Source organism: Molothrus aeneus, chromosome Z (assembly GCF_037042795.1).
Source record: "Molothrus aeneus isolate 106 chromosome Z, BPBGC_Maene_1.0, whole genome shotgun sequence".
Lineage (NCBI taxonomy): Eukaryota > Metazoa > Chordata > Aves > Passeriformes > Icteridae > Molothrus > Molothrus aeneus.
The window spans coordinates 40,758,910-40,903,088 of NC_089680.1; the positions used below are offsets into that span (position 1 = coordinate 40,758,910).

The 144,179-nt window shown below is 37.9% G+C and overlaps 1 protein-coding gene across 1 annotated transcript; it reads left to right on the plus strand.

Moving 5' to 3' along the window:
- The first annotated feature begins 10,320 nt into the window (after positions 1–10,320).
- On the plus strand, positions 10,321–70,063 carry FGF10 (fibroblast growth factor 10). The gene is made up of 3 exons (XM_066569067.1): positions 10,321–10,971; positions 63,099–63,202; positions 66,917–70,063. The coding sequence occupies exons 1-3, from the start codon at positions 10,635–10,637 to the stop codon at positions 67,112–67,114; spliced, it is 639 nt and encodes a 212-aa protein (XP_066425164.1). The 5' UTR covers positions 10,321–10,634; the 3' UTR covers positions 67,115–70,063.
- Positions 70,064–144,179: the final 74,116 nt, after the last annotated feature.

Below are 144,179 nucleotides of genomic sequence, written 5' to 3' on the forward strand. Positions count from 1 at the left end.
GTTGAAGTCATCCACCCAGAATCAACTGAAATTTGAGTCCTGTTTATTCTCCAAGTTTAGCAGAATTAGAGTTTTAGAGAGAATCCTTATAAAAAGAAATGGAAAATAAATTACTGTGAAATGATGAGAAAGCTTGTTCTGTTCTTGCTTGGGCTGTAGTTTTGCAGAAGCTGTCACTTAGTAATGCAAGTATTTTGTTATGCTTTTAAAAATAATTTTCTAAGCTTACATTTTGGACAATTTTTGCTATTTTAAGTTTTTATCATCTCACTCCTGATACTATTCTATAAAAAGAATTCAACATCTGATAAACTTTTTACAGGTGAAAGTATGACTAGGAAATGGTGAATAAATCTGCCCTAAGAGAACTTAACTGCACCTGCAGCTTTGAACATAGGTGCTGTCATGTTGAAATTTATTGGTATATGCAGCTGCTTAAGCACAGGCATAAGAAACCACAAAGAATTACAAAATTAGTAAGGCTGGAAGGGACCACAGTAAATCACCTGGTCCAACCTGCACCTAGAACATGCCACTCACAATTTTGTCCAGAGGGTCTTGAATATCTCCACTGATGGAGACTACAGAACCTCTCCAGGCAACCTATTCCAGTGTGTGGTCACCTGCGCAGTAAAGATTTTCTTCTTCACGTTCAGGTGGAACTTCCTGTACATCAGTTCCTGACTGTTGTCCCTTGTGTCCTCAGACTCCACAAAGCAGAGCCTGGTCCCTCTTCTGACCCCTCCCTGCAGTGGAGGGGGTCTATGCAGACACTGATAGACATTGATGAGGTCCCTTCTCAGACACCTCAAGGCTTAATAGAACCAGCTCCCTCAGCCTTTCCATATAAGAGAGGTGTTACTTAATTGTCTTTGCAGGTCTCCCCTGGACTCCCTCCTGGAGTTCCATATCTCTCTAGTCCTGAGCAGCCCAGAGCTGGACACAACAGTCCTGGCATGGCCTCACAAGGGCTGAGCAGAGGAGCAGGATCACCTTTTTTGAGCTGCTGGCACTGCTCCTCCTAATTCAGCCCAGGATACCATTGGCCTTCCTGGCCACAAGGGCACACTGCTGGCTCAGGCACCGCTCGTTGTCCACCAGGACCCCCAAGCCCTTCTCTGAGGACCTTTGCAGCAGGCCAGCCCCTAGTCTGTACTGAGGCATGGGGTGCAGGACCCTGCATTTGCTGCTATTGAACTTCAGACAGTTCTCTGCCCCTGTCTTCAACTTGTTAAGGTCCCTCTGAAGGGCTGCACAGCTCTCCAGGGCAGCAGCCACTCCTCCCAGCTTTGTATTGTCTAAGAATTTTTCTAGAAGGCTGGCAAAGGGCTCAAAGTGCTGTAGAGTCATGCCCAGTTTTGCCTGAAGATTTCTAACAGATTAGAGGAACTTATTTATGGACAGTGTTTTCTATGTCATGATTTCATGAGTTGACTTCTATTTATTTCTCTGACATCAGTCTCAGTAGCGACCTCTCCATAGATACAGCTTGTATATTTACTTCTCTTGTAGAGGATAATACATTTTCTATTAGATGATGTTGATTGGTTTGCTTTCATCAGAAGTCCAGTCTGGATGTGGTCATTTTTGGTAGCAGGCCACTCCCTGCTCCCAGTTCTATTCAGTTCAGAAATGACATCTATATGTGTGACTCATCAATCAAAATGCTGGGAGTCAACATCCTAACCTCCATTTCTCTGCCAACGTTTAATGTCAGGAATAGGATAGGCTGGTTTAAGGGTCCACAGTAGTTTCTGAACAAATTTTCAAGGACAGGTTTATATTTTGGAGGATGTATGGCTACTCCCTAGCTCCCATCTGATGATACTAAACAATCGCAAGACATTTTTTCTGAAGGCCACCAGGGAATAACCAGAGCTATTAACCAGAAAACAAGATCTGCAGCAGTATTGTTATAAGGTATTTTAGCAGTTATTGGCATGCAAAAGAAAAAAAAAAAAGTGTTTCATTTTCAAAGTTCCTTGCTTTGAACTACAGATAGGATGCATGAAATGCAACCTAAATTTTACCAAATCTGGCATTTAGGAGCTAATCATTATCATCAGTAACTGGCAACATGGTAAGGTCTGCAAAGACTTGGATCTGTGTGGCCAGTTGTTAGCCATATGCTGTAAAGAAAAATAATCTCCTTAAGCCTTGCAGAATGGATGACTGCTCTTCAGAGGCCTGCTTAAATCTTTAACATGCTGCAAACATTTTAAATAATGCTGGAAAGAAGATACCGTATTGTTATCCTTTTTCTCTGTGTTTGATCTTAATAAAAAGTTAAACAATCTGCTAATAAATATAGAACTAATTAAGCTGCATTTTCAAAACCATAATCCGCAGCTGGAGAGTACCATATAACAGACAAAAATCATCTTTTAGAAGATCACAATTCAGCAATAAGCTGACTTTGGGGGACTCATTCTTTGATACAGAGACTAGAAAACAGCAGTTTGGCTATTTTTTGAAACCCAGGCCTAAACAATAAGAGTGTATCTAGCTGCACAATTATATCTGAGTCATCTAGTATTAAGTGTATGAGTATGTTCTGAGCTGCAAAGCATTTAGGGAAAAAATACTCTGTGTTCAAGTTGACTCCACTTTTGGTTCTTGCCTTCATGGCATCTTTGGTGAGACACATTTGCCATATATAAGTGAAAAGGTACAGTCTTCAGAAGGGTGGTGTCCAACTCTGCACAGCAATTATATAGAAATGCAGGTGGAATGTCCCCTTTGAAAGACACTCTGCTGCACATCCCCTGGGTGATGCCACACTGGAGAAGGCTGACACCTGCCCAGCCTGACTTATCAGCAGCTCCAGTCCTGTCTGCAGCAGGAGACACGGGGAGCTGTCCCTTCCTTCTCGGCCATGCCTCAGGCTTCTCTGCCAGCCAAGGGCTCACTTCCATCGCCCTTCCTCACGCTGAGAGGTGCTTACTCACAGAAGTTATCCCAGTGACTGCTACAAATTAGCTGACAAAGAAGAGGCAATGTGTGAGCTCCCCCTGCAATGTGTGAGCTATTAACCAACTCAGAGGGAGCCCAGCTGGCTACCCTGGTCGCCTGTGGTGAGGCAAGCGTGTTCAGCTGTTGGGCTGATGTTCCTAGCTGTCAGCTCTGTTTCAAATAGCTCCACGAGCAAAGCCTGGAAGTGACTTATTCACTCCTTTTCAGTAGAACTCAAGAAGGATGGAGCTCTGGAGTTTTAGTATGGCTTTGCTGCCTTTCTGAAAGGGATTGTGATCGGATCCAGGTAGAGTACAGGTTACTTAGCACCTTTTAGGATACACACCTCTGTGTGTGAAAAAGCACGTATAACTTTTAACTTTTTTATCTGTTACACCACCCCCCCAGCCAAAAAAAAACTAAACAAAAACCAAAAAAAACAAAACCAAAAAACCAACCAACCAAACAAAAAAACCCAAAAAAACTGAAAACCAACCAAATAAATACCACAACCAACTTTTTCTAGTAAACAGAAACCATTCAGAGACCCAAAGATGACATTTGGGTACCATATTATCTGTTTCTGGAAAGTTTCTTCCAGGGAATGGAAGCTTCAGTGTCACCAACAAGATGACACCTTGCTCCAGCTGAAGATGGAACCAGCTGTTTGGATCCTGGACTAGTGAAAATATTTACAGTGAATCTTGAGAAAAAGCGGTATAAATAGATAAAACAGCAGCAGTGGAAGGGGAAGAGTGGAATAATTACTGTTGCCATTACACATTACATAGAATATTCACAGGTGTATATGCTCATATGGATTGTATGTCAGAATGCCCAAAATATTTCTTCAAAGCTTTAGTAGGATTCTCCACGGAAAATACAGGCTTAGATGACACTGAGTGGGAGGAGAAAATAATTTGCAGAGGCCTAATGGACCTCTTGCCTCTTCTTGGCTTTTTCTGGCTGGTTTGTTCTCAATTGCTCATATTTATAGGAGAATCTAAGTGGTCCTCATTTACAGTAGTATGAAAAAAGAAAAACAAATCCTCTAAGATTAAAGTACCTCCTTGAAAATACTGCCTTTTTGATAGTATTTGTGCCACAGAGTAAGCAAAACTGACTGCCAGCAGACCATTACTAAACATGGTCATTGTCCAACCCACACACATAACTACTTATGGCACTACAGCTCAGTGTCTGTGGGTCTGTAATTTCCTCTTGCTGACCTTCACAGAATGCATTTTTTACTTATTTCTTATTCTTCTCTTAATAGCTGTATTTACCAAACAAAAGTTATCCACATATTTCAAAATGTCATACATCTCTTTGTAACTTTTTTTTGTCAGACACAACGTAACCATGAATGTATTTTGAGGGAATAATTGTTTGCTTGAAGCGCAGCATTCAGACAGTTTTGCCAATGCATCCATAACAGAGACACTATTAATAGTAATTAATACTATTAATCTAAGTAATGCAGCAAAATCCTCCTGGACCCACAATTTACATGTCTATTCACAAGACGGTGACCTGTGCAGTTCTAAGGGCTTTTACCTTTTGTTTGTGTTTCTCAAAAGAAAAACATGGGACGGGGTATGTTCCAGTTAATCGTTACCCGTCACCTGTGGCAGTGCTAGCCCAGCCAACACTGCTCTTCCACCAGATGTCAGAGAGTGAGTGGCATATCACTCATCTCTGGAGCACTCAGCCTGCCTCAAGAGCATTTGGCCATTCTCACCACTGACTCTAGGCTGGTGGAACCAGCTCTGGCTGAGCTTCATTTTGGTTATCTCAGACACATTTTCCATGTCTCTGTTATGTCTGATCTAGAAACACAAGGGGTTTTAAAATAAAAAAGAAATGGTAAAACGTGCATTTTATTAACCTTTGCTAAACTCTGCTTGAGCTCTTCTCCATTTTTGGATTCTTGATTGGAAAGGAGTTTACACAGAGGAGAAAGGAGTATGCTGTTACTACCAAGTCCCATTACAGGGAGCTAAAATAGTGTTCTGGCTTTATATGTCTTATTCCAGCTACAAACATACTGATAAGTTACACCACCTGTGGGCTTGATCTTTGACAACTTAAGAGTTTATATATCTAATTCTATATATAATACTGGAATTATATTAGTATTCTGACACTTTTTCTGTGTCACGGAGGTATATGAAATGGTAACAAATAGAGATTAAATTGTGATTTTGCAGATTTTTCAGAAGAAAAAAACCTGAAATACTATTTTTTCTCAAGCTTTAAGACGTATTTTATTAGATAAAATGCAATGTCCTTCAGTCCCTGTTGTTAGGGGACATGAACTACACAGTGTAAATATTTCAGCAAGCAGCACTGTGTCTCAAATCAAACAACCTGTCTCATTGATGTCTGCTGCTATGTGCCACTGCCTTTTCTTTGTAATTCAGAGATTCAGTGCCACAATCTGGGACAGAGTGGAAAGTGTCCCAGCAGAAAACAACTTGGGTATGCTGGTGAGAGCAGCTGAACATGAGCCAGGCTGTGCCCAGGTGGCCAAGAAGGCCAATGGCATCCTGGCCTGGATCAGCAATGCTGTGGCCAGCAGGGCCAGGGCAGGGATTGTCCCCCTGTGCTGGGCCCTGCTGAGGCCACACCTCCAGTGCTGGGTCCAGCTCTGGGCCCTCACTGCAGGAAAGGCACTGAGGGGCTGGAGAGAGTCCAGAGAAGGGCAATGGAGCTGGGGCAGGGTCTGGGGCACAAGTGCTGTGAGGAGCAGCTGAGGGAGCTGGGGGTGTTTATCCTGGAGAAAAGGAGGCTCAGGGGGGACCTTATCACTCTCTACAGCTGCCTGAACAGGGGCTCTGGGCAGGGGGGTTGGTCTCTTCTCCCAGGAAACCAGTGACAGAAAGAGAAGACATGGCCTCAAGCTGCACCAGGGGAGCTTTAGCTTGGATTTTAGGAAGAATTTATTCACAGAAAGGGTGATTAAACATTGGAATGGGCTGCCCAGGGATGTAGTGGAGTCACCAGGAGCTGTTTAAGGAAAGACTCATCGCACTCAGTACCATGGTCTGGTTGACAAGGCGGTGTTCAATCACAGGTTGGACTTGATGATCTCAGAGTTCACAGAATCGGCGATTCCATGATTCAGTGTTTTACAATAATACCAGTTCTGCAGTTTGGAATTGATGTACGGAGGGAGGCATCTGAGCCATTGATGTGTTTGGCACTCCACACCTTGTTTCTGGCAGAGCTGCCTCTCTGGCAGTGACTATCCTGGCTGAAATCCCTCTCAATGAAATCACTGGCAAATTTCCCAATACCTTGAATAAGAACAGAATTGGGTGCCATGACCAGAAGATGCATGTGCATCTCTCATCATACTGCAAGCAGCAAATGTTCATGATGGCAATCTAGCAATCTAAACTGAGGGGCTAGTGACATCTGGAAGTAAGTTGATCATATTTATACCCAAAGACATAAACAGAATTTATTTACATCATCAGAAAAAATAAGACGTTGACGAAGCGAAATCATGCAAGGCAAAATTTATTCCAACTACATTAAATAATCTTTGTCTTATCCAAGTCACCTACTTAACCAGGGAAAAAAAAAAAAAAACAACAAAACCAACAACAAAACCCAACCCAAAAACCCACAAAATTGCCTTCTTGCTGATGAAAAGACAAAGACATGACATAAGCTATTGCTATAAGTATTTAAAAAATAATTTCAGCCTTTTTATCATTAAAATTCACCTGTACAACTCATTTCCCTACATATACTTTAGAGAGAAAACATCTCAAAAAGAAAATTCTTAAAATATATTTTCTACTTTTTTACAAATTTTTTGGAAAGTGTTTTCTTTATTTCATTCTGGATGGGTCAATGTAATTCATCATTTCTAAAACTGCAGTGCAGGAGATATTTTGCAGAATTTTGCAGTGGTAAAAGGCAAAACAGAATTACTGTTTTTGAGCAGCAGGTACCATTTCTAGTCTAGGACTTGTACTGAAGGTAGCTGCTTTTCAAGCTTAGCAATGGAACAATTAATAAAGAAACCCATTAAGGTCTGATTGTTGCTGCTAAAAAGGAAGGTTGAATTTCAGGCCTTTGAAGTAACTTAGAATGATTCAGGCCTCATTACAGAGATATAATCTACATTCATACATTTATGTTAGTGATTCAAATCTATTGGGACAGATTGAATTCTGTTAAATAGTGGATCTTTCCTGTGGAACTTTTCTCAGGCTTTCTCAGGCTAACCTAAGAGGTGACCTGACAATACAAAGTAGTGGGGTATTTAGGGATTCAGCTGTGCTATAAAAGAAAGGCTATACAGAAGGTAGAAAAAAGAATGAGATATAATCTAAAAAGCTATGTCAGCTTTTCATTTGGACTCTGTTTTGTAAATGCCCTCCTTGTCATCACACAGGATAGAAAAGGACTCTATGCGTTGCAGTAGTTTAAAGTACTGCCCTGAATATTGCACCTGCCAGAAGCAGATCTTATGTGAAATTCTGTGCGTGTTGAATTTTCTGTTCTTAAGCACAAAATCTTGCAACCAATATATAGATAGTCATGAGCTAGAAATAGGCTTAAGCACAACTCTTCTTGAGTAAGTTCAAGACAGTACCTATTTTTTCAGGGTTAATTATGGCTGTTTAACCCCCAAATTATTTCTAACTCCCACCAGAGATCCTAAAATGCCAATTTGCTTTATTTTCCAACATTTGACAGGAAAAAGAGAAAAACAAAAAAGAAAGACATACTCAAATCTAAAAGTTTAAGATATTATGGAAATTGTTTATAATTTAAGCTGTTGGAATCCAAATTACTTCAATTTTAGAAATAATGTCTTGTATCCTTCATGACCCAGGCAGCGCTCAAACATTGACATAAGCTTTGTAGACACACATGTAAGCTGTCAGGCATTCACAGAAAGGAGTGGTTTGCTTTACATTTTTTCTTGTTTCTCTGCTTTTTTAAAATTAATTACCAAAAGGAAAAGCCTTTGGCAAAAGGAAAGCCTAAATCAGATTTGCAAAAAGAAAGATTTCTGAAATGCTTTGCACTCAGAGCAAATACATGCAGAATAAATAATCTGAAGTACCATAAACAACATCGTAAAACATATTGATTCTAACATTAAATGGTTTCATTTTTAAGGCTGTTTAAATGTCACCCCCAGCAGCTGAACACATAAATTTAGGAACCAACTCTCTCCAGAATAAACACCACAATTGGAGAAAATAATTTCTAATTTCTGCTGTGAACTTAACAATATTTTTAACATCCTAATCTAATGAATCTGTCTAATTTTAGAACTGTTTGTTCTTCCTGCATTTTCTGTTGTTTAAACTAAGATTTACTCCAAATGCCAAATGGAATCACATAGGAGGTTTTCCATTGCATTCCACTGATCTGCATTATTTGACTGCCTATATTTCAAAAAAGTTTTGGGTTTGCTTATTGAGTTACTCACTATTTCCCTGATATTCCATTCTCTTAGCAAATGTTCCATCCACTCGTGTTCCAAACCAGGTATTTAACATGGCTAAATACTGACTAAAATATAATATCTTGCATGCCGCCCATACCCTGTCAGTTCCTGATGCTTTATTCTGGTGTTAAAAGATAGTACATCATATGGGAGATGCTTGTTGATTGTGGGGAAAGCTGACACTTCAGTGATGGGCTAGAAATATGAAACTGTCATATTACTCAGTAGGTCAAATGATAAATCCACTAGAAGAGATGGAATCATAGGAAAAACCAACAACATATGCCGCTCCAGGAAAATAATAGCTTGAAAAATCGCTTAAAATAGCCTTGAAAATGGAAAAATTGTTTCTTTCTGGCAAGGGAAACTGCATTAGTTTAAAAAAAAAATTAAAAAGACAGCAAAGTATTCAGACAGATTTTATGGGGAAACCTTTGCAATGCCAATAAAATCCCTCTTGCTTTGAAGTCAGACGCGTGATTCAGTAAACGACTCATGTTAGCAATTAGAAAATGGTCATTTAGGGCCCTGATTTCTTTTGAGACAAGGAGAGTGAGGGTGGGGAAAGAGACACAGTAAATCTTGAGAGGCTTAAAAGGAAGAGCAGGCTAAAGTGTGAACTTTTTATTTCAGCAACGGAAGCGAGAAATCAGTGATTCATTGAAGGAGGGAGAAAGACCTCCATGCAAGCTGGCAGAGAAGAAGGAAAAGGAGCTAATTATGTCTCTTCCCTTTTTACTCTCTCTGACCAGCATATAATCTGCTTTTCCAGGGTCTGCCTGTAGTATATACTCCTTTCCAACCTCTCCACCCAACCCCTCCTCCAGCGGGGGGGAGGGGGAGATCTAGCAGGCAACAAGCTCCAGGTGGCTTTCTCAATCACTTCACTGCCAAAAAAAATAAAATAAAGCCCTCCACTAGAAAACAAGTTGGGGTTTTGGGGGTTGGTTTTTGTTAGTTTGGGGAGGTTTTTTAGGGGAGGAGGTTGGTTGGTTGAGATTTTTTATTTTTTTTTTTTGGGTGGGGGGAGAGGGAGAGAGAGAGAGAGAGTGGGGGAAGAGTGAAGGGGGAGGGAAGCCTCCCTGGAGGGGATTGGTTCAACTTGGAAGACAGGGAAATTAGTAAAGCATGAGTCTCTAAGCCATGCTGGTGGCCGGCGCTCCGAGGAGAAGGACGCTTTAGGAGCAATTAGCAGCGAGCCGAAGGCGGCGGCTGCCGCGGCTGCCGCAGCCCGGGAGGAAGCGAGGGCAGCTCCCGGGGCTGCCTCCGCAGCAGGCACCGCTCGCTCCAGCTGCAAAAAGGTTTCAGATGTCCCACCACTGCCTGACCCCCTGCAAATAAGGGCTGACCACCAGAGGCACATCCCACCTCTGACTTGTAATCGCTGACATTTAGGCTACAGCTTCCAACCTGTTTACAACCAAAGGGGGAGGGAAAGGAAAGGAAAGGAAGGGCGGGGGGACAAGTTGGGATTTCTCCTTCTCTCTTTCTCTCGGGGTTTTTTTTTTTTTAATACTGTTCTGGAGAATTCAAAGCAAAACAAAGAAACTTCCTCCTCTGGGGTTGTCAGTGAGAAAAGGACGAGTTGTGCAACTGGTTTGGGATTTGCAAAAAGGCAAGAGGGTGGAGATCAGAAGAAGGTGCAAAGCCACAAAGTGTGAGTGCGCGTGTGTGTAAAGGTGTATGTGTGAAAAATCCATTCCGGCACCCCTTTCCGCTGGTTATTATTTATCTTACTCGTTGTTTTTGTTGTTGTCATTGACTTTGCTGTCATCTATTTTTCAGACCTTTCTGCATCTAAGATGGTGAAGAAAGGAGTGAGGAAGAGAACAAAATAACTACTGGAAAGTCTCAAACCAGGTTGGGGAGTGTGTGTGCATGTGGGGGAGTGGGGAAGGGAAAAAGAAAAGAGGATTAACCACACCAACCCCCCCACCCAAAAAAAAAAACCAAAAAACCAAACCAACAACCAACAGCTCTTTTTTCTGAGGGAGGACTCGAAGGATTAAAAGGCAGCAACTTCTGAGGCGATTTGTCCCCTGAGTTATGGATGTTGGTGCACTTACTTCAGGCCAGATCAGAGCTCAGAGGAATCTAACCAGAAGCAGCAACCACCGTCTCTCCACTTGCCTTTTACCAGGTTTTACCCTTCCAGTATGTTTCATTTGATAAGACATTTTCCAGCGCCCAGAGTTTCAGTACAATGTGCAAATGGATACTGACAAATGGTGCCTCAGCCTTTTCCCACCTGCCTTGTTGCTGCTTGCTGCTGCTCTTCTTGGTGTCTTCTGTGCCTGTCACCTGCCATGACCTCGGCCAGGACATGCTGTCCCCGGAGGCCACCAACTCCTCTTCTTCATCATCCTCCTCCTTCCCCTCGTCCTTCTCCTCTCCTTCCAGTGCGGGGAGACACGTGCGGAGCTACAATCACCTCCAAGGAGACGTGCGCAAGAGGAAGCTCTATTCTTACAACAAGTACTTTCTCAAGATCGAGAAGAACGGCAAGGTCAGCGGCACCAAGAAGGAGAACTGCCCGTTCAGTAAGTACGGCTCTGCCGCCGCGCTGCCGGGCAGGGGCCGCTGCTCCCCGGGCCGAGCGCCCGAGCCCCGGCCGGGCAGGGAAGGGACGGGAAAGGGAGAGGTGGCGCCGCGGAGGGGAGGGGGCGCACGGCAGGGCTGGGTGGGCTCGGCTCGGCTCCTCAGGGACGCCGGTCCCGGCCAGCCCGTATCTGCGAATCTCTCCGATTACATTTGTTTTGCAAATGGCCTCGCTGAGCACCGTTTGTTTCTTCGCCAGGCAGAAGAGCAAATTAGAAAGATTTGCAAGGAAGTGGCGGGGAGTGTGTGGGGGACATTGTCTCCTGAATCTGAAAATCATTATCCCCTGTCATTAGAGTGCCTTGACGAGAGCGCTGCATTGGAACAATTAATCGATTGCCCGCACGCTCCTCTCCCCGAGCCGCCCGCTCCACGCTCCCTGCGGCCCGCTCCCGGAGCAGGGCTGTTCATTCCCGGGGCCGGGCTCCTGCCGGGTGCGCTCTCTCCGCAGCGGGGGTGCCCGCGGAGCCGGAGCCGGTGCGCGCCCGCGCTGCCGCCCGCGGTGCGGCGGAGGCGGTGCCGCGCTGCGCCCCGCCGGTCCCGGGCTGCAGCGCCGCTATACCGCTACTCGCTCCATTGTAAACATCTGGGGCTGCCTTCCCACAGACCTCACACGCGTTTCATTGTCCTTTTCTTTCTTTCTTTTTTTTTCCCTTTCTTTTTTTTTTTTTTTTAAATAAATTATTTCGGAGCAAAAGTCATATGGCAGTCTCCATAACTGAAGTTTCGAGCTTTTCTCTAGCACTATTTACATGCTTAGTAATAGCGTGCTTCTGGTAATGTAATTTTTTGGCTGTTAGTGCTAGAAATGTACCCTTTACTTGGTTTTCCTGCCTGTGCAGTCTCAAATTGAACTGTACTAAATCACAATGTATTGCTTTCTCTTACAAATTTTAACTGACTATGTCCCGCTATAGGAACATGCTGAGAAAGTAAGCTCTGTTAGGCAACTCGAGGAGACGCTAAGGCTTTCTTCAACTGGTAAAGAACCACATTTTGGCTCTTGTGTTGTTTTACATAAATCCAGATAAACCCGGGAATAAATCTGCTGTTAAATTAAAACAACTGAAAATGAATTAAGTAGATCCCTTGCTAGCTAATTTGTAAAATACGGAGTTCTTCAGCAGGTTGCCTTGCTATATGACAGACACTGCTGTTAATTCAGCTGTATTTCTAGTAAATACCATAATATAACCTTAGAAACAGTGAAAAAAGGGTTGGAGTATCATGTGTTGCTGCTTCACTTGCTCCACCTTACAACTTCATGCTTTATCACACATTCTAATATTTGTAAATGCTTTAGATGTCAAAGCAGCTGAATCTTACCACCTCCTTTTCTGTATTACATAAAAAGGCAAATTCTTAAAAAACAGAGCTGTGAGGGAGGCTTAACTTTGATGAATTTGTATGGATGAGGTCCTAAAACTGTGTTTCTTAGATTACCTTTGGATTTGGAGGAGAACAGCACCCCTAAAATGGGATTTTGAAAGCTTTGCATGCATCTCTGAGAACATCAAACCATTCTGTATAGCACATTGCTGCCAAAAAGGGCTGTAAGGTGCCCAGTCTGACAGCAGTGTACTTAGGGAAGTAGCTACACATCTGAGCAGTCCCACTTAGCCAGCAGAATTACTCAGTGTGTAAACTTACCCACATGCTTGAACTTTTGCAAAATCCTGCCAAGAAGAGGTAGAATAGACTGAAATGCACAAATACATCTTCCTACCTTTTCAGGCTACATGCAAGAACAACCCCCCACAACTGTGGGAGGGGATGTGCACGGTGTGTCCTGGTTTTCAGTCAGTGCATCAGAAAGAGAATTGCCTTCTCAGTGATGTCATGGTTACTGCCACATCTGCACAGTATCTGCTGAAAGAGAGGAGAATGTAATTTTTTTCATACAAAAGCAAAGCAATGCCTTTATTATACATAACTGCATCCTATCACTGAAGATTACATTCAGTGAAGAAAGGACTGCAGTCATCTTAAAACTTGCAGCTCCCCCACTGTACTTCATCACAACGGCAGACCTAGTGCACATCCTTCAGCTCAAAACTATTACTATCCTGTTGACAGAAGTCAAGTTCTATGTTGCTGATTAATAGTCATTATAATATGCAGTGTGACATTGTCTTTTCTGTAAAAACATAGTCTGAGATCATTTTAAAATATATTTATCATGCCTTCATTCAAGGCTGTTTGTGTAGCAAAATGTTGCAAGTGAATTCACTAAATCTATGTTTTTCACAGCATCATGTGTAGCAGTGCTATCATAATACTGCTATAATCCCCAGCTGGACTGTTTCCATGCAAAGATATGGTATCTCTCACATGGTCTGAAATAAGTAATTACATGTGAATAGATTTCTGCCCTGCATAGAGCTAGCCAGAGAGGCCACTAAATTGTAGCCTGTTTAACATTACAAGCTATTTAATCTCTAAAATTAGTTTCTCCCTCCAAAACCATGTTTTCCTAAACAAATAAGAGTGACTATTGACACACAGACTGAAATATTCTAATTTGGAGGCTAATTTTTTCATATGTTAATGTTTAAAATCCATTTATGCTGCAGTAAAGCCTTATCAGTAGGTCTGTAAGATCGTTATATGTTGTGTAATTAGACAACAGCCTTCATGGCTCTCTGCCAATTAAGCACTGTCATGTAAGAAGAACAGTTGGAGAAATTCAGAATAAACATTCAGAAAGCAGAATTTAGTCTCCAGCCTTTAAACGGCTCAAGCAGCGTTCATGGATTAGCTCTATAAATATTGTGTAGAGTGCACTAAATTAAAGTTTATCTGGCAGCTGTATTCCGACTTGATTGCTTGGAACTATTCCATCATCCTTTCTCTACCTGCGGAGTACCAGGTGGTTCCTGACTGTTCTGTCAAAAAACTGGCAGAACTTGCAGCACTTGGCATGGCTGGAAGTGTCTGTCACTAGATAGATGTAGGACACTTTATTTTTCCTTACATCTGGAAGTTGGTCCTCAGAATACAACTACTACCTTGTCCTGCAGCACCACAGCTGTGAAGTCCCTTGCCCCTGTTCTTGACAGAGCCCTTCACAAGCACACATAGAGAGAGCTGTAGTGTTTTCTGGAGGCTTACACACTAGATGAGGGACCAACAAATCCAAAAATCCTCCAAAAAGCAATAACAAAAGCTTTCACTGTACCTTGAGCTCTGGGATCACCAAAAGAATCTTAAGACAAATATTAAAATTGAGATGGAGCTACATGTGTGCAGATTCTGACTTGACTCCCACACTGACAGTTCTCTTGATTAAGATGGAGAAACTCTCTGGGATTAATGGTTGACATGCATTAAAGCTACATGATATATGATGAGCAGGTTCAAGAAAACTTGAATGTATGTCTTAGTGCTGTACAATTTTCAATTGTGTTCTAAGGTAACCATTCACAGTACTTTAAGGCACACAAACTTCAAATTTGCAGGACAGACCTTATTAGTTGAAGAACAATAACAAAATACACAGTACTTCGTTAGCAGCAGCTGACCTGCAGTCTGTGGAGGGGGTTCTGCCTTAGCAAAGATGGCAGGACCAGGCTCTTACTTAGGTACACGCTCAGGGAGTTCAGTCTGCGTCACTGAGCCTGGAGAGGAGGAGTGGGAAGGATTGCTGGAGGGATCCCTGCGGGCTTTGGACCAAGCAGTGCTATGCAAAACCTACAGTAGATGGCGGCACAGCCACTGCCTGGTGTCACCTCCGCGCAAAGAGGTGGACAACGAGGGTCTGCATCCTCAACTGTGTAAGCTAATTTAGTTCAAGCAAAGCCATTCCAAGCAAAGATATTCTATTAATTTGTCTTCTGACCAACCCAAGTGGACTATTTCAAGAAAAAGGCACCGTGTTGCAGAATGAAAGTGTATGTCAGGGGAGCTAGCAAGAAATAATTAGCTACTTCCCACCAGCTAACCTATTCCGGGCTTTTCTTCTGAGTATTCAATTATCTTTTGTACTAAGCTTTAGAAACTCTTGAATTCCCTGATAGTCTTTGCTTTTGCTTTGGTTAGCGTGGGATAAGCTTAACAACATAGTGAGTGAAAGAAGAAAGTTTTGACCCTCATTCTTTGGCCCAAAAGATTGTAAAGAGCCACTTAACTACTAGAAGTGCTGAACATTACTAATGAGGATTTTAATTGTGTGCATATACACATGACATATAAATAGGTATTTGTATTCTAGATTGGTTTATATGCCGAAAAATAGCATATAAATAAGTGTGTTTTGATTAGGTATACTTCATTTGATACTCATTTTTTTCACCATACCTCTGGTGCAGGAAAAACAATAAAGTGCCATAGGTACATTAACATCAGTTATGAAACTCCAAGCAGATTAGAATAATTGATAAAATAGACTCTTTTCCTACCGAACATTTTGTAAACTAACTGTTTGGGATTATTGACTCCTTATCATATGTGTTTGTAAATTAATGTGAGAACTTTCCACTGTTTTTCTAAAGACTGACTAGTGTTTTGCTCGTTTACTGTCCAAAGAGTTCTGTTTTATGGCTTTACCAATCAAAATACTTAAAATAGGAAATAATAATGAGTGAAGTAATTTGAAAAGTTGGTTCCTTACTGTGAAATGTATATGTTCTTAAGGACATGATTTCTCATTTTTGGATAGATTTTTTGTTGTTGTTGTTGTGGGTTTTTTTTTTTTTTTTTTGTTTGGTTTGGTTTTTGTTTTTTGTCTGTAGAACTCAGTTATATAATTTATAACCAGCAGTATAAAACCGTAGGCACTTAGGATTTATGAATGTGGAAAGAATTGTACTATTTAATGTCTACATGACACTCTCCTGTTACCCTTACTGCATTCCTGCCTTGTGGACCCTCCATGCTGATACTGTAGCCCTGTCATAAATCTTTTCAAAACACACAGTTGTAAGAAGTCTTTTTGTCTCCATAAATCTAACTTATAGCCACTTGGGAAAAAAAATCCCAAGAGTTAGGAGCAACTGGAAGTTTGTTCCCAAACCCCAGAAGAAAGAAAACAAGGGACACGGACGTATAGGTTTATAGATGCCATGTCTGTTTTAATGGGAGGGTTCACAGGTAGTGACTCAGTCAAAACTTCCCTGAAGATGGCATTAGCTGAGTGAGCAGTATAGAATGTGCTTACACTTCTGAAACATCTTGGATGCATTCACTCATAGGATAAGATCCTCTGTTTTGAAATAAGGCATTTTAAGATGACTTTCAGATGTCTTTGAACTGTGTGTGTGAATAGGGGCCTTTTCACTTCAAATGAGAGTCAGATCAGATCCTGCAATAGGGGAGTTTTCATTTATTGCAGAGCCTTTCATGTAAAAAAAAAGAAAACTTTTCTATGCACATATCTTGTTAAACTGTGTCTTAAGTTAAAAATCACAGGTACCTGTATGAACATAGAGCAACAACTCATGTGAGGTAGATTGCTGATTTTTCCTATGAGAAAGTAATCTAATTCCACAAGAAATATTCTACATAGGAAAAAAAAAGTATATGTAAATAACGTTGTGCTTCTATTTCTAGGCTTAGTATTTAGGATGATAGTGTCAACAAAGCAGAGAAATTACTTGGCCGGTTTGGGATTTCTTATATACTCCCTTCTTGACATTGATATGCCATGACAAAACATTGTTTTCTATTTGGTGGAGAGCTTTTTGAATCAAGCTCTTGCAGTCTCTTTTTCCACACACTAGCACCAGGCTGAAATTTCAGCTTCCTCATTTAAACACTTGCTACTACTGCTTGCAGTTGTATACATCACTGAACTACTTTATCCTAATATTCTGGGGTATATCATCTAATGACCTCTTTGTCACTTGGAACATCACAAATATTTTGTTTATCAGCATTGCCAACCAGTGTCAGCTTGATGAGGCTGCATGAAAAAGTAACCCTTGCTCGTTTTGGGCTGTGTATACCAAACTACCAGATAAGAAATGGAGGACCAGTTTAGTTAATCTTAGCACGTTTGTTTCTCAGTTGGTAAGTATGATCAAAGATTTGCCACTAGTGCCACTAGTTTAACTGTGTGTACCTGTCAAACAAGCTTTCCTTCTTTGACAATTTATTTGTATGTGGTATTTTGCTATCTTGCATCCTTTCATTGCTCAGATGCTTTAACAGGGAAAAGTAGTTAATGGTGCTTCCAACATCAGTTCTGTTAACTAGAGGGATCCTTCCCTAGCTCCCCTAATTGCTTCTGGTTTTTGTGCCAATTTGTTGTAAAACATCTCTGTTGGTTACAACATAGTAAAAAGGAGACAGGAAACAGTGTTTCATGAAGTTTTGAAAAGTCAGCCTGGGAAAGCTCTCTGTGTTTATGAAAAGAATTAAAATCTTCAAGGGTAGGAGTCAGGAGGAAGTGGCTAAATCTTTGATAATTGAATGAATATTAAAAATGAATTCATTAATTGGGCAGATTATTAAAATTGATTTTTGGTGCTTCATGAGTACAGTGCAACAAATAGAAGTTGCAGGGGAAAGAAATGGTTACAAGTAAGCCAAGTCTCATACTAAATAGTGGCTTTAAAGGCACTGTTTTTAAATTAGGTCACTTGTGTTCTTTCTTTGAACATTCAGTTCTAATTGCAACAGTAAATCAAAGAATACGCTCAAAGTAGATTCCCATGTAAGGTGGACAACTGGACAGTGCCTTTTTACTGCTACTAACACGTGCATCCAATTACTGGGTTGATATACTCACAATGTCAGCTGTAAAGCATTCCCCTATTTTATAGTTAGCCTAAAGAATTATTAGCCTGTCCCTTTTCACATTTACCTCTAAATAATCTGTCAGAGTGTATATCTTCTACAGTTAAAGAGGAATTTTCACACACATCGAAGCTGACTTTCAAGAAAAAAGGAAATGTTGAAACTACACCAAAGAGTTTTATTCCTTTTCTTTTTCCCTCTTCCATAATTTTTGGTGTTGTCAAAGAGAGGAAAATGTTATGGATAGTAGGAATATGAATGATCATGAATGTTATATAAAAATAAAGAAGAAGATCAGATCTTTCATAAACCTTGATTTAGGAAAGCAATATAATGCCTACTCCTTTCATGGTGGAAAACATATGTGAAGGACATAGTTGTTTTTTGCCATTCCTGACTCGTCTTCCTATGTGGTGAGCAGAAGTGAAAATGAGGGGGTTGAGGGGAATGGGGGAATTGTGAGGAGTCTCTTTCCTCTTCTTTCTTCTGCCACTGATATTAGAGGTTCAAACATTTCATAGAAATAAATGAAATGTAAGTTTTCTTTTAGGTTCCTGACACACAGCTGTGCAGCTGTAGTCAGTATGTGTGGGAGTTGGGGACGGAATGCTGAAGTATTTTGGAATCATTGAGGATGTTATTTAATTGGAATTAAGGCACAGTGCTAAGTGGAGACTGGGTATAAATCAATGATATTGTGCCCGCATTAGAGGAAGTGGGTGGGATGTGTGACAAGTACCAGATCAGTACTAGAAAGGATGACAAGAAAGAAATGGGGGCAGCATGTGTCATGAGTGGGAGAGAAGTGGGGAGAGGGGGAGCATGTCTTACCCCTTTTGGCAGCTGTGAACTGCCAGTGATGTTGAGTTGTCCTGTCTGATCTCACTGTAACATCTGTTTGTCACAGACTGAAACTATGAAGACATTAAGGTGCCTTTTGAATTTGTATAAAATTGTGTGCTTGGTGTTAGGATATGAACGTTCCACTTCCAATTTAATTGTGTCTTCTCTGACCCTGTTCTGTAGATATTAGGTTCTATTTGCTGGCTGCTCTAGGGTTTTCTTCTTCATTTTATCCTCTTTGAGAAGATTAATAACCTGCTTTATTCCTAATATCATATTCAGTATCAACTACTTTCAAGCAGAAGGGTAGGTGAATTGGCCCTTGAAAGTAATAAACCATTTGAAAGAGCTACACGCTCTGCATTAAAGAAAAAAATGTGGGGTTTTATTTGGTCGGTTTTTCTTAATTTTTTCAGTTTGCTAATACTACAAGCTATATTTGTTAAGAGAAATGTATACCTGAAGGACATTGAGGTACCCTAGAATTCCAAGTGGTTTGACTTTTGGAGCAAGGAATAGGGTGCAGTAGAGTGTTTTGCCTGCTGGTGTGTTATCAATGATGTCATATTTTGCAAGCTTATCATTAAGATTTGAAGCAGATACATAGTTACAAGTTTGTTGCTGCAGTGAGCAAGGGAAAATTTGTGCTCTAGAATGGAATAGGAGATGGCTGCATTTAACACAATTAATATTTTATAAGACTGCTGTTTAGTGTCTTCTTTTCACAATTTTATTTTGACATTTTAGGAGATGCTAAAGCTTCCAGTGTTCTCTGAGGTGGTCTTTTAACTTCAACACAACAAATTTTTTTTTCATTTATTTCCCAGATACTTATTTTTTCTCTGTTTTTTCCTGAATGTAAACAACAAAAATATAAACCATGTCATAAAGCTGTAGAGCTGTATAATATCCCAAGTCAGAATTGTCTCACAATGGCTGTTGTGTCCAACTTCTTATCCTCCACAGGGCAATTGGGAAGTTGATCTGGAAGTACCTCTCTTATCCTCATGAATTATCTTAGTACCTGTGGCACATTTTCCTTGGAGACAAGCTAATGAAAACCTTCCCCTGAACTGTAACCTGGGCTCATGACTCTGCCCCTCTGCCCTGTCTCAGAGGAAGCAGAGTGGTGCATGTGGTTCACATTCTGATGACAGGACACCTTTCCCTTGTCAAAACACTAGTGCTAATAACTACAACACAGAAATTCTGTGCTCACTGAGGATCTGTAACTGCAAAACTAACATGAAAAGACACAGAAGAAGAGTCTAGAGCTAACCTCATCAGCAAAGGTGGGGTTGCTTTCTGTTTGTCTGCTTCTCTGTCTAGGCCTGGTTACTCTGTCTCTTCAGATGTTGAAAATACAACCTCCCATTTAAGATTCATGTGTAGTTTTGGTGCTACTGTTTTAGTAGCTGGGTCAACAGTTCATACTTTGGCCGAAGAGCTGAGTTAAGGCACCACCATAGGTAAACTGGAGCAGAAAATTATTACAAACCTAGTTTCACTGGGCATTGTGACCTACAAACCATTGCAAGCTCTTTAAATTTTCACTTCATGTGGTTCTGACACAAATAGCTTAGAAAGTGAGTAGAATGTAAGAAATGGGATGAAAGTATGATTGTTTCAGCTTCCTAGAAGTGAAGATGCTGATGAAATCACATGTGCAAATCCAGTTATTATGAACATTTAAAGTCATGTATGATAGCTTTTATTCATAAAGCAGTATGACCTCTGCTTCCAAACAGCCATGAGCACATATAAGCAATGACTCACTTCTTGGTCCAATGGGTTGTTTATACCAGTTAAGCAGCTAATAGAAAATTCAGTAAGACAAGTAATGGGAGGTACAGGTAATGCCCTTTCTGAGGCTTAAAGGTAGATAAGAAGTTTTGTTTTTTTTCTTAGATTTTGCTTTGTCGGGAACGCTACTCTTGGGGAAAGAATGATGGAAAGAGATGCTGAGATCATGCAGACTGGTAATTCCATCTACCCTGGGAATAATGATGTTTCCTATTGATGACATACTGTGGGAAATACTGCTGGACAGGGAAAGGAGGACAAGGCTAAAAATAAAATAGTGCTTCAGGTGCTATGAAGAGACCATTTCATTCACATCTTTCTGTGCCTGAATAACCTGAGGAGTGGCAATTGGAACCCAGCCTGTACCTGCCATGGCATTTAAACTATGTAGCAGCTCTATATTAGTTTTTCCTGGGTACTTCCTTTTCTCATATGACATAAACCAGTCAAGAACAGCAACTGCTGATTGTTTAAAAGCTGGTGATTACTGTCTATTAAGAAACTACAAGACTGAATGCACTGGCATACTAAAACCATTTTAAGAACTCTCTATGGACAGAAAGATTACTGTCAGTAAATGCAGGGTATAAAATACCTTGCTATAGGGCAGTGGATGAGAAAATACTTATCATCTGAATGAAATACCTCACAGAGCAGCTATTCAGTTGTCTGAAAGGAAAGAAAAGGTCCAATACCAGCTTTCTTTATGGAAGAGCTTGCAGGTTATTTGAACTTTAGAAAGATTCTTAATGACTACAGTGGATTTTTGTCTCAATACAAGACTGAGGCAGATACAGACTGGAGTAATGATGTAGGATTGTGGGAATGATTGTCCTTCACCATATGCTGTGGAAATACTGAGGGGATAAAGGAAGATGAGGGAATCCTAATGGTCCTCCTCATGGGGATTGTCAAGTAGCACAGAGTAGGAATCTGCTCAAAGAGAGAGGGTAGAAGTCTGGAAAATTTGGCATGAGGATAGTCTGCAAGAATTAAGATTTGAGTATAAGGAATTCCATAAAGTATTGGGGAATATTAGGTCTTATATGCTGGTTATCCATTGTACCTCAAAATTTCTGAGAATATTTGAGTCTAATTTCTTCTTGGCTCTTTGCTACTTATAAAATGAAGTTAGCACTACTTCCTACACAAGCAAGGGTGTTATGAAAGGCAATTATCTGTGAAATACACCAGTAACACCATGACCAGTGCCAGGAAAAAAAACCAAAACCCAAAAACTGAGGATGATTACCAGAGGGTAATGTCATCTGATCGAGCAGGGAAGAATAGGCTACTTCTTAATTCTTGTCTGTTAATTCTGTTAACTATCTGTGTACCTTAATTAAGGTATTTTTGTCTTTCAACAGAAAAAAACTCTGAAGTTAAAAAAAAAAAATATTACAATATTACCCCTCTTGCAAGCATTATGTCAAGATTACCCACAGATTTCTTGCACAGCATAAAACAAAAAGCAATGTCAAAAAGATCCCCTAACCAAATAGCATGAGTGGAGGCACACATTGGATCTGTCCTATAAAACTGGATCTGGTTATGCTGGTTATGGATCTGGTATGAACATTGCGATCACAAGCAATGTTAAAATTTCTTTTGCTTTGAAGATATGAACCCTAGGGTGTTTCAGCTCAAGGATCTGTATAATTTCCATGTTAAAATATAATTGTTATTTCACTTTCTTTACTGTCAGTCCTATCAGCAAATGAAATTTGAGCATGGCATCCTCCTAATATTTATTATATTAATGTATTATGTACTTTTGGAAGTGCCTTAATTTTCCTGAAATGCTGTCAATCTATTGGAGTTAAGCAACTGGAATTATTTGTTTGGGTTTTATTTATTTTATACTATTTTTTAAATTATTGATACTTCCCCTTTAGTGTCACAGACATTGTTCTTCCAGTTTAATTTATTACAATTACTTCTACATGTCACAACTTTGCTTTGAAATGACAGCTATCCAAGTTAAAGTCTTTTCAACTTTAGTGAAAACACTTATAATGAGGCTGACACTTGGCTCATGTGGAATTAATCTGGTCTCTTGGTCATTTCTTCAGTTTCTCCTGCTGCAGTCAGCTCTCAAAAAGACATATCTGCAGCTGGGGAGTACATAAGATTAACTTCCGCCTCTCTGTGGCTTCTTGCCTCAGACCACACACCAAATAATTCCTCAAAGCATTATCCAGATTTGCTCAAAATTCACCATGCTTGCTTTATTCCTTTAGTTCTGCCACACATGCATTTGTGGACTCTGCTTCCAGACGATGCTCCTTATGAAACAGGAAACATTTTGCAAAGATTTGTATTTGGAGACAAACATTCTCGTAAAATATCTGTATTAATTTTTCTGTAGAACTCTTCCTTTCTCTGGTTTTGTTAATTTTATACATGTACACAGTAGACCATAAAGATCATCAATACAAAACCTTTTTGTTTCCAACTATACTAAGGACATAATAAAGACTGATGCAGCTTTTCAATACCAACTGTATTACAGTAACTCTCTCACCCAAAATGAATATTTTTTAAAAAAGAAAAACACAATGCTTGTATTCATTAAGAACTTTAGTGCTGTCTGAGCTATTAAGTTCAATAATGCTATAAAAAAGTTGCCACTGGGGGAAGTGGAGTCAGGTCTCTTATCCAGGGATCTCCAAACATTAATCACAGTTCAAAATTTTTTAAACAGGAGTCACATATGTGAGGTATGCGTACATGTATTCACACAGCAATGCAGACTCAAAAAGTATCTAATGATAAGACAAAACACCAGAGAGAAAAATATGAATTCTATTACCTTGTACTTTATACTAGAAGTTATAGATGAGATTTCATTAAACACATAATGGGGAAGGGAATATAATTTTGGTGTTTGAGTCAACTCAGTCTGGCATTTTCTAGTACTCTTAATGTTGGGTTTTCAACTAAATATTTTTTCATGAGGGTTTCAGAATGTTTCTGCTTTCCAAAGAGGCAGTATGTATATATAAGCTCTTCATTTATAGATGTGTTTTGTGTGCTGAACTACAGAAGTTCTAGGTGCAAAATTCCCTTTTCAGATATACTGATAATGCAAGGGTAGATTGCAGGACAGTGCAGATAACATAGCACATAAGATGAAGCTTCCAAGGAATCTGTAGAGGCCTAACTGAAGAGCACAATTATATTTTGTCCCAGCTTGAGAAAAGTATTTAGCTCTTGGAATGAGTCCAGAGAAGAGCCTCTAAGCTGATCCCAGGCCCAAAACACCTCTTGAGAATAAGTAGAAATATATGCCATTTTTGCAATATTTGAACACATGAATACCTTCAGAAGGACTGTAACATATTTTTACCTAGAAAAGGATGACAAATGCTAGAGATTTCTAGACATCCAAAAGTAATTTCAGAGTTTAGTCAGTTAAAGAACTTATCTGTTCTTCAGCTCTCTTTTTCCACTGGTAATGAGTCCTAGTCAGCATGACCTTGTAGCAGAGTTTGTTGCTGTTGCCTTTTTTTTTTTTTTTGCATTCCTTATCCAAATGGTAGATTTGTTTTCTGATTCTGAAGGAGAGCTAATACTCACAAGTCATTTGTCACAAGCCACTAAAAGTGTCAAAGTCTTACAGCAGGTCCTTGGTGGCTTGTTAATCTCTCCTTTTTTACCCCCCTCCTTTTTTTTAAAGGAAGCAGACTAATTCACTTAAGCATAATGAGAGCCATGCTTGCTATAGCTGACTATGTCCTACTAGCAAAAGTAAAATCTGTCTTGTTTCTTCACCTCCTTTTCTTGGCTCCAACAATTAAACACAAAGCTGAAAAGCACAGGCTTTTATGGCAGAGCTATTTCATATGTCAAATGAAAAATGGAGGCTGCCGTTTTCATAACAGAAAAATATACAAATGTGCTTTTCCTTTGGGCCCCCCTCCCTTCTAAATTATCATCAGCAACATGCAAAAGATAAACCTCTATGTTAAATAGGGAGACCAGATGTATGTTTAACCTCTCACCCTCATTTTTCTAACTGGCTTCCATTAGGAACAAAAAGTTAATATATTCTAAACAAAAATAACTGATATGGTAAGGTGAACTTTTCAACTGGGTAAGAGTTCTTTAGAAAGAGACAGTATTACAGAGTCCTGTGTTGGGTTTACAGACTGTTTTACTGAAGTGATATTCAGAACAATAACTCCATGGTTACTTTTGGTAAGTAGTAGCTGAAAGTTTGTTGAGTTGCAGCAAAACCAATTTTTACAAGTACTTAAACTCTCATGAGTTACAGATAATCTAGTAATATGTTCTAGATCCACTATCCAATGTTAGAATTTTTCATCTGTACAGTTGTTCCCTAATCCAAACTTAAAATACGGCTCTGATATTTCCATCTTCTTTGGAGACAAGCACTGATGCAGAGAGTTTAAAAATCGGGATTTTCACTCTTTTGTCTTTACTCAAGCTTATTCCACTGTAAAGCCATAAACTGATGATTCTACTCTGTTCATTATTCTGTGTTCACAATACAAGGGTGATGTTCTCATTCTTAATAGATGGAGGAATAGGAGGATAAAGAGTAATACTGTTCAATTTTTTATAGCAGAATGTCTCTCCAACATAGATGTGTATGTATGACAGACTAGATGACAAATTTAAAGATAATTTATCTTATTAAAGATATAGAAAACAGAGGAAAAGTCTACAAAAGTGATTAACAAGAGACAATAGACAATTCTGTCAAAATACGGTAGTTTTGGAAGGTGTTGGTTGGTAAAAGTGCCCATCAGACAGTGGAGTAAAGAAAGTTGTCAATGTTTGATAATGAGGTGTTCTTAATGAGTAAAGTTTGGAGCTGCATGTAACCCATAAGGTATCCCTTGGAAGAGTTTGGGAGCTGAGTTTGTTTTATCAGGAAAGATAAATGTTTAAAGTGCTGTTAATGTATTCACTACAGATACCATCTGTAGAGAGTCTGTCTTTGAAATTACACAGTCCAAAAACCAGAAGATTTTGCATACAGAATCTAGATTCATAGTTTTAATTGCCTCATTTTCATACTGTTAAGCTTGTATGGATAAGTTAAAGTTTAGGAGAAATTTCATAGAAGTAAAGATATTCACCCAGGAATGAAGGAGAACTGATTACAGAAAGGCAGGAGAAACAAGTCTGAAAAGAAACTATTGCAATCAGGGAATCGTTACCAGAAGTGAGTAGAGGAGAAGCCCTCTAGCAACTTGTTCTGACTCCTCAGCTGGAGGTTACTAAATCTCACCAGCTCATGTTAGCATTTAAATCTTCCCCCAAGCAAAATCACACATCTTAGCTTTACTGGCATAAATACAAGATTTCAGCCATTCTGAATTTTGTTCCATAAAGCAAGAATATATTGGAGTGTTTGGAGAGCAGCTAAGCTCCATCTGGGGAAATAGCATAAGAGTGGCTGGTATAGTTTTTTTTTTTCTTTTAGGCATTCAAAATGGGATGTGAGATGTTTTAAAAGGGGAAAAAAAAAGTAAAGGGAGTGTTAAAAATTGAGTGACATTTGAAATAAAATTACGAAAATCATTTACTCTCTGGAGAGAGAGGATGGTGTTTTGACCCAGTCCAGAGTCTCAGGATTTCAGTTATGTATTTCTAGTATATCTCTGAAATTGGCAATGTAAAGTAGTCAATTTATTCCCACTTTGATTTCAATTTCTATCAAGAGTATCCTTTCAACACCTTAAAACACCACCTTAGAACCTAGTCCAGGAGTAAATACTAGTTGATTTCATGAGCTGTGCCAGTCCTGGAAGAGGTTGCAGATGTCAGCTTTGCAGAAGGCTGAAATAGCCAAAGGAAAAGGTCAGTTGTAGGATAAAAAGGAAAAGGAAATTAAAAAATAATTTATTGTGCTGCAAGATGCAATGAGGAGGTAGGAGCACTCTGAATTCCTACAATAAACTCCTCATTTTTTTGTTCCTTCCAACTACTGTAGAAACTCTGTCTTCTCATTATCTCCATAAGTTTCAAAGGCAAAACCATATTGGAACCATTCTTACAGGATAGTTCCAGCAGGCAGTTTCTGTGGAACAACAGCCTATGCCTGGCAGCAATGATATCTTTACCATATTTCCAGAACGTGTCATCCACAAACTGGGCACCCCCAGATGGCCTCTCCCACTGACAAACATGTGCCTGTGGCAGTTTGGGAGCTGTGAGTAGGTGGGAAGTGGTTTGTGGCTCTTGGTCTGGAATAGGGAAGTTCTGTAAAGCCATGTAATACGTAGCCAGTGAACTTACCATATGAAAAACCAGTGTCTGCTTATCTTTCCCTGACTTCTTGTAACATCAGCCTTTGGTGGATCACTCCAAAGTAGCCAGGCTGGCCTTGTGTCCCAGGATCAGGAAGGAAACAGCATTGTTCTGTGATTTATGATGATTGCAGAGCTCTGTTCCAGGAACAGCCTTGGCACAGGCATTTGTTATACTTAATAAGTGTGTGTCTGTTAATTAAAAATCTGTCAAATTACAGAAAAGGAGGACCAAAGAAAACCTCCTGGAAATCTTAACAACAGCTCCTGTTATCACCAGTGTTCATCATATAAGTCTGTTCAGAACTTTAACAAATTCAGTCAATTCCAAATAGGTTTGCTCACCATATTCTTTGGCTGTTCCACAGTAGAAGGGCTACAAATAGTTCTGACTTTCAACCAAAATACTGTTAACAGGACAAGAGGAAATGGCCTCAACCTACACCGGGGGGAGTTCAGGTAGGATATCAGGAAGAATTTCTTTGAAATATTGGTTAAACATTAGAATGGGCTGCCCAAGGAAGAGGTGGATTCACCATTCCTAGGAGTGTTCAAGAAAGGATTGGACATAGCACTTAGTGCTACAGTTTAGTTGACAAGATGTTCAGTCAAATGTTGGATTCAGTGACCTTGGAGATCTTTCCCAATCTTAATGATTCTATGATATCACGATAATCAGAGCTGCTCTTTAAGCTATTTCAGCCAAGTAGTATCCTTAACTGACCCAAAAATTTTATTTTGTATAGTTTACTACGCAATGTACATGTAGGAGGCAGTTGTATTCTCTCCTTTTTCTTTTCTTCTGCTAAACTTAATGTGCTAAGTTCATTGAGAAGAGAACAGCCCTAAGACACAGCCCACTCTCTTGCCGCTGAGAGTAACTATGTGGGTCAGAGCATGGTGCTAATAACACTAAGTTTGGGCTCAATTCCTGTATAGGTCGTTCACTTAACAGTTAGACTTGATGATCCCTGTGGGTCCCTTCCAGCTCAGAATATTCTGTTATTCTGTGATCTTCCATTAGCTCTGAATGCAAAGCAAGGTAGCTACATTCACATAGGTTAATGAGCTATGTGTCTTGTTGGGGATTTTAATTACTATATCACACCCTAAAAACATAGATTTCTTGTTTTCCAGTCCCAGGCTTAATACCTTTTCTGGGGGGCAGTTTAATTTGAAGTATTTCTTGATGATCTTCTGCTTGGATCTGTTTGGACATGTTCTTTTCTTGCGAAGTAATGCTTTCATTTCCTGTCTTTCAAGAACTGCTTCTAGGCGCCTGGCCTTAAACTAGATTTGTGCACCATGTCCAAGACCTAAAAGAAGAATACCCAGGTTACCAAAACTAGTAAGCCTTGAAACAGACCTCATTTCTGGGACTTGGCAATGGCTGCTTTCTCTCCCATTAGTAAACAAAGTGTGGCCAAGGCCTGGTTCAGAGTGTATTTGACAGTGCAAAGTGTTGAAAAGGTTGAAGTACCCTGTCAAGAGTGATGGTTAGAATCCAGTGATGCAGACAAATGAGTGATGTAGACAAAAGTGAATTTAAGATATTGATTGTGTAATGTCAGAAATGTAAATCTCATTGATTTGCATGTAAGGCCACATGAAATTTGAAAGGATAATGTTAGTTAATGGGTATTTTGGGGGAAAAACTGTTTTTCCCTACTTTCTTAAATATGTTGAAATGCCAAAGCTTTTTCCAAATAGAGTGAATAAGAAATATTGAGAAAGATTTTCTTACAAAATCAAAGTACAAAATAATGTCAGCTTAGATGAAGCATGACATTTTCTGGGAATTAGTTAGAAATATATCATGAAAACTGTCCAATTTAATTTTCTTTTTCACTACCATAAGTTTGACAAAATCTTTCTCTGTTTCTTTTACAAGTATAAAAATCTGATTTTATCATAATATTTAGAAAGTTGAACTGCAAATTTGTTTGAAGCCTATTACTTCTATGGGGAAATGAAATTAATTTAGTGATATTTTCAAATGAAATAATGTTTGGTTATAAAAATTCCATGTACAGCTTACTAATTCAGAAAAGGAAAAGAATTGAAGAAAAAAATAAATGCTCAGAAGACAGTTGTAGTATTCTTTGCCAAAATAATCAGGCTCTTTGCTGACATGATGCTAAAGGCAGAGAACGACTATGTTGTGTTTTGCACAGGCCTGTGTCCAAGTTCTTGGTTCAGGCAAGAAGTTTCACAGTTTATGAAATGTCTAAGTCAGTACTTGAGGCTCAAGGCACTGATGCCTCTATGGCTGAAGTAGGAGACATTTCCAGCCAGTGCTTGGTAGCTTCTGTCACTGGGGCCTGTTGAATTAGAAATACTAAAGAATTCCAGCACATACCCATTATGGCTTAACACTGCACACAGAACTGCTGATTTTCTTGCAGAAATCTCCCCATGGGTCATTCTTTCTCTGTCCCACATGTGGAAGGGAACAGGCAGAGCTCCACCTTTACTTCATTCCTCCTGCTAAGTGAATGGATTTAGTATAAACATTAGGAAATATGCTTGTTTTCTCCTCCCCAAGCAAAGCATTGCTTTCCCTGACATTTTTTTCAGGAGAAGCAAGACAACAACATTTTGTTCTGGATTTAAGTGCGAGCTGAGCAGCCAGGATAATTTTTCCTGAATTTATATACTTTTTATGGTAAAAACACATTTGTATTTATGAAAGTGTGCTTTTTGGGGTTGTGTGTTTGCATATGACATAATACAGGTCTCTTGCTTCTGTGTTGATGAGGGGACAGAAGAAAACCTTGACAATTGTGATTTTTTTCCATATTGTGGAAAAAATAAGACAAAAAGCTGTATTTCCTGAAGCCTTTGGGTATAATTTCACCTGTTCCTGTCATTCTAAGATGGATATATCAGCCAATGCTATTCTTAGTCCTCCCCTGATGCATCAGGATGTCACAGAAGAAGTGTGGACTGTTGCAGCTGATAAATGGAGATAATGGGCACCACATGACTTTCTTTTTTTTTCCCCCTTTTTTTTTACTTCTTTTTCTTTTTTTTTTTTCTGTTTTCCTTTTCTTTCGCTGTCTGTATGTCTGGCTTTAATCAGTCACTTCTCTGTGAAATGTTTCAATTGGGCCTGAACAAACTCTTTGCTCTTCTCTGATATGGACCTGTGGATTATAGGTGAAACTACATTAAGAGGCTGCAGAGGTTAATTATGCCTGAAAGTTTCCAGTACTCTCCACATCAGTTGACACTCTCAGCACACTACATAAACAACCTGGGAAAAGCTATCATTAGCAAAGCAAGAGTGCTGCACTTGCCCAGCCTCTGCACTTGCATTTTGAAGCTTTCATACATGCTTGTGCATCTTGCATGACCCATTTATGCATAGAAATAAATTTGTAAGTCAGCTGCATAGCCTCTGTGTGATATTTCTTTCATATATATGAGCAAAAAGATTCCTACCTGTCCTACAAGCATTTAACAGCCAAACAGTCCTTTTCCAATCCTTCATTTTTATTTTAAAGTACTTAATCTTTCTTTTTTAAATAAAACCTTGTAGTAAATTTGGTAGAACACTGGCATATATTGTACTTGTCAAGAACTTTTGAGGTTCTGTAGGCATATTTTTCAAGTTTTTCAAGTTTTTCAAGAATTTTTTTTTCTCTCTTGAGCTGAATGCTAAGTTTTTGGGGAAAATACTAAAACTGTTTAAACAGAAGTGTTGTCAAGAGTGCAGTGCAAACATCCTGATAAATTATTCCTCTCTTTTTAGTGGAATCTATGTAGGTGTTAGCTTAAATACCAGAAAGCATAAGGTTTTCAAACAAATGCAGTCCTCAGGACAATTGTGTCTCATTTAAGATTATTTCAGACCAAACTCCAGTTAAATCAGTTATCTCCTATGCAAAACAAAGAAATGAAAGGGCAAGTAGCTGCTTCCCTTTATCTCTTGGTATAATGTTTTCTTACATTCCAACACCATTTTCTTTACTGTTTTTGAAGAGAGAGGAGGCAGTTTTATGCTTTGGAGTGTGCAGGAACAAGTTGAGGAAGGGTTGGAAGGTCAGCCAGTGAGCTCAAAGTGTGGCAATTCACTTCTGTCTCACCTCATTTCTGCTTCTTCAGAGCAGCAGCACAATAATCTTTTAAATCTGTTTGATATGGCTCGTATGCTTGAAGCAACTTGGACACTGCTTACATAGGAGCTGTCTTGAATTTGCCTATATGAGATCACAGAAAAAAAAATCCTAGGACACTCAAGGAATTCTCCAGGTTGCTAGATTTAATTACCAGAATTTCTAAGGAATTCTTTTGTACCAAAAATAATTGGATCATCATTTTTCTAAGTGGATTAGATACAAAAATATAATGTAAAACAGCCATTATGGTGAGGTATGATGTGGGACATTTTTAGCTGTCAAAATGTGCTTAGAAATGTATAACAAATGCCAACATGATACTGTGAATTGTGAAAAGAAAAAGACGTGAGTTCGGCTGTTTGCTGTTGCCAGTAAATGTCTACTTTTGTTTGGACACTATTACTACAAAAGCCAAGATAAGACTGTGATTTGCCAATTTTTGCATTGTTCTGTCCAACTCTGGTTTTGAATTAAAATACACATATGCCAAAAATTATGTTTATATAATTTAGTATGTTGTGTAATGAAAGAGTGTTAGGTAGTCCAGTTAATGAAATTATTAAATTTTGGCAGAGTGCTGTTAAATTTTTATATTTAATTTTTTTAGGACATTGGGTGGAAGGAAAGTTGAATTCTATTTCATATTAATTGAAACCAACTAGGTTGTTGATATAATAATGCCTGTAAATAGCAATTAACTGCATTGTGACAGAAGTTTTTTCTAAGAGGACAACTCAGAAAGTGCTTGCTTTGAAATAAAACAGTCTAAAGTGGAGCTTTTATTCTGCATAAGAGCATGTGTAGATAACATCTATTTTGGACATGTTAGATGTTGCTAGTTCCACAACCACATACTGGAGGAAACATCTTGTAACTCATAATGCAAGCCAAAAAAAGGAGAATTAAATATTCAGTTCTAGAAGATGGGCCATGGGATATTGCACACCTTATTATCTTATGTCAGATGAGGTCTTGATTCTCAAAGTGAGTACAGAATTTTCCATTTTTTTGAGTACATGTACAATTTTAAGGATCTCATTCTTTATCTCAAAACCCTATTGCTGTCAGTTGGATAATTTTCTTGAGTTTGAATATCACGTGGATGAGGGAGTTTGCAGGATCAGCCTTGCTTTCTTTGTGAGCTGCCCAAGCACTTTCAGTTGAACAAAATCTGCACACCCCAACTTTTTTGAGCTGTTTGTTGTTTATTTTTCCATTATCAAGATGACCAGTTATGTTTCATAAGTAGGCTTAAGAGTGTGGCAAACAGGCTCCGGTCGTCCCTTGTTTGGTTTGACACACTTCATGGACGCTAACACCTAATTAGTCATTGTCTGATCCAAAGAATTTGAGTAGCTTGTTGGTTTTGTTTGTTTATTCCATTCCATTCCATCAGCAAGTAGAGAAGTGTAAAACATATCTGGAAACAGAAAATTATGTGAAATGTCCATGTTGAAAAATTTCTCATCATAGGTAACAGAAGTTTGACCATTGCACCATTCTTAAATTCATGTTCATTGTGCAGTGAGAGACGACACTCTTGTAAAATACACATCAGGAAAAACTAGGAAAAGATTGAAACTGCAGTTAACAATATAACAGAAAACTGAAAGTGAATTTAGACACTTTCTGAGGCAAAAAGAAAGTCAAAATTTGAAAATGTAATCTACTTAAGCTAGATTGAAATAAAGTTGTCTGGAAATCAACATTGGCACTTTCAAAGGGTTTGTGCTGTCAGTCAAGACATATACTACTCCTTCTTCTGGGCATTTGTTTTCTAGTTTGGGATTTACTGAATAAAAATGTTAAAAAGATTTCCATGCAGACAAAAATTCCAGCCCTGTTCCTTTTTGAATGACTTATATAAACACTTGCAACAACTCAGTCCCAGAATGTTCATTAAAGTCAACGTCTGCTAAGCCTCAAAATTTCTGGCTTTACTGTGAATATTTCCAGTTGTTGTGAACCAGGTAATTAGGTTTTTCCCCCTTAACACAGCATATTTTGCTACAGCAATAAGCAAAGGGGTTGGTAAAGGAGTTTTAAAATATCATTTTTTGGTCAATCCCAGCCAAACCTTGACAGTTTATATTTGTATGAAACCTTTTCCTTCATATTTATTTTAAATTGAAAGAAGTTTAAAATCTTTGATGCTAGAAACTAACCCTTAGGGTATCTACTGATAATGTCATGTCCAACTGACATGACATTATCAGAGTCAGTGTCAATTATCAGTGACATTGTCATAATCAGTGTTAATGTGCATACCCTAACACCTTAAACAAAAATATCATCACTGCCATATAGATCATGAACTTTTGCTTAGCAGAAGTATTCATAAAGATGACCAGGTCTTACTGCCCAGCTGTAGGAGGACATTAGGTGCCTTGTAGTGTTACCAGTATACAGAAACCAAGAGAATTGAGAAGGGTAGAGGGGGGTGTAAGATACTTTACACAAGGTGGTTTACTGCAAAACAAGGGTTTTTTCTTATTTTTCTGGGTTGGGTGAGGGTGTTTTTTGGTTGGTTTGGTTTTCATTTCAGTTTGGTTTTGTTTTGATTTGGTTTCCTTTTTATGTAATTTGTGTTATCTAGCTGCCTGGTTTTGTTCTCCTGGCTGCAGTTGTTTTGTCCAGATACACATATGCAGGAACATATATTGCAGGGAATTTGGAGGAAGGATTTACAGTAATTTACAGAAGTTAGCCACATGAAATAAAAGCAGGGGCATTTCTGTTAGAAACCTGGCTTCAGCTAGTGTCTGCATAACCACTGTTGAGTCTAATGAATAGCAATGGAGCCTGGTATTACGAAGTGCAGGGAATCATCAAAGGTAATAAAACTGAGATCAGACCAAAGCAGCATCTGGGAGTGAAGTTTTAAGTAGCAGACAGGAATGTGTACTAATTATTGCATTGTTAATATGTTGCATGTGTTGGTTGGATAGAGATGGTGTGAGTAAGGGCAGTCAGTAGCACAGCCAGTAGCCCTGGATTTTATCCATCACAGATTCTGTATTAAATCTCCAGCTGCTTTATAACTTTCCTAATGCGACATATTCCCATGCAAAACCAGTCTGTCCAACTGAGCACACCACTTCTTTCAGATGTCACCAAATTTATGTAGCAGCCTAGGACCACTTGGCTTCCTGCTAAACCGGATTGAAAGCTTAGAAGAGACAGCTGGACAATGTTTCACTGCTACTAAAATATTTGCATTGTATGCAACAGACACTCAAGTTCATCAAAGTGCTTTGATAGCTCTTTTTCCTATACATATATAGGAGGAAGATTTAGATGAGATGATACTGCAGCACTGGATTCAAACACAGTTTTCCAAAATGTCTTTTATCCTTAGAGAAGACTGTTCTTTCTCTATATAAATCATGAGGCTTTGGAAAAAGTATTGTTTTTTTCCTGGTATAAGGTGTGCCAAAAAAGTACAAAACAGGCACACTACACCAGTCAAAAACCCTTTTTCTCCTGAATTTTACATGTCTATTACTTGAAATATCAAAACTGTGAAATTAAATTTAATACTCATTAACCTGTTGAAGAGAGTAATATATAGTAATTGTACTTCAAATTTGCAAAGCCAGAGCAGTGTAAGCTCATTAATGTTCTGGAAGCACAGGAAGCAATAAAAATCCTGCAGTGCTTTGATTATGATGCAGCAGGATAACGTAATCAGCTTTCTCATGTCTGCATGAGAAATAGTCTTGAATACTAGCTGCAGTAATAGTGGTAAGTGTGGTCATCATTTACCACCATTTAGCCTTCCAAATTTCAGCCTTTTACCATCTTTACTGTTTAAAATGCAGAAAATTCACCTGTTTATATGTAATATGAAATGGAGTTTGTTTATCCTTTGTAAAATGACGTATTGAATACTCCACTGGCAGTCTACTGATGTAGTTGGTAATCTGTGATGAAAACTTTTGGTTAGTGAAAAGTAGAGAGGCACTGGAGGAGCTCACATCACCATTCGTTTGACCTGGGAATGGAATTTCTTCTGTGATTTGATCAAGAGCATCCATCAGAACAGTTAGTTTTTCTTGGGGCTCTAGTCACAGAGTCATCGGGAAAGAAGGCAGCAGGGCATAGGCCACCAGCTGGAATTATGGTGGTCTGGATTTGTTCAGTAATGTTCAGTCTCAAACAATCCAATGACCAGATCCTAAAAACCATAAAGAACTTGTATTTGAAAAGAGAAAGGGGAAAAAGGGGAAGTGTGCTGTAGTTCTTCTGGCTTTGTTCATCCTCCTGTATGCTATTTTTGCCATTCAGTCAGGACTGCAATAAGGTGTTCCCTATTCAAGTTTTGCTCTCTGACTCTAGGGATCAGAAAGTTTGATATTTAATTGTTTTCTCCACAACTCTTTAGATTTTGAAACCTATCTTTTTACTATGTATTTTGCTCTGTGATGTATTTTACTTTGGACACAAATGCCCACCTATTTCAGTGCTAGCAGTAGCTTGGTGAGCCACCATGGTGCAGAATGGGAACATTTTTGAAATCTGGAAATGTTTCCTGGGCTAGAGAAATGGATTCCCACCCAGCTCTAACTAGCAGTCACATATTTATCCATGGAATCCCCATATGGCTTTGTGGGTGGTAATGTGTAGAGGGCAGATTTCCCACCACAGCAGTTTCCCTCAATACAGATTTATTTCTTTTTAGCTCTGCAGAGTTTTCAGTCCTAATCACTGCTAAACTTAGGCCTGGTGTTTGTATTAACTGTATGATGAAATAGTCTATATTGAACCTTACAGCTCTTTGGATACCCATTTGTTACTTTTGTCTTTAAAATTGGATAATTACTTTGAAAGTTTCCTCATCCTGACTAGAGGCAGAATAGAATGTACAAAATCCTGGCACCAAGACTTTAATTACAAGCTCCAGCCTGGAGGCAAATTGGTGATTCTGAGGGTTGAAAACCTCAGCCATGCAGAAAGCAAAGAACCAACAAAAACAGAGTCCTCTGGCTGACTCCAGCAGATGAGAGCCCTGCACTGCTCTGTGTACGTAGTGGGGGGCAGAGAGCAGTCAGCTTTTGGCATCTTTGTCAGCTCTGAAGTCAGCACTCCTCAGAAATTCATGGCAAGGAAATATTAGAGCAAAGGGGTCATCCTGAAATTGATAAATACCAGTTTGAAAATGTCTCACATTGTACAATGATTGGCCAGAGCCAGCCTGAGTGGGACATATTGTGCGGTGTTAACTTGTGAGCTGAATCCAGGAATTTTAGAGTACCTGACTTTTGCTATTAATGTGCTGCAAGGGGCTGAGAAGTTCTTTTGGCTCCAGTCCAGTACAAACAGATCTTAGCTCAGTTAGATGATAACTTTCTGGCAAATGTTTCTCATTCTCTTATTTTGAGGAAATACTTTTTTTAAATCATGGTAGAAAAGCAAAAGAATAAGGAAGGCATGGTTCAGTTGAGACCTGGGATACAAGAGGCCTTTTTAATACACACTGTGGCTTTTCACTGTGGCTTGGTCCAAAGGCAGATGCCCTGGCTGGAGATAGTAGGTGACCATCTCCTCTTCCCCTGCAGGGTGCATGCCCTACTATTATTCCACTCCTACCACACTCATGGGGCCCAATTATAAGTGTTGCTTTGCTAAGAGTTTTTCTTCATTTCATGGAGTTTATTGGAGGTTTCATACCCACGGGCCAAAATGTTTCTTAAACCAGTTGCTTTTAAAAATATTGTATGAGGATTTAATATAAAAACTGTTAGAGTCTGGTGTCCATGCAGAAACCTCATAATGGTATACACCAATGCTGATCATCTGGCTCAAGTCTGAGTTTTTGCTTTTAAGACTGCTTTCAAAGAATTCTTCTCTTCTAAATGCTTAAAATTGCATGGACATCATCATCACCTCACTGTGTTTTATTCATTCACAAGTGCTACTGCAAAGCAAAAATCTTGTTGAGTACCTCATCCATTCTTAGCAGTTTTCAGCACTGTTCACCAGAGGGGGTTACACCTTCTTTCACCTCCCTTTTGTGAGTCACATACCTGTAGAAGCCCTGCTACTCCTTGCATCTCTTGCTGGGTTCAGTTCCAGCCTGTCCTTGGCTTTTCTCACGCCATCCCTCTGTAATCAAACTTTGTGTCCATATTCTCCCTAGCATTTCACCTGTCTATGCATTTGCTTCTTTCTCTAGTCTGACCACCAGTTCCCTACTCAGCCACGTCAATATCCTGCCTTCCTTGCCTGATTCCTTGCCCCTGGGGCTGTTAATTCTTATGCTCTATAGGACGTCCTTTCACCTGAGACACGGCAGGAGACCAACCCTCCTCTGGCCACAACCACTTTTCAGGCCCTTGTAGAGAGAGATGAGGTCCCCTCAGAGCCTCTTCTTCTCCAAACTAAACTGCCTCAATTCCATCAGCTGCTCCTCACAGGACTTGTTTTCTAAACTCTTCACCAAGTCTATTGCCCTCTTTGGACATTCTGCAGCACTTGAGCGCCCTTCACTCTAATGAAGACCCCAAAACTGGAGTCAAGGTGTGGCCTCACCAGTGCGCAGCACAGGGGACAATCCCTGCCCTGGCCCTGCTGGCCACAGCATTGCTGATCCAGGCCAGGATGCCATTGGCCTTCTTGGCCACCTGGGTTCACCCCCATGTCCCTTTCTGCTGGGTAAGTTAAGTGGACTCAGCCACTCTGTCCCAGCCTGTGGCACTCCCCAGGGCTGTTGTGACCCAAGGACGGGACTCAGCACCTCACCTTGTTGAACCTCACACCACTGTCCTTTGTCCATCGAAGCAGCCTGTCCAGATCCCCTGCAGAGCCTTCCTGCCCTCCCACCTAATATGTAATTAAACACCTAGGCATGCAACTTCCTCTGCCTAAGAAAAATAGCTTATAAAAGAATCTGATTTTGTGCTTCTGCAATTAATTGAATTTTGTGTGGTTTGTCATTTAAAGACATGAGGTATGTTCTCCTTTATAGTAGCATTGCCCTGATTCAGTCTCCTATTAAAAAAAATACTGAATATTTTTTAAAGTATACTGACCTTTAAAAGAGGTCAGGCTGCTTTTTCATGGTTTTCAGTTGCTTAGTGATTTGAGGCAATTTTCTTTGTATGAAGAAGCTGGGTTATGGGACCACAGGGGCTGGTTTTTGAGGTGCTGTACCAGCACTAAGAAAGCTAATTGTACTAATTTTCAGTACAAGTGAAGTCTTTCACCTGTGTCTTTAGAAACAGCAATGACAACAAAAGCCAGAACAGGACATGTCATGAACTCTTATCAGACTGGGGATTTCAGGATTTCTAGTCATAATTGTTAGGACCTTAACCTTACAAAATGAAGCATTTGCTTCTGCTTTAGGAACAAAAGGTTTCCTTCCCTAGTTGCACATTTAGTGTAAGAGAAGATTAAGTAGAACAACTGCAACATGCTCTGGAGTAAGCTGAGCCCCAAACACATTTACCAAATTTGTTGAAAGGTGAACCAGAGGAGGCTGGAATACTCAGAGAATTAGATTGAACAAAGGGAGCTGTGCACTGAAAAGCCATAAAAAGGGCGGGCCCTTGACCTTCTGCTTGCTTGAGTAACTTAGAGGCAGTATATTAAATATTGCAACTGACTGCAAGGGAAGCAGAAAGTTCAACAGTTCATTCATTATAGTGCCTTTTATTTGGAAAAAAAATTTAAGAATAAACCTTAAAAGAGGAAGCAATAAACGTAATTCTGAGTGTTTCTTTGGTGGAAAGCACTAGAGAACTCTTTCTTAAACCCAAGACAAATGTTTTCTTTGTAATGTAAATCATAGGTATCTTTCCCTGACACATTGATGCAATGTCTTATCTTTGATAGAGTAACAAAATATTCTCTTTTCATTTTCTTTCCTAAGTTGGCAGAAGTTAGTTTTTTGACAGAGATAAAGACAATATCATGTCCTCAGCGAATTTTATGCATCTGTTTGCTGTATTACACCACAGTAAGAAAGTAGCAGCTGGAATTGCAGGACCTGATAATGTTCTCTTTCAAAGTTGTCGTTTTTCCATTGACTTCATTGGGATAGAGGCCAGTTAACACTTCACTAGTGTAAACCACTGATTTCTGAAGAAGAATGGAACTTCTAAAGCAACACTTGAACTACTTTTCACAACCTTCAAGTCTTAAGAGTGTCACGCAGATTTTATCTCATACAAAATAATCAATTGAGAAGATAGTGCTCTTGGTAGTCACTGACAGGGGCATTCCAAGGGTGGTCTTTGTGCATAGCAGATCTCAGTAGAGATTACTTTGTAAGCAGCAAGGAAAACCTTCACTTTTTTTTTCTTACAGTGACATTTTATTTTAAGCAGCTACTGCAATAACGTAGCAATGTGCAAACTGACAAATATGAGACTGGTTATGCATGTGTTGGTTTCTGGCTTATTTATCTCTGTTGAAATTGCTGAGGCCATTTGGGTGTGTGTGTTTTTAACTAGCCTCTAAATATGGTGTCACAGAAATAAACAAGAAAAACATTTTCTGGACATTAGTTCTTTGTGGATTACTAGCAATATTCAAAAAGTGACAGAAGGTCTGATCATCCCCATTTGAAAGTCACTAAATCACTGAAATTCTAGAAATCAAATATTTCATTAGGCTGTTACATCCACCAATGCATTTACACATCATCACGTCACAAAGTCCAAACAACTTCATATTCAATAAACTTTTTACACTACCTGTAGAACATTAATAAATGGTGAAGTACCTCATAGTGACATAAAAGAGGATGTCCACTGATTCCAAGGGAGCAGCTTTGATATCAAGTACATGAGGGTTTGGTGCCTTTCTTTTACTGAGTTACCTCAGTTTTTGCTTGTCTTTGTGAGTGGCAAGTATTTTGGTGTTTTGTTTTTTGTATTCAAATACTTCCCTTCTAGAGGTCAAATAGGAAATGTCCCCTCATATATGTTTGCTAAGAGCAGTTGATAGAGTGATGATAATTTTTTTCTTTGAAGAAAAATATGTCCTTCACTGTAGATTGATTAAAAACAACTGTTGGTTGTATTTGGCACAGACATAGTTGATCATCAACATACATTAATACATAATTTTGCTATGTTTTATCTTACAGACATTTTCTGTTGTGTGCATATTTCAGATTGTGATAAAGTAATATATATCTAATAGAGAGTTGAGTTTGAGTTGCAAGGAAATGGACTTCACTGTGATATGTGCCACTAAAGGATGCAGACTGAAGTTCATGGAAACTTTTCCACTGGCCCCCATGAACTTTAAATCTGATTCCTAATGAATTTCTAATTAAAGTTGCCTTCTTTTCTTAGATTATTCAGAAATACTGCCCTGTAGTTTTGGTTCACAATTGGACAAAAACAACATTTAGCTTAAACTCTTGAGTTCCAATTCTCCTGTGTAAAACAATATTTTATATGAGAGCAGTTTGTTCCTACATTGATAATGTGATATTAGAAAGCAGGTACTTCTTTGTGAGGTGAGGAGATGGAAACATATTTCATACAGCTGACTTCCATTTTGTTTGATATTAGAGCCTTTTGTCTACAACAGCAACTCTTTAACTTTTAAATGGGATCTTTAAAATTCTGTTTAAATGCAGCTCCAGAAAAATCAACTTCTAGCATGGTTGTCTTGGCAGAATACCTGTTTTAAGTGCAGTTTCTTAGAGTACCCCAGATGTGTAAATGTGTATCCTCTTTAAATGATCGAATTGCATTCCACCTCTCCACTCACCAGTCTCATAAAATCCTTCTTATATACTACAACTGCTTTATATGTCTGAGACTTTGCAATGTCTCATGACCAATTTAATTTGCCTTGTTGTCCAAGTTACTAGTGAAAACACAGAAAATGTATCAATTTTCCTGAAGTCCAGCCAGATAGATCACATCCCACTTTTCTTCCTTCTCCCCAACCCCCCAACCAACCAAGTTATCAGATTACCTTGGCATCATACTCTTTTGGAAAAAGTGTGTTAAATTGTTATGCCATTTTCCATTTATTTCCATGCATTTTAATGAATGCAGAAGAGAAAAAACTTTATACTATGATTTCTATATTATTTCAGAATTACTAAGAGTAGTCTTCTTTCTCCTGAATCAGAAGTAAAACCCAGCATTGCTGGGGTGGTTTTTTTCTTGATAATATCCAGTGGTAAAGCATTCCTCTTTTTTTTTTATTCCACTCTAAAGAATATGTAATGGACAGGTGTGGCCAGCTACCACAGGACAGAAGTCTCAGGATGCCACTTTTTACCAAAACCTGCCTCTAAAGCCCTGTGTCCTTGGAGCACCTCACCATGTGAAGCTTTTCTGAAAAAAAAATGCTCAAATTCATCTGTGGGGGAAAAAAATGTCCCACACAAGCACATGGGCACTGTAAAGGGTAACAGTCTGTCCGTGTTTATCAGCAGATGGAAGTCAAATTACAACCTTGCTGTCTTCATGCAATCCAAAGGGTGAATGTAAATGCATGAGTAGGAGATGAATATATAAACAGAAAAAAAAGAGACAAAATTATTCCTCTTATCTTGTAATTATGCGTCATCTGAACTTAATATACACAAGGATTTCTGCAATTCCTCCAGATGTCAGAGACCAAAATCTTTGAGGACAGCCATTTGTCCAGCAGGACCCTTTGAGATAAAACTGTGTTCAGATTAAGATGCTGGCAAGGAAGAGTTCAAAGTCATGTTGAAATTGCTATCTAAGATCATTTTTCAGGAGGGTCCATGCATGTCTCCCAGGCAAAGCAAGAAATTTGATGCTTTGTCATCTATCCCGAGCATACAATAATTTTTATGATTCATTATAACTTGGAAACATAGAATGGCTTTACACAACAAGTAACTTAACTCAGCTTTACTGCCATTAGTTCTTTATACTAATGTGATTTAAAGCATCCAACAGGAACATGTAATTTAAAAATAATAATTTTGCTTTTGTTGGCTTTAGTCATTTTGTTGATTCTCAGTGTTTGGTACTGTTTAACACTCTTTTTACAAACCACAAAGTATCTGCAAATTTTTATATGCATAGTTACATGACTTCATGAACAGCTACTCAGATTCATAATTTTTCATTTCTGGTTTTGCTAGAAAATGGTGGATGATAAGTTAGTTATTTGCAAGATAATGATTTACATATGGCTTTTGTCAAGCCACATTTGGAAAGAAATCAGCATGTAGCTAAAAAATTCAAACCCAACAATTTAACATTGTTTTGTTAGTTAAATTACATTAAATGACGTTATGTTGGAGGCACAAGAAGTACATTCTGTTGGAAGCATAAAAATTTGTCAAAATTGCTTTTCATTTAACTTTAACTGATTATTAAGCAAAAGACAAGTAAGCAGTTAGTTGCCAAACTAGCTGATTCTGGTTACTGTTCCTATTTTTTTTTCTCAAGTAGCAGAACTCATCTTCTGACACCTTTTTTCTTATTGTTAGTCATTGATTTCTTTCCTGTAACAAATTCCAATATTTTTCAAAATCCAAATCACTTCTCAAATTTGAATGGAATAAGCACGAATAAGTTGAATAAATCATAATGAAGTTATTTTCTCTGCTAAAACTCTGACACAAGGTTTCATGCACGTCCTCTACGACTTAAGTATTTGACACCTAACTTTATTAGCAAATGCACTACTCTATTTAATATTGTAATTTTAGTTTCACTCCCAATATGTTGTCATACAACTAAACCTATTAAATAATAGAATCATAGGACCACTTGAGCAACTTCCATTAATTACTTCATAGAATTACTTAAGCAACTTTGGTGATTCAAAAGATGAACACAGCTGGTCAATCACTCCCTCCTCCAGTGAGACTGGGGAGAAAATCAGAAGGGTAAAACCACTCACTTATGCCCAGCCAGTCCCTGAGCAATGGCAGCCCTGGCCAAACAACCTCCCCAGGGCAGTTTTATTGTTGTGCCTGACACTGTATGGAGTGGAATATCCCTGTCATCCATTGGAGTCTGCTGTCCCAGCTGTGTCACCTTCAAATTTCCTGTGCTCCCCCTGTTTCCTCAGTGGCAGGGCAGTGAGGGCCAGAAAAGGCCTTGGATTTGTAAGCCCTGGTCCGCAGTAGTTAAAACATCTCTGTGTTATCAGCACTGTTTTCACTGCTTACCCAAAACACAGCACCATTTGAGCAGCTATGAAGAAATTTAACTCTGTGTCAGCCAAAAAACAGTACAAAAAAGGCCAGTGTTGCATTTAGACTTGCACACCCTACTACAATCATAGTATCTGTTGATGGACCTGTGAAATAAATGCTCAATCACTAGATACCCTGGAGGCAAAATATTCTAAAGAGATAGAGGGATGCAGGGTTGAAATGAATATCACTGTGATTTTAGTAGAGAAGACTTATCAATGAATGAACTTTTTAGTTTTAGGCCAGTCTTGAAATTCATTGTGCATTTATCTTATATGCCCACCTTAGTGGCACAAATAAAATACTCCTGCAAAAGACAAGGCAAAATAATGTTGCCTTGGAAATTGTACAATGAACTGGTTTTTTGTGTACTATGTTATGTAATAATTCTGCAATATTCACTGAACTTTTAATTATCATTGATGTTTTCAGGGGCCTCAGGCTTTTTTCAAGTGGATTTTTTCCAAGGTTAACAAGACTTCCAGGCAAATGAAAATATCTTATGTGGAGAAGTCAAAGAACAAAGAGATTTGACTATAGCTGACACATATCTACCAAAACTGCTGTCACCTGTATTTGTCAGCTGTGTTGGTGGCTCACAGGAAGAAAATCAACAAATCCAGTCATTTTGTGCTCCTCTTGTCAGATACTGCACTTCATAATTACATGTAACAATTCCCTTATAGCAAAGCCAAAGGTTTTTTGTCATCTCTTTATTAACTAAGAGTCCCATGTCCAGACATTTTTTTGATGGTGCTTTTTTGATGTAGTTGCAGTTAGTCTGTGAGCATCCTGTGTGAATACACTTCAGCCCTGTGCTGCAGTGCACACTGGAATACAGTCCATCACTTTCAGTTTTCATCATGTATTTGCTTTGATGCCACTTAATGATGTTTCTGCTTATTTATAATATACAGAAAAATCATGCATTGGGACATTTGGCAGACAATTTCTGTGGTACGGAGAAAGATGCAAACACCTACATTAATGAGCTTAATATTCATAAGCATTATCAGACACATCCCTAAGATATTATTATCTTAGGGATATGTCTGTGTATTATCTGATGTCCTGAAAATAAAGTCATGGTCTTCATAGATGCTTGGTAAAAGTTAGCTAAACACAACTAAGCTGAAAAGATGCCCATAATTAGTGAAAAGCTTGGAATACTTTCTGAAATATATCATTCTCTCATTCTAGCTGTTATTACTTTTGTTTGGCCTGCTTCCAGACAGGAAATAGCTTAGACAAGATCTATCCATTAGACAACATTGACATCTGTCTTGTGGGTAGAAATATGAGAAGGGAAGATAAATGATGTCTCATGCCTGTGCTGAAATATATCAAATTTTAAGGGAAACAAATTCACCCTGTGCCCTAGGATTACATGTAATATTTGCAGTATGTCACTATCATTTTGCCTTCATGTAGAATCCCTTAACTGTTCTTTTTCTACATAATTTTCGTATCAAAAATATTAATATCACTGGCTAGTTCATTTTATAAATGTTCAACCCAGTTTGAGAGCATGAACAATTTGACAGCTATGTAGCAGTTTGGCCTCTGATGGGAAATATAACTCGGATTTTGCATCCAGGTAAATGTACTTCAGAGCTAAGGAGTATCTTTAAATTAAATGTGAAATGCTCAATATGTGAGTGTAAATATATGTGTGTATATATGTGTCTTCATAAATAGTATGTCAGTAGATAGCATTCATATTGTTGATCTATGTTTTAACATCAGCAACATAATAAAGCACATCTATGTACAATATTTAGTATGCTTAGTACATAAGCGAAAACACACATATGAAAATAATCCCTTTTCCTGCACGCATGCAGCTTAATGCTGTGACAAGTGAATTTAGACACTTGCAGGTGCACAGCTGAAGATATTACCTCTGTCAGTTCATTTTTATTGTTGAACTTAATTTTTTTTTTTCTGGTGTCTTTTAAGTAAAGAGTAATGTAAAACTTTTTGTGGCAACTTAGCCTTTGCAGCCAGATGCCAGTCTAAAATGGTACCATTTAAGACATGGTAAGATGGGAACAGAAGTGGAATCATCATTGCTCAATTGGACCAATGGCCCAGAAGCACAGAGAATCAGAATTACTGAGACAGAAAGGGTGAGCCTTAGTCTAGAGAAGAGACAATTTGTTCACTACAGTATTACAAAGCTTTCAAAATTAGCTTTAAACAAGCTAGCCTGAGAATTAACAGCAATCAAGTCACTGGGCGGAATCCCTCTGCAGAGCTAGCACAGTGGCATGGTGAGCACTTAGAAATAATTGAATGGTCAGGGTTGGAAGGGACCTTAAAGATCATCTAGGTTCCAATGCCCCATGCTGCTAATCCCTTCATGCTAAACAGTACAAGTACGAAATAGGAAACTGTTCCTCTGATAAAAATGTGCTGCATATATACAAAATAGACATAAATTTACATAATAAATTCATTTGACATAGGAAAAAAGCATGCACATATTTATAAGACATATAAATTTAAACACATTATTTGCTTCTTTGTGGGAAGGGGTATTTATCAGATAGAGGCATTATGTTCAAGTTGAACTATTTAAATTAAGTAGTGCAAGCTCCTAGCCTGCATGGGAGTTTGTCACACAAGTAGGTTTACTCTCAGACACTGAGATGTCTTAACAAGCAGAAATAATATATTTTCTTTTAAAATATTCTCTTTACTGCCTCAACTGTTGCAAAATCTTTGTAGTTCTAATTGTTCTGGTAAGTGATGTTACCCAAGTTTCTCTACTCACAACCACTGATGAATTCCAAGGGTTTCAGAAGATCTGTACTCAGTTTACACTGTGGTATTTTAATTTCTCTCTTAAGGCAAACTCCTGCCTCAAATTTTTGTATATATTTCTACCCTTTCTAGAGTGCTACCTATATTTAGCAGTTCCCTCATGTATGTGCTTTGTGCACCACTGTCATGAGAGGCAATGATATTCAAATTTGGTTCCAGATAAAACAGATATTTTTATCTTGAAAAAAAAAATTTGCATACTTAGGGTTTTCTGCTTTCTTCTGCCTGAAGTTTTTTATTACATTTGTTTTCTAGAACTGGATTTTTCACAATGAATCCTATGGCCAGCGTACAGCTTGTATATTCCTGGATTCCTGGTGTCTCCAAGCATCTATAGTTTCTTTCCACCACAGTGTGGAAAATAACACCAATTAATTAAACAACTGTTTAATAAACTTATCTCATATATTATGGCATTTCTTATAATTGCTAATCTGTATGTGGCAGTTCAAAGCTGCTAGAAAGCTTTTGTTACAATTTAGCTTTTTTGTTATATGTTTTCTTTGAACTTGCACTGCAATGGGGAAGCTGAGGAAAAGGCTTTACTGATATTTGAAACACATCAAAGGCTGAAGAAACTAAACATGCAAGACAGATGCTTTTGTTAATGTCTGCTGTATCTCATTTCACAATCTTTAGCAGCACATGAAGCTCCATGATTTCACACGACCACTGTTTTCCTGCTCATTAATGTGAAAATTTGATGAGTAAAAAACACTTGTTTCAGCATAAAATTCTGATTTTTTTACAAGAATTATAGTTTCAACATGCAAAGTTGGAAAAAAATTTTTAAAAGTAATAAATAGGCAAAAAAATTGCTAACATAAACCAAATCTTAGGGTTTTTTATTGTATGGAAAGATAAATAGCATCTAGTCTGACATTTCATGTATTGCAACCTATTGCATTTAACACTATAAAAGAGAATAGTAACTTCCACATTTAGCATCTGTGCACATGATTATGACTAATCATATAAGAAGAGAAGCATAATCTTGGATTAGACATAAATTTTTAGAAAAACTTAATTTTTTATTTGCTAGGTGGTAAATCCCATTCCAAATTTTTCACTGAAGTGGTTTCTTTCTTAATGAGTTACCCTGACTTCAGCTTCTACAATTTGATCTCTGCTGAGCCTCAAAGTATTTTACATTAGGCAGACATCTTTTTTTTTTTCTTTTTTTTTTAATTAGCAGAAACCTGAGCACAGAAATAATCCTAGAAGAAAGCAGACTTAACCACTATGGTTGTTAGAGCCAATCCTGGCTAACATAGACCCAACTCTAGACTCCAGTTCTGTAGTTTGAATTGGAGACTGTAGAGGAAAGGGAGTTTGAGACTCCCCATTCCTCCATGTGGAAGAATGCCCCAGGTATGCTTCCCCTGGTACTCCTATATTGTTAGCTGCTGATTGCTGATATCTTTTCTTGAAATATTGTGATAGTTATGGTCAGCATATTCTAATAAATCAACTAATTAATATGAAACAAATTAGCTAATGAATGCTGCAACAATGCTAAGGATGTGCATAGGTCCTGTTCACAATTATAAGTTCAAGTGGTAGAGAGGCCTCTTACAGCAGAAAGAGCTGGGTACTATCCTCACTTCTGCTTTGTAACCACAAATTTGTTACAGTACTTCACACATACTTCTTTCCATTTGTCGACCTCATTGAAAATACTCATCTGTAAATATTCCCAGCTTTCCTTCTTGCTCAGAATATGATATACCACTGGGATTTCCTTATCTTGTTTAAATTGAAAATGGGCATGGACTAAGACTGTCAGTTTTGGTTTATTCCATTATAGTTAAAGTAGCAGTCTTTAATCATTACCAGCAATATTAGTGCCACAACAGTGTTTACATCTCAAATATGCTTCTAATTTTCCCAGTCAAAGGCAAATTGTTGGTGATATCTTAATGTTTTTTTTAGGTAGCTAATGCCAAAATGCAAGGTTATGATCTTGATCTGAATATTTCCCAGATGTGTGGTAAGGTGAAAGGTGGAGCAGCTAACAGAACTTGACTTCCTATCTGTGTTAGTCTAAGTTAAGTGAATTCTAAGTCAGGCATAATTAGAGAATGAGACCCCTAGAAACCTTCACCTTCACAACTGCTTGAGATGAAAGCTTAGTGCTTGGGTGAGTGTAACATAATCCACATGTTGGAAGAGAAATCAGAATCAGCTGTCACTGTCTTCTGCATATGTTTTACAGTGCCCCATTAGCCACCTTCTTGTCAAAAGTCAGTGATCTTCTCTGAGCTTAATGCTTCTAATTCATTTACAGTGGAATCAGGACCAGATTCTAAATCTGATGCCAGTTTGAACACAGTGCCGTCCACTGAGGTTTCAGTTTGCATATGACAGATCCAGTTTGGAAAGGTGTAGTTGATAGAGATGGATTCCAGTGATCTTCAGTTACAGGAGTCACTTAACTCCTTTTCAAGACAGCCACATCAGATATAACATAGATAATAAAAACCAAGGAATAGAACAACATATGAAAATTTTGGATTTGGGCCCTGAGGTTTTGACCAGCAGACCTTCAAAGGCTTTTGCAACCTGGAGCATTGTCTGACTTGAAAAAGCATTTAGAAATCTCTGCTATGTCCAAGAATACTGAAATTGTTAAGCTGGGACTCAGACACTGATATTCAAATCATTTGAGATAATAAGGAAAATTTGGTTTTTTAATTATTGTAGTGTTACTAGATAAAACACTGACAATAGATCTCAGATAGCAGAGTCCTCTTTCAGGTTTTGCTATTATTGTGCAAGGTCACTGCAGCAAATCAATCAGTCCTCAGAATCAACTGTTTGCTGGCTTCCCAAACTGATCTTACTGGCTCTGATTGCTAATGATCCTGCAATGAGGGTCACACGCTTTCCAGGTGTGGTAATCTGTATGCTAATATGTAAAATTAAATGGAATGGCATTCAGGGGCATGTCTGTTAACACTTACAGAGGTAATGGCCTGTTTTTAATGTACATGATAAAAATCTTTTTATGAGAGTAGAGTGGGAAGACATTTTAGAGTGGTCCCATAACAAATCCATCAGTGATTTGCCTTAGCCCCTTGTTACTGAGACATATGCCAGGTTTCTCGAAGAAGTGAAGTTTAAGTATTAGTAGGCTTCTCCTAATAACTTTCACTTATGTTCATTCACGTTTGTTAATGAATAACTCAGAGTTTTCATGTAAATGAAGATGTAGCTCCAATTAGAAACTAGGCAAGAAATGCGAGAAGTTACAAATTTTTAGTTCTGCACTAAGAAAAATGGTAGATGTTAATCTACCACAGGCTACAGATTTGCAAGAATGTATTCTGTATAGTTTTCCAAGCTATGTGTGTTTCATTAGAAGTAGCGCAGAAATCAGGAATTGCTGAAGTATCAACTGCAAATTATATTGCAGTATAACTTGTGATAGTACTGATTGCTGCTTATTTGTGTTACACCTTTAAGAAGAGAGAAAGCTTCTCTGAAGTCTCTCTAAAACAGAGCATACTTCTCATTAAAATCAGTTTCTGAGCAGTGGACTTAAAATATTTTTGAGCAAACAATGGTGAAATAGCTGAGATTAGTGACTGCCTGGTCACTTACCCATTTGTCTGACATGTCCTGCTGAAATGGAATTTGAGGAGAAGGGTAAATCTGGCATAAACTTACACCACCCTTTGGAAATTCACCATCTTCTTGTTTGTGTGTAGCTTGCCTTTCTTTGGGAATGTGGCCACACTTCTCCCTTTAATGTGCCCCATTAGCACTGGAATCGTTGCTTTTGACATCAGAGATTGATATATAAAGTCGTCAGATCAATTAGAAGGGATTTCTGAGGTCAGTGGGCACTGGATTTTGTCAGCTGATATTTTAGCAATGGCATTGGAAGCTTTGAGATACTTAAAGCAATGTGCTAGATTCCTTTGAGCCAGAACTGTTCCATTTTGACACCAGAGAGCTGGAAAGGATTTCATCATCTCTGTCCTGTTAAAGATTTTACAGAGTCTTTGCTGTTGCTTAGTACGTAAGTGAAATATATGAGACCTGGAAATTAAAAATCACCACAAATAGTTTCAAATTATGTTATTCTATTGTTATAAGAAAATATTTGGAATACAACTTTTACCCTGATACAAAAGTTTCTTCTATCTTTCCTTCCAGATTTTTATCTTTTGCTCTCTCTGAAGGCTTTTGTGTTTTCATAGGCAGCTGAGGATGTAACTGGTGGGAATGAGTGGAGTCAGGCAGTTCAACTGCTCTGTAATTGCATGGAAGTGAATTATGATTGAGCACATGCATGACAAAAGATTCAGCAGTATTGTAATTTTTGTTAATTGTGCTAGCTTAAAACCAGCAAGGAGCTCCCAAGCATGGTCTTGGCAAAAAATTTTTAAAACAGCAAAATATGTAAAGTAAATAAAGAGACTGAGAGATTAAAGGAAGCCACTGTGATCCTTAGTTACCTGTTTCAAGTTATTCTTTTTCTATTGAGTTCTTTTTTTAGTGTCTACAAGGAAAGGGGAGGGGATTACAGTGTGGGCTTGAGAATAAAAAGAGGTATTGGAAAGTAAAGAATAGAAAAAAATAAGTAATTCTGTAGAGGTGGGTAGAAAAAAATGGCCATTAAGAATCAAATTTTCATAGGTGGTATCTTCATGCTTTGCCTTGTAGGATACTTGCTGTCTGTGAACCTGATTTGTGAAAGGAGACCCACAAATTAATAATTCTTGTAGGAACTATAATGGGGAGTCTAGTTTTCATGTACTGCATCACAGGTTCACTAGGATTTACTAGTATTCAAACACATTTTTTATTTTGTTTTTAAGTAGAAGTCCCTTCACATTTCAGTCTAACAGGACTAGTACAGTTATCCATTATTACTTATTTACAAAAATCAATGCCTCTTGTATAAACAGCACTGACTGCAGTGTTTGAGTCTGCAATTTGCTTTATTTGTCTACTAAAGCAAAAAAGGAAATACAGTTAATGTTGGATTTGATCACATCATAAGCACAAAATAAGCAAATTAAGAACATGGGGATGAGGGACATAAATCTCACAATTTAGAGGCAAGTATCCAAAGTATAGGTAACCTATAAAGACAATGCAATGTGAAAATCTATGGTCTTCAATTTTTTGTGACTGTAATGTGAATGATCACACTCCTGCTATTGCCTAGGACTACCACTATATCTGAACCATCTTCTGCTGCTGCCTAGATGTTTTAGAGTTTCTTTGCACTCCTGGAATTCCAGTGAACTAACCAGAAATATCATACAGTGGTTACAACTGGTTCCTTTGTAGTGAAATATCGTCAGCACACCATGCACACTGTGAGTACCTTAAAGTGCAAATACTGTAAAAAATACTGCTCTTTAATGTCATAAGCCCAGCCCAGCATATTCAGAAATAATTGATTGGCTTCCTGTGTGTGAAAACAGAGTTTTATGGGCTTGGAAGCATTCTGGAGAGATCATGTGGTACATCCCCTTGTCCCACAGCATATCTATCATTAACTCAGCTGGACACTTTTATCACCTGCTCTTAAAGTCTGCACACACTCCAAAGTATCTTTAATGAATAAAGAGAGTTTTTATCACCCTTATTAAAATCTTATTATTCTTAACATCCTCTCTTACTCTTGTGTGTAGCTGAGCCCATTATTTCTGTTGTCCTTTTCATGGAATATTCCTCCTCTTCCCAGAAATTTTGAAGTACTTGAAAGTTACTGTTACACTTTTTCTTTCCAACTCTCCTCTTCCTAAGGTAAACTTTAACTTACAATTAATTACAAGTCTTGTTTTTCTATGCCTATCACTATGCTGGTTGCCCTCCTTAGGCTGCCTTGAAACAAGCAAAGAGCTTAGATGAATCTTTCCAAATGCTGCATTATGTAGAAAGATTTTCTTTTGTATTTTCAACATGTTTAGATGTGTCAGGAAGCTATTCACTTTTCATGTTCCTCCCTCAAGGCCACATTGTACACCAGTAATCACACAGAAACTTCTGCAAAATCGTTATCTTGTTCTTCTTCCTGCATTTGTGTTTCCTCAACACTTCATTCTATTTTTGCAGTTAATCCTGGGAATAATTGCCTAAATACAGGTTTGTAGCCTGTTTTTCATCCTACTTAAAATAAATTTATATTAATCTAGGGTATTTATGATAATGTAATGTGGTTGTGTCAAAAGCTTAACTACATAGCCCTTTTCATGGCGTGACCTGTTACACTGTTATAAAATCAGATTAGATTTAATGAAATTTGCTCTTGACTGGTCTTTGCTGGCTGCTTCTCTGCTTTCTTTCATTTCTCTGTATGGGGGAATGTATATGTAAGAATTAAAGGGTGACTCCACTGCTTCAGACTAAAGGTCAGTCTGGTTTCCTGTCTCTGACAGTAGCAGCAGGAGAAGCCCCAAGAGGAGAAGAACAAGCAGACAGTGCTAACTGCCTGCTGTACTTCCCTAGCGTGCATCAGTATGCAACTCAGAGACTAGTGATGGTATTGATTTACTAGTCTTAGAACATAATTTTGGGATTAATTGCTCTGATTTCTTTTCAATTCAGGTAAACTGATATCCTAACAATGACTGCTGTAATCTGACAAGTGCAAAAAAAATCACTTCTTTAGTTTTAAACATTAAAGTGTTGTTTTCTGGCCAGTAACTTCATTTAAGATTCAGTGCATAGTACATACTCCTTTTTTCATTTTCTCAGTTACCTACATTTTTACAGATTTTTGCTACTGAAGTAATTTCTGTTCCACCCTGCAAAGCCCAGTGGTTTAGGTATTCCTCAAATATTAGTTAACCATTATTTCTGATCATGAATGTTGCTCTTTCCTGTAGCTTTTCCAGTTCTGTTCTATCTTTTATGAAACAAAAGACAACTGTAGCATTTGTGTTTAAAATGAAGTCAGGGATGGATTTAAATTTTGAGGCTGTATTTTTCATTTCCTAAACATCCTACTCTTCTTCAGTAAATTTCAAAATTTTTTAGTACCTATTATAAGACTAAGAGCTAGCAGCTGGGGCATAAGCCATTCTGTAACACATTCAATGTTTATAAACCTAATGTTATTTTTCCTGTGAGCATCACTTTTTACAACATTCACCTACACTGAATTTTTTCTGGAATTTTACTGCCTTATCAGGTTGGGTTCTGAGAGTCTTTTGCAATTATTATTCCCAATTCCTTCAGATTTAGTACCCTGAATAATTTAGTATAATCAGCAGGGTTTTTCATGGCATTACTGTAAATCATTAATGAATACACTGAGGACAGAAAATACCAGGACTTTGTTGTTTACTTTCCCAAGAAAAATTACTTTTCCCCCCTATTTTTAACCCATAACTTGTTTTTTATTGTCTTCTATACACCAGCTACACAACGCATAGAAAAATAGAAAAATGGATGGAACCTGGAATACAGTTATTGAGTTAGTCAAGCACAAGCAGTTGTAGATGGTTTTACATTTAATGTCTGTGTTGTACAAGGAGCATGCTCACCATTGATCTGACATTCTCAGGTGTTTCTGCATTCACATGCAAAATCCCATTACATGGCAGCTCTGTTCTTCAGCTGCTCATCTCCAAAGCTGTCTGCAGGTCTACACTGTCAAATAACTTATTTCCCAAGGTGGCTGTTGGATCCAGCACTCCTGTTTTACACTGCACATGTTAGTTCACACCTAGCTTTATTTGGCATGAACTATTTTCCACTGGGATCAACTTCCATAAGATTTTCAATATAATTCAATGCAGGGACCACATAAGCAAGACCAAGCCAGTCCTATTCCTTTGGCTTTTAACAGTTTGATGCCAGACCTTGCAGAGCAGTGCCTACATGACCTTGCCATCAGACTACACAGAGACCAAACTGGTAGGCTGCCACATAGTCTTCACAATATGTCAGACACTCAGAACAGAAAATCCGCAGGTGTGTCTGACACACAGGTGAAGTCTCTAGTGATAATATTCGGAGGAAGATTGAACCAAGCCCTCTCAGGGACACACCAGACCAGCTTGATAAGGTGTGAATATGATTGTTGGACAGTTTTCTTCAAATTCCCTAGGGACAGGTTCTCTTTGCAGTGTTAGGCAGTGGTGTAAGCAAATGTATCTCTGAACCTGACACAGAAATAAGCAGAGAGGATGGGACATTCTTTGCCTGCTCTCTACACATTTCCTGACACAGCTTCTGCTGGTATGACAGCACAAATCACACTCACTGTCAGCTGAGTGGTTAATTGTGGTTGGTTGGTTGAGTGTACTTTGTGCTGCTAAATTACAGAATGTTGAGCAGAAAAACCGGAAATAATGTAGCAAACCTTGTGGATTGCCTTCTAAGTGTCCTAAACATAGTTTAGTGAGCATTTGTGCACACACAGTTTGAGAAGAAGAAGCCCCCAAAAATTTCAGCAATCCAGGCTAGGGAGCCATAGTTTTTATAAAAGGACAAGATGTGAGTTGCAAGCACGTGCAGTTAGATCACATAATCCTGTGTGCAAAACATGCTTGTTAGCTGTTATCTGAAGATGTCAGCAGGGAAGATGGAAACAATATAGAAGGAGACTTGAAGATAATAAAAGCAGAAGGGTGTGAAGTGATTGTGCTCTCCAGATCAGCCTTTTAAGTTTCTGTGCAAGATTGACGATTTTGTAATCCTGCTTTTTATGAGGTGTTGAATGAATGCTTAAGAAGACAGCACTTATCAGTGCTCATCAAAGTTTAGAAAGAACTGTTTGTACTAGCAGTCTGAAGATACCAGGTCTAACCAGGTTAGAGACAGTCAAGTATTAAAGATGAAAACACTGTGAAAGACATGTATCAGGTTGCACTGCAGCAGGCCATAGTTTACATGTGTGTGCTAGAGTACAGACCTTGTTACATGCTTTTACTGAATGACTTTGATGAAGAAGGAAATGTACATAATAGGTAAGACAAAGAAAAAAAATCTAGCATTAAATATTGAGAAGTGGGTCACCTAGCATTGTAACAAGAATAATACAGTTATTGAATGGTGTCTTTTTGAGTGGTTGTCATTTAGGATGCATTAAGTACACAAAATTATTTATGTCAGAGAAAAAAAAGAAAAATTAATGGATAAAACAGTAAACTGGTGATCAGAGGTCATCATGTTTTTTTCAGCTGCTAAACTGCTGGCCTTAATATCTTCCTATATAGTAACAACATGCAATTAATTTATCTTTCTTTACTCCAAGACTGTTGAACAAAGACTTTTATAACAATTGCGTCTTTCAATAAATACTTTGTTTGAAAAAGTTTAGAGAGTGGTTTGCTTGCAAAGTACCAACTAGGTTATAAGTTACTCAAAATCACCCATCAAATAATATACAACATTGTCCCAAACTATATAAATATAAGTATTAAGGTCAGAGGCCTGCCTTTTATTTTATCCTATACAGACTAGCTAAGAAAAAAAATTCTGGAGGAAAAAAAAAGCCAGGAGGGACAAAAAAACAGATGTGAATTTTAAGGAATTTTTAGATACAGTGAAATACTGTTTGCATTGATTTTCTAAATACTGATTACCCATACCATACAGCTGCCCTAGTGTACACTTCTCAGATATTCATTCTGTTCCCAGAGTCCTTATAAATTTTTCTTGCAAAAGTGATTATTATGGTCAAGTAACATTAGGAATATTTGTGGCATTGCAGAAGAAAACTGCTGAAAGTGTTGATGAATAACTACCACCAAATATAATTATGTGAAAAATAATGATCATTATAGCTGTCCAGGGGTAATCTTTCATTATAGACTCGTGGATCCCATATTTTAAAATACCATGGATTCCTTTTTCCCGTGTGAGGCAAAGACAGACATAAACCATTAGAACCAACAGCTAATTGATGTTGTGGATTAGTGTGTTTGGCAGCTTTCTGATTTGCAGGGAAAACAGTAAAACATCATTTTTTTTCCCAGAGAAACATAGCAGTAGCAGAATACTGGTAGCAACTGCTCTTAGTCATGGTATTTTAAAGAGGAGCCTGTAGAATTTTGCAATTTTTTTTCTATTTCCCCTCATTACTAAGTTATTATGCCCATAGAGGATCTTCTCCATCTTCAGGAGAAGATCCTACCTGCCACAGGCAGTGCAGTGCACACTAAGCTTTGTGATTGCTATGCAGGTAGTTATGCTTCTGTCTCCTACCTTCCACAATAAGGTAAGTTTTTGAGATGGGGAAATAACAGACCATATTTTTCCAGTCCTGTTTGCTTGCACAGAGAGGAATCAAGATCCAGCATAAAGACAAACGAGGTCCAAAATGAAACAAAACTGATGAAAGAGAACTATTGTCTCATTTAGCTGTTGTTCTAGCAGCCTTAGCTAGAGCAACAGCCACAGTATGTGTCAGACAGTCTTAGCAGCAGACAACAAACTTGTCATTTGGACAAAGATTGTTGGTAGAAAAATTGCAGAGGACATCTGCAGCACGCTGGGTTTCCTTTTCCATAACGCCTATACAATGCCTCATAAGAGTTTTTTCATCTGTTTGTACATACTCTGACTGCTTTAGCACCCTGGCTCGCTTCCATCTGGTCATATTTGTCAGTGTCTAAGTACTGTTTGGCTCCATTTAATTGTCATTTGCACCCCATTTGCAAATACAGGTATTGTATCTGCTAGCTGATTTCAGCCCATTAGTTCTCTTGCCAATATATTCCACCCAGCTAGGAGATCCTCCAGTCCTCAGGAGGGAAAGGACGGATTGCAGGTGATGTACAGATACTTCTGTCAGATACCAGGCATTTGGACTGTTTGTGGACATTGTTTCTTCTGCAGCGTGGCTGTCTGTTATCCCTCCCTAGTCTGTTGGAAGGGACATTAAATGGAATAGCCTTACCTCTATCCAGTTTCTTCCAGTTAAAGTTATTCACTTTGAATCTTATACAAGTGGTAAAATGCAGGAGGTGAATAAAGTAATCATCAATGTCAAAGATAACTTGGGATTTCACCCAGGCAGATCCATACTGCCCTCAGAAAATGTACTGATCTGTACTAGTCACTTATAAGCTTTCCATTCTCCTGCGTGTTTCTGTGGAGACATGGAAATTTAAGATTTGGCAGAAATCCTGAGTGCCTGGTCCTGTCTACAAAATGGAAACATACATGGACTGCCAAGTTTCGATTAGGATTTGGATTAGGATCCAAGTTTCCTTATAAACACATGAAGTAGTCATTCTGCTCAAGTCAGTACCCATCAGGCCTTAGTTAGAACATTGGTCCAGTCTTGGGCACCTCAGTTCAAAAAAATTAGTCATCTGGAAAGAGACCAAAAAGAGAGCACTAGAAGGTCCAGAAAATATATACTACTAAAACTGACTGCAAAAACTTGGATTGTTTAGTCCTTAGGGTTTAAGGCTGATTTGTTTTCTATTGGGAAGTTTTTTCCCAAGCCAGATCATTCCAATGATTTTGTTTATAGTGCTGCTTCACAAACTGTTACATTTGAAGGGTTGGTGAACTTCAGCACAGAGGCAGGAAAAAGAAGCCAGGGAGGGCTGAAACTCCTAAAGGCATCTTTGTCAAGAGATCTAATCAGATAACTGCAACCCTGCATCTAATCATATGTACTATACTGTTGTGGTGTTTTGTTTTCCATTTTCTCTCTTGGCATATGAATCACTGCTCTTCCTTGGTTAGTATGAGTTGTCACTTATAGCTTCTCTGTCCCAAAACCAGATCAGATAATGTATTCCTACACTGTCTGTGTCTAATCTAAAAGTTACCAAATCTTGGAGTGTTGGGGTCAAGCAGGCTGAGATGCTCAGAAATCAACATTTTCTGTCAACATTCATGCAGCTGTTTATATGTCTTCTCATGTTAGCTCAAAACACAGAGCCCAAGAAATCTGAGCTCTGGTTAAGGGAACCAGGTGCTGTTGGCTCTATGTGTAGCCATTCCATCTCAAGAGCGTGAATTAAATCCATCTGAAGGAAGTAAACATGTTTATATTCCCTAGCACTTTAGCTAAATTGATTACATGCTTGTGTGTTAGTGATGAAAGTGACAGACATGGTGTCCTTGAGGGAACATCTGAATTCATCATAACTGACAAGACAGATGTGTCCTGAAAGTCACTTCCAGCATTTCCTTTGCTTCAGTTTAACCCATCTAGCTTTGGAAACTTAATAGAGGGAGTGGTGGTGTTTAGAACTGTCCTTTGAAGTTGGCTGTCTTCACTGACCTGAGGGAAAAATGTAAGCTAACTGTGATCCTGAATTAATTGTTTCTGTTACATGCCAGGATGTATACTAGCTAAACTGATTCCTTCCAATTTTGTAGCTAAACCTAAACTCCTCCTTTGCTAACCATCAGCTCTCATTATTGATCACTAAGAGGTTCTCTTATCCCAGGTGCCACCCTTCAATTTGCTTGGTCTGCAGAGAACCATTGATTGTGTCATGCGTGCTCTGCTCTGAAATTAAAGCCATAAAAGCAGTAAAAGATGAAAAGGAAGTTGGTACAGACTGTGTGGATCTGAGAACGGGCTCTAACAATTAGTCTTTAATGTGATTTTTATGCACTGTGAACATGTCACATCTTATGCTGATACTATGGTGATGTAGGAAGGCTCAGAGGTTTTGTTACCATAATCTTCCATAAGTTTAGATACATATCTCAGGCTTATCCAAAAGTATTAGTTGTGGGCATTGGATAGAAAAGTTCATGGAACATCAGTATGTTGGTTATAGTTGATCTAAATATGACATATGAGCAGATTGCTTTGTGGTCTTTCAGTACATTAATTTCTGATTTAGAGTAGGAATGATAGCAGTCTCAAAAAAGTCAAATATTAATAAAATCCAGAATCAAGTCTTAAAAACAGAACTGGTTTAACTTCAAATAAAATTAAATTTTTAAGTGAAAGCTTAGGTTTGGTTATTATTTGAGGTTTCTGCCTATAGCTGTGGCACTGTGGGTTGTGTGATTTGTATCTTAAGCTCCCTTACAAATTCAAGCACAAAGTCTGTAAGGCTGCCTTTCAGTGGAACTACTTTTGTTAATTGAAAAAGTTTTCAAAGGCAAGACTTGCTTGCCATCTTCAGTTTCCTATGTTTTTTTTTTATTTATTAACCCATCATATTCCTTTTTCTGTTATCACAAAATACAGGTAAATATAGGAATATTAGTATAATTTGTCATTTGGGGATATTTTCAGCTTGCAGGTGTACTTGGTGAAACAGAGTGGAAACAGAGGCAGTATCCTCATATACCTTAGACTTGACTCTTCCATGACTCCATACAACAAATCTGTTTGTTTCAAACCCCTTTTTTGCAAGCCACCTACTAAGAACAGTTTTTTGAACTACCATGTGGTTCAACATTATGCCTGAACACCAACTTGTTTTGACTTAAGCCAGTGGCAGACAAAGGCACCCTTTCAGAGAAACTCCTAGTTGGGGCACAAAAGCCAAAGTTCTGAAAAGTCAGTTTAGTGTCACCTGCAGTCACACCAAGCCCTGTCTTCTCCAGCTACCTACCAAGAGCTGCAGGGTCCTTCATGGGCCCAACAGCTTCTTGTCACCATTTGGGAAAACAAAAGGTTTCACAAGCTCTCAGTCATCATCCCGTTCTATCCAGCTGACCTCACTCTTCATCTACAATATTTTTGCAGACAGAAGAAGACTCAAAGGCAGGAGGAGAGATTGTGGATTGTTGCATATACAGTATAGTCTTTGAAAGGTGTTGGAAGATGCGTGGTGGTTCCGTTCTTCTGCATAGATAGGACTGCAACTAGTGATGGAGATGTTCTAAATGTGTTTATAAGAACTCCTTACACAAATGATACAACTACAGGAAAATGACCACTGTCTCATGCTGCAAAGAAGTTGAATTTAGTCCCAGAATCAAGCATTTCTCATGGCAGACCTCGTCTACACCCACTGTGCTTCTGCCATGAAAACAGATCTGATATTCTGTCAAATGCCTTTCCTAAGAATTGATTGACATAATTTCATTCCATTTCGAGGATGCTTTGGGGTTTTTTTTGCTTCATATTATCAGCATTTTATAAAATATAGGACATTTTAAATTAATATATAACCAAGGAAGTGCAATTTTCACTTTTTTTGTGACCCTCTTGCTTTGCACAGAGGGTCTGTAAAAACTACATTTTTTGTAGTTTTTACAGACCCTCTGTGCAAAGCAAGAAGACAAACAGGTTTCTGTTGCCTAGTAATATGTATAATGATCACTTTTATAAAGTATAAAAATACAGTTTATTTAAGGTAAATACATTTGGGTTCTATTGGGAATATGTTTAAAGCCTTTGGGACCTGTAAAGAGAGTGCATGCACAGCTACAGGGCACATCTCATCTTGATATTTGAAATCTTTCTAATTATAATTGGAAATGATTTGGGCATTGAAAGCTATGCTTTTACAGTGAATGTGGTCAATGGGGATTAGTCGTAATTGTTGGGTTTTACAAAGTTATGGCTGTGAAATAACAGTGTGCTATCTGGTTCAAAGCAATAATAGAGGCCAGAACATTTTATTTTTAATTAATTCATTTTCATTTCCAAGTTCCTAAGAAGCATGAAATCAGAATAAGTAACTCCTAAGACTTTTACCCCAATAACATTAATTTTTTTGTACTGCTTATTATCAAGAATAATTATAAGTCACATTATATCATGGAAATTATTTACCTTAGAGATCTTCTTCTAAGTCTTAAGGTATGGAAATACCTAAGCCCAAGCAATGGTATAATACCAGATACAAGAAGCATGCAAGGAAGCATATTGAAATGCCTTTTTTGTTTCAGTTTTAGAGAAGAGAAAAAAGAGTTCCAATGAAAGGTAACATTGTTGGGAATAGAATAAGAAAATAAAAAAAAATTTAAAAAACGGGATGAGGAAAGGGGAAAACACTGTAGTTTTAAGCTTCATACTGTATATCTCAATTTCCTTTTAAAATATTTTCCTGCTGAATTTAATAACACTTCAAGAATAATCAAATGCATATTTTCACCCTTACATCAAATGCATTTTACTTCTTTTTATTCAAATTAAATTATTTCAAAGTTCTAGAAAGTTCTTAGGCTTTCTTGCAGATTCATGTCAGATGAGTAGGTGATTTGTCTACAGCAGATTTGTCTACATCACTGAAACCAATAAAAGATTCCTACTGCCTTCAAAAGATTTCTATCAAATTAGAGAATCTTCTCTTGGGAAGATCTGTAAGTACAGTGAATAATTTGCAATCTAGACAAAATCTAGCTTGTAACAGTGCTTGTAACTAGCAGGTAACTCTTGGGGGACTACAGAGAGTAGCAAAGTATCAAAGTATCAAATTAAGTCCCTATTGTCCAAGGTTTAACAGATCAAGATTAAATCGATCTGAAAGAAAAACATCCATTAAATATCTACTTCTCCCAAATGAAATACTGTAGAGGATAGAAAATGCAAAATTGTCAACAAAAATTATACCTTTTTAAGCTTTCAGGTACACAGAACACACTCATTGAGAATAAATCCAGGATCACTAGTGATGATATTATCAACCTGACAATAATTTGGAACAATTCTTCTATGTTTGGCTACAACTAAATAGCTTAACCAGCGAAAAGCAAGCTAGTTATTGTGGATATAATAAATGTAGTAACATTTCTCCTCATGGACCTCCTTACAGTTGCTCCACCAGGAATATAATGGAGTATGAAATTGCAAACAAACATTACCAGGAAAAGCAGACTATATTTTCATTAATTATACTTGTGTTATTTTTATTTAAGTATTTTACTGGAAAGCAGTTACGTCCATCATTCAAGTGCAAGACACTTAAAATGGATTAATTCTGTACAAGTTTCTTATTTAGGCACTGTTTTCCTTCAGTTCTTGGTGAAATAGTTAATGAAATAGCCTAATATGATGTTATTGTTACAAGGATAGTATGGCAAAATCCAAATCAGTTTAATCCCTTTCAACATAAAAATTTATAATGGCACATGTTATGCCAGTATTTTTCTTGCTTCTTTGTTTGTGTTTTGGTTTGGTTTGGTTTTTTGTCTTGTTACTGGTGATAGAAATGGACCCAGATACTGTTCAGAATACAATTCTGTAGAAAGAATTGACTAAATTCTTCTCATCAGTTTTGGCATGGAAAATACACCAAAAAAAAGGCATCACTCATGGTGTTGTAGCAGTGTTTGCATCAGATTCTTGCCCTCTATTAGTTTGCTATCCACAAGTTAGTCCATTTTACTCTGATTTTGAGCACAATTACTTTAGCAGATGTCCTGTGGGAGAGCTGCTCAGTCCTCTGTAACAGTGCTCTCTTAGAAGATCAAGAAAGCAACTTTGACTTTTCTTTGCTGTGAAAATGAACAACATTTTAAGAATAATACAGATTAGAGCCCTGCAAACATGGACTCGCTGACCTGCCTCTATCAATGGCCCTGGTAAATGTAAGCTACCACAACCTAATCAAGGAGGACAGTTTTGGCCCTCCTGTAATTTCTCTACTGGTACACCCTAAGTGTGCCACACTGAGTTAGCCAGGATATTGATCTAACTATTGCTACATAGATGTCAGGAGAAAAGGAGAAATTTTGGAGCCAGGCATGCAGTCTCCTACTCCCAAATCAGTATGTTCCTTGGCAGAAAACAGAGATGAAAAGGTGTATCTCCCATTACAGGTCCCTTGAACCATCCAATGTCCCAGAAAGAAATTGCTTTAAAGCCGGGGTGTGGGGGAAGAATAATATTTTTTTACAAACAGAGCAAAATGTTTCTGATATCTGGAAGACGAAGATTGTGTGGCCATTACTGTTGGTTTTATTATTTCCCATACTGTTAACACACTTGCCAAAAGTGAATTTATCAGCTCAGTGCAACCAAGAGATTTAGTTTATCTAAATGTTCTACAAGGAAAAAATTGTTTACCAAGGGTTTTAAAGATTGGGGAAAATCCAATATTCTATTGACATATGCTATATATTTAATTTGATGCTGTGGTTTCAATGTCTCTTCTGATAAATTATATATATATATAAATCTGAAGATTTATCAGATAATTTACTATAATTTTCATCTTTGCTAGGAAGAATGAAGTTGTTTCAGTATCTATGGATAAAATGCGGAGTTAGGAAACATTTTAATTCAAAAAACGTTTGTGTATACTCTTGCAGTGACTTAAAAAATACTTCTGCTGAATTTTTTGGTCAGTTGGTCCTAAATATTACAAGTTTTGTATTTTTCAGGTTTATTGTCTTTTCTACAGAAAGATAATCCTGTAACAAAGTGATTAAATAGCTCAATTTATATTTTTTAGGCATATTGGAGATAACATCTGTAGAAATTGGAGTTGTGGCAGTTAAGTCTATTAAGAGCAACTACTATTTAGCCATGAACAAAAAAGGAAAAGTCTACGGCTCTGTAAGTACCTTTTCACATTCCAAATGGATTTCAGGAGTCAGCACAGTTCCCTGTCTTGCCTATTGAAACACTGCTTGTCCGTGTATTGCTACTAATTAGAGCTGAAATGAGCTGTTTATCAAAATTTCATCCTCTGATAAACGAGGATCACTCCTCTCCACAAGCTTCCTGTTGTTTGCTAAGCTCATGTCATACCAACATAACTGCTGGTATTTATCTTGCTTACTGCCTCAGTCATGCTGCTTATTAAAGAGTGTTCAGTATAAAGGGTTTCACAAAATGTAATCTTTAAGGCTTGTTTCCCTGTTTTTTTCTACAGTGCAATCACACTTAGCAGAAATTTGAGGGTAGGGGAGAGAGGAATAAAGGTGCCTGAAATCATTGAGCTGATGGAGTGAACAAATCATTAAATTAAAACTTTGAAGAAGATTCCTAGAGTAGCAGGCTTTAAATTGACTATATTGATTAATGAGTAAGATTATGGACAGTACAGCGAGACATGAACTGAAATATCAGCAGCTCAGATTTATCTGAGCAGAATTCAGGTAACACTTGAAAGTTGTCCATATATACTTAATTTGTATTTGTGTAAGTTTGGGATTACAGAAACTTTCAGGGGAAAAAATATTCAAACACCAAACCCCAAAAGTAATCAACCAAACAAAAACAAACCAACTCAAGGAAACTCAGAAACTATCCAATTTTTTATATAAAGTGATATGATCTATAAATCTAACAATTAAACTAAAATATATCCTCACACATCCCCATGAATACACAAACACCAGATTGTTCTGGTGTTACATCTGGTTTGGTTTGCAGTTTTGCAATGTTGTTCCAGTTCCTGGAAAGGTTATGAGCCATTCTGCAGGTTGCTTAATGTTCAGATTATCCATATGCTTTATAGAAAGGATGTCACATATAGGGACTGAGTTTATGGTTGAGCAATGTAGCTAGGCCACCTATTTCTGCTGAAAACAATGAAGTAATGGTAATCTCAAGTGAGACTCGAGGGACCTCTAGTCATTTGGACCTCTTTCTTAAGAAGAGAGTGTGTTTAGTTCATACAAACTATATACACTGTCCTCCCTCACCTGCACTGTGGCTAGTCACTCCTGGTTCAATAACATACTTCTGGTTTTCTAAATTCTGTGACAGTTCCAAAGAATCACATTAAGGAGAGACAAGAACAAGACATTTTTCTTGTATTCCTGTAAATGTAGATTTAATTTCTAGATTTATACTGGTCAGAAATGCAGGATGATCAGTGCTTATTGAGAGGGAAAACTGTGTACTGAGTTATCAGTACAGTCATTGATTATGGGTATGCTTCTGATGTAGGTGAAGGTTTTAGCATAAATCACCACCTTCAGTTCATGCGTCTCAGTTGTGCACTTCAGTCATTTGTGATGGTCCATCCCAAAGCCCAAGAGAGACTCTCTAACCCCAGCTGTCAGCCTTGCCTGGTGTGGTGAGAGTCTGTTTACAGTCTGTCCCAACACTATATATGTACAAAAGACATTGAAGCAGCTTTCATGTACCATAGATGGAAATTGCTGCCATAAGATTCGGTAATTCATAGTGTATTAGAAATAGTGTTGACAGGAAGATACGAATGTGGGAAGCCTTTTTTTTTAATTCCAGCTGAGATAATTTTTCAATATTCACATCATAAAATCACAACATAATGATTTATCAAATCCTATTCCATAATACTTTAGCAATTTCAAGAATGCTTCTGTTACTATTTTTCCAGTAATCCCAGGACTTGCAGTTAACCTCATATTACTGCAGTGTGGCAGCTTGCAGATGGATACGAATACCAAAACCAGAACCAATAAAAATTCTAAAAACACCCTTGAGCACATGCACAATAGACATTGGTGCAGACTTATGCTGAAATTTGTTTTAAATGAGTAAAGCAGTCCTGTGTAGCCCTCAGACCCCTGCCAGTAAGACTTCAGAAGCACATCAAAACATCATATTTTCTGTTATCTAAGAATAGAAGTACAAGTTGAATTTTAGTACAATTCTGCATTCTAGGAAAACAAGCAAAGCTCTTTCTCTGTTAATCAAATACTTTTCCATTTGACCGATTTTGGTTAAAATGAGGGGGAAAAGACTCACTCTTAGATTTCTTTAACAAGTTTAGCTTCTTTAAGTTTCTTTAACAAATTGGCAGATAGGAGAAGTTACTGTGGTTTAGAACTGTGATTGATGAGCACCTCCCTTTTTAATACCTTGATGCCAGAGGTGACATATTACAGAAAATAACTGGTAAATTATCTATATGGTGGCTTTGTGGTGAAGGCAGTGCCAATAGTGGTCTTGTAAAGGGTCTTGCCTTGATAGTGTCTTCCTCACTGATCATTGTTCAAATAACTACTAATCCTGAAATTAAAGAACATTTTGGGAGCCAAATTTAATTTGAATGTATGCAATTCCATCAAGCAAGTCTTCAATGGTTGTAGAAGCAACCAAGGGAAACAAACTGTTCACACAAAATTCTCACTGGATCAAAGCCCTTATCATTAACTAGTATAAAAATTCTAATTTAAATTAATAGGTATGGGAAAAATATTTAACTTGATTTCATTGACATGAAACTTGATTTATTATTCAGACTTATTTCTTGTCTTGCTCATGATCACATTAAAATAGTGCATGTAGTTAGTATATCATACTCTGAGATTCTGACCTGCTTCTCCCTAAGCTGTGCAAGGACATCTTATTTTCTGAAATGCAGGAACAACAAAATGCTGATTTTTCATTTTAATTTAATTATGTTTCAAACACCCCACTTTTAAAAGCCTTCTAAATGCAATATAAGTAGTTTGTTAAAATTGGATGGCTTTATATATAGGAATTACTTGTTTATGAAAAGAACTATTCTTGACGTCTATATAGAAGAGCACATCTACGTAAAATTACATTTAACAGTATAAAAAATAAGTAGACTCCCCTACATTCTTCCACAGGCTTGTATTTTTGATTCGTTTTAACAGCCTGACAACTGATTCGCCTTTAAAAATAGAAAATCTTAATCCCTGGTCCCATACATAAAATTACTTCCAACCTTGTTTAGTCAATAAGATATGGGGTCATACAATTCCTTTTTAGGCTAAGCTTCTTTTCAGGTCAGCCAAGTAAATAGGCCTCACATCAATTGTGATAGCAGCATAACAGTGATTCACACCCATCCAAAAAAAGCCTTTTTTCATTACCAGAGTGGTCCAAAGATTCTTACTTTAAATAAGAAATAGTCTTATTCCATCAATATTTGTTTAATGTATGGTATCAATAATCTCATTCAAGATATTTAAGAGTTATGTTTGTTAGAAATGAAATGTGATTTATGATTCCAAGATTGCTTCTTTATGCTTTTGAGTTTATGAATGAGAACTTGGTTTAATATTCTTGCCATATTCCAACACAGAGAAGCTGATTTTGAGTTCCTAATTAATTAAATCATTTAACTGCTATATCTATGCATTGAATTATTAATTATATCTTTTTTTAATTTCACTTTTTGCAGTCTAACTGATGATGCTTTATATGCTGTGAAACTTTTATTTGAATACACTGTGGAATCCTAAAAGAGTGTCACATACAAAAGACTACAATATTTTGAAACATTTTTTAAAAGTATTTTCTTTCAGTATGCTGAAATATTATGTTTGTTCTGAATCTGTGGGTTTTTTCTTCTTTTAACAGAAGGAGTTTAATAGCGATTGCAAATTGAAGGAAAGAATAGAAGAAAATGGATATAACACATATGCGTCCTTAAATTGGAAGCACAATGGAAGGCAAATGTTTGTGGCCCTGAATGGGAGGGGAACCACAAAGAGAGGACAGAAAACAAGAAGGAAAAACACTTCAGCTCACTTTCTTCCTATGGTAGTCATGTCGTAGATGAACAAACTTTTTTTGATGCAGTTGAACCAAAGGCTGTTATGTTAAGAATATTTGGTAATTCTCTTAAAAGGTAGATGCGGAGAAGTAGCACAGACATCTGCATGTTTGAAATGAGAGCAGGGGAAGCCTTTGAAGGTTTTGTACTTATTGCTGGCACATGAAATACCTTTATTTAGTTTGTTGTCATATCCTATAATCTAAATGAAGCTGGATCAAAGGGGATGGAATTTATTGCCAGTGTGAACTTTTTTTTTTTAATCACTGCAACAGATCTTGATGGACATAAGACAATCTGTTGCGTGATCTTCATGGGGAATGCTATTTATGGAATACTAACTCTTATCAAAGTCCTTAATTGCTCATTCAAGCCTAATGATTCAATGAACAGTTAGACACACAAGCATTTACTGGAAGCACTTGGGTCCTATGCACAAATAATGACATTTCTGGAGAAGCCTTGTGGACGAATGGATAGGATAAGCAAAGTAGTGTATAACTGTTCTAACAAAATGAATAGTATGGTTTGCTTGTATGTCCTAAATTCATTTCTCTTTATTTCTCTCTAAGTTATTTATTTAATAGGATGTTAAATATCTTTTTTTATTTGAAATGTTTCCTCATTTGCTTCTTTCTTATTTTCCCTTTTTCTTAGTACTTCACAGAGAGGTTGATAGATTAAAATGTCAGAACTGCAGAAGTACTCAGAGAATTAGACAAGGCTTTAAAGGCAGAATTTAGAGTGTATACTCCATTTTTTCATAAACTGTCTTGCACTTAAGCATAAGACCAAACAAGCAGTGCTTGGATTTATGGTATTGAGTGTCTTTATATTGGAGAAATTTTTGTACTTATCAGCACTCAAGAAAAACCTTCAAGAAATACTTTGTTCAATGGGTCTTTCTGCTATTTTGAAATTGAGAGAAGGAGCCACATCTGTACTTGGGGGTCAATGCATCTGTGTGTACATTCACCTGATTTCGATTTCAGTTTGAAGCTAGGATCTAACACACTGCTATCAGTGTGATATTCTGCAGCACACATTGGGCTGGAACCCTGATGTGGTCAGCCCTGTTAAAATCACTGAGACTGCGAGCATTGAAATAAAACAGTAGTGTGTAATTCCTAAGCGTAACATTTGACCACTGAAAGGCAAGCAAGAAGACAACACAGTCCTGCACACCTTACTCAATTGATACTCTCATTCAACCCATTTGCCTTTGGTACCAACTTGAAGAACCACAGGCATATAGTGGGAGTGATATCTAGCTAAGGGCTGCAAAATCACCCTCGTGCGATCCAAATCATGCTCATGCATTTTTCGAAGATTATTACTCACATGTATATTATATATGAGAGCCAACTGAAAAGCTGTGCTGGTTTCCAGCTTTAGCATGCCTTTCACAACCATCACAGTAACTGAAGGCTCAGAATACATAATATCCAGCACATTTTTATGAAGTGTTACTCATCCCATGGCTTAACTTGAGCAACTGCAGTATAATAAAGTTAAGCATAATATGAAGTCTGTTCAATTAAAGGTACATAAGGTTTGTTTTATATTTTGCTTTACTCAGTAATTTTAGAGAGCTCTGGATAGCTCACCAGTGTAACCATATTGAGATTCATTTTGTTAGAGCAGATAAATAGAAAACAGTACATCAAACAATTTGTACCACTGTCTTCACATTGTATTCCACTAAATAAATAAATAAGCCTTTGCAGTGTCTTTAGTAAGAAACAAAAGTAGTATAATATTATTTTGTTTTAAATACTTTACTGATAACTATAAGATTATATTGATGCTGCAGTTTATCTTCAATATTTCTCGTTGTGAAAAAGTTGGTTTTATTTTTATTGTTTGGAGACTGTATTTTGGTACAAAGGAGAGCCTTGCTTAATGTGTCTTTTTGAGAATGTTTAACCTCTATAAAGGCTGGTGTTGTTGGAATCTTCTATAACTTATTTAAGTCAATGTTTAACCAGCACTTCAATCTTAATCTGTTATTTAAATATTAGCTGTTTTTAAAAAAAAAAGAAAAAAAAAAAGCTTTCCCATAAAATACAAAATGGTCAGATTATATTTCCTGTCCTTAAATAAAATCAGCTGTTTTAAAACTAGGAATTCATTGAGAGACAACATATTTTTAGTTGATAGCTGATGTTGCATTTCATGGTACTTTATCTCCAGTTTTCTTCTTCACAAATGACATTTTTCTAGGGAAAAAAAATAAGAATTTTAGATTTCAAATGTAATTGCAACTCACAGCAAAATTTAACTACCATGATAAAAGCGAGTCTCTGTTTAAATTTGTAATCAGTAATTAAAACTGACAAGACATAATGGACCACCCATACTGAACCTTCAATATGAGTTGGATGAATGCAGTATTGAATGACGACTTAAACATTTAGGGTACAAAAGAAATTCTCTTCTTACAGACTTACCTAGATGAGTTGGTCAGGGGAGGATTATGCATAAATATTATCATAGTACTCAAAACACCATGCTGCTCAAATGACAAGATCAGGAAATATCACTTTCCCAAAGTGAGCCAGGAGCCATTTGTGACATGAAGAGTGGTTTCTGAAAATTAATCAAAATAAAAAACCCTTGAAGGAATCAATGATTCCTGTGTGTTTGGTATACTGTAACACCCACTATAGTGGGAGCAAACTGCAGATATTAGAGTATCCCAGGTCCTCAACCATAAGCTCTGTTTTCTGTCACCCTGAGCATAACAGTCTCCTGAGTAAAAGGAAAACAGGGGAAGGGGTTTAGAAAATAAAAGGGATACCAAAATCACTGAGCAACAATGTATAGGATGTTATATTTAAATAAAAATAATGAAATGTGGGGATTAGAGAATAAAAGTATTGTCTTTGTTTGTTTTATTAACCTAAAATTGTACTGCACAATAAAAATAAAGACGAAAAAGATCTGTTGTATTACGGGCTCTGATTTCATGCTGCATACCCCCCAAACAAAAATAATTTTAATATTTCTAAGTATTTTTAATATTTTGTATGTGTGAGGCCTCTATCTCCACAACCAAATGTTCCAGATTCTTCCCCTATTTGAATCCACCTAGTTTTATACTGTGGAAAAAAACAATGAATTTAGAGGAAGCCTGATTGATGAAAGAAAGAAGGGGTTTAGGAAGAAGAACATGTACTAAATATAACTTAAGCTATAAGATTCCAGCTTTGGAAGAAGAGATATGGCTCAGTTTATCATGTTAAATGAGTACCGTATCCTTTGCCTGACAGAAACAGATAAGATTTCATCCATTTATTTATTTAACTGATTGCTTCTTAAATGTTATTAAGTGAACGATATAGTGCGAGAGAAGAGTCTTGCTGATAGCCATAATTATTACATTTATATGGTAATTTGGAGATACAGTAGGAAGGTACAGTGTCAGAACTGTTAAAGTGCTTTAATACAAAATCCTGCAGCAAGGTTCAGCATATGTTCACACTGAAAGCCACCATCAAGTAGAAGATGAATGCCTAGGCCTCAAGATTGAGGAACTCATTTATACAGAAGTTCTGGTTGGCCCTTTACTCCCCTAACTGGTGTAGTGCCTTAACCATTCTTCACAACAAAGTCAAAACAGTCAACAAAGTCAAACCTGAATGTGATTACATGTACAGGTGTAGAATGTGAAGCCAATTCCATTGACAGTCAGAAAGTGACAGCGTCTGAGTTTAAGTCACCTGCAGCAATTTTTTTTTTCTTCCCCTCCACTCCGTAACATTTAAGATTTTCCTTGGACTTTTGTCAGAGGCCTGTCACAGTTTTTCCTCACTGCAGATGAAATGCAATGCAGCATGAGGTTTCTAACAACATGTCCTACCTATACCAACTAAAAATGAAAATTCATTTGTGAAGAAAATCCAATTAAAACCCGCAGGTGGAACGTTGCAAACACAGCCATTGCTGAAACCTGCCTGTGACACGCAGGACTGGATATAACAGCAGACTAGTCCTCAGCACTCATGTGATGGGCATTATGCTTAGTTTTAAGACTTACTTGTATTAGATTTTCCTCAAACTTGTCGTCAATTTTGTTATAAAGAATGTCAGTGAGATTCAGACAATCATATGAGCTTGTCCACTGGGGGTGTTTAATACTAGACACATGGTTTTGGCCCAAGAAGTATTTGAGTTTCTTAGTGTTTTGGAAATGTACTTTAAGGAAATACTATAAAATTTCTCCATTCTTCTGCTAATCCCTCTGGCTACAATTCTGTGCTCACTGTTGGAGACAAAACATTTTAGAAGAAAATTTTTTTTTGTCTGTAAACTGATGAGACATGGACTTGGGAGATGGCCTCCTCTGCAGAAAAAAAAATTGTGGCATGGTTGCACTATTAAGGTTGTGGAGAGAAGTTGTCCATATCAGGACCAACACATTTTAACACCTTTGTCAGGGACATGGACAGTGGGATCAAGGGCAGTCTCAGCACTGCCTCTATCCCACTGTCAGCACTCAGCACTCAGTTTGCTGCTGACACTGAGCTGGGTGGGGCTGTCCACACAGGGGAGGGAAGGGATGGCATCCACAGGGACCTGGACAGGCTTGAGAGGTGGGACCATGCAAACCTCAGGGAGTTCAGCAAGGCCAAGTGCAAGGTTCTTCGCATGGGCCAGGGCAATTTCAAGCAAAAGTACAGACAGGGCAGAGATTGTATCAAGACTCGTCCAGGAGAAAAATACTTGGGCATGTTTGTGGTCAAAAAGCTTAACATGACAGGACAACACCTGCTTGCAACCCAGAAAGCCAGCCACATCTTGGGTTTCATCAAGAAGCCTGACCAGCAGGTCAAAGGAGGTGATTCTCCCCATTTACATTGCTCTCATGAGACCCCACCTGGAGTACTCTGTCCAGATCTGGAGTCTACAACACAAGAAAAATGTGGTCGTGTTGGAACAAATCCAGAGCACAGCCATTAAACTGATCACAAAGATGAAAGACCCCTTCTGTGGTGGCAAGATGAGAGAGCTGGGGTTGTTCAGCCTGGGGAAAAGAAAGCTCCAGGGGGATCTCACTGCTGCCTTCTAGTACCTGAAGGGGGCTTGCAAAAAGGCTGGAAAGAAATTTTTCACAAGGGGGAATTGTGAAAAGTTGAACTAGCTGAAAGAAGATAGGTTTAGATAAGATATTAGAAAGAAATTCATAATCCTAAATAAGATAATCTCAAAACCCACAAATCTTATCACATATGAGAGCATTTCCATATCACCATGCACATATAGCGTCATCTGATTTTGAAGTGCAACCTCAAAATTACTGAAGAAACATTAGCTTAAATTGCTTCTCCAAATATATAGAGAGCAGTCATAACTGGTTGCATTGATTTTTGATACAAGTTGAGCTGGTAGTTTTGGTAGTTTGATAAGTAAAATATCTCTATTTTAATCTGAGGTAATTTAAGAATAAAATTATCAAACTGAATTAAGGGAAATTCACGTTAAGTTATTTGGAAAAACCTCATCAATACTAAGAGCTCCGAAGTAAGCTGATTTAGACAATTGTACAACTTACTGAGTTTTAGGCATGTAAGAGCTATCAGGAATGGTTTACATTGCTGATTCGGCCGCAGACACGAGCATGAAGCAGATCTCTTCCAAAGTAATTTATAGCAATATTTTGTATGATCCAACTAACCATCTACTGAATCTATATAGACAATTATCTGCAGGCATAACTTTCAGTTGCTACCAACAAGCTCAAACTCAAGCCAGTAATATGTAGAGATCCTCTTAAAATTATCCAGAGCCATACAGTTACCCAATTATGTGCAAGTGTGTTGCAACAGGAGAGAATCATTAGTATTTAAAATCTTTCTGAGTAGAAGAAATCAGAGTGACTAAAAGCAGCCAAGGAACAAGTTTTTCTGACAGAGCATACACTTACAGGAAATGTCAGCAAGCTTTTCGGTCCCATTTTACCAACCTTTGTAGGGAGATGCAATCTGGGTCTGACTCAAGCTTCCATTGCACACTGATTGCAGGAGGAAATATTGACACCAGCAGTTACAAAATGAAAAGATCAGTACCCATCTCCTTTCAGCACTCAGTAACTTGCATGAAAAGCAAAAGATGATTTTCATAGATAATTACTATATTTTTCAGTGGTTCTTGCAAGAAGGACCTCACAATTAATAAAATCCTTCATTATCCCACTCCTCAAAATGCATGTCCTCCAAGTCTGAGTTGACTTATGGATAGTGTTCAAGAAAATTGACTTATTTCAGCTTTTACTAACAGCACTATAAATAAACCTGTAAATAGAATCATAAAATGGTTTGGGTTGGAAGGTTTCTTAAAGATCAGCTAGTTCCCACCCTCCCCATAATGAGAAGTGAAAATGAACACCTCCCACTAGACCAGATTGCTCAATGCCCTGTTCAACTTGGCCTCATCACTTCCAGAGATGGGTCATCCACAACTTCTCTGGGTGACCTGTTCCAGTGCCTTACCACATTCATAATGAAGAATTTCTTCCACAAATTTTTCATATTTAATGTAATTTTTTATCTGATGGCAGCTTATAATTTGTAGTGTTTATTTCATGTTTTTTTTCTTCTATTAATTTTAAACAAATATCAGACTGACCCTTCATTACATAGAGACCTCTATTCATACTGGGGACAGCTCAGCCACTTGCAGTTTCTTCTTTTGACAGTCTGTACCATAATTTTAATATACACAGTGAAAAAGGGAAAATACCCAACATTCATGACTGTTGCGTTACTGCTTGGACTCTGCAAACACGGCAAAGATTCACCATGACTGAAATACAGAGAGAAGAGGGAAAAATTATTCTTCCAGTTAATTGTAGCACCAACAGATATGGATATATCATGAAATATAAAGTACGCTGCACATTGTGTCATATTCTTAAATTAATTCTATGTTTATGTATATAACATAATAAAAATTACATCCAACAGTTATAAATAACACACACAAGCACAGAGGCTTGCACCATTGGTAGCTTCCTGCTAATCTCATTCTATTGTTTTCATTTCTTCAGCTCTGGAGGAGCACCCATGTTATTCCCTGCTGTAACTTCTACAACTCAGGTAGGAAGTTTGCTCAATCAGCAGCCTTCAAAGATAATATCCATCTCTAAACTCCACAACCCTTACAACTCCATCTGACAAAGTCTTGGACCTCAAAATCATTAAGGCATGTCTTATCATTTCTCTGTATATTTGGCAGTTATCAGTTTGCTGTTCATAGCAAAAAGTACAGATGTTAGCTACAGCTACTCCTGTTTTCAAAACTCCAGTGTTTTAGATGACAAAACCCAAAAGTTAATACGCATTAATGATCCAGTATGATTACTTATCTCTGTTTTAATATGGTGGTATATGACAGAGAACAATAAATCAATGATTGTCATCATTGAAGTATTATTATGCATACTCCTAAGATGTATCTTAAGGAGGTTAGGCTTTTTTACTGAAGAGATAGAATTCAAGGAGTGATTTATTTAACAATAAAGATTATACAGGTTTCCATTTGGAGGATTTTATTTTCTTCAGTCCAAAGGAAGGAACACAAGCAAAACCCCTGCAGACATAATGAAGGCAGAAGCAACAATCACAGATAATATCTCAAGGCCTGTAAGTCATGTAAGACCTACCAGGAAAACTCTCAGTGGAATCCTCTTCTTTATGGGTGAGTGAAGATAGAAAGACAATTATCGAGTGCCAAGCCCTGTAACAGAAGAAAGATTTGAGCAGCTGTGTTCTTAATACTCATAATAAAGGGACTCAGTGCAGCTGGCATCTGAGCCAAATAGCAACAGGGCATAATCCCTGATGTCACCATGATGGTATTTCAGAACACTGCACTTTTTACTCAAAAGGTTAAGGAAGGAATTAGAAGAAAATTGATATTAACCCATTTGTAATACAGTATCCAAAGAAGACTTCATTATTTTAATTTAGTAAACAAAGTTAGCGAGAAAAACATAATAATTGCCTATTGTGCTTTGGAAGGAAATACTACATGTATTCCAGAGAAGAATAACATGAACATTGGCAATGCACTGTAATGACCAACATAAATGCTCAGTGTTGTTGAGAAGTGGCAGGATCACCTATGTCAACAAAGAGCAGCAGAAAGGGGGAAGTGGATACATCTAGAGATACAAAACTTTGACTGAAAATATTTTACCTCAAGTTACTTCTTATTTAAGCAAATTTTTACCTCAGAAACTATAATACATGAGACTAAAAGGGATTGTAGCAACATGGTAGAGCGGTGTTTCTTAACTTAGAAGGTATGCCCTGAGTGCAGCAAGATGATATATGGAGTTTTATGAATAGGAGATCACTGCAAAAAAACGTTAGTCCAGGACAGGCATCATATCAGGAAAGCAACATAAATATTTAAATGTGACTAGATGAGGAACACAACAGGAAGACAGGAGTATTGGGAAGAATGAGTTAAATTAACATGCAGAATCTCACATCAAAGTTTCAATTTAAGTTTTGGGCAGTGTCTGAGCCTTAGGGAGAAGTTGAAATTTTCTTCAAAATCAACCCTAGAAGTAAGCTGCTATAGGCTTCTAAATATTACATCAAATGTGATTTTGTTTGTTTCAAGCCCTCACAGATTGTCCACATTGTAAACATTTTCCTGGTAACATTATTGTGTTTTATGTAAATATGAAGAATTTTCTTAACTTGAGCCAGATTACATTTTAAACAAGCACCATGTAACAAGGATGGCCCTAATTAAACAGAGGACTGCTGGGAGTACTATTGCAATACATAGAAATCTTGTGCCATTTCCTGTCTTTTTTTTATTGAGCATGAAATCCACAACAGATTTCCTGCCACCGAGGTAGAACTGAACAAGACACACTCTCACTCTTACTCTGCCCTGCAAATGCATAAGCCAGCACTATACAGAGTCACAGCACTGGGTCTCTACAGCAATCTGTGCTTACCTGGGTACATGACAGAGCCTGTCACCATGAGACAGTTTAGCATGCATCATGAACAAGAGATCTGCCACTGAATGTGGTTAGAAAATCACTTTCTGAGGGAAGGGGTACTTCACTCTGGCAGCTGTCACCATACAAGATCAGACCTCACCTTTTGGAAAAGTGGCAACTTTAACCAATAGTGGAAGTAGTTAATGAGGTGCAAACAGACCAAATAGATCTGATGTAGTCAGTGTTTTGTATGACATGTCCACGTAAGGCCCTCGCTCTGTTTTAAATATGGCTTCCTAGAAACACCAATAGGAGCAAGAGAAGTATAAAAATCAGAAACAAGCAGCGAGGTCAAGACAAAAGAGAAGAGTTGAAGCAGAAAATACAAGAAGCTGGCTGCACAGTGGGCTGGCAGACGTGGTCTTGTGCAATTATCTGTACTTTAACTTATTGTCTGCAGTGATCATCACTCCCTGGACACACCTCACGCTGCTTCCATTGCTTGAATGAACCACTGCTTCCACACTACCACAACTGCTGTGCCTTCGATTGTGAGTACTTGAACAACAGTTTTTTATACATATTCAGTTATAGAACTTTTCAGTAATTACACTTGCAAACAAGACAATTATCTCCTTATCTTTCTTCACACATCCAAAAAACATGAAACTAGAATGGAATATCACTTTGTCTTCACAAATGTCTCTATCATGGCTGTATTTTCTCAACCAGATTGTAAGAGACTATGGCCTAATTTGTGCTTGACTGAAGTATATCCACTTGAAAATGATCTTATCTTGACAAGAGTATTTAAAGAGAGACAAAGTCCAGTTTTGTCCCAGTCACGTGCTTTATTGCAATTGTGTTTTTCTGGTTTATTGAAAATCTTGGCTTCAGCTTTCCTTTTTTTCACTGTAGCTAAAAGGCAGAGATAGTTGATTTTGGTCCCTCACAGTGTTTTACTCTGTGAAGGACCAAAATCAACTCACTCCTTATGTTTCTAAATAGTAAAAATTCTTTCAGCTAATAAGGCATGTGGTTCCTCCTCTGATAAAGTTTAATTCTCTTAATTCTCTCTCTTTCTCTTTTTTTTTTTCTTCTTACAGTATCTCTAGTGTCTACAGTATCCTACCAGAAAGATAAAAATAAAAAATTTTGGTTTTTTCACCCCTACTTATAATTAGAGCATGACATTAGTCCACCTTTTTCCACAGAATGTTTTTCATGATGTTAGTTTGTACAGATAAGTAAGAAATTGATATTTATGTCCGGGGCAGTGATTAAAACCCTGAATAACATCAGGCCTAATATGGAACTCCTGTACGTTCAGTTGGGTTTTTTTCTGAATACTAGTTTTTGCCAATGTGTTTTACTGCTACTTCATAATTTGGAATTTTTTTAACTGAATTAAGATACAATGACTAATGGAAAGTTTATGAATTGTAGTATATCTACACATTACTTTTATCTGTCAAGCTTGTTATCTTATTAAAGAAAATCTAATTTACTTCATAAGGTCTAAATTTCCTTTGAGGTCTATTAGCTATTACAATACTTTCATTCTCTGCTTCACAAATCTTGTTGCAGAAATTGCATAATACTGGCTGGTTTATATACCATGGAGTTGTCCCACATGTCTGTCAGAGGATAATTACAATTTTGTATGCTTTTTATTAGGAATATTATTTAATTCAATAATTTTGAATATACTCTTTGTAGATAGCTCCCAAAGAGTCCAAAGGAATGAGAAAAACAAACCTAACTTCAATATGCCTAATTTACTAAATATTAGTTCACATTCTCATTTCTATTTAATCTGCAAATGAATTTAAAACTGTTCATCTAATCATTAAGACAATAGTTTGCTGCAGGAACATAGCAAATAAGAAAATTTATGCTAGTTTTGTTTCTCATGAATCCCTTACTAATGAGTCACACATGAAATTAGGCAATATCCAGTAAAACAAACAAGCAATTAATTACTGAATCTCTTTGGAAATTTACAGATAATCTTCTATTAGCCTAATACTTATTACTACCACTATTATTTTATCAGCAAGCTGGAAATAAAAACCTGATAATTTTCTATTCCAGAAATTTTGTCCAAGGTATAATCTATACCTAATGTCTGACAGAAGTTCATCCAACAGTTTAACATATCTACTTATGGGTATTCTGCTGCTTTTTCAAGTAGCTTGCTTGTGTTTTGAACTGGCCTTTTGATGTGAAAGTTTTTCTTAAAATCCAATATAAATGGTCCTTTCCAACAATCAATCTAACTAGTTCACATTCTGTCTATTACAGAGATGAAAACACTTGATCACCATCCTCTTTGCAATAACCTTTCATGCATTTGAAGCCTGTTATCATAGCCCGTCTTCATTTTTCTCTTTACCAGACTAAACAAATGAAATTCTTTCATACCTGCTTTGGAAGTCATGTTTTCTAAACTGCTTATCATCTGTATTATTTATGACAAGTTATCTCCATTTTCTGTGTCTTTCAGCAAAAGTGTCCCCTCCCCTAAAAGTGCTCATGGTATAAGGTAGCACAAAATAAACATAACTGTAATGAGAGTCATGCTTTTAATAACTTTCTGAAATGGCATTTGCCTCTTTTGTAAATGACATTCAGTTGCATATGTGTCCCCAGCTTCTTTCCTGCATTTTTCAAGCCAGTCCTTGCACATTTCCTATTCATGTAGTCAGTGAACAATAGTTCAGAGAATTTTCAACCATCAGTGACCTCACTCATTTTCACTGACAGCCATAAGTCCTTAACTTGCTTGACCATGGATCAGAGGACTTCATGGAAAGCATATAACCAGTACAGATAAATATTAACTCAGACACAGAGCCAAAAATTGTATGAACTAAGAATTTCCTCTCTCTGCCCTCCAACATTACTCACTACAGGCTTGTAGCTATGTTCTATCCTTTTCTTGCTCTAAAAATTTAGTTAATACATTTGTTTCTTGAGAGCCAGCAAGTAAGTCAAGCTAAATTGGCTCACTTTTCATATTAACCTCATATAGACAACTGTTTAATTTAGTTAGTTTACTCTAACATGTAACACATGTAACATGTTTATGTTACTGTAACACTTGCCAAGCCTCAGCATCTAACAGACAGCTAACTGCGTCTATAATAATCTAGAGCTATCTTACATATCCCAGATATTGTTTTCAATATCTAAATAAGTAGCTAGCCTGTCTGCTGTAACAGGCCATTTTCTGAACACTAGTCCTAATATTATATAATAAAAAAAAACAGGAATATTGTTTATCATTATGAGCAGATAGTTAATTCTGTTCAGCTTTAGAGAGCCTTTAAGGTTTTTGTTTCTCTGCCTTATGACAGGAGTGATGGAATACAAATACACCCCTGAAATGCTCCCTATTCAATTAGATAATAGGGACAAATTCTTCATTGAAAGAAATTCTTCCAAATTCAAAATTCTTCATTCTTCATTCTTCCAAATTCAAAATTGGAACAGGATGTGCAGAGAACTGGTTGAGTCCCGACCTTGCACAGGGTTGAAAGATGTGTAGCTGTGGCACTAAGGGACATGGCTTAGTGATAGATATGGTTCGACTAGATGACATAAAAGGTACTTCCAAGCTAAATTATTATATGAGTCTGGAATATTTTAAGGAAAATCAGTGTCACATTTTAGGATACTTATCTTGAACTCAACAAAGGAGAAAAATGGGAAGAATTTTTCATAATTGTATGCCACCAGAAGTTTTCTGGTAATTTTTCAAATTGCAGATTAACTTTACTGGACTTAGTAAACAAAAAGGCCAATTCAGAAGTAAAAATAATATTGTTGAAACAACAATCATTAAAAACATGCTATTGTTAAAAGACATGATAGCGGCTTACTCTGACAACACTAGAGTCAATATGCTTTGAAAAGGGAGTTGAAGGTTGACACAAAGTTTGAATTTCATTCTTTTATTCTACTTATGATGTCCAACTTCAGACGTATAAAGTGATTCTTTCCCACATCAAACTGCTTTTTAAGGTAGAGAATGTCCTGAATCCAATGCACAGAGCCTAGAACTCTGTCCCTGACTACAACCCCATCACATTGATGTGCAGACCATCAAGAATACCAGCACACTTCAATTCTTCCCTTTAATTTTGAGGGAACTCATATTCTTTAATCAGGTTTTAACTGTACTTGCAAGACTAAGTACCAAGAAATTGCTTTAATTACCTGTCACTTTACTTAACTGTCACTATGCATTTAGTGGGTAGGTTTTATAAATGATGTTTTATTTGGCTTTCTTTTCTTAAAATCACACACGATGCACTTCTACACCTACAACCTGCAGTGTTAATTTCCTTCTTCACTTGCTATGTTTAATGATAGACTACTCTTTTTTTACTCTTAAAAAATACTCAGGAAATTCCATTAACCTATTAAAAAAAAGCAAAAAGTCTTCAGCTGCAAGGTCTGCAAAATTTATAGCTAAAAAGAAGTCACCCTCCAATTTTGCAACACAGGTTTCAGAAAACATTGTAAATACACCTGTTAACACTTCTGCTACATGCAGTCAGGGATGTTCTCTATGCCACTGTTCCAGTGACACAAAAGGTAAAAATACTCATCACACAGGTCAGAAGGGAATGGAAGTGGGAAAGATCTATAAAACACATTGGGTTGTGTTTGGGTGATAAATGAGCAGTATGAAGGTTAGCTTATCTTTAGACCAAAAATCTGCAGAGGCACTGCTGTTATGGTACGTGCTGAGAGCAAGCTGCTGAATATAAACAGTGTCTTACTGAAACCTGCTGGATGCTGAAACTAAGAGGTCAAGACTGGTGCCCTGATGTGATTTAAATCTATGCCTTTAATTACAAAATTACCTGGTTTGAATTTAGAGCCTCAAAAAAGATTGCTTTTCAAACTGCATTTCAGCATTGTCTTAGAGTGGCATGAGTGCTGAAATACTGAAGAACCTCAAATGATGAAAGCAGGTCAAAAAATAAAAAAGTGCTGTTTTATTTGGCTTTTACAGAATGAACCTCTCTAGCTGAAGCTAGGTAGAATGGGGAAAGCCCATGTTAAATGCATTATAGCAGCCTTACACTCCACTTCTGAAGGGCAACTGTGAGTGCTAGATACTCTGTCACCTTGAACCAAAAACTATCCCTCTTTGAAATGTTTACTGTAGAAGACAGGAAATCTGTTTGCAATCTTGAACACAGACCAAACTTTTCAAAGGATGTCTCTAGTGTGTAAGCATAAAGGTAATCTTGTGGGTAAGGCACTGGACTGAAATTCTGACCTCAAATCTCACCTGCCAGAGTGGCTGTATAGAACCTTGGCAAGACATGTAGAGAAAAAAATAAATAAAAATTCCTGTGAAAAAGATTCAAAACTGTGTCTTTGGCAGATATGGTGACTGCATCGAAAATCATAATTTTATTTACCTGTCCTTGAGAAACACTATGTGGTTAGTAGGTAGGTTTTATAAGAAATGTATTACTCAGCCTTCTTGTCTTTAAGGTCACACATCACACTCTTCCACACTTTTAATCTGCCAACTTTATTTGATTACTGCTTAAATTCCATAGGTACTTCCTTCTTTTTCGTCAGTATTCCCAACACTTGATGTGTTGTACACCTTACTGTGATCCACCATCTAAGCTTCAAGCTATCTCCTAAGGTTGCTTTTCTTCTGTGTGATGTGCTCATGGGAGCTGAGGACTTGGAAAGCTAATCTTACCTCAGCAAAAACAAATGAACAAAATATATATGGCAACTGTGATGTGACACAGAGTGGAAATTTCTCCTACAGACGTGGATGAATCCCTGAAAGGATCATGCTTGCCAGAGTTTTGAGAACACACTTCTGAGGGATAGATAAGAAAAACAATTCTGCCAGTCATTATGTTCTGGAAAACAGCACACATAATTGAGGCTACAAATTACAGTAAGGTGTGGTCATTAAAAATTAGTACTTCTCTAAGTTAATGCATCATTTTAAGCAATCAATTTTAACATCAAAAAGCAAAAACTGATATTTTATAGTCTTTACCCTCTACAGAAAGAAAGCAGTTGCTCATTTGTTATTTCTTTGGTAGAACTGGACTCACTGGTATGAATTAAGATCTCAGACCAAGATGAGATTAATCTCTCTATAGGCAGTTAAGCATATTTCATCAATCTCCTACTGAAGCTCTAAAGTGCACCTCCTCCATTCTGACACCAAGGAGGTCTGTATGGGGTTTATAAGTGCTTGTGTTTTACAAGCCCATCTTTAAATGCTCTCTTTGATGCTGTTGTTCAATGCTTAGGATCAGAACATTGTTCCTGGATGTTCATCCCAAATCAATATACCACGGCATTAAACATTTTCAGCCAAATAGAACATGTAGAGAATGTTCCACATGTTTGGCCAACAGAGAACAGCTTATAACACTATTGCAATTACATCCTCTACAGATGGCACATGCTGTATGGATTACAATGTTGCTTGTTCTGTTGCTGTGGACTCAGTTTGAATTGTCTCTGAAACACTTGAACCATAAATCAATTCTTCTCCCTCTCAAATTAAAATAAAAAAGTATTTCAAAGGGAATTTTGTGCAAAATGGCAAGAGTGAGGGGTCTAGGGTAACCTTTCACTTTGTATCAAGGACAAGGGGCCTGCTGAATGAAACAAAGAGGAAGCAGCCTCTTTTATTTAACCTTTTTTTTTTCTCCTGACCTCATACATCAGAAAGAAAATCTGAATCTTCATTGGAACAAACTATAATGGAAGGCAGACCATGTTCAACCATGTCTTGTATAGATCTCCAGGGCTGGCAATTGTTCTGATGAGCAACTTTTCCATCAGTGGAAAGCTGAGCCAAACTCCTAGTCTTAAAGCCAAAGTGTTCATGGCTGGAAGAATTGTAAAACACTATGATAAAATGGTTTTCAAACTGAGTGTTGAGCCAGATGACAAGGTAATGTCATGGCTTGATCAAGCCCTATAAAGCTGTTTATATATGTGGCACCATTAACTATCAGTTGCTCTCACTCACATTTACCTTTATCCATGAAATGATAATCAGAATTACTGTATTTAGAGAAACCCTTTAGATAAAAATATCAAGTGATTTTTGAAAAATTTTATCTTTTGATCTTGATCTTGTGTTGCAATTACTCCCAGACGTTATTGTGGTTTGCTGCACAGAATTATATCCTTAAGCATACCAGTTCAGCATTTAATACAGATACAGGACAATAAAAAGTCAGCAGCAGGAGACAATATGTTTTATATGTGCAGTTAACTTTACACAGCACTGGAAAATATTGGCAAGTGGCACTTAATTATGTTACCCCTGGATTCTTAAAACGCATCACTAAGAGCACAAAGGCACAAAGCACTTATTAACTGTACTCGGGTTTTGAAACGTTTTACAGACAGTCTTTACATATTAGAATACAATTTCAATACGGTCTAATTTTGCTAATACAATTAAACTTTATTCTTTTGTTCTTTGTTTACTCTTAAATAATTTCCAATTAATAATTCTATAAAATTGGTTCATTTGAGGCACCTGAGAAATTATTCCAGACATTTAATCCTAATATTTTTGCCATGTTGGCTCTGGGTCTGGGAGGTAAAGGAGCACAGAGGATTTTCTGCTCCATTGCACAATACCTAGATCTGAAAATAGTATCAGTGATGGAAATAACCATATAAAATGAAAGGCAGTCTACTGATAAATCACCAACAAAACATTTTAGTTTGTGGCCTACTAAGACTACATCCTAACATGAAAATGCTGGAAATGCTGAGTTGAGAGGTTGACAGTGAAAAAATAATTGAAGAAATGATCTGATGGTCAGACCTTCATATTTTCTACCTAGGGATATGCTCAGACTCCAATGATTTACTCCATCTAGGTAATATTGACCAAACTTGTATGCAGACACCATACCTCATTTATTTTATGTCTTGATAAAATGTTCTAAGAAATAAAGTTGGCTTAGCACAGTCATATTCCTAACTTAATTCAACAACAGCAAAACTTACCACCTGACAGTAACTGTTTTAGTAGCTTGTGCAAGAATAATTTTATATGTTAATATAAAGATATACCTGAATATATATATTCAGATATACTTGAAAAATACTCAGGACAATAAACACCATCTGAAAAATATAACTACTACGTACACTGTACAGTCCCTCCCTGAAAAAAAAACTACTTCAGAATCTGATTCAAGGCATTCTGAAGAAAATTCTGAAAATATTTGATCAGAAATTTTCAGTTTAAGGTCTAAATGGTAAAAAGGGATATTTGGGATATAATTATTAAAAATGCCTACAAAAAATCTCCACAGGTATTTATTTTTTAATAGATGGTGGATTGGCATTTACTTAGTTTTTGATTGCATTTTATTAGGAAAGTAAATCTGTAATATGTTAATTCCACATGAACTCCACAGAACTTGGCAATGCAATACTTTCAATACAGTGAATGATGTTAAGAAATTCTGCTTTTACTTTCACTTAGTGCAGCATACAGCATAACCTTCTCCATTAAAAAAAAGAAAATTTTTACTACTCTGGCAGAAGAGTTACTGAGTTATTATTGGATTCAATACTGTTAACTTTTGAGTCACACATTTTTTCTTACCATGTTTTGACTTTATCTACAACATTCCAGTTTTGCCAGCTTGATTTTAAAATAATGACAATTGGCTCATTGAAAAATCTTCAGAAAAACAGCTATTCCTGCCATTCTTTTTTACATTTTCTTATTGCTACCAGGACTGCACATAGCCACAAAATTGCTGTCAGCAATTTGTAAGCACATGTAGAGATGTGGAGTGTGCATGACACAAGGCTGTGTCCAAGGATCTACAGTTCTCTTAAATCCTCCTGTTGAATCTACTCTGACTAGAAAAATAAAAATTCAGGGATTATTAACTAATTAACACATATGTTGTGTTTGGATTTTTAAAAACATTTACATTTGGTCTCAGTTCTAGAGGAAACCACAGAGAAGCCTTTCACTAGACCCCCATCTGACATGAGACTGTTCCACTCACCTCTGTAGCATCTATGCTGCCTTATACCTGTTTAGGATCTGTTTCAGTCTCTGTTAACTCCAAGGTAGAACCCAAATCTGTGTTGATCTCTCTCCAAAATGAAAGCTGCAAAATGAGCTAAACAAAAAAGACATTGCAATGTGCGAAATTGGTATGTGTTTTCCCTCCAAGCATTACTCAAGGAAAAATGGCTGCTGTCTCTGAAACCTGAAGGTGTTTTCAAAGTTCAAAATGTACTTCACAGAAAAGGAAGACAGCACAGATTTAAAGGCACATAAACCAAACAACTTTTATAAAATTTAGATTTGTCATCCAGAAAAAGTACTGAGAAATCCTGTCTGACAAGCTTGCAAAATTGGAAAAAAATTAAGGAATTCTGCCCTGCATCAGCCTGCTTGAAACCTCTCAGTGTGTACCTGTACTCAGAGATCTCTGTGGCTCAAAGAAAATTCACCTTTTTGTATTTTCAGTCTCCCTCATATTAAAAAAAAAAAAATTCATGCCAGTGGGCAATCCCAGAACTCATTAAGTAAATAGTATACACAGTTACAGGTATTTTACAAAGAACTTGCAGTTAGGTGACAGCCCAGAAGGTGAATCCCTGCTTTCCCTTTATTAATTTACTAGATTATGACACATCAAAATGAATTATTTTGTTTATACTTTCTTAAAAATTAATTACAGTTTGAGAACACAAACATACTTTTTTTTCAGACAGTTAGGAGTATTGCTGCAATGCAACAAATTAGTGTTATTTCACACCACTGGAAAAGCAGGATGCAAATTTTGATCCTTACCATATGAATTGATATTAGACTGACTAAGATTCACTCATGAAATCTGGAAGAACGTTATCATTCTTTGTATGAATGATACTGCAGTCCTGTGGGTTTATCTTACTTTTATTGCAATGGACAGTCTGTCAAACCACAAAGATGTAAATAATTAAACTTGATTTTGATCCTTTAACATCATTCTCTCTCATTAAGCAGACACACTTGCAGTTTCCACTGTCTTTTTAGAGATAATATATCTCTATTTTCCATAAATTTCACTTAAAAATGTGCTAGGCAGGAAACTCCTTCCTGAAGTACATTTTTGAACTTGCTGGTTCAGATGTTACAGGTAGTGTTATAAATGTATGTTTATCTGATTTGTATCCAGCCACCTAAATGGCAACAGGGATTATTCTTTATTCAGTGTATAAAGTGACATTTTAGGATGGTATAAGTCATCTCCAAAGGTAGCAACTTGCTGCCATTGATCATCTGTCATCTGGCACTCTGGCTAAAACAATAGGCAAGAAAAATCTCACCCTTATTTTTGAATGGAATGAAATACATACTTTCAGATGTACCAAAAAGCATTCTTTGAACACATGACACTTTGTAGCCATGAAAAAAAAAAAAGCCAAAACAGACATCAGACACTAAAATCAGGTGATGTGTAATACTACTACTCTGCAGTTTCTTGGGAAGCATTTTGCAGGAACAATATACACATCCACAAAATTTATGGGTTTTTTGACTGAGCATAAACAGTATGGATAAGGGAGATTACAAAATACCTTTGATATGATTACACTATGGCTATCTCTGTGGAAGTCATTTCTAAGCATGTATCTATTCTGAAAACTAAAATCTTGCTCATAAATCTTCTTACATAGTGTATCAAGAACTGGAGATCTTAAGAGGAGGTCTAATCTGTCCATAAGAAGGCACACAGCATTTGAACTAACCGCATATTTTCAATGAGTTAAATAGACTGAAACATTTGAAACCCCTTACAAGATTTTTCAGTGTAAGCAATTTTAAATCTCTATCATCTACCGACATGAAATATCAAGCCCATAATAGGACGGAGCATTAACAGGTAGTTAAATTTACATAACCAAGAGCTAAAGCAGGTCTCTTCAATATTCCATACTAGTTGCTGCTTTTTAAAATTTTCTTTTTATAATAGCTGTTACATCTTAAACTACTTAAACCGCTATAATAAAACCTATCTATATTTATACATTATATATTATATACATTTTCAATTATTCTTTTCCTGATCTTTATTGTTCAAAGCAAAAAGATATAACATGTGAAACTCCAAAGAGTACAATAAAATACGTTAACTTGCAAACTAATGTAAGACATGTTAGTAATGACATACAGGAATGTTCTAATGTGATTGTATCTGGAATAATTTTCTCCAAAGTAGCTAGTACAGGGCTGTGTTTTGTATTTGTGCTGAGAAGAGTGTTGACTATACAGGCATGTTTTAGTCACATGGGATCAAGGTCTTTTTTGCTTCTCACCCCAACCTACCAGTGAGGAGGCTGGGGGTGCACAAGAAGATGGGAGGAGACACAGGACAGCTGACCCCAGCTGGCCACAGGGATATTTCCATCGCACAGGGCATCATGATCAACATGTAAAGCTGGTGGAAGAAGGACGAAGGAGGGAGTGATGGCATTTGTCTTCTCAAGTCACTGTTATTTGTGAGGAATGCTGCTTTCCAGGGGATGGCTGAACACCTGCCCACCCATGGGAAGTGGTGAATGAATTCTCTGTTTTATTTTGCTTGTGTGCAGCTTTTGCTTTCCCTATTAAATTGTCTCTGTCTCAACCCACAGCTTTTCTCACTTTCACTCATCCAGTGCTCTCGCCTGTTCCCCTGTGGGGGCAGTGAGTGGCTGTGTGGGGCTAAGTTGCCAGTGGGAGTTAAATCATGAAGGCTGTTAACCCACTTCTGAAGACACTGAAGTCTCTCAGATGTTGGTCTCCAGACTAATATCACATCCAAGAGGTATACCTCTTATCAGCAATCTGATAATGTGCACCCCTGTTGTGGCATTTTATTATATGTCTCAGTGCAACTTCCACATGCTCCAGTTTTAAAACTGCCAGACATTTCTCATTGAATATGTTGTGGCTAAACATGTGCAGGAGTAGTTTTTTCGAAATTATGCATTTAGTTATTTCAAAATATTTATTTCTCTGAGTAGCCAAAAGTACCAATCCACAACCACTACAGAGTGGATTGGAAGGGCTTCCAAAATTACATTTAAAAAAACAATGCAATGCTTGAGTTAAGAGAAGTGTGGAAGAACATCTGAAAGCAGTAACTCCCTTTTTCTTTCTTTTTAGTTTTATTCCTATTTATTCATTTGCACTACTGTAATTTGAAAAATAACCAAACAGGTTTTTCAAATATTATGAAAACAAATGTGCTGCTGGATTGAATACCTAAGTGTCAGTCTGGGAAAACATTTTTATAACTACATTATAATTCTCTGAAAGATATCAAATGTCTTATGTCTTATTACTGAGTAGGCACTTACTCAGGTTTTAAAGCAGTTCTATTCTGCTTTGCATTGTTGAATTCATGCCTAGAGCTTCTGCACTTTGAGTGTGCAAGGGGGCAAATATATTAAAATGTCATCATTGCTTGGAGAACTCCTGTAATCTGAATCTAAAAGAGTAATTCACATTTGGACAATTTTCTTTAGTACTTCTCTCATATTTTAAGGCAGTTTTGTTCAGCATTTTGAGAATGGAATGTTCAGGTTTTTTGTTTGTCATATTTTTCTTTTGTCATGTTCTGTTTGTCATATTCATCTTTTCTTTTCATACCTTTTCCATCTTTAATTTAGTCCGCTCCTATTGGAAGGTTCTCCTTCTGTTAGGGATCAAGTAGAACTAACTGACTGACAATAATAACCACTACAAAACCCCTCACTTCAATCTTTATTCTCCTTCTACCTTACTGCTGCTTCATTTCAGGAAGTTTAATTATCATTCTTATTATTCAATGTTTCTTTACTTACATATAAAAAGACCAAAACAAAACAAAAAAAAACCACCACAAAAACCAACAAAAACAAAACAACCAAAAAAAACACCAAAAAACAAGAACCATAAAAAAATAAAACCCACAAACATTTCCTTCCTTTTGACCTTACTGTCAGTCCTTACCATAATCATGTTAAGCCTGGACTGCTTGCCTCCTCACCTACTCCCCTTTAGAGAATCTGTACACAGCAGTGACTACACTGTCAGGTGCAAGGGCCTCACAGCCGCCCCAGTGAAGCTCCAATCTTATCAGCTGAGAACTTTCCTGAACTGTTGTGGATCAAGACTGCACCAGACCATTAGGGCAATCGCTTGCCACAAAAAAAGAAAGCATGTGTACGGAGACAACCCATCACCAGCCTATTCCCCACTTTAAAAATCAAGTATCTTTTTTCCTCCTACTATCTAGACATGGTCTGTGCATCACCTCCAATCAGAGCTGATCCAAAAGAGATGTACATGAATGAAGATTGGAATCCATATATTTCTGGCTATTCCTCATTCCATTGCACCACTCAATTCAGTGTATGTTGGATGTTCTGCAGGATTTGACCTGTCCACACAGGAATGGAAACATAAAAAAAAATCAAACATAGTTGATTTTTGTGCAATAAAAAAGCATTGTAACATTAAATTTCTGAGGAAATTATTTGAAGTTGCACTTAATTTGCCTGAAAATTGAAGAAAAAAATCATAGGAATAGAAAAGCCTTTTACTTGTAGAATTAAAAACTTTTCGTTCATTGTTTTAAATAAGGCACAAAAATACTTCAATATAATTCAGATCTATTAGAATTACAAAATTTGCCTGTTGTCTTAAAAATTAAGTCAATACTAAAAGGCAGGCATGATTCTGCCACTGAACATTGTTCAAACCAGACCAAGTGTAACCCTAAATCAGATTACAACATACACTGAAAAACATCCTAATAAATCCTGAAACGGCACAGCTTAAAAGAGAAAAATATTCAGAAAATAGTAGGCAATAAGCAGTGTTTACATCTGTGTATGAAATTATATTTCCATGAAGTATTTTTGATTTGAGGGCACAACTGGGGCACAACTCCGGCACAACTCCCAGCTTTGTTATAGAAGCCTTCAGATACAGTCTGAAAGTCCTGGTGGAGACTTCTAGTCCACATCACTGTGTTTTTTCCTTTTTCATTTCTGAATGATGCCTTTGGATACAATTTTTAAGGCATTCAGTAATGGAAATCCCAGGATAATCTCAAAAAAAAAAAATCTGCTCTAGAATTTATCCATCTTTATAGACTGCAGCATTTCTTTTTCTTGTTCACATTAAATTTCCCATGCTGTTGCATAAACACATCAATTTAAGAAAAGAGATTTTATTTTTTAATTTCAATATCCTTCACATTTGTAGAGAGCAAATTATTTTATTTCTGCATTCTCTTCTAAGTAAGACCAATTAACAGTGACTATTCAATCCTTTCTTATGGAGCATCCCCAGCCTTGGGTGAACATATATACTGTGATCCACTACCTGAAGCTAACCAGCCATACCACTGAATAACGTGGAACAACTCAATAATAGTGAATACTATTCCATTTTATACTGAGCTCAGCAGCTCTTACTAAGGCTTCCATCTAGTCCTATCACAGTTTACAATATACTTGAGGTACTCTGCACAGGATCATTAAAACTTAAAGCATAATATTTTTAATAAAAAATCAGTATATCTTTTAATTTTCACAACATGCTAAACTGTGAAAACATATTTAACAGAATGTATGTAGATATGTACTGTAACTCATCACATAAAAATTCTTACATATTTTCTTTTTGACTTGCTTCCCCATCTTGTAACATTTCCAAATTCATTTACCATGCATCTCCAGAGACTACATACTAAATTGTGAGGAGAAAAACTTTATGGTCTGCTATGGTGTTGTTCCACCAAAAACTGCATGGGAGATGGTCTAAAAATGTCTACATGAGACTAAAGCTGCAGAAGCAAAGCACAGTGTTATTGCTTTTGGAATGGCAAGGCAGATTTTAGCCTAAATTAAATTGCTGGATAACCCACTGCTGGTCTTACATCACATGGAATAATTTAATCCCTCTGGTTTGGCTAAATTAAAAACTAAATACCATTAAGGGAGTTTGATGGGTCTTCACTTGCATAGAACTTTTATATTAAAGGAATAAATCTATTTCAGTTTCCTACGAATGAACACACAAAATTTAATGGTTTAGATAATAAGAAATTACTAACTTTATTGTAGTAATTTCATAATTTTATATGAAAGGATAAGCTTATGATTTCCATGAGTCTTTGTCTTGTACTGAAAGCATCATTAGCTTCAATGTCTGATTAAGTAATTTTTTTGTCTCACTCTGTTTTCCACCTCCCACTTTAGAAGGAATAAAAAAACCAGACCAAGAATGAAAAAAAATATTATTTGCAGAAGATTTAAAAGCCAAAACAATGGAGCCTGGATGGGAATGGAAAAGGTTATGATGCAAAAAATTAGGTTGCTAACCATTATTGTATTTGAAGACAGGCAGTGTTCAGTACTCCTGGCAAGTCTGAATGTTTCAAATATCATAACCAAGAGCAGTTAGTCCAGCACTTTTTTGTTAAAGGATGGGAGGATTCTTTATTTAAATGTCAAACATTGTTGTTGTCATGTTTGTTTCCTTTCTAGGGGAATGAGAGAGGGAGACAATCCTGAATGAAAGTGAATTTAAAATGACACAGAGAAAATTACACACAGAACAAGAAAACAAATATAAAAAATATGCAAAGCAAAGAAAGAACAAATAAAATTCAGATGGAAAACCAACAGGTGGAAAAAAAACAACTAGTAACAACAATCTGCTTATGCTATCCCTGGAATGTCACTCAAACCTTAAAACAAGCCCAAGATTATTTTTACATTAGCTAAAAACATCACACAGTTTTAACAGTAAATTTTTCATGCCCTTTCTAATGTGCAGATGTTTTCAGTGTTTACTGCCTCAACTGGCTTAAGATACAAACAATACAAGTGTAGCACTTCCTTTCATTTATATATTTAAACTGTGGGTCTATACAACTGAAGTAATTTTGCAGTTTGATTTGAAAACCTTTTCTTTGTTTTGGCATGTGATCAAGAAGCTGAATTTACATGCTGGTGTAAGGTTGTGCCTGAGCCACCTGCTTCCTTCTGTCATATCTAAACTGACAAATACCAGAAAAGTCTGTTTACAACTAGCAGTGCTGAATGTGAGCATCTTTTACACATGCCTGAGTCTGAGATGTTCTGACTCCTAGTCCAGTGCCACAATATAATCATGACTGTAACTTACTCTCAGAGAGTAGGTATATATATATATACATATATATATGTGTGTGTGTGTGTGTGTCCCAGTATATAACATCTCAAAAGCCATTCATATTCAACTTGTAGCTTACTTCTCAGACACTTTCAAAATTAACATTTCAGAAAAAAACTTAATGGGATTTACATAAGGATCAAATCCAATATTCAACCTACACCACCATGGTGACACCACTAAGCCATGTCCAAAAGTGCCATAAACATATTTTTTAACACTTCCAGGGATGATAACTCTACCACTTCTCTGGCAAGCCTGTTCCAAAGTTTGACCTTGTCAAAAAAATTTCCTATTATCCATAAAAAAATTTCCTAGTATCTAATATAATCCTCTCCTGGAGCGACTTGAGGCCTTTTTTCTTGTCCTGTCACTGGTTGCCTGGGAGGAGAGACTAAGCCCCATCTCAGTACAGCCTCCTTTCAGGGAGTTTTCTCTCCCGAGCCTCCTTTTCTCAGGCTAAACAACCCTAAGTCCCTCATCATAAGTCTTCCTTGTCCTACAGACCCTGCCCCAGCTCCATTGCCCTTCTCTGCACTCTCTCCAGCCCCTCAGTGCCTTTCCTGCAGTGAGGGCCCAGAGCTGGACCCAGCACTGGAGGTGTGGCCTCAGCAGGGCCCAGCACAGGGGGACAATCCCTGCCCTGGCCCTGCTGGCCACAGCATTGCTGATCCAGGCCAGGATGCCATTGGCCTTCTTGGCCACCTGGGCACAGCCTGGCTCATGTTCAGCTGCTCTCACCAGCATACCCAGGTCCTTTTCTGCTGGGCAATATTCCATCCACTCTGTCCCAGATTGAGGCATTGCCTGGGGTTCTTGTGACCCAAGTACAGGATGCAGGACTTTGTTTTGATGAACCTCATATCACTGGCCCATTGATCTATCCTATCCTGATCCCTCTGCAGTGCTTTCCTATTTCATAGGAACATATTTCATCTATGAACCTTACAGAAATTTCTACTTTAAGAAATCTTTCTACTGTAATAAAAAGCAATAAAGAGTCATTATACTTATGTGTATATGGTCTAGATTTTAGATTTAAAAAGAATAAATATACTGTCAGTACAGTTAAGTCTGCAAACAGGGGCAGCTCTGATAGCCCCAAATGTCATGCCATGTGTCTGAGAGCATTGTCCAAAAGCTTAGACTCTGGTAAGCTTATTGACATGACCACTGCCCTATGGACCCTGTTCTAGTATCCAACTACCCTCTGGCTGAAAAACCTTTCCTTCACATCTGACCTAAACCTCCTCTGATGCAGCTTCACACTGTTCCCTCTAGTCCTGTTGCGGGTCAGAGAGATCACTGCCTGCCCCTCCTCCCTCTCCTCTCGAGGAAAGGCAGTGAAGTCTCCCCTCAGTCTCCTCTAGGCTGAACGGATCAAGCGACCTCAGCCACTCCTCATACAACTTCCATTCCAGGCCCTTCAAAATCTCAGTTGTCCTCCTTTGAATGGCTCTAATAGTTTAGTATATTTCTTGTATTTTGGCACCCAAAAGTGCCCCCAGCACTGGAGGTGAGGCTGCCCCCGTGCAGAGCAGAGCAGGACAATCCCCTCCCTTGCCTGGCTGGTGATGCTGTCCCTGATGCCCCCAGGACACGCTTGGCCCTCCTGGCTGCCAGGGCACTGCTGGCTCATGTCCAACTTGCCATGGACCAGAGCCCCAGGGCCCTTTCCATGGCACTGATGTACAGCATTCCCCAATCAGTCCATACATCCAGTTGGTGCATCCTAGGTGCAGAATACAGCATTCTCCCTTGTTAAACTTCATATAGTTGGTTGTTAGGCAGTCCTTTATTATTTATTGAGGTCTCCCTTTCCTTGTCATAAAAGGATTTCAGGTTTGCTAAGCAGGATGTGCCTTGCATACAGTTGTGCTGGCTGTGATCAGTGACTGAACTGTCTTTCAGTTGTTTTTCAAAACCTGCTAGAATAATCTTCTCCATACTTCACAAGGTACTGAAGAGAGATTGACAGGCCTGGAGTTCCAAGGTCATTGTTCTTGCCTTTCTTGAAAACTGGGACAACATTCACGAGCTTCCAGTCCAGTTGGACCTCTCCAGACTCCCAAGACCATTCAAAGTCATTGAGAGAGCTTGGAGACAACATCAGCCAGATCTAGGAATTCTTGAATTAATCTCATCAGGCCCCATAGATTTATAGGCATCCTGCTCAAGCAGCTTGCAGTAAATGACAAAACTGGAAAGAATAAAAATAAAAACAACAGGAAAGTAGATTTCCGTGCATAATGGCACTTTCCACTTGTGATCTGAACACAATTTCTAATTTAGACTTGCTAGGTAACCAGAGGGAATTATCTTGCAATACTTTTTGCCTCAGTTTTCACAAAAAAAAAATTAAGCAATACCTCTAAATTTAATAAAAACTTTTGAGGAGGAAATTCATTCTCATGGAATATTCTGATCTAACAAAATGGACAGCTGTGTACCTTGCTTGTCATTACAGTGGAAGGATGCAAAGGCAATTTTTTTGCAACAGGCTGAAACAGTGATTATCAATAGTATCATGGTATGTCACAATGACACATCATTTTCTCTTTATCACTCTTCTAAAAAAGAAGTGACTAAAATGAGTGTCTCTAAAGTCATTCCTATGACTTCTGTCCTAAAAAAGTTTTGTAAAATATCCATCACCAGAAGGATTTGTTGAGCACAGCAGAGACTCTTAAGAGCTTGAATCCTCTCTGAGTCTGCAAATTAGGTCATCTTACTTGGGTACTCCAGTAAGAAAGATCTGGTCTTACTGAAAAGCTCAGAGAAGGATCATAATACTTTTTTTTTTTTAATGCTTTGCATAATTTTGTATAGAATACCTTGACTAAGTGGCTTTATGAATAAAGTATTGTCTTTCTAACTTGCTAGGCAAGTGCTGAAATGTACAACCTGTTCTAAGTCAAAATGAAATAGGTAAAATCTACACGGGGTTAGAGCTACTCACTATTTGGTTGTTTAGGTCACTTCCTCTCCCCAGTTCTTATTCTGTACCAAAAGATAAAATGAGCTTTGCAAACTTCAAGACTGCTCCATGTGTCAGAGACTCTACAAAACCAGCAGGAATCTACCCTGTGTCTGTGTCAGCAGCCATGGGATTGGAAAGACAAATGTTGTCATAACCTCCACCCACTGGAATCTGGTTGTTGGTTTAGTTAACACATCCTCTGGCTATTTGAACTGGTCACCCAAGAAGTCAACAGTAAGTCAAGTTGTCATGCATTCCTTATTAGTCATTTCCTCCCACAGCTGGATCTTCTGCATTCATGTTTACAAATCAGCTGAAATCTTGTTTGTGCTTCGAGGATGAACTGAAGACATTAGAAGAGTATCTGCAACTCTGCAAACTAAAATTTAGGTTCTGCCATACAAGCAAACTCCACCAACTTTCTGTTTGCCAGCTGTCTTGCTGCTCCTGAATTGCATGTGTTTTACAGTATCTGGGATTTTTTTTATTTTTTGGGGGGGGGAGTGGTGGGTTTGTTTGTTTGTTTGTTTGTTTGTTTGGGGATTTTTTGGAAGGGGAAGGGGCACAGAGAAGGACACAGACATCACATCCTCTGAACCCTTCTATGTAAGTACCCAGGGAGGAATTTCAGCTATTTTCAATGAAGGAAATGCTTGCATTTTTTCACTTAATGTGGTAGCACTAAGCAGTTGTGTTTGTACACATAAAGATGCACATATAATTACTTTTTTAAAATTTAATTAAACAGCTGTTTCTGAACAATTTTTCCAGCTATCTGGCAACATTGAGACCTTGAGTTGACGTAACTGCTTATTCTTGCTTATTGTTACCAAACAGAATAAAAATTTTACTAATTTAGGAATTTCTTCACTTTACTGAATGCAGAACAGGCAGGGTACAAGAGATGGGAAAAATGGGCATGATACAAAGAGGAAATCTGGAAAAGTTCTAGCAAATCCAGCTCATTGTGAATGACATTTCTCTTGACTTACTGTATTTCCTGGCAAAATTATTATTTCTCTTCCCTCTAAAGTGTTACCTACCCTCACCTTGCCACATCTGATTTGTGTGTCAGGCTTTCTTAAAACAAAGACTTAATCTTTCCTTTTTTTTTCCCTCAAGTATTCTCACTGGAATATTTAAATTAAAAAAAATAGCTGCATTAAGAATTGTCTGGAGAGAGCGTTGAATTAGCTGGAGAAAAGCAGATTAGATTTGCAATAAAACAAAAGCAGAAATAAATAAATATGTCCAACAGGTGAATTTTGTTATTCTACCTTGAAAGGCACACTGCTTATACTCAAGTCAGAATAATTTTACAATATGTCCTTTACATATTTAAAATCATTCTCTCTAATTAACCAATATCTAATTACCATCTTTTTGGAGAAGTGCTTGTAGTCTATGTTTATGTTTTATGACATATCATTTGTGACAAATTAATAAATAGAATATGTGAGCTGTGAAGGTCAAACATGTCTACTGAGATGGAATAATCAAATCTGAGAGTCACAGCATTTTCTCTACAGCCCCCCACCCCATCATTCAGATTTACCATCAACAGGTTTTATAAGCAAAGTGATGCTAAAAGCAAAGAGATGCGCACAAGCTCCTACCACTGCCCAGTCTCCAAGGCCGGGACCCAACCACCAGCAAATTGAAGATAAGGTTTCTCTAACTATCACTGGGAAATTTCATGGATTTAGCAGAAAAGTGACATTCCAAGATATTACTTTATGCTAAAGATCCAGAAGAGTCTTCCACAAGACTCTAACTCAGTTTTAATTTTATGAGAGCCAATTGACTTGTATGGTCCACAGAGATTAAAAGTCATTCTGACAAATTTTCTAAAATGGTGAAAATTCTTATATAATGCTTAATGGTTTTACTATCAGGGCTCTTAAGTATTTTTTAATTAATAAGAAGTTAATGCAAAATGATCCCATTGCTTTTATTAACAGCATTGTAGCAAAATAGATGCTAGTGTCATTTATGCATAATATGAAACATTTTGCAAAAATGTCCCTTTGCTTTTTCAGGATGAGAAATATTTCTTCAGAAGTCATCTCACAGCAGCCATTTTTTAATCCAGATGAAACTTGTCTTGAACCAATCAAATATATATTATACAGCTATTGCACCACTAATATGAAGACAAATTAACTGCTCGACACTGAATGCTTTCTCGTGCGCTTGTTGTCAGCAATTAAATATCACAGCAGAAAAATGTGTCTATTAGCACTAAAAAATTTTCACCTTGACAATAGAGGATTGCATTCACACACAGGACTTTGTAAAAATTCATATTTGTACCGATGTTTTACAACCCCTGCTGCTGCTTCTGCTGATGTCCTCAAGCAGATACCTTTCTTGTGGTCCACTGTACCATTGGGCTTATTTCCAAGAATTGATACAAACTAAATCGTGGGATCATCTACTTAACCAGCAGATGAAAACAAAAAGAAGGAGGAGGGATATATGGATTCCAATCTCTGTTTATGAGAACATCCTTCCTGTCATCAATATCCGCATTCCAATATCGTATGGTTTCAATTCTGCCTTTGCGATGTGGTTCAAGCACAATAGTCAAAGCATATATGTTCCAGTCAAGCACATTTCACTTTATATTAAATCAAGTAAGAAGGGATACCATAGCAGTTTCTGTGAAAGCTCTAGCTGTTTAGTAACCTGCTGCTCCTAATCATTTTCAATGGTACTGCAAAGCTTTTCCATTACGTAAGAGCAAATGCAACCTCTGATAAAATATTATGGATAATATCCATGAAAAATAAGATGTACTCCAAAATGCTTATGGTTTTCATTATTTATCTAGTTGTTTAAAATTTACATTATTTAAAATATTACTCTGTCAAAAACTTGTTTGAAAGAGTACAAAAAGAGAGAAAAGAAAACTGAAAGAGAACAATTAATCATTAATAAATCAAAATCTCTATATAATTTCCTTTATTTTCATAGCATGTGCACTGTATCCAGGTTCATGGCCTGCGAATAGCCTTAGGAAAATGTTTGGAATGTGAACTGATACTGCAAAGGAACTGAGGAATCTATTAAAAAGGTATTTGAAGGTATATAAGCTATACTGTGGCTTGAACTGCTGGGGTCATCTCTAGGGTATGCACTAGAGCCCCAGTTTCTGTGATACAAGTGTGAGTACAGTGTACATGGAGACACCTATATATAACCACATAAATCTAGGTGTCTCAATCTGAAAGGTGAATTCCACATTAAAGGTCTTACAAGGCAGCTTTAATTAACCTGGAGATGCATCAAATAGATGTCTTTATTTATGTCAGCAAACTGCTGACAGTATATAATCCTAGAAACATTTACATAGCCTGCCAGGAATACTGGAAGGTAAGTTTACTGCTTATATTAATTTTCCAACATCAAGAAGTCAGATATTTTTGCAGAGCATCGCATCACCACACGCATATATAACTGTCACCAAGTATGAGCTGAATCATAGCCAGGGACTAGATCTGCTTGATTTTTTTCCATGTCCTATGTTTATGACATTCACACAACCCATGGACGAGGAAATAAAATCACCTTGATCTGCAGCTCTAGTATCTTTTCTAACTTGACTTGACTAAAGTGTAAAATTTCAGTAGAAATTTGATCAGAATCAGTATTATAACAGAATGAATGATTCCTGAACTTTGCACTGAATTTGTAACTATGTGTGAATACATTAGACTACCACACACCAGCCTCTACTTTCAGACAACATAAATTCTACTGTGAAGAAAGGATTTATATGGTTTGAATAACAGATAATTTCTCTTATGATGATGAGAATTACTGAAGACAAGATAATTTTAATGTTAGGAAAGAACAGTAGCATGCCACCTGTACTAGTGATCCATATCTAATCTCTGTTAACTTTTCTGAGGCTTCCCATGACTTCTGGAAAATTTGTTTCTTGCTAGAGGGATATAAAAGAGGATCAGACTATTGGTATTGCAGAAACAATATTTATAGGATTGCACCTGGATGCCGAAGTGGCATTTTTCTTGCTTACAGCAGGTGCTGTATCTAACTTAAATCTGCCTGGACAAATCATATAGTCATAGAATATTTTACAGGTTTATTAAAATGCTTTCATTGTGTATGTTAGATCTATTTCTCCTTCTTTAGAAATGACTAGGACCAAGATAAAATCCTTGAGTTTAGTAGAATTACTCCCGATTCACAAAGCTTAATGGCTCCTTAGCTCAGGAGTTAAACTATGTTATTATGGGTGTTGTCCAAATGCCTCTTAAACACTGACAGGCAAGGGCACTGGCCATGTCACTAAGAAGTCTGTTCCAAAGTTTGATTACCCTCTCAGTAAAGAAATACTTTGAAATGTCCAGTCCAAACCTCCTCCAGCACAGCTTTGAATCATTCCCACACATTCTGTCACTGCATACCAGGGAGAGGAGCTCAGCACCTCCCTGGGCCCCTGCCCTCCTCAGGAAGCTGCACAGTGGTGAGGTCACCCCTCAGCCTCCTTTTCTCCGAACCAGACAAGCCAAACCCCTCCATTACTGTCCAGGACATGTTCTCCAGCCCTCCCACCAGCTGTTTCCCTCCTCAGGAAGCACTGAAGGACCTTCCCATCCTTCTCCACCTGCAGAGCCCAGCAGGCCCCTGGTGAGGCCGCCCCCAGGCTGAGCCCAGCAGGCCCATCCCCTCCCTGGGCCAGTGTGCCCTGCTCAGTGCTCTGGGATGGGCTTTGGCTGTGCCCTGCTCCGTGCTCTGGGATGGGCTTTGGCTGTGCCCTGCTCAGTGCTCTGGGATGGGCTTTGGCTGTGCCCTACTCCGTGCTCTGGGATGGGCTTTGGCTGTGCCCTGCTCGGTGCTCTGGGATGGGCTTTGGCTGTGCCCTGCTCCGTGCTCTGGGATGGGCTTGGGCTGTGCCCTGCTCGGTGCTCTGGGATGGGCTTTGGCTGTGCCCTGCTCCGTGCTCTGGGATGGGCTTTGGCTGTGCCCTGCTCCGTGCTCTGGGATGGGCTTTGGCTGTGCCCTGCTCCGTGCTCTGGGATGGGCTTTGGCTGTGCCCTGCTCCGTGCTCTGGGATGGGCTTTGGCTGTGCTCTGGGATGGGCTTTGGCTGTGCCCTACTCCGTGCTCTGGGATGGGCTTTGGCTGTGCTCTGGGATGGGCTTTGGCTGTGCTCTGGGATGGGCTTTTGCTGTGCCCTGCTCCGTGCTCTGGGATGGGCTTTGGCTGTGCTCTGGGATGGGCTTTGGCTGTGCCCTACTCCGTGCTCTGGGATGGGCTTTAGCTGTGCCCTGCTCCATGCTCTGGGATGGGCTTTGGCTGTGCCCTGCTCGGTGCTCTGGGATGGGCTTTGGCTGTGCCCTGCTCCGTGCTCTGGGAGGGACTTTGGCTGTGCCCTGCTCCGTGCTCTGGGATGGGCTTTGGCTGTGCCCTGCTCCGTGCTCTGGGATGGGCTTTGGCTGTGCCCTGCTCAGTGCTCTGGGATGGGCTTGGGCTGTGCCCTGCTCCATGCTCTGGGATGGGCTTTGGCTGTGCCCTGCTCCGTGCTCTGGGATGGGCTTGGGCTGTACCCTGCTCCGTGCTCTGGGATGGGCTTTGGCTGTGCCCTGCTCCGTGCTCTGGGATGGGCTTGGGCTGTGCCCTGCTCCGTGCTCTGGGATGGGCTTTGGCTGTGCCCTGCTCGGTGCTCTGGGATGGGCTTTGGCTGTGCCCTGCTCAGTGCTCTGGGATGGGCTTTGGCTGTGCCCTGCTCCATGCTCTGGGATGGGCTTTGGCTGTGCCCTGCTCCGTGCTCTGGGATGGGCTTTGGCTGTGCCCTGCTCGGTGCTCTGGGATGGGCTTTGTCCTCAGGGCTGCCCGGGCACTGCTGACCCACCCTGAGCCACCCCTCTCCCACTTCACCCCTGTGCCCGGTGTCACTCCTTCCCAGGTGCACAATCCACCATTTGGACTTGACAAATTTCACCCCATTTAAGATTGCTCAGTGCTCCAATCTATCTAGATCCCTCTGCAAGGCCTCTTGTACCTCAAAATTATCCACAGCACCTCCCAGTCTGGATCATCAGCAAAACCTGCTACTGGTGCACTCACCTCCAGCTCTGATACAGAACTGGCCCTGGAATGGAGCCCTGAGGAACACCACTGGTGTGACCAGTCGCCAACCAGATGTTGCACCATCACTACAACACTTTGGGCTGAGTCCCTCAGCCAGTTTTTCACCCACCACTCCATGAACCTGCTCATCACACAGCTAGAAAAATTGTCCAGAAGGATGTTGTAAGGGACACTATTGTTAAGGAATAGATTCAGTGCTGATAAGCCAGGGTACAGCTGCAGTGGAGCTGCAGGCTGAGCTCCAGGTCACATGAACCCCAGGCAGGAGGCCCCACATTACTAACCTTTCTTTGACAAAGGGCATAGGGACCTGCAGCCAGGGGACCAAAATTCTGAGACAAAACAGGAACTAAGGATCCCAGACTCTTTCAAGCTTATACTTGTGATGATATAAAAGTCCAGGGTTTCCTTTGTTTGAGGTACTTTCTTAGGAGGCACCCAGCATGAGCTGCAATTTTGCTACTTAGTTATTTCAACAAGATTAAATTATTTTAAGGATCAAGATGTCTGAGATTCTACTATGGAAAACATAGTGTTGAGTCAGTGAGGAAGTATTGTCTGACAGTGTGAGTGTGGTGTGTGTAGGGAGTTAGCAGGGCATTTAGCAGCTCTGAATGGCTGGGCATTTAGCAGCCCACTGAAATGGCTTTCTGTCCCAGCTCAGGTGGTGCAAGTGTGACTGCCAAGACAGGAAAGTTTCCTCAACAGTATCTAAAGCCTAAAAAAACCACAGGTAAACTACATCCTCTGCCTTCCCTTTCTCTACTAGATGGACCTTATCATAGAAGAATAGGAAATTGATTAAATGAGATTTTCCCTTTGTAAAACCAGGCTGACTGCATGTGATGCATTGTTTGTTACACACTTTTTAATAGTACCTAGTGTACTATTAGTGTAATCTTCTACATAATTTTTCTAGGAACTCAAATTAGTTCTGTACTGGTTCCAGCCAGGACACAGTTAATCTTCTCAGTAGTCTCCAGGAGGCATGCCTAAAATGCAGAGATTATTCTATACCAGCTCATTGCCAAAAACAGGGGGAAAGGAGTCACTTTCCAGAAGGAAGGGCTCTTTCCTGCTTGAGGTGACATGGGTGCAATGAGGTGGCAGGCTCCACAATGCACATTTTGGCACATTAATCACTCTTTCTTTTGTGTGCTTTTGTTATTAATTTTGTTGCTGTTACTGATTCTTTTATTTCATTGCTATTTTCAGTAAATTGTTCTTACCTTAGCCTGTGAGCTTCACTTTTTGTGTCTTCAATTCTCCACTCTACCCCACCACAGCTGAAACGGGGAGGGAAAGCAGAGAAGTGAGAGAGTGTCCCACAATTTAGAGAGCCTTGATGGGTCTCAGTGAAGTTGGGAGTACCATTCCTAAACCATGACAAGTTCCCTGGCCCTTCCCTCACACCTTTTTTGTAAATTGGAATACCACTGTCTCGTTTCCAACCAGCAGAAACCTCCAAGATCTTTAATAGATGCTGAAGAGCTGAACAAAATCCCACCAAGCCTCATGGACTTGAGAACAGTCAGCTGATACAGCTGGTCCCTTACAACTTCAGTGTCCAAAAATGGAAATTCACAGTTCCTGCACTGGTGGGTCTACAGACTCAAGGCATTGGTAAGCCCCAGGTCTCTCATTAAACATTCAGGCAACAGCCACATTAAATGCCTTCACTTTTTTCTTCATCCCTAGTAGTCAGCTATCTTCAACAAGTAATGGTCCAATGTTTTCTTTAGATGCCCTCTTGTTATTAACATACTTAAAAAGCCTTTCTTGTTGTCTGGCAGATCACTGGCCAGTCTCAATTCTAACTGAACTCTGACCTGTTGTGTCTCCCCCCCTGCATATATGAACCACAGCTTTGTAACTCTCCTGCAAAGCTTGACCTTACTTGCACAGGTCATAGTTTTCTTTTCCTCTTGAGCTCCATGAGGGGTTCCCTGCTCAGCCAAGGGGGATTTTGCTCCTCTTGCTTCACTTACACTGCAATGGGATTGCCTGTTCCTGGACATCTTAAAGACAGACCTGCCCCCATGGACTTGTAAGCCCTCAAAAGCAAATTCTCAGGATAGTCCACTAAATGGTTTTCTTTTTTTCCTTACGCTAAACACATTGAAGCAAGTAATTTCATAATTGCTATGGCCAAGACACCCACCTACCATCACAGCCCCCATGAGTTCTTCTCCATTCACAAATAGCATGTCTAGGATTGCAGTCTTCCTAGTCTGCTCACTTACTTCTCTGACAAGAAGCTATCTGCTAGAACCTTCAAGACTTTGAATAAACAGACATAAAAAGAGGAGGGGGAAATTATGTTTTCATTTGCTAAGTTAATTTGTTGAAGAGAATCAAGCATTCTGGAATATAAACAAAACTGTTTTAAATAAGCATGTAATCTGAAAGTTTCTTGTGGGCAAAATAGCTATCATTTCCTGGAGTGGAGCCTAACTTTACTGTAATAAAAGTGACTCCAATACTATGAGAAAGAGCTGGAGACTGGAAATTTAGAAAAGAAAACAAAAAACATTTGACCACATTTCCATATTGTGATGCAGGAAGTGATGGGGAGACATAAAATTACCTGAAATTCTGCCAAAGCTTGCAGAGGAGTTGCAGTTAGTTCCTAAAGAACAGGGTGTGCCCCAAAACCATTGTGTGGTTCTTGTAGTAACCAAATGATGAAATTCATTTTTATGAACTAGGTATTCAGGGGCAGGGGGTGCTATTTCCACAGTTCAGCGTCTTGGGATTGTAGCAATTGACCCCTAAAGAAAATGTTCCTGCAATATGTGTCACAACTAAGAGTTTTTAAGTGGTACTATATTTGAGGATGTGCCATTTTTCTGTTAATTCTTAGGCTTCCCTACGCAGCTAGAAACACATATTTTCTTTCAGGAATTCAGATGTTGTGATTCAAATAGCAAAGACAACACAAAGATACCACATTCCCAAGCCATTTCAATTACTTTGAGTATTGATTATGTTCCTAGTAGTAGCAGCAGTTACAGTGCCTCAAAATAGGTCTTTGTTTATATTAATAAGTCAAAAAAAAAAAAAGTGAGTTTTAACAAACTCATATTTCTTTTACTGGATCAAATCTTGCTTTTGACACTGTGAAATCTCCCTGACAGTGCTTGAGTTGATGTAAGTTCATTTCGTGGGAGCAGAGTGTTATGGGCACCAGGATACAGATGTCAGGACACAGAAATTAGGAGTGCATGGACCTGAGTTTGTGGAGAACTGGGCAGTGAGTCACAGGCTTATGAATAATACTGATCATTAAAACCAGGGCAGAAAAAGCAGCTGTTGGAACTTCTACAGCTTCAGGGGTTCTTTTCACAGAGCTTATTAGTTGGAAAGAATTAATTTGAGATAATAAAGTACAACTGGCCTCTGAGGGATTTTGTAGGTTTGTAAATTATTGAAGTTTCATATCCATAACTAAAGCCCTTATTGCCTGTAATACAGCAAGCTAGCTAAGAAAATGATACCGTAAGCAAAGCAAATTAAAGTGGACGTGACCTTTGCTCCATTTCTTGCACTACAACACTACAAGAAAAATATGGAATAAAAGGCTGAACCTGAACAAACACTTAATCCCACAAAACTGCTTCCTATTTTTCTGGAATTGTAAGTCACAAAGAAAAGATAAATGCTGAAAGGCACTGGTATAAGGAATATGGAAAAAATACTACTAAGAGAAAAATGCAACCATTCTCAAGAAACTCTCAGATAGCCACTTGAAACCCTAGCTGTTAAATGGAGTATGTTGCTCTAGCACCCACAAGAGCTAGCCCAAAGAATCCACAGTTGGATGTGTGGATAGGAATTCAACTAACAACCCTATTAATATTTCTAGAACTGATAGTGGAAGTACCAAAGAGGGAGACTAATAAGTTATTCCTCAGTAATTCATTCAGTCCTCCTACTGAAAAAAGCCTAATACTGCTCAAACAATGCAGTTAACACAATAGCTCCAGCCAGAGATTTATAAACAAGTACATCATGGAGTAAAATGTTGAACATTAATGTTCAAAGAGAGATTCAACCCAAAATCTAGGAGAATAATGCAATATCTGTTTTCCAGAACTAAGTGATTAACATCTCATCACTAATAGTAAGCAATGAACTGAACAAAATTACTGTCAGTCTTCACTCAAAATTTCTTCCTTTGCAGAGGCATATACAATTATAGTCAGATAGGCCTGTTGACATTGATCTGTGAACTGCTGATTTTCACAAACAGCTTTGCTAGCAGTGATGTTCTTCTCTGCCATAACTTGGAGATCCCTAGCTTGGAGATGGTTCTTACTCCTCTCACCATCTTCTCTCCTTCCTTGGGCAATATATTGATGGGTGGAGTATCTTAGAAAGAGATTCGGTGGTGTACCCTGGAGGCTGGTCACACACGAAGTCATCCTCCATCACTTATGAAAAAACCCAGCAACATTAGCAGCTGGAAAAATGGCTTGATCCAGTGGGTACTGAACTAATAACCTGAAATTTTTAATAGAATTCACAAATCAGTATGGGAATTAAGAGAGATTAATTAATTGTATACTGTGGTTTACATCCTAAACAAAAATTAATAGAAAATAGGTGCTTATTCCTTCAAGTAGCAACTGTAAAGTCACAATTTGGAACTCTTATTATGCCAATGTTTTATGGAGTCCTCAGCAGGTACCTTATTTCAATTTTGCTTATTTTTCAAAAAATATTACCTAAGTGGTCTATATTTATAAGAGCAATCTAAAAACTAAATAATTGCACGACAGTCAAGACTCTTTATATCCTCAAAGGCTTTGAAGAACTTCCTTTCAATCAATTTCCATGAGAATTTTACTTACAACAGGAAAAACCCTTAGACACGCAGAAACTGTTATTCAGAAAGGTAACTAAACTACACAGATGAACTAATATGCTCATTGGTTTTACTTTGTCAGATATAGCAAATAGGGCAGTGTGCAGTGATATTATGTTTATGGTTATTCCATTATACAGGTCATTTATAAGAAGTATCTCTAAAGAATATATTGTTTCTAATTTCCTGGGAAAGGAATGCAAAAGGATCACTTCATCTGACACCCACAGCTGCAACTAAAAACTCTTAGAAAAGGAAAAATCAGCTCTATGAAAACCTTTTATAATCTCACAAAGAACAATACTATTGAAAATTATTCATCTTTTTTTCTAGGATCTGTAGATATATAATATTTAGAGAAGTACATTTCCAGGCTCTTATGACATCTATTAACTACATTAGGCATCTACCTATCCCTAATTATTGACTTCTAAGTCATAGAGAACAAACATTTAAATTCTTTCTCCAGTCAGTGAAGAATAATAAAGGATTCATAGAGATGAGCGTTAACAGATACATGAGCATGAGTTGCACTCAATTACTTGAGTGCAATTCATATCCTTCTGAGAGTCTTAATTATCATCTTCTCTGGACAAAGCCATTGTACCTTGCTAATACCTTGCCAATCCTGAAGGAAGTGTTAGTATGTCTGTCTGTTAGAGACCATTAAATTGGACACATTAATCCATCCCTAAATTCCAGGAGTACTTCAAAGCCCATTAGATATTTATAAGGTTTTTTATGCTCAATTTTATTTAAACTTTGACTTTTAAAGCCTAGATTTCACACTAGTTGCTTCCTTCATTCAAGTACAATATTCTCCCTGTGCAGTCTTCAGCAATCCTAAATCTAGTCCCTAAAGTTCTGAGGGAAAACTGGGTTCCTCTGAGAAAAGGTGATTAACCTCATTTATTTAATTTTGGACTTGTTTTTTCCTTTAACAGATGGTGACCTTCTCTAACTGCCAGGAATCCTCATGCACGTGCTGACCTGTAACTAGTCATTTATTCCAGGGAAAGTGTGCAATAGTTTGACTCTCCACTTTATCCTGGCTGACCTACAAGGTTTTTCCTAATGTTCCTACTCACTACAAACTGGACTTTTCAACATATGACAGTGACCTCAGAAGCCAACCACATACTCTGTTAGATAAACAATATGTTTTCAAGATAAACATAATGGTGGATCAAAGCATGAGTTTTTCCAAAAAGGGGCATGTTAGCTTTATTATTTGTTATGCAATCATCCTCAGTTTGTTGCATTGCTGATTTTCTTTCCTTGTGTATTAGTTTTCATCTGTATTTTACATATCCATTAAAAAACACCATATACTCACTCCAGCAGAGATTAAATGTCTAAAAGATGGATTTAAGTTCACGATCTCTCCTATTTCTATGTAATTACATTGCCTTCCATGTTGCAGTACAGGTCTCAAAATAACTCCTCAATTCCCCGCAATCAAAACTTTCAAGCTAGTTCAAGTTCCAGGAATTCAGTCTACAGAGAGCTCAAACTAAACAGACTCTGTCCCAATGAAAATCAGGCACTTTTCCAAAAGGTGATAATGGATAGACACCAGATGGCCGATAGCGAGGAAAACAAATCTCCTGGTATGTGCCAAAAAAAAAAAAAAAAAAAAAGACAGAGAGAAAGAGAAAACAACAATAAAAAAGCAAAATGAAAAGTGGATTAAAAGATTGGCATCAAAGTAAAATAGTAAAATGCAGCAAAATGTAAGGCTAGGGTGCTTCCTGGCAGATAGAACAAGCTGGAAACAGAGATGAAGGACAACAGGATGCAGGACTTCTGGAGGACAGGGTCAGGTTTCAGTGGCAGCCCAAGACACAGCTGAGAAGGGAGGCAGCAAATGTCCTGGTGGCCCTGCCCTGACAGCAGAGGCTGCAGCCCGTGGAATGCTGCAGAGGGTGAAGCCATGTTAGAGCTGGGCAGGCCAGCCTTCCCCCGTGGCACACTGTGGGCTGTCTGGGGAGGAGCAGGAGCAGGTGTAAAGCCAGCCCTGAGCAGAGAAAAGCCTTTCCCAGGGTCAGAGGGCAGGCTGCAGCACTGCAGGGGTCTGGACAGGGAACCAGACCGGACCAAGCCATCCTTCCCCCTTGCCCCGGAGGCAGACATAGCAGCACCTGTGGGAAAGCATTGCCCCACCTGCGTTATCCACTCCCAGCATGGCTGTGATTTTTAAAAGTTTGCTGTTCTGCCCTTTTATTTAATCATGTTGACTTTAAAACATAGCTTTGGAGTTTAAAAGGCTCCATTGGTTTTTGTTTGCTTTCAGAGAAATGTAGCATGGGCTGCCTCAGAGCTTGACAGGGAATTCTTCAGGGAAGAGAGGTGGCATCTCTTGGGGACCACACAATAACTCTATTGCCATAAACAAGATTGTTGGAAATATTATCTAAAATAATATTATCTAAAATAATTAATTCCAAAATAATTCACTCTAAAATACTCGGTCAATATCATTCAGGAAAAATAATAAGATACATGGGCTGAGCTGGCTCCCTGTGCAATTACAGGTAAATTTGTTGGATTCAGTTGCATATTTGCAAAGGCAAATAATGTCCATTCCCAATTTAAATGTTCAAAAAAGTAAATAGAGTATCTGCAGAGCTGAGATAAATTATTATCCCAAAAAATAACTACCATGCTTAGAAACTCTGAAGTAGGGATACAGTTCCAGATAACTGTGCTGATTTGAAAATGAATTCTGCAAAATAAAAAGAAGACCAAGAAAGGCCACAGATAGCACAAGCCATTGCATATTTCAGAGGATCTTCCTACTTTCATTAAGATTAAATAATTTTATTAGAGTTAGTGGATTTTTAAAACAAAAGGCAAATTTGTCCAATATGTCTTCTGCTATTAGTATTTCTAAAATATTGAACTTAGAAGCTGTACATTCCATGTACCTTAGCTACCACCTTTAACAAAGAAGATTATAAGTCTTCATGCTTCAAACTACCCTAAAAACACATAAGTATAAAGGCCTGCTCATTTAAATCAGTCAGTTTCAAATCTAAATATGGTTAGACTTCAGAACTGAAAGGTGCCAAAGTACAAAATTTCCACAGCTGTAAACAGTAAATACCTGAAGTGGGGAGAGTAAGAATGCATGAAACTTTCAGTTGAATGTGTTTTGCATTAATGTACACAAATCAAATGTTTTGTGAATGATTTAAGTAAGTGGATGAAACATCAGGAATGAAGCAATATAATCCAGTAAAGTAAAGCATGCATACCCTGAGGCAGAAGTGGTTTTAGTTTTCTTGTCATAGCACAGCATTTTGTTGTGTGTTTGTAATGAGGTAGGGGACACTAGAAACAAGGAGCTGAGCAAAATTCTAGAAAGTCTTTGTAGATATTTCTGTTGCTAAAAAACAGGTCCCTTTTTAGAGTCAAAATCCATTCACTTTGAAAAAGTTGTACTTTTCCTCACATAGGTTTTCACTTTTCTCTCTGTTCTAACCAGCAAAGTATTTCCCTGCCTTTTCCTGTATGCAAATATAATGCAGATTGCAGACAATGTATACTTGTAGCACTGCTTGTTTTACTGCTACACTCAAGAATCCATTTTCATTTGAAACCACATTTTTCTTCATTCTTTTTTTCCTTAGCTCTGAGTTGAAGAATTTAAAAATTAGGCTGCGGTGTTCCCAGGACTGGGAGTTATCCACAGATCCAGTCTTGTCCTTTCCAAACAAGGAGTCCAGGGAGAATCCAAACACCCAATATTTTTTTTAACCCATTGCAAGATCATGCCTCATACTTAAACAGAGACAAAAACGCCTCTGTAGACAACCTGCCACCCATTGACAGTGCTTTGCAGAGTTGAGACATTTGCTATAAAGTGTTATCTTCAGCAGAACTCCTTTTAATTAAATGTTCAGTTCCTATCTTTGCCCTCTGGGTTATATGTCCATGTATTCACTCTTCTGACACATCATCTCTGTGTTTCATTTCAGGTTCATACGTTGTTGATTACCTAATTACAGTAGTAAAATAAGCAGCCTGAACTATGTCTTTTTGAGGGAATTTTTGAGGGAATTTGAAGTCTTTAGAAGGAGGGTAAGACTGGACCTTTCCAAAAACTGGCCTGGGATGATCACCTCTGTACTAAAAACTTGAACTTCAGCTGTTGTGCCTTACTGCAGTGTTTAATTAGAGAAGCAAAAACCAGTGGTTTCCGTCAGATTTCCTGTAACTTCTTTTTTCAGTTGTTCTGAGAATATAAAACAGGAGCTAGACATTGGATAAATAATCAAGCCTTCCAATATATTTCTGCATACCTTTTTTTCACTAAATTAAACATGAAGTGTTCTTCATTAGCAGCCCACTGAGAGAAGAGGTAAATCACAAGAACCGCTGTTTATGCAGTGATTTTTTTTTTAAGGAAAAGGCTTATTCCTCCTATGTTTTACCTTTCTCAAATCACACAATTTAATCATTACATTTTCACACCTGTCACCTTACTGTGTCCTCCTGTCTTACAGGCTGACACGAGATTGTGGGCCTGGAAACAATTTTTCCGTATTTTGCAGGGAGCTGGGCAGGACCTTGTGTGAATCTTCTTGCAGAATTACTTTGAGCTGCACTACCCAGCATTGGGCTGCCCAGAGGGTAACCCAGTTGTCATGACATGTGCTTTGCTGGTCAGTATATAGAACTTTCCATCCCATCTTGGTGTTTTTCACACTTCAGGGTGACTCTGCTGAAAGCTTATTGTCTTTGATCTCTCAGAGCTCTGCCTTTCAATGATGTGTATTTTTAGATGCAGTGGAAGTAAGCCATTGACTTTTCTTCTCCTTTTTTTGAAGAGGGCTTCTCACATGTTGTTTACACTCTCTGTGAGCCTTAGTGGAGTGTTTCTTCTCCACTGAGAGGAACATACTGTTCACGTGCACTCTTTCTCCTGCTCATGTTTGTGTTGCCTGGAAAAGACCAATTTTCCCTAACTGCATCATGCCATGCACTATAAATCACATTTGTGTCCCATTTAAAGTATAAACCACAACAGACACAGAAGAACAAAAGGAACCACACGCCCAGCTTTTTTTGACAAAACTCCCACACATTGATAATTAGAAGCACATAAAACCATACACAAGCTAGGAGAGCTTGAGCGGTTGTCATGCCTCATGCTGTCTGTCTCAGCCTCCTCCACTTTCAATTCTGCCACAAAATTGCCTGGAACAGTAAAAAGGGCAGGAGAAGATTAACATAAACAATCTGTGAAACAATGGAGATTAAAATAATAGTAAAGATTGCCTGACAAGTGTGCTTTCATAAGACTCTGGGAAATCTTTGCTTTAATTAATTATCTGCACTTGTCCAAGGGATATCTGAAGCACTTAAACACTAAAAGAAGAACAATGTGTTTTAAAAGCCATCTGTAACACAAATAATTGTTGAAAATGTTTTAAGTAACTTGGTGCATAGGCAATGTGGATAGAGGATTCTGGCTGCATATTTATTTTATATTTTGCAATCAGCTTTATTGGCCCTACAGACTTGAACCATAATCCTGTGAGCTCACATGTGTAAGTATTCCCACTAGACTGAACAGAACTCTTTGAGGGACTGGATTGTGTGGTTTGTTATAAATATCACCAAATGTAATTAATAGCATTCACTACATATTTTTGCTGCTGTTGCAAGGCTCTGTACATTGTGCTTAGGCTGCGTAAGGCATGGTGAATCCACATGCTTCATACATCCCACTGCCCTTTTAGCTTCTGAAGCCCCTAAGAAGAAGCCAAGCATGTTAGATAAGTGTTGAAAGAGAAATAGTGGTTTGTAGGGCTAAAGGATTTTATCCACGGATGTTACATATAAAAGACAAAGTTCAGTAGAAAATTAGAACTCTTCATTCCTCACACAGTATCTCATAATCGTCACTATTTCACTAGGATTTTACAAAATGTGTGTATCACAGCAAGTGAGGCACATGGCAAAGAGGTGAAGAAGAAACTCACCAATCACAGCAAGTGAGGCACATGGCAAAGAGGTGAAGAAGAAACTCACCAATCTCATAATGTAATTATGAATATTTTATTAGTCTAAAAATACCAGCACTGAGCAATCTCATTTATCAACTTAGATAATTTTGGCACCATTTTTTTCACAGTGAAATATATTTATCTTCCATTAGTTTCACCCTCTAAGTCAGGTGAATAATGATTGATAGGACATAACCATCCTTAAAATAAAAGGTGTCATTCTGTAAAGTGCAATTTTTTATGGTTTTTTTCATTTATTTTTAGATTTGCTGTTAACAAATCTAAAAATAGGTACTTGCTACTACTTGTCTGTGTCAGTATGTTATAGGCGTTTCACCCAAAGTAGTGGAGATGCACTTGAGGAGCTTACACCAAACCACATGAACTGCACACCTCCAGATCATCCTACGACATATTCTATCACATCTGCTCACTTTGACCAGTGCTATCTTTCAGGAGACCATAATTTCCCCATAATTATCAAGACCTACTGAATGTAAATGAATGATCCTGTTAATGACTCTTACTTTTAAGAGTCATTAACACAAATTTACTTCTCTTATACACATAATCAGAAGCAATCAACAAGAACAATTATTTAGTTTAAGACCCTAAATTAGTGCCTAGATTCACGTGGGTTGCTGGTAAGACAGACTGACAGCAAGCTGAAAGCTAATTAGCTATATTTGCTAATTTTTCAAATGCTAGTGAAAAAGGCTCTCTCATCCTGAGGTAATTAATTGCCTTTTGGCCATTGAAGCCATTCATGATTGGAAGCCTAAAAGGGCTTGCTATGTCCCAAGAAAACAATGGCCACATAAAACCTGAACCATCCTATCACTAAGCCATAAGAAAATCCAAAGAGCTCTTTGTTCATAATTCAAAGAAACAGATGAGAACATCAGAAGAAAACAGCAAAAATGAACCTTTTTAAACATGGAATTCTAGGAAGGAAGCCCTTGACTTCAACTATCATGTAAATAGGAAGAACAAATTATTTTTCTCTTCAGTTGTCTAAAAGCCAAATAATGACTTATACTTTATCTGCAGTAAAACTGAAGTCATCACGAGTTCTGCTACTTCTTTCAATAAAACATTTTCTTTTCCAACTATTACTTTCTTTTCCTCCTGCCTTTACTTCCACATCTTAACAGTTAAAGTTTATGAAAAGATTTATATAAAGCATTACTCAATATTTGAAATATTTAAAAGCATAAATAAAGTATTTGTTGTATCTGAATTTGTTCATGTGCCTTCCAACAAGAAATTACATTTTAAATTTTCCAGATGACATTTATCTTAAAAAATTAATCTAGAAATTGATCACAATACAGTAATGCTCTATTAACATCAGTCCATGAATTCCAATTAAACTTACACAGAACTGAGACAGGATAATGCCCTCTATTTTTTTTTCTAAGAAATCTTTTTGAAATAGAAAGAATTATCTAAAAAGAAAAGATAATTATTCTGTTTTCTGTCTGGAATAAGCACAAAATCTGTAACCCAACATTTTCAGCTTTTCATAGTGGTCTATTGAATTGCAACTTTTGAGCATAATACCAAAAGCTATTTTCAAACAATTTTCTTTCTTTTTTTTTAAAGAAACAATGAACAAAACCAGACACATTTATGTGTATACCCCGATTTTGCATAGTTTTTAATAATAAGTTTTCATGTTGCTTTTGCTACCTGTTTTATTTCAACTTTTCCATAAACAGCATTTTTAAATGGATTTAACTGTACCTTAATCTTTCTCCAATTTATTGTTATATTATAAAATAATTACGACTATACTGAATTAGTCGAGTAAGGAAACATTGTATGTGTTATCTACTTTCACTCCTCCCAGTGCTTCATATTTTCTAGCACATTTCAGGGTGGTACCTAAGACAACTTTCACAAATCAACACTGCTTCATATAAGCAATATTCCAAGCTCAGCCGTGTTTGCATATTTTATTCTACATTTTCCTTTAAAATTCTCTGTAGTTAAGTAGATACTGATTAAGGTAGCTGACTTGAAAATCACTGCAAATGACATAAATCTTTTCAGTTTCTTGAAAAAATCATTTCAGTTGCAACTGATAAAAACCATCAGATTCCAAACATTGCAATTCCTTCATATTCTCAGCTGAGGAAATCATTAATGGTTTTTCTGGAGGAGCTTAGTCAGAGCTCTCAAAGCTCACATTTTGGTCTTCCCATATGCCAAAAAGGAAAGTTAAAGCAGCCTTTCACTAATTCTCCATCTTTCAGTAATTCCTGTTTGTGAAACTTTATTTGAATCAATTATTTAATTGAATTTTTTTCCTTAATGGCAACTCAGCTGGCCGTTTCCATGTTTTTCTTAACACAAAATGAGGCACAGAGTCCTGACCCAAGAAGGTTCCTCATTATATGATCAGTCATTCATGTATAAGAGGTTCCTCATTATATGATCAGTCATTCTTTATGGAAATAAAATGGAAATAGTATCTTAATTACCTATATGGTAGACACTTTCACCCACTGAAACTGTTCACTGAGGACACATGTGTGCACATTATATTCTACAATTTGCTGTATTCAACCTACGTGTTCAATCTTGCATGAAAATAATGATGTCATGTTGATTGTTTATAACTTTCATTTTAAACTTAATATGAATCTATGCTATGCTACTTGGGACTCTTATTTTTATTGTTTTTCTGTGACAAAAGGGAGAGGAAGATTTTTGTTCTTTCTATTTAGAAGTGTTGGGAAAGTGGGAAAGGAGGGAATTAGAAAGCCAAAGTACCAGAGGCTATATACAATTAAAAACCAAATAATTCATGTAGTTTAGGTGGTATCCAGGGAGAAAAATCTAGTGAGACATCTTGAAGACTTTAAAATAATAATTTTAACTCTTCTTATATTACCCATTCTTAAAAAATAATAATAAAAAGGAGTACAAATCCTTTTCCTCCATTCTGTTTTCCAGATCACATTAACATGTATTGTACACACTGTTAGTATTATTTTTAGGTCTGATACTGTACTCTAGGTGCTTTCTGTATGGGTCACAGAGGGTTCAGGAATACACTGCTACTCTGCTGCATGGGTAGAAAGTGTCTTTCCTAAGGCCTTTTATTCACAGAAACAACATTTGAACTTTATAAGACATTTTTAAGATTTGTTGGTTTGTTTTCAGATACTGTTTTTTTTTTTAAATTTGTAACACACTGCTCATGAAAGTTTTTGTTTGCCTTTTTTTGTAAGCCAAGAAGCCATGTTGGCTAGGAATTAATTAGCAAAACTTCCCAGATCAAGAGTAATTGACCCTTGGAAACAAAGTTAAAAATGCTGGTCCAGCAGAGAACCCATAAATAAGGACTGTTTCAGTTTAAGTGTTTCTCACCCTTCACAAGCACACGGACCACATGAGACGATGGAAACCCTCTGCACATGTTTCATAAACTTGCCAAATTATTCAACTGAAAACGTGGTAATTACATGTAGCTATTTCTGGCCACTTAAGCAGAGGCCTCACACAAACAGATTTCATAGGTCTTCAGTCTAGATGATTGCCAATGACACATACTCTGTCAGAATTTGCCTTCTTCTCTGTCTATTATACTGTTCTTCTGTCTATTATCCTCTTGGCAAGATAAAGTATCCTTTCAAAATCTCACTTGATCAGAGCTTCTGTAAGCACTATAGGAAAATCAGCATGATTACCTGGCATGACTGCTTTCCCTTCTGCCCAAATACTCATCTTGGAGCTGAATTCGGCTGCCAACCTAAGCTTTCTGTAAGCTTTGCTCATCAATTTAGAACCAGATTAATTAGAACCCCTCAGCTGACGGATGGATTAGGAAAAGCTTTAACAACTGCTCATTTCAAGTGTCATGTTTTTTGAAAGCAGCTCATTCACTCCATCTAGCCAGGATTAAAAGCCAATCACAAGTAAGCCAAGCAAATGGTAGCCAAAGCATAAATCATCATTACATGCTGGCAGCTGGCTGTAACTACATGACAACTATTCACAAACAGGATGCTTGGTGCCCTTTTATGTGGATCTTGTGTTCTTTGCACATGTTTGTTCCACATGAATTGTTCCCTTGGAAATACAGGGAGAGAACTAAGGTGATGAGAGAACAATAAAATAGCTCATTTTCTCCTGCTGCCTTTTACTCTTGGACAAAGGATCCTTTTATTCATGGATAAATTAAGATTTGCCAAACTGATACAGAGATAAGCAAAACCTGCACTATGTCCTTCAGATGTGATGCACAAAGCATATATGTTCTTGAGTCTTTGCCACTAACATAAACGAACTTACAAAAGTGAGGGAACTGAAGCCCATTCACCAAGATTTCCACCCACCCACAGCATTAGTACCTCTCCAAAATTATCTGGTGTTCTCTAGCTATGTGGTATTTCTGCCCTACATTTTGGTATTTTTAGTTAGGGAAAATTAAAAATAATAGCAAAGGGTTTCCTTCTTGGAGTCCCAGCAGTATTATTATGTTAGTGAAGAATCATCTCTCCTTCAGGAAAATGTTTAAAATGTGTGCTTATATTGCTTCATTTTTAAAAGTCACAGTTTGGAATGAAATATTATTTATTGACTTGAGTGAATGCGTGCTTTTTTTGCTTTGTTTTACCGTCTTTTCACTACTTCTAATTGCCTTTCATAAAGAAGTCAAGGATATAAGTATTTCAGTGACATGCTACATAAATTTGTACAGTTACACCTTGAAGAAAAAGCATAAGGAAAACCTGTTAACTTACATAATATATTTTTCCACTTATAATTAAAACAAAATTTTGTGATATGATTCCATGCTAAATATTATTCTTTATGGTATTATGTCATTAGTAGAATACAAAGACCCAATATCTGTAATGAATACCCCTTATAAAAAGTGTTAGAACAATCTCAACAATTGAAAGATTGGCCACATAGCACACTCTTTTCTCTAGCTGTATGTTCAAATATATTCACACCTCCTAGCACAGAAAATATTTAAGGAAAACATTATAAAACATCTCAAAATACTGCCAACATCTGCCATTCTGTTGTTCTGCCACTACAGTTCAATACCTTATCCATGATGGTTGTAAATACCAGATGCAAATACCAAAGAAAGGTGTAAGAATTTTAGCATAGGCATGTGTTGGATAATCATCTGTTGTGTTAGCTTTCATCTTGAATCCTAATCTTTGACAATAGCTTATGCACCAAAATATTTCACTGAGACTTTTCAAAAAGTGTTAGCTTTACCAGGTGTAAGTCTGAAATGCCTAAATGTAAATGTAAATGTAAATGTAAATGTAAATGTAAATGTAAATGTAAATGCCTGGAATGTTTTCAGACCTTGCTGAGTGTTCCATCTCATTGTCTAGAATACTGCTGCATGGATGTTTCATGGAATTATGGAAAGGCTTCCAAGATCACCAGGTCCAACTGTCAACAACCAGTGTGTTCACCACAAATTCATGTTTTCAGGTGCCATATCCACATATTTTTTAAACACTTTCAGTAATGATGACTCCACCATTGCCCTGGACAGACTGTTCCAATGCATGACAACTCTTTCCATGAAGAAATTTTTCCTAATATCCAATCCAAACCTCCCCTGGTGCAACTTGAGGCCGCTTCCTCTTGTCTTCTTGTTTCCTACCCAGGAGAAGAAACTGACATGTCCTTGGGGTCAATTTTCTTTCAGGTAGTTGTAGAGACCAACAAGGTCTCTCATAACTCTGCTTCTCCCCAGGCTAAACCCCAGTTCCCTCAGCCATTCCTTATAAGACTTGTGTTCCAGACTATTCACCAGCTTTGTAAACATTCTTTGGACGTGCTCCAGCACCATTTGCAGCTCTCTTCCAGTTCAGTAGACCTCTTTGTTACTGCTGAAATCTGGGAGGGCTTACTATGTAAAATGTATTACTGTGCTTCTGTTTTGTATATAATCCTCATTTAGCTAGACCAAGAAATATTTGCAGATAGCCCAGATTTTTAATTTCACAAATCTTGCAGTTAGAAGAGATACATTGATCTGACTGAATAAATTTATATCTACAAGAAAAATCAGAACCCCAGTAAAGTCCATTTATAAACAGTGCTATGAAAAGAGCTTGACATGTTATGAAATCTCTTCCAAAAGTTAATGTGACTTTTCTGACAAAGACATATCCTATGTGACTTTGTGAAACAGTGATTGCTTTTATGTGCAGGATTACTTCCTGAAAATAACAAACTCCTTCCAAATAGCCTTAGTTATTAAATGTGGCACTGGAATGTTTAATGTATATTGATGCATTAAAGGCACATTAATCAGCTGGTGTCTTCCTTCCCAATATTTCATTTTATCCTAATATCTAACTGTACAAATTTAAGTACCTGAAAGCTTGATTACTCATATACATTGTAAGAATTGCCAGTAGCTTCATACCCCGATAACAGATTAAGTACTTTGAAAGTTGTTAATTCTTCTAGAGCTGGAACCTATTAAAAGTACCCAAAAGCTGAACCAGAGAACAGTGCTTTCTATTAAATTCCCAGCAGGAGTGACAAGTCTATGAATCTAATTCAATTACCTCATAATTTGTTTGAAACCAAGGTCTTGTTGGTCCACATGCATATTTTGTCCTGAGACAGCTTTTTGTATTAATAGGATTTTTTTAAGCAAAAGATGTATTGACAATCAGTTAATAATGATCCTTTTATTTCAGTAAGCCTGTTTGTTGTCCTAAAGTGGGTAAATCAAAAGTACCACTTTTATATTTACATACTTCAAAACACAGTAGTAACTTTTATGTCACTGCAGAAGTATCAGTAAGACAAAGAAATGTATGTGTCTGTGAAATGCTGGCAGAGGGTCACATAAACTTCATGAAATTCTTCAGGGAAAGATGATGTCTACTGGCTTAGACCTTAGCCCACAGGACCTTATGAACTTGTCTAAAAGCCACTGAAGTCAAAAGGTTTTAAAACACATGCTAACTGTTAAAATACACATTAGCACAGTTTCTGAATAAAAAAAGTTTTCCTGAACAAGGGCCACAGACAGGCTCAGAGCTTCTCTCTGTGACCTGGTATTCCATGTGGGCTGCTTCTAAGTGTTGCCCTGAGGAACTTGAACTGGATTTACCATACGATGATTCAACAATCAACATTTTTCCAATTTGTGCTGGTCCTTTATATTTCCAAGAATGGGTGGTCCCAGTTGGCATTGCCCCAGTGTTAAATAAGGTAAAGGTGTGTCAAAGAGCAAGTCTCAGGAAGATATTACTATTATTCTTAGTTGTGTGGCTTGTAAAAGTAGTTTTCTTGCCAGCAGCAACAACAGTAGCAAGTGACTGGAATTGTTTCATTTCAGAGACTAATGGCAAATAAAAATAAAGACTTCTCTGCTTGGAAAACAACAGCCCTGTAAGTTAACACAAAACAGAATAACTGGTAGCTCACCCTCTAAGTAGCAAATCCAGTTTAAAAACAACCCACGTGTATGTCTCAGAGGAATCTTTCTGCTAAATATTTCTCCCTAGCTCAGTTACTGTCTACAGGGATGCTACCTTAGGTTTGCTATTTAGAGCTGTTCCAGCAGCTTAGAGTAAAAAATATATATTACAGAGAAGAACTAAGTTAGCAAGTCTACTGAATCTAAACTTAATTGTTTCCTTCAGTTGTAACTGCGTTGCTTTATAACATGACCAGCTTTAATCACAGCCCTTCCTGCACCATAGAATAAGCAATAAGGCTTAGCTCCTGATGAACTTTTTCTGTGGCTGATAAACAGGCCAAGAAACTATTGCAAAATAGGATTTAAAGTAAGATTTGAAGCCTCCTTCAAGCTAAAATTCTCCTTTTGGTGCACCACTTTTTAATGTCTACCCTCCTTCCTACTGACAAAAGCTTTTGTGATGCTTTCACTCTAGAGTAAAATTAATTTATCTTCTTCAAGATTCCTGTCATAAGACTGTAGTAAGCAAACATCTCCATCTGTTTTGGGAGACATGATTAAAGATTTGCCAACAATGGAAGTGAGTATGGATACAAGATAACCCAACTCAGTCCCCAGACTTAATACCCATAATCAGAGAGGCAAAAGAACAGAACACAAAGAAAAAGCTTGGATATAAATGACCCAGAACCAAAGAACAGATGAGCTAAAATATCATTCCAAACTTAGTGACTTGATCTCATCCCAATGTGGACTGAGACTGGGTCCATGACTACATTGCCTTGCTAAGTGGGAACAGAGCTGTGCCACAGCCCTGTGTCTGCTTTAAGAATAAGAGAATTCATTGTTGCAGCCTCGATAACTTAAATATTAAATGCAGATTGAGCTAGTAAATTCAGACTCTCTCAGTTTTGAGCAATATGGGAGGTATATGAATCCAACACTGAGTCAGGCCTCAGGCTCTCTTGCTGTTAAGCCAAAGCTGTACGTCTGCCTAGCATGCATTTCCAAATTCTGTACATAATGGTTCTCTCTCTCCATATATTGCTAGTTCTGAAAAACCTTCTCCCCACCAGCTTCTTATTCTTTCCATCTTCCTCTTATTCCTTTGATTGTTTTTTATTTTTCTTTTGTTGTTTTGGATTTTTTTTCCTGCACTTTGATTTGCACTTTTTCTGCATGGCCCCGTATTGCTCATTCTTTTTTATTCTCTTTATTATTTTACTCTTCCTTTACACAGATTGGCTGCCATAACAGTGTGGGAAATGACTGTAAATATCCAGCAATCTAGTAAATGGAATAAAATTACTGAGTCCTTTTTAGCTAAAACATGAAGAGTCCCTGCAATTCCTTTTATATCCAGTGCAAAAGATATGTTCACCATCTTTAGGAAGCAGCCAGAAGTTTCTCCCTTCTGTATCCTGAACTCCATTGAGCTCACAACGTGCACTAGTAATGATAGCAAGAATGGAAAAGGTAAATAAAAAACAGTTCTGGGTGAAACTTACAGCAAAAAAGCAGGCTCCAAATCTTAGGCAGTGGTACAGGCATTTATGGATTGAAGGGACACCTGTCAAAGTCATTAGAAATAAGGAATGTGATGCTCTGAATATCTCTTGCACAGATGCAGATCTAAAGATGGAAAGAGAAAAACATTTTTATTAATTTTTAGGAGTATATTCCAGGAAAAATAACACTGGCAATGACCCTATTCTCTTAATCCAGAAGTTATTTTCCATAAATTTCTATGCTATGTTACAGAGGAAAAAAAATCCAAACATTTCATCTGAAGTCTTAAGTTCTTAATACAATACTGGGGTGTGGTTCTATTTTGAAAATGAAACCCATATGGCATTCCATTTTTGCATGCTGATTTTTGCATAAATTATCACTTTACAAGTACAATGAATCAGGTATTTGAAGCATCCTGAGCCCTCTATGAGATTTTTTTTATTCCAAACTGCCTCTTGGAGACAATGAGGCTAACAGCATCTCATTATTTCTTCTTCTCATTATCTATGAAAGTGTTCTATGGTGTCTTATTTTCTGCAGCATCTACTTAAACATTTTCTTCCTTAATTAGACTTTCAGTAGACTTTACATATTAGCTTTTGGATTTTTAATGCATTTTCTGAGTCAGGTAAACTGAGTTGTATTCTCAAGAGGTGTAGATGGGTATGTGTCATATGCATGTACATTGCATTCTAGACAGATCACAGGCTGGAATGGATGGAACTGATGGAAGGATCAAATTGATGGCGATAGATCACTGAGATATTACTTTTTCACTTAGATCTCAAGACAATTCTATCAGGCACATAAATTTCCTTGTCAACCTCAAGACCTCCCAGATTCTCCAGTGCTGCAAAGCACAGTCACACCACAGTAGGTTCCTCGGTCTAAACTCCATCCTAGCATTCTTCTCAGAAGAGGACCTGCAAGACCATCCTCAAAGACATCTTTTTTAGTAGATTACCACAGTGTTTGTATGATGAGAAATTAGTGTCTCAAGGGCACCTTTAAAGGAGCTGGATCACCAGTGAAATCCTGAGCCATAGCTTGCTACGGAATTTCTAAAACATTAAATCATACCAGCAATTTTTCCACCCAAAGCCTTGAATTAGGCTGTTTCCAATGCTTATCTGAAAAACTCCAAGCTTGCATCTTCCCACTGTCTTGCCACTGTGTACACTAACCCCTTTTTCCTTTCATTTTTCTACAGAAAACATAAGCAGTACTGTGCTTTTCATACAGTGATTGCTAAAGTCACTGAAAGTGGTATGTCATCTGCATCTACCAACTGAAGCTCTAGTGAGCTTAAAATGCCAAAGTGGGAGACAGCTTGGCTGCTAACCTAGACAGTATGAAAGGGCTCTGAGAATGCCCATTCTGGATGTTTCACTGGAAAACTGTAAAAAGCGCATTCCGTACAGCTTCCAAAAAATCCCACAGCCACTACCAATGGGAAAATTGGGAGGCTTTTAGAAATCAACCTCAAAATTCTTCCATCGTCTGTCTCCCTGGACATTGTATTCCAAGATTAGCTCTAGAAATTGCAAAAAAACAAACTTTAAATAGCTTGACACAAATAAAATTAACATATAAATTACTACCATTCAACAAGATTTTTTAAATCATATTTTTAATAGATTTATGAAAAACACAGTGTGTTAGTGCATGTGCTTTCATATCAGATAAAAGTTTTTGTAGCTAGGAATGGTGAAATTGCGCACTTGCAAATTAGACCTTCAGAAAGGCCAAGACCCCATAGCTGTAGGAAGGTCTCAAGGACAGAGTGTTTTTACAGAGAAGCAGGTTTCCCAGACTGGTCCTTTCTTTTTCAAGATGGTCAGTAGCCTAATCTAAGAATAGATTATATTGCAAAGGCATTTTCAGTAGTAGAAGAGGGAAGCTATGTCTAGACTACATGAACATGCTGTGATTCCTTCTGTAATTCCTTCTGTCATTGATTCCTTCTGTGTTTTCTGTGTGTCTGGATTTTTATCCTGTGCAATACAGTACAGAAGAGAAAAAAGTCTGCTTGGGCCTCAGGATGAGGGCAAGCTACCTACCTCCAAACAGTATGGATTCAAGATGTTAGTCTCTGGGACATTCTGGAATCCGAGGTGCAGGTGAGAATACCCAAGCAATTATCCATCCCTTTCTGAGCATTTTATTCTTCTTGGTTGTTATTGTCTAAACTTTCACTGCTAACTTTGACTTTTGTGTGTCTTGTATGTATGTATATATTTACTATATTATCTAGAATATAAAGAGGGAGAAAGGGAATTATTATTTGTCCTGCATCATGAGCAATGTGCTTAATTCTAGTTATTGTTCATTATAATTGTGTGTACACAGTACTGCACCACAAAGGAACCATAATTCTTCTTCACTGATGAAAAATAGTGTTGGTATACCACACAATATGGTTTGCTAATACTGGAAATCTTACAGCTATGGTATCTCCAATAGGCACAAAGAAAACATATTCACTGAACAGCCACCTGCACTTCAGCGCAAATTCATAGATACTGAATTTTTTTTCAAGTTCTGCCACACTGATCGCAGTACTGAGCAGTAGAAGATTTAACCAAATAGCTAAAACATGGCAACCTGACATGTACTGCAGTGTATCTATGCACCTATGCTTAGGAAAACATAAAAAGATCAAAATCAAACCACATTCATCCAGAAGAGAACATATTCCAGACACAAACGCTAACAGAGCCACAAAATCTTCTAATTCAAATAAACTAGCACCTTTTGTAATGTATAAATCACTGGTATGAACATGTGTTAAAACTAAATACAGATGAACACACTACAATAATTTTTTCCAAGTGTAACTCTTGGAATTATATAAGTCACTGTGGTTTCCAAGAAGACAAATGGTCTGGAAAATCAAAAATAAATTAGTTCTGTGACTAATTGAAGTCAGAGATTGAAGGTCAGACTTGGTTCTGCAGCTGACACTGGTGACCAGTAAAAGTCCAGCTTGGCTCATGGTACAACTTTCTGTATTAAAGGGTTGTTTACAGTAGAGAAACACTGAAAGTGTACATTAGAAAACTTCCTCTTACAAATCTAAAACACATGCCAGTTCATAGGCAAGTAATAAACTTATAAAGGGCCATGTTGACAATTTCAAAGTCTTTGGTAGGACCCTGAGAATTAAAATTGGAAACATTCTAATAAACATATCTTCTTTTAAATTTTGCTGCTTGTCTTAAGTTAACTGAAAAAAAAGTATCAGCTTCCTAAAGAGTTTAACGTCCCCAACTCTTTCCCATCACAATGAAAAGTATCATTCAACTTTCAGCATATTTTGCTCATTTATGAATCTCATCCGATTCTCTTAAGGCCAAGAGAGTTAAACTAGTGAAAGACTGAAGTTACTTCAGAATCATGCCTCTTCTTTTTCACACAATATGATATTAATTTAGTGTATTGGCTTGGACTCATAATGGTTGATAGTTTTATTGCAGTGCCTAAAGTATTTTGCTCCCTTCAAAAGTGTTAGAATTGTTTGTTTATAAAATGCATCTGCTTCCTTGCACCATATAATCAATGATGATAAACTCTCTTTATGAAGCATCACACATATAACATGTTATACAGTTTCTCAAAGCTCTGACAAGCCTGAGACTCCTTAATTCAAGAAAAGCCTAGCTCTTCATTATTATTATTATTATACTTGAATACACTTGTAGCCATAAAAGAAGAAAGCATTCCCTAGTGGAAAAAATTCATTGAGATCAAATCTTCCATTACCAAAAGCCCCAAGTAAACAGTTCCGATGACAGATGGAGAAATGGACTTGAAGACAGCAATCTGACTTAAGAGCTGGGGTAGGAGCAGGTGCATCTCTGACTATATGGCAGGGAGAGGGGAATCTCCATGATCATCAAGCTTGCATCACCTAGTAAGTGTCAGGATAGAGCCATGCTTGTCTTGACCAGCTGTACTTGCAATTTTAGGTTTCTTCCTACTTTTCTGATTTCATCTGGCCTATTCCATTTACTCACTCTACACCTTATCCAAACTTCCTCCACATTCCTGGTGCTCCCATGCTACATGCAAAGAAGCAGAGTACTGCCTGTTTTCTTAGCCTGCAGAAAGGAAGACAACCACAGTAGCTTCCAAGTAGCAGTATATTTCAGAAAATGCTGGAAGTGTTCTTTGCAATTGATCTATGACAGTTTGAATGCATTTGCCGGTCCTGCCTCCAGATAATTCTCAAAGTACTGTGGATTCCATTTTAAAGTCAATCATATCACAAAAATAGCCTTCCAGAAACTGTCTCCTCAAGAGCTGGAAGCTGTGATTTTTCCATGACTAATAAATTCCGTGTCTGTTTAATCTATTTTAATTACAGTGATGCATCCATTTTTCCCTTTCCATTGTTAAGCATGCCACTAGAGTGCTTAAATGAGTTACTTCTGTCCTTGTTTGCCTCTGGTTTGGGAATGTCAAGGCTACAGACCCTTTACTTTCACTGTTTGCTCACAGAGCAAAGTATTCTCTGACCTCCAGTGTCTTATCCAGTGAGCAATCCAGAAGTCATTAAACAATGAAATATTTTCAGCATAAAATATAATTATTTCTTGGACACCACTGTAAGTAGATGACTCCTCTTTAAATTAGTGTCAGTAGATCAACTGATAATGGGTAAATAAAAATTCCTTATACTGCGTAAGTTAGGAAACTAATTTATCTAAACAAATACTCAGGCACCCCGACCTTTTGATTTTTTTAAAGGCAGTGATGTGGAAGATGCAGAGAGGCTTGCAAAATAGATACAAACTAAGCACCTATGGATCAGAGATAACCCAGTCCTTTCAACTCAGATAAGATTATTTCAAGTCATCCAAGTTTCCAAACAAAAGCCAGGCTCTACTTATTTGAGAAGTCTGTGAGGAACCTACCAAAGCCTAGTACTCAGGTAGCCCAACAAATATGAAATTCAAAGGGATATTTGCCCACCATTGTAAGAAATAATACAAATTAACTCTCAATACAAATTTATTCTCATGTGTTGGCCATGTAGAAAGTATTTTCCACTTTCACAGAAGTGAGACAAAAGGACCTGCCAAATGTTAGACTGTATGTCACAGATGAGACAGGCAGGAAGTGAGAAGGTACTGAAATGGTGTCTGCCAATGTTTTGAACCAGCTTTACAATCCTTATTCCATTCCAGGAGATGGAGAGAACATAGAATAAAACTGATGCTGATCTCCAGTGTGGTGGATGAGACTCATGTGCTATGGTAGCTCTGTGAATTTCCAGCTTGACTGATCACAGCACATGACCTGATGGCTTCAAAATACTATCAAAATCCCAAAGCCCCTGCCAGTTCTCAGCCCTTTGCACTGTCCTGCTCTTGTCTGTGAATCTCCATCCTCCTTGCAAAGTAGAGGAGATGCACATCCCTGACAAGAATTGAATGTGCAATTCCCCCACCAACCACGCCTGCTGTTCACTCACCCCAGGAAGAACACGGCACCTAGCCAGCTGTTCTCTTGTTCTTGTGAAGGAAAACCAAAATGCTTACAGGATATTCAATAAATGGTTCAGCATTTAGTAGGTCCCTGAAGAAAAATATCTAATAAAAAAGAAAAACTTTTTTCATTTTCCTAGATCCTATTTGAATCTCTATTACAAGACTTAATTCTCCCCAGAGATGTTACCACCTCACTGTTGAAAAATGCTGACTTAGAGTAGGTCCCTCAGCTAGGTCAGATAAATTCTACTCCTGAAGATTAATAGCTCTCTCAGGAAATTTAAAAAACATACTACTTTGGATTAAATTAAGCCAGAATCTTACTTTAATAATAAGAAGGAATAGGAAAAATAGAGTTTGGCATAGAAAAGAAAAATGCATAAGGTATCTTATTGTACCCACCTTAGGTGATAATATTAAAATGCTAAGTTTAGTTTATGGTTTAAGAAAATTATGTTTCTGTCATCAGATATTCTCCACTTACATTTTATTAATGTTATAAACTACTATTTGACTGGCAGTCAATGAGATGTGAAAGGAAAATCCCCTACAAAACATGCCACATAAAAAGAGTTCAGCTTACACACTGTTATTTTTCCTAGTTATTAAAACTAAAATTTCCATATAATAAATATCCCCAGAGCATGGGTTTCCAATATCGATTAATTGTTAATAAAAACATGTAATTAAACTACTTTGCCAATAAATTGTGCAATGTTAATACAAGCATGGAAATTTACAGCAACTATGAGAAATAATATAATAAAAGGGAAATGGGTAAGACTATGGGTTTTCTCCTTTGTACTGTGAACTCATCAGAGGTCATAAACTAAATCCTGGACTTTGGCCAAATGAAAATTTAGATAGGAGAGCCTGGGAGTTACAGGAAGGTGTATTTTCCCCTCTTATTAATGTCAACCTATTGCCAGAACGGGAAATACTGGACCCACCGTATTTCAAATGTCATATAATGCATACATGATGGTTATTCATGTCATGAAAAATGCTATGCCACCATTTGAGCTTAGAATATACATTAGTCCTGCTGTGTTGTTCAGCCTCTCTGCAGAGAGAAACACATTTTGCCTTGATGAAAGATCTCCCTATACATCACCAACCAGAATCTTCTTATTTGTTTGAATTTAATTTTGTTATCTTTGATTACAATTATCTGTATAACAACTTAAGAAAGTATATGTGCTTCCATGAAATTAGAAGCAAGTGGCCCTTAAAACATCCCTTAATGTGTGATTCTTTAACCTGAACTAGAAACAAATATTCTTAAGTGTGCTACATAATCAAAAATGTGTTTGGTGGTCAATAAACCCATGTTCCCATTCCCACAGGGGTGGATATTACCATGACAAAAGCAGAGTCAAGAGTCAATATTATTAAAAGTCAGGAACTCCATTCTAGTTATGGCTTCCTGTGTTATCTGAGCCACTCTCATAAATTCTCCAGACTTTGCTTTCCAGCTCAGTATGTGCTGGTCATGTGGGAAGCTGAAATTTTTAATATGTGTTTGTGAGTCACTCAGTACCACAGAGGAGCCTTTAGAACAACAGGTACATGCTAAAGGCTTGCAGACAGCAAAGAATTTAAGCTTGCAATTAAATTTAAGCCTTCCAACTTGAATTATCCTATGATCCAGTGCTGAAACCCCACTGAAGCTGGATAAAAGACTTTTCAGCTATCAATTAAAACCATTGATATTTCACTGTACTCACTGCCAGAGAAAGTTTTCAGTCACAAGTTTCATAAAGAAAAGAATTGGATAAATGGGCAGGAGTTGCTGAGAGCTCTGTTGTGCTTATCACTGGAGCATCTTAAAAATTTAACTTCTGTGAAAGGCACTTCAAGACCTGTCAGTGACAATCAGTTGTCAGATTGGCTCTCGAATTTTCATCACAGCATCAGCCACTTAAAGTAGGGAATGGTGAAAATCAACCACAACATTGAAAATCCTGGACTGAACTGGAAGGTAACAAATGCAAAAGAAGTCTATTCTAGCCTTCATCTTCCTCACAAGGTCACACATTTAACCTCGGAACCTGACCACATGTTCTTAGGAATGAGCTATTTCCTGGTGTTAGGCAGTTTAAATCAGATACTTTAAAAAGGAGATAATTCTCCACTTAGACACAATAGCATCAGAGATGCTGAAACATCTGCTCCAAACTATTCTGCTGTTTCATTTGGAAAGGTATTTCAGTGTTGACTCTTTGCATCACTACTGTATACAGTCATCATCACACTTCTTCTGGCCCAAATAATTTTTATGCAATACCAGAGAAGTAAAACATCTTCACCATGAGAGTTTAACATATTTTTCAGTCCTCAGACACAGAGTACGTCTTAAAATATGGCAGTCCAGGTTCAAATCTATCTTCCAAGCCAAAGAAAGGACTTTAATTATTATGAACAATATCAAGGATGAGTGGGACAGACCAGTCTCATGAACTACTGCGGCAGTGACAGCAGGAACAGAACCTTCAATTTCTGTAGCAATGTATATTCCAATATACTACACACTGCTCACTATTTGAAATTTTCTTTTTGCTGAAATGAAAACACTTTAGGGATTTACAGGAACTGTCAAACTGAAAAACAAGTTTAACTAAAAAGGAAAAAAATTTCTTCTTGAATTATGTACCCTTGTAATAGTTTGGTTACTATTTAGTGGGGTGGTTTTTTGTGTTTTTGTTTGTGGGGTTGTGGTGTTTGCTTGTTTGATTTTTAATTAGAATTGATACTATATCTCATAAATCTAGGAAATTACTGAATTATACAGTAAAATGTTTAACTCCTCACATTTTTACTATACATAATATGACTTATTATAACTAAAACCATGGATGCATAATTCTCTAAGAGCACATTTAATCCTACTGCCACCAATACTGTGCTCCCAAATGCATTTCCAGGAGCCAGTTATTTAAAATCATAGACTTTTTCTACAGCTTCATATAGCATCTAAAATCCAGTGAAGAAGGTTTTTAATAGATCAGAAATGACACTTGTCTGCCCACACATCACTCAGACAATTTAGACTGCCAGACAGTTCTAGGTTAATATTTACTGGTGCCTAAGTCCTGTTGCTGAGCATCAATCAGTTTGGCATTTAGTGTCCCATGTGGTTGCATAAGGTCTGCATTTGGAGAGAGACTACATCTTGCTGTTTCCCTCATGTTGGATGGACGTTGTTCAAATTCTTAGTGTTCTTTTCATGGGAAAATGCCTACTTTGTTTATACTGTGAAAATACCTTCAATATGGAAACTATTAGTCCATTAGAATTTGGAATTTAAAAATTGAAAAAAAATAAGTCATAAATTGAACAGACTGTTGGACAATGAGATTAATATTTATACTGTGAGTACACTTACTTGTGAAAACATTTCTTGGAAGCTCTTATGGCTGTTCACTTGTTTAGTCTCATTCTCCTGATATTGACAAATAGACTTTTTCAAATTACAGCTAGTAACCAAGGAGTTAAAAATCTGAATTTCTATTAAAAGATTGATACTATCCAGGTGTTCAGCTATCTTGGAAAAAGGCATTTGAGATATACCGTCTGCTGTAAATATCATTAGGAGACAGATTAGGCAGTGTTACAAAACTTCAGTAAAACACAGGGATAATGAAAAAAACATTGTTCAAGTTCAGTGAAATAAATTGTCAAACACATGATGTGCAGAGTGTCACAGGGTCCAGGGTGGTGGCAGAAGGCTTGTAATGTCTCATGCAGAGACAAAGGCCATATTGGATTCTTCTGTCACAGGCACACTTGAAACAGATTAACTGCTACTCCAACGCTATAAAATATTTTGTGTTAGTCACATAAAAACTGCACTTCACTTCCTTCAGGAGGGTACAGAGTCCTTACCTGTAGTTTGGTAATTTTATTCAAGTTACAGGACCAATGTGTTCACCCTGACTTGCTACAGGACATAATTCTGATGCAGATTACAATAGTGATTAGAGTCTCTGATGGGAACCTCTAAAATCTCGACCCTTGTGATCAAGCTCCCTAGCATCCTGTTTGGTTTGTGTAATATAACTACTAAGCTGCTTGAAAAAAAACAGAACAAAAATGCCTCTTTGGGTGAACTGTTAGGAGAAAATGTAACCTAAGTGTTAAAGGCTGCAATCATTCACAGGTGGAATTGTTTGGGAAAGTGGCATTTTAACAGGGGAATTTACATACAGCCAAAAAGAAGCCACCACAAAACAATTTGGGTGGGAGAAGGGAAGTTCTTAGCAAAGCAGTAAAATAGCTGTGTCTGTTTGTAGTTATTGGGCTGTTATGTTTTTTGCTTGGTAGGTCAACACAGTGTTGTCTTATTAATTTGTATCAGGGCCTATCACGCAAAGACTGTTTTCTTCACAGACGGTTTCGATCAGAGCAGTCAAACCAGCAAAATAGGATATCCTGGTCAGAATTATTTTCTCAACCCCATTTTGAACTGTTGCTTTTTCAATCAGTCTTGGCAGATTTCATTATAAGGTGTTTTTTATTGTTTGCACATTTCACATGACATAACAGTTTTTACATAAGAAAATATGTCTTCAATCACAGTGAAAACCAGGATACAAAATACTCCTAGTTGAAAAAATAACCTTAATCAAGTTACACATCATAAGACTAAAAGAGCTGCTATACTACCACTGCTATAGTCTTTTCCTATTGTATTTCTTGTAATGATATTCTATACTAGCTACAATATCCATTCCTGACTTCTCAGAAACTGAACTGCATGAAAAGCTGACTTTTCACTTCCCTGGTCAAACCAGATGAAGTAATTCAAAGTCAGTCTAAAGGAGCTCAAAATAGAAAATAAGTTTTCATCTCCTTAAAGTAAACTGAGAAAGAAAGAAAGAAAGAGAAGAACTTCTATTCTGTGTTTTTACCTTTAAAATTTAATGAACGTCTTTCAAAGTATCCCCATAAAGATATTTCATTTGAAGTTTGAAATGAAACATTTTGCTTTTACAGAAAAAGAATAAAAAAGTAAGTAACTTTCAACCAAAATGTGGCATAAATTCTCAAGTACTTTTGACTGAAACTACATCTGTAGTTTTCAGTCAAGAAATATCCATCAATTTTTTTCCCCAGGTCCTTCTTTCAATTTTATGTGCTTTTTCTCTGGCTATTCCAGGCAGACTTTTCTCATCTCAGCAGCCATTAATAGAGATGAATCTTCCCTAGATTTCAGCATTTTATGTAACTAATTTTTTAGAATTAGTAAAAATCATTCCTGCAAAAAGAATTTCATTTCTTTCAACTAAATAATGATTATTACTTAACGATTAATGTCATTAACAACCAGCTTTTAAATCTTTAAGAAGGCAAATCTGTGTATGTCTACTCCAGCCTGAAAAAGAAATGGTAGCACCAAGATTGTTGGACATCAACAAATATGTTTTCTAATTCTGTTATATGTTATTTTCAGTTGTTAACTAAGTAACTCAGTATTGAATCCTAAAGTCTTAGAAGGACAAAATGATGAGATATGTTTTGACCTTGCTTGTGACTTTGCATCTCATAAAATTCCACCTTGATGTAGTTCTGTTTCATATCATAACATATGTATTTTCTACTGTAGAAACATATAGTAGAAACATACTGAGAACAAGTCACTGAATGAGTGAATTATTCTTTGTATCTAGGGATCACGGAACATATCGCCTGCATTACATTTATTTTTAATGGAAGAAATTATGCTTTCTGAATATAAGGGCAGGGGCGGGTCCACAATTTTCTCTTAAATACACGGATTTTAACTTTAGGCACTGAAGCTCACAATGTATTCCTATACAGAAGCAGTCCTGTATTGTACTCCAGGCCACACATGCTGTAGGCATCATTCCTTGATGGCTGATGAAGGACATGGGATGACAGCTATACTGTCAATACAGGTAACAAGCTATTTAAGAAATTCCAGATCTGTTTGATTATCTTGTAGTTCATGCCAACAGGCAGTCAAAAGGCACTAGCATGACTGAAACAGAGGCTGTGTTGCATCATCTTAGCTTTTAGCTACTGTGGTTACGTTTAATGATGTTGCCTTGGCTGCTACTGTTGAGCTGTTCTCAGTTTAATACAAGTAGATACTCCTTCTGCTGCATGTTTTCTTTGCTGAGCTATAGGCTGGATCCTGCTGTTCTCTAAATCTTGAGGTTTCTTCTCACTTCTTACTGCAAAGCTTTTCATTTGGAGTTTCTGGTATTTAACCTCACATAAATGCATCAGTTCATTAATGGTGGATTAACTTGAATATATGTCTAATAAGGGATAGATCATATTTAGCCATTTCAAAGGTACATACAGGAGTTAAACATTTCTTACATTTCTTTTTTTTTTATTGTTTTTTTATTGAGGGAACGAGCACACTCTAGCTCCTGGCTTCTCTAAAATCAAAGTTCTACTATAACCAACCATTCTTCTATAACCTATTTAGCACAAAACTTCCTGAATATCTAGCTCTCTAAACTGGAGTTTTCATACAAATTTAAGATTTCACAGTTTTTGAATGCTCTTCAGTGAGGCTGCCAAATACTCAATGTCTACATCACGGTGAAGCACAGAACCAAGAGACAGTTTGAAACAGACATGTCTAAGACCTGAGTTACAAGGTGTAACTCACTGGTTACTAACTCAGACCGTTTTCCTTTGTATGGACTTTAAGAGCACAAGGATGGCCAGATCAGAGGTAATCACAGAGAAATGCTTTTCAAAAGCAGAACTTTCTGACAGAGTGACAGTCACTCAATTTCATAGTTTCCCCATTTACTAGATATTTTCGCAATTTAGTAGCTGATTTCATGTTAGAAACTTATACCTTATAAAATAGAATGCATCTGTGCTTCATTAGAATGTAAATTTTGGGGAGGGCTAAGAGGACGAGAAAAAATCTGGTGTTTCGCCAAACTTCTCTGGATTTTCCCAATGGGACAAGCAAATGCAGAAGGCAAAAGACAGAAATGAAAGATCAACAAAGAATACCTCAAAGAAGAACAAATGGAAAAAATGAAGTGTGAGATCTGACACAAGTGCTGGGTGAATTTCCAGCTAGCCCTTTCCCAGACTGCACTGAGATCGGCCACCCTGACCTGTATCACTTCAGGTGGCGGTAGAGCAGGGCTGCTCAATGCCACAGCAACGAGGCTGCTCTCCACAGCACTGACTGTATCCACGCCTAGGATCGGGGTAAACAACAGGGAAGGACCTTTCATATGGCTTCCCAAGGAAGCTTATTGCCAAAAAGCATCAGGAATGAAAAAGGATTGAACACAGCCTTACATCAACTTATATATGGGGAGGGTGCAAGGGGAGGACACAATCCTTAATCAATTGCAAGGAACCTCAGGAGAAGTGCAAGGCTGGGAATACAATGTCGAGACCAATAGGGAGTAACAGGGGAGGAGAACAGTTTGAGCAACCAATGGGAATTCAAAGGATACATAAATGACAGAGAAGGTGCTGGAAACAATGGCAGGTTTATCCCGATTGACAGGAGAGGAGGGCAGGGTTACAGTGATGGACATGGAAAGAATTGGAACAGAAGGCAGTTCTTTGGGAAGATTGACAGGGGAGGTGGGAGCATGGAACTCAGGGACAAGCCATCTGCATAGGGGCAACAGAAAAAATCATTACAAACCTGTTAAAAAAAACACGCCACCACAGAGATCTACTACAGAACACCACTACAGTTCAGCATTACTCATAAATGTTTGCTTTAGAAAACATATGCTTGTTTCATTTAAAGAATGGAAACTTCTACTAAATGTATGAGTGAGGTTTGAAAACACACACAAACACACGCACAAAAGAATAAAGACAAAATAAAATAATTAAGACAAAATAAGGACAAAAAATGAGGACCAGTGATCAATAACACTACAGCTCCTTTTACATCAGGGCTATACTACCATAAGCACACCTTTTTTTTCCTATCACTGTCCTGCACAACAGCTTTTTCTCCAAACTGGAGAGACATGGATTGATGGATCACCCTTGGTGGACAAAGAGCTGGCTGGATGGCCACACTCAGAGCTGTGGTCGATAGCTCCCTGTCCACGTGGAGACCAGTGAGGAGTGGTGTCCCTCAGGGGTGGGTCCTGGGGCTGGTACTGTCCCACACCTTTGTCAGGGACGTGGACAGTGGGATCGAGGGCAGTCTCAGCAAGTTTGCTGCTGACACTGAGCTGGGTGGGGCTGTCCACACAGGGGAGGGAAGGGATGGCATCCACAGGGACCTGGACAGGCTTGAGAGGTGGGACCATGCAAACCTCAGGGAGCTCAGCAAGGCCAAGGGCAAGGTCCTGCACCTGCGTTGGGGCAATCCCAGACACACCCACAGGCTGGGCAGAGAAGTGATTGAGAGCAGCCCTGAGGGGAGGGACTTGGGGATGGTGGCTGATGAAAAACTCACCATGAGCCAGCAGTGAGTGCTCCCAGCCCAGAAAGCCACAGGAATCCTGGGCTGCATCCAAAGGAGCGTGGCCAGCAGGTCAAGGGAGGGGCTTCTGCCTCTCTATTTTCCTCCTATGAAACCCCACCTGGAGCAGTGTCCAGTCCTGGTGTCCCCAGTTTAAGAGGGACATGGAACTGCTGGAATAAGTCCAGAGGAAGCCACAAAGCTGATAAGAGGGCTGGAGCTCCTCCCCTAAAAACACAGGCTGAGAAAGTTGGGGCTGTTCAGCCTGGAGAAGAGAAGGTTGTGTGGAGACCCCCATGGCAACCTGCCAGTATCTGAAGGAGCCTACAGAGACTCTTCATCAGGAACTTTAGTGACAGGACAGGCAATAATGGCCACAAATTCAAAGAGGGGAAATTTAGTTTAGATATCAGAAAGAAATTTTTTATCTTGAGATTGTTAGGCACCAGAACAAGTTGCTCAGGGATGCCACAGTACTGGAAGTGTTCAGTGCCAGGCTGGATAAAGTCTTGATCAACCTGGTCTGAGGAGAGGTGTCCCTGCTCCCGGCAAGGAGGGCTGGGACTAGATTATCTTTAAGGTCCATTTCAACCCATTGATATTCTATGTTTCTATGATTGTTAATATTTTATGTTTCTTTGATTCTAAGTATTTATTCTCTTCTTCCTAGTTCAATCCTCCATCATAAGATTTCTTTTCAGTGATGCACCATTTTCCCCTTCAATTTCTTTCTTTCTGTTCTGTCACATACCTTTCTACTCATTTGACCAGATTCTGACAACTGCTTCATGACCCAAGACCTTACTTGCCTTCCACCAGGATTCATATTTGGTAGCTGTCCCATTTTTTTTTCTCCCTGTAACTTCTTGGCATACTTTTCTCAGTGGTTACAGTGGCAGCTAACACTGTGTCCTCTTCCTTACTATGCACTTTCTTTTTCACCCTGATGCTTCTCAGTTTTTAAACTCAATATGGGGTTTACAAAACCACCAACACCACATGTCTTAGCACTTTCTTAGTGTTTTCTGCTGAGAACTAGAGTCATAGTTTGTTTTTACAAAATGTAACAATGATTAGTATACTTAAAATTGACCAATTGCCTTCTTTTAACAATTGTTTCTAAATGCCTGTGTCACTTACTCTCCAACTGCAAAAGAAGAGAAAAGGACATCAGCTCTAGCATACATGTCAACCTTCATCTACAATTTTAGATAAATTCGCAAGTTTATTTGTAACTTCTAGTTATTTGAGAAATTTACTGCAATAAGCAAGGACTGTCTGTCCTCTGCAACTGTTAGCATAAATGCTTGTTACAAAGCTTTTACTCTTTACTCTTTTGGAACAGCAGGCAAAAAGCAGTGCATTCTGACTGCTATCAGCAGTGTCTCTGCCCCATAAATTTGCTGTTCATTTGCCTCTTAAAGAAAGAATAGATCTTATTTTTTGTATAATTATCCTAGTTTGTCAAGTGCCTAGTTTTATTCAACATGCAGAAGAAGGATTCCCAATGTTCATGATCCAGCACAGAACTGTTTGACAACTCACTGGAATGAAATCCCTTCTTGTGCCGATAAGATTAGAAGATCAGAATAAAGTATGCAGAAGTCAATCTGATTACAATGTACAAATGAAAATTAATCCGAACAGAAAACAGGAGTGGAAGATACAGTCAGATTATAGTATAAGAACATGGCTTTTCCAGTTCAGCCATGAAACCCAGCAGGCAACTCTTCCATTAAAGGGCCTAAACTCTCCCCATGAATTAATGGCCTTCTCCAGTCAAAGATCATAATTCAGTCAGGGATTTATCATCCATCTTGAATATTTGCTCATACAGATGAGCAAATATACCCTGTAAATAGTGGCCCCAGAGAAAGAGTATAATTCAAAAGGTGCTCACCAGCTGCAGTCTTCAAGGTGCATTCTGTTACCCTCTGTAACTTTAGCTCTAGTAAGGCAAAATTATGAGGCTGATTTTTCCTACCCAACCCACAAATGAAACGAAGCAGGAAAAAAAGAGGTACAAACACCCAAAACTGGAGTAATGTTAACACACTGCTGCCAGAGTTTCTTAGATTATCAAAAAAAACAGATCTCAGTCATAGAATCAAAGAATCACCTACATTGAAAAAGACCCTTAACATTTTTCAGTATACCTAACACTTCCCTCGTCCCTAAATGACACATTTTGGAGGTATGCCAATACTTTCAGGGTTGATGATTCAACCACATCCTTGTACAGGCTGTTTCAATGCTTGACAAACCTTTCCATTAAGAAATTGTTTCTCACATGCAAACTAAACATCTCTGGATGCAACTTGCCCAGTGATATTGCCTAAAATTAATGAGCAAGTACTTAAAACCAAAGATAGTCATCTGTGCCAAAGTCCTCCCTTAAAACTCTGGTTTGACTCTTTAACCGCTCAACAGTCCTCTGACCATGTGCTCCTGCACACAAGTAATGGCAAAGGCCTCTCCGAGCATCAGTCAGGGAAATGGCTGGTTCAGCAATCTCAACAGTAAACTGAGTAAAGAGAAAAGCCACATGCAGCCAAGGTAACTCCATCCAGAAGCAGGAGAAAACCCACCAGAGTCCATGGGGTTACTGAGGTGCTAAAGGCAGCTCTGCAGATGGCTCTTAAACTCTGCTGCCCTATGAAGCTCTCACAAAGCGTAAACTTGAGTCCAAGCTTCACTTAAGAGCTTCATAGGAGTTTAGCTCTGATCCACTGCACCAATTCTGGTGTTGAAGCACAAGCAAGAAGAAAAATCTCGTTCAATGAGGCCACAGCTTTTGGCCTTCTGACTTTAAACAGGAGTACAGAGCAAAAATATTGTTTTCATTAACTCCAGCAATAAGCTGGCCTTCTGGGTCCAATCTAAAGCTGCTATGAAAAGAATTAATTACTTTACCGAGCTCTCAGTTTTGAGGAATGAAGATTACATAATTCCAGCCTGGCCCCCTTAATTAATTTAATACGGGAATGTTACTTGCCCACAGTCTGTCTTCCATTGTCCAGTAATGTTACACAAACTAAAAAATAATCATAAAAAATAAAAGCTTATGTTTATTATTTAATTACCAAGAAAAACAGTGAAGTTTGGACTTTTCCTATGTTAAGCTATATTTGCCCTCAAAAGTAAATCTAGATATTTATTTAGTCTAGTGAATTTGGTACTTCCCTTTGCTGGTGCCAGAAGACAGGAGGGCACTGTTCTCCCCTTGTGCAGAACCTGCCAGCTGCTGTCCTCCAGGCTGGCAGAGGGACTCACAGGAAGCTCACAGGGAAGCCTCCTGCTGGTGTGACACGAGGACACTGGCGTGGCTTGGTGGGCAGGACAGCCACTGTGCCAAGCTGAACAGCAGACAAATGGGCAGGCACACCCAGCCACCAGGCTGCTTGAATGGACACTGGCCTCCCCAGCTGCCCCAAGACATCCGTGTAATGCCTGCTGAGGTAGGATCCTTTCCACAGCAGGATTGAGACCAGGCCCCTCCGTCCAGCAGCAGCCCCGGAGACTTGAGACATGGCCTTTTGCAAACAGGAGGCTCCTTTTGCAATCCTTTAGCAGGATTGAATTTAGGCATTGAGCTAAGCAAACACTGTGGTGTGGGTCTGATCCTGCACCTAGGAGACACCTCTTTCCTTCTGCCTGTGTGTTTGTCTCTGTCACAATCTGCTCAAGAGCTGCTTGAAGGAATGTTCCAGCACCACCAACCCACCCGCCAGGCAGAAACAACACTGCAGCCTCAAGCAAACATTCTTTCCTCCAAACAAGGTTATCATGAAAATACAGACATTTCTGAGAAGCTTATTTTCTTGATTTGCAGATTTTTCAATAAGAAAACATTTCTGATCCTACACAATACACATTCCAAAATATTTGAGGAAGGGAAAAGAAGTATGGAAATAATGGCATAAAAACTTTTATGTTACTAAGCCTCCAAGCAAATTTAAAACACATGTATTTTTTTCAAGTATTTTTTTCCTACAAATTGGACCATATTCAAGTCATTGCTTAATTTTTGCCAAACCAGCCAAATACAGGCTTTGATGAATGTGCAGGTGATGTCATTTCAAAAAGTCCAGGGACATTTAAAGGGGGAAAACAGTTTATGATTTCACCTCTGAATAAGAACAGTCTGCTGTTTACTCAGACTCAGTGCTTGAAAACAATACTACTCTGGCCTACAGAAAATGAGATAATTTTATTTATTTCAACAAAAGAACTGTTTATACCTAAACAAAGCTGTAACTGTTCTTCCTTTCCTATTGAATATAAAATATGAAAATATCCTTGTGGTAACACCCCAAAATAAACCTTCTTGAGCCATTGCAAGATTGAGCTCTCTGCTGGCTTTTCAGATCACTCTTCTGTACAGGACCTCCATATCTACAGGGATGTTCCCATCCACATACAGAGAGCAGAATCTCAAAATGGAAATAGGATCAGCAGATCAAAGAGCAGAGTTGCGTCCTCAGGAAAATGAGAAAGATATGAGCAAGACAAGAACTTGCCTTTTTTTCTGTTGCCTAAGTGATCATCCAATCCAACTTTCCTCCTTTTAGTCAATATAAGGAAGAGCATGTGAAAAATAAGCTAAGTCTTCTCTGTGTTCCTAAAAGCCCATTACTTTTATGAGCAGTGACATGACTCTGCCACTATTTTCTGCACAGAGTAGGCAGAACCTGCTGTGGCTATGAGGAAGGATCCATGCTTAGCCACCAGGCATGACATCTTCCAGGTGAGCAGTACGAGGGTAGTTTGCTCTGCCACGTCCTTCTGAAGTGTTATCTTCATCAACCACCATCTATTTTTTGAAGGAGAAGTCTAATGCTATGAGGTAGTTGGTATCATTTCACAAAAACAGTGTAGCCAGAAATTGACTGCTGATCATTTCTCCAAAACTGAGCAATGTTACCTGCCCACATGTACAAGCACAATGTATTTCCTCTCACTGAACTCATAGAACTCTAGATTTAATGATCTCTATATTTTCATATTTAATATTGAAACAGACTCCTTCTGTTTCACCACAAGGTGTTGAAACTTGTCCTTTTTCCATCATTTAATGTGCCTCCACTCTTGTCCCCACAGAAGTTCCACCTTTGTGGATGATCTGCCAGGCTCCCCTCAGGCAAGGCAATGGTAAATGCAACCTGTCCGCTGCTCCCAAGATTATTCTAGAAAGTGCATGATACCCTGGGGAGCATGCACTACTCTTTGCACATTTTTTATATTCTTAACTACTTCTGTTTATACAAAACTAAGTTCAGATATATCCCCCCACAGGTTTCTCTGTACAAGGAATGTATACGTTTACTTCTTTCTGCCTATAACATCACATTTGGCTCTTTGCCACTTATCTGAGAATAACGCCACAAAGACATCCTAGGTCATCAGATCTTGGTCTGTGAGATTACTTTCAACATATTTATATCTTTATGTTTCTGAATTTAATTGTCTAAGAGGGTAAGGAAAAAAACTTAATACCTTACTCCAGCCTGAGCTGAGAAAATATTGTAATCTCAGAGAAGGGCAATTTAAGTTTTCAGTGTACTCAAGAACATACCAGATACCTGAGAAAACAGACACCAAGAGAGTACTTTAAGAATATTCTCCTGCCAGCTTTTCACAGATAATTTCTTTGAACAGCAAACCGTAATCCCAGATGGCATGACTGAAAAAGAGGTCGTTCAGTCTATTGCTATAGGAGCTTCAGCTATACCTAAGTTGTACTTAAACCAAGAAGGATGTGGAGGATTCTGCAAGCTTATAGAAAACTTAAGATCTGATATATTTCTGTCTGAGGCTTCCACCCAAGATCTCAACAGCTGATGAGCCCAAAGTGTGTGTATCTGTGCTTTAGGAGCCCAGAGCTGGCTTGGTCTAACACTGTTTGACTACACTGATCTCCTGTATCTGTAGTCTGCATATCAATTCACCCAGGCATTCCCTGACAAAAGGTCTAAAGAGTGTAAGTATTTCATCTTCATTTTGAGTGGAAGGAGGAGGCTGAGGAAGCTGGTGTTGAGGAGACAGAAGGAGATTTGGTTTTGTACTGCAGGGAGCTAACACCTGCATAGCTCTGTGTTTGCAATTATGCATCTAGCTGTTTAGAAGAAATTTAATTTTTATAGCACCCAGCCCCAGAGCAGCTGGGATCTTGTTTAGAAAATAAACCACCCTAAAAGATGACATCAGGCAGCTGTTCTTGCCTCAAGAAACACTTGCTACCATCTTGTCATTTTGTCAGACAAAATGACTAAGTAAAACAAATAAAGAAAATAACCAACCTTGAACTAAACAAACAGTCTAGCATTGCACCCCAGCAGACTGTCAAGAATAAAAACATATACAAGCAGAGCCACTCGGCTAAGAAAGTGGTGTAGACAGATTTGAAGCTTTGGTCTCAAAAAACTTACACTGTCCATTTGGTGGGGTGAGGTAGCAAAGGGAAACTTCAGAAAACGAGGCTGAAGAGACTGGGTAACAGTATAAATATTGATTAAGTGCTACTGTAAGTTTTAACTAAAATTTAAGACTGGTGTTACAGCAACTCACCTCACATTTAAGCAAAAAAGTCTTTGCCTCATGCATGAGAAACAGGAGCTGGTAACAACACAGATCATAGCAAATAAAAGGCTGAGATATCTGCAGTGAAATTGAAATTAAAAACCCCATAATTTAGCACATAGTGGCACTGAAAATAAGTGGATGCAGTGCAGTCTGAGTCTTGAAGTTACACTGTCTAGAATTCAGTGGGCTTGATTGTGTAATTTATATAATTTTACCATTATCATTCATTTCATTGCATGATGTTTAAACAAATAAAGTTTTCGAAATGGGTTTTCATGTACTTCCTATGTGTGGGTAAATCCATCACACATTGGTCAATTTCTTTTCCAAGGATGTTTCTGCAAAAAAAAATTTTACTTATAAAATTCTTAAAATAAAGAGAAAAAAGGGAACAAGTCAGATAAATATTTATACACAATGTTCACCCAGCTCTGTCCAGTCACATCCCCATTTCAGCAAAAGGCTTCCATGCTCTCCCAGTGCCAACAAGTCCTCTTTACAGTTTTCAGAGTGCTTTTCCTGTTTATTTCACACACAGCTTCTGTCTCAGACCAAATATAGTGTTCTATGTTTCATTCTCTTGGACAGTCGCACTCTCTAGATCTTGTTTACATCCTAGATGCCGCGTGACTTTGATGGAGCATTCCACTGCTCTCCTTCACAAGAATCTCTGCAGACATTTGACTTTTCGTACTAAATTTTCAAAGAACCACAGGACCATTTAGGTTGGGAAACCTTCGGGTTGGAACCTTTAAGATTAGTCCTGTGCCCTTCAAAATTTGCTGGAATCAAAGGGCCATGAACTTCAAGACAGGTTCTGTAACTCTGGAGACTGGGCAAATAGCTCAGGTGAAGCCATCTTGCCCTGTGTCCAAGGCTTGAGAAACATCTCTGGAGACATCCCCACCCTCTCTGCTCTGCCAGAGAGAGCCAAAGGAATGAGTCGGACACAGAAAGTCTGTTCCCCCAGCTTCTGCTCTTTGGGGTAAACAGATAACCCCAGCCCTTGTTTTAATCTTTCCATGGCTCAGCTGCTTGTTGTACCATCCTCCTTGGGGCTGGGCTGTCATCCAGAGCTGGTGCACTCCTTCCCCCTGTAATAAGTAACCCCTGCTGGAAAACCAGTCTTGATAAAAGGTAGCAATGCAATTGTAATGAAAATAGGTAGAATTCACGCGTAAACATAGGAATAAATTACACTTTTCCAGATCATTTGATTGTCAAAATTTACTATTTAAATCATCTCTCAAAACAGGAGATAAACTGTCCTTTAAAAGGTATTTTAAAGTAAATGATGGAGAAGTTTAGGGTAACATCTGATCTCTGTTTTGCTAGTGTGGCTACAAAGTGTTGCTGTAGAACATGCTTAAATGTAAAGTCTTGACAAAGACAGAAAAGAGGGGTACATACAGTGGTAGTTGTTCTGGGGCAATGATAAAAGAAATCCCTACTCTGTACAACTGCTATGTTGCAACATTCTTCAGTCTGAACCTAATCAGCCTGTAGCCAAGAAAAAATGCTTTCCTGATTTGTTACTTTTGTTGTATTTATCCTCTGTACTTCATTTAAAATTCTTGTTTTTAGAAACAAACTTGTAAATATTTACAAAATTAATCATACTAAACAGCAAAGGAGATTAGAGAAATGCTTCAGTACTAAAACAATTCATTTCACACAGCCTTGAATTGTATAATTCAATTTTATATTAGAGGGGACATATGCAAATACAAATGGTGAAATGTACCCAGTTTTATGAGGTCATATGTCAAATATATAGTTAAATTCCAAATTGAGTTCTGGTTCCTATATTTACTGTGGGAAAACTAAATTTCATAAATATATCAGCACCTGGAGATATTTGGTGATTTCTTAATAACCATGTTAAAACATTCATAAATCAAAATGTTTGTGTGAACAAAAAGCATACATTTGGCTTTTGTGTGGTTTTGCTACAGAGATTTATTTTGTTTGATCATTCACAACACCTGCTTCTTTTCACATAAACACATGTAAAACTCGTGTTAACTACTAAAAAAACCAGTATTCCTTTTTGTTTCTTGATGGTTTATCAATACTGCACTAATAACGAAAAACATAAGAAATAAGGCCGCACCGCATTTGTAGGTAATTAGTGTGTGGTTTATTTCTGTGTAAACTGCATTTCCAATTTATTGAAAAGCAATGTGGTTTATAAACAAAAATTACTCACATTGTATTCCATCGTAAAAATACTATCGTAGCACTAGCACAAAGGCATGCACACAAATTTTCTCATAACAACACACAGATATTGAACATACACAATTTCCAGAGAGAATTGAAAGATAAGGGGAAAACACAAAAAGTTTCTTGTATGAAAAGCTTCTTCTTTTTCTTCCTTAGTACAGCTAAAGAGATTAAATATTTTACATTGAATAAATGCAATAT

Bases quoted from the DNA above. Each gene is read 5' to 3' on its own strand.
- FGF10 (XM_066569067.1), top strand. From the start codon at position 10,635: ATGTGCAAATGGATACTGACAAATGGTGCCTCAGCCTTTTCCCACCTG. The intron at 10,972-63,098 runs GTAAGTACGGCT...TATATTTTTTAG, and splicing joins GAAGGAGAACTGCCCGTTCA to GCATATTGGAGATAACATCT. The intron at 63,203-66,916 runs GTAAGTACCTTT...TTCTTTTAACAG, and splicing joins AAGGAAAAGTCTACGGCTCT to AAGGAGTTTAATAGCGATTG.